At 41.3% G+C, this 121882-nt stretch overlaps 1 protein-coding gene and 1 non-coding gene across 3 annotated transcripts; one reads left to right on the top strand and one right to left on the bottom strand.

Annotated features, from left to right (window-relative positions):
• Positions 1-49396: 49396 nt before the first annotated feature.
• On the top strand, positions 49397-49469 carry TRNAK-UUU (transfer RNA lysine (anticodon UUU)). Its single transcript has one exon. It is a non-coding gene; the product is annotated as a tRNA-Lys (tRNA).
• A 20138-nt stretch (positions 49470-69607) lies between these two features.
• On the bottom strand, positions 69608-120769 carry LOC131239604 (cyclin-C1-1-like). Of its 2 annotated transcripts, none has more exons than XM_058237382.1 (9): positions 120694-120769; positions 120473-120579; positions 110464-110503; positions 106024-106068; positions 91902-92020; positions 91247-91361; positions 89456-89500; positions 70343-70490; positions 69608-70056 (listed from the first exon to the last, which is right to left on the bottom strand). In XM_058237382.1, the coding sequence occupies exons 1-9, from the start codon at positions 120723-120725 to the stop codon at positions 69937-69939; spliced, it is 771 nt and encodes a 256-aa protein (XP_058093365.1). In that variant the 5' UTR covers positions 120726-120769; the 3' UTR covers positions 69608-69936. The 2 variants fall into 2 exon arrangements, with proteins under 2 accessions (XP_058093365.1, XP_058093364.1); XM_058237381.1 differs by having other exon boundaries at positions 70343-70496.
• Positions 120770-121882: the final 1113 nt, after the last annotated feature.

The raw sequence follows: 121882 nt of genomic DNA on the forward strand, positions 1-121882 counted from the left end.
AAGGCTTCTAAAACAAATTACCTTTCAATGGACAGTAATGAATATAAGTACAGCACCGCATCGGTCCAGCAGAGGACAGGCTGAAAATTGGATGGCTAGGATTTTCCAGACTAGGGGAATAGCTTTGGCGGACGGGGATTTCCTGCAAAAGCCTTTCGCAAGAAGTTCCTGCGCAAGGATGCCAAGTGGGGCTCACCTTGATGTTTGTGAGAAATCCACCCCGTCCATCCGTTTTTAGAAGTCAATTTAGTACGTGTGGCCAATATCCAACACTCAAGTGGGCCACACGAGCGGAAACAGTGGCATCCAGTAAGAACCGTTGAAGCATTCCTATGGCCATAAAAGTTTTGTATCAGGCTATATTTTGGGTGTTTTCATTATAAACGGTTTGGATAACATATAAAGGTGGAGCGTAGGAAGGTTTCAACGGTTGTTATTTCTTTCCCCAATTTTCCCTCTAGTGTGACCCACTTGAGTTTTGTATCCACCTCAATTTCGGTCGCACATCCTAAATTGAGCTCTCAAAACGGATGGACAGAATGGATTTCTAACATACATTGCAGTGGGCCCCACCCGCCAACCTTGCGCAGGAACTTGAAATCCGCGTCCGTTCATCGCTCTCTTTGGACATGTTTGTGCGACAACCAAATAAGGTGGGGACCACGTTTAAACACTATTGGTTAATATGGTTGATGGATGGCCCATTTTCAATGCACAAGTGACCTACAAGATGAACGGTCTGGACTGATTTTTCTAGCCATGCACGTCCAAAACGGGATGTGGCTTACGAACGGTCCGGATCTCCTGCGCGTATGCATCGTTAGCATTTGTGTCTGCGAGTACGATTCTAATCGTACTCTCGCGTTTCTGGTGGATGGGATGGGACCACAAGATTTGCTAGAATACATCCCCCATGTATTGGATTATGATACATCGTAACTTTATGCTTTGGATATGGGGCCATTTTTTAATGATCCAAACCGTTTATATCACGGGAATCGGCTTAGATAGGTAAATTTAAAATATTGTCTATTAAATTAGAATATTTCATTCCTTTAATCATTTAATTATTTTCATTTGAATATAGACGGTCCATGAACTTTTATTATCATAGCGTTGAAATATTATAATCTGAGAATTCTTTTTAGGTTTCCACCATCCATGGTGGAAACTCATCATATAAAGAGTTTTATTTTTAAAAAAAGACCCAATCCAACGACTAGGTCCTCAATGTGTCACACTACATTACGTTCGGTATGTATAATACTAGGAAACCTCTACAACAACCGACGTCAGCCCTGGGCCCCTGGCAGTGGGAATGGGCTGTACGCGAATTGCGTACTGACCCTGTCAGTACTAACATCACCGTTCATCGGTGCTCTGTGGGCCCCACAATGATGTATTTATTTTATCCACTCCGTCCATCCATTGATCAGGCTCATTTAAAATCATAGTCCCAAAAATGAAGCAGATACAAATATCAGGTGGACCACACTATACGAAAATAGTGGTTATTGAACGGCCACCACTGAAAACTTCTTGGGATCCACAAAAGTTTTGGATCAAGCTAATATTAGTTTTTTCACTTTCATCCATATCTATATGACCTAATCAACAGTTTGGATGGGAAGATAAATATTACAGTGGGCCCTAGTAAGCTTTTAACGGTGGGCGTTCAATAGCCACTGTTTTCCTGACGTCCACCTAAGATTTGGGTCTGCGTCATTTTTGTGCTGTTGCGCATGAGATCGTAAACGTGGATGGATGATCCGAGGGACATAAATAATTGATCTGATGAGATGTACGATTGACAGTGTTTTCTTTGAAAATATTCAAGATTTAAAGGCCCTGATCCTTCAATCTGTGACCCTAAATAGACAGTTAAGCAAACGGTTCATATTCAATGTTAAATAGTTCACAAATCAAAGGTTCGAAAAATTTAAATCTGTTTCTTGTCTCTACTAAACGGTAGGGCCCATCATATAAACGGTTTGGATCATTGAAAAACGCCACCACGTGTACGGAATACTGCTATCAACAAGCAGCACATTTATTGAACTGGCGGAGCACGATAATCCATACTCATCCACGCACCGACGGTACAGATTATTTCAATCTTAACTGTCTAATCGTGAATCTCGTTCTATAGAGTGGAATGAATGAGGTTGATTTGAGTGAATATGTCCACGTCGAATTCGAATATAGTGGTGTGTTTTAATGTTAGCCATCCAATTTGATGGACACAGATCAAACGGTTAGGATCATCTTGATCTTCATTTTTAGAATTCCACAATCTGTAATAGACTCGAAATTTGGATGGTTTAGATTGATCTTGTAGTACCACGCGGAGTATGGAGTAATTCCACTTGATACTGGGTTTTCCATGTGGATTCTTACCATCTGCTTCACATGTCCTGATGCATTTGTCAGAGAAAATCGATCCCAGACCGTTGATCTGATGGTCCCTACCTTGGATGGAAGATCTACGGAAGAGATATAGTATTAGAAGATTCTAACCCATCAATTAGTAGCCTAGAAATAGATGGCTGAAATAAAAGCACAACAACGGTCCGTAAGAAAGGACAAAATTGTATTGATGGGATCCTCAAATCTGGAAAGTTTTGGGCCACCCCAATCCATAGTGGGTCCCACGAGGTCAACGGTATGGATGGAGTTTAGATGAACGGTGTAGGTGCCTCTGGACACCATTCACGTTCTGATGACGCATCCACCCTATAACTGCTCTTGCAAGTTGCAACGTGATGGTAGGTTTAGAAGACTAAGGTGATTGTTCACCACCATTTAACTGAGAGAAGTGCTAATTGAACTCGTCCACTCACAACTAGAAACTACTCACGCAGATGTACGATCGGCTCCGTCCATCAGGCAATCCTAACCGTTTAGACTTCATTGATCAAAATCTCGTACAAAATTTACACGATGGCTGAATTTATATTGTCCGTTTGCTACTTTTATACTAATGAACTGCTGCCATTTCCCACATGTGTGCCTCATCTCCACGTGAGATAGAGTGCACTTTCAAGGTGCAATGAGCGAGTGCAACTAGCATTGCCGTTCAACGGCTGTAAGTTACCCATCATTGGGAGCGGATTAGGTGCGCCCCACCTCACGTGCGGCCCTTGCGTGGGACCCACTATGATGTATGTATTCTACATCTACGCCGTTCATCCATTTTTCTAGATCAAATATCAGTTTGATCCAAAACTTTTACGGCCCATTAATAAACAGTCACCACTGTTTTCTAAGGTGTGGTCCACCTGAGAACTGGATCTGATTCATTTTTTGGGTCATATCCTTAAAATAATCTTAAAAAATGGATGGATGGCGTGGATATAGAATGCATATATCAAGGTGGGTCCCACGGTAAGGGCCGTACTATCTTTGGTGAGGCCCCGCTGCACATAATCCTCTTCCCCATCATTCGCCAGCATACACGAAAGTAAATCCAGGCCATCCAAACCATTAGGCACACTGTATATGAGTGCAATTTTCAGCGGTCCATGATTATTTCTTCAAATCAGCATGATTTTGGGCGCTCCATCCACAAAGGGGTAATGATTTGGATGGTCGTGATCTCCGTACATGATGCCAATTGGATGGTGGACAAGGCACCATTTAAAAAAATGGGACTGAACTGTCACGAAACGTAGTCAATCAAAGCCCACGAGAAACATGTAATGATAGCAAGTCTCTCACTCTCGCACGCCCACGCGCACCCAAACAGAGAAACAGGCATACGCGTACAGAGGCACGTTTCCTTCGGTACGCACACGTACGCAACGCACATCTCAGCTTGCAGTTTGGAGCTGCGCTGGAAACCTGGGTGGGGCCCACTGTGATGTTTGTGAGAATTCTACCCGGTCCATCCGTTTTGTGAGCTCATTTCATGACTCGAGGCTGAAAATGAGCCGGAGCCAATACTCTGGTTAGCTGAAAAAGCAACGATTGGACGTCCAAACTTAAAATATTGTGGGGCAAAAAAGTTTTGAACTAGGCTAATATTCATGTTTACACTTTATATAAGTAGTAATGATACTATGAATAGTACGGATGGCAGGTAAACATCACTGTCAACATAGGGAGGTTTCAACGCAGGAATTTGCTTACCAACCTTTCGTACAGTGCTGCCCACCTGTGTCTCGGATCTGCTCAGTTAGTTTTTTTTTTTTTTTTCTTCTTCTTTATTTTTCAGGTGAATTTCATACAAATATCACGCTGGGCCACCTATGTTTCCAGCGCATGATCTTAGGGCATGTTTGTTTTCTCAAAGCAATGGGAGATACATGGTAAATAGTAATTATTATGATTTCAATGTGTTTGGAAATTTATAGAAATTTGTGCCTTTCAAATTAGTTTAAAAGAAATAATTTTAATTTTTAAAAGGCAAGCTAATGCATATGATATATCCATTCAGTCCATCCAAACTAATGCATGACCTTCATCGTGAGCTCATTTTATGACTCGAGGCCGAAAATGAGCCGGAGCCAATACTCAGGTTACCTGAAAAAGCAGCGATTGAACGTCTTCACTTAAAATATTCGTGGGGCCCAAAAACGGTTCTGAATGAGGCTAGTATTTATGTTTTTAGTTTATACCAGTTGTAATACTGTTATGAATGATACGATGGCAAGTAAACGTCACTGTCAACTCATGAAGGTTTCCAAGCAAGAATTCCTAGCCCACTTTTTCCTAGAGTGCTGCCCATTTGAGTCTCGGATTGCTCAGTTTTATTTATTTTTTCTTTTTTAAGAGTACCGAAATGTGCTCACAGAACGGATGCGCAAGGTGAATTTCTTACAAGCACCACGATGGCACACCTTGGTTTCCAACGCAGGATCTCACTGCGGATCTTACTGCTGAAGGCTTTCGCAGGAAATCAGAGTCCGCATTTCGATGTAAAGGAAGCAGATTGCGTCCTGATGCAAACGTATTATCCATGCCGTCCATCTATATTTACATATTATTATACCATGTGAACCCAAAAATTAAGTGGGCCACAAAGTGAGGATTGAAGGCCTACCATTAAAAACTTCTTGGGAGCTGCAGAAGTTTCGGATCAAGCTGATATTTGTGTTTTCACTTCATCCAGGCCTACATAACCTTATGAATAGGTTGGATGGTTAAAAAAAGCACCATAGTAGCCATTAGAGAAGTTTCAATGGTGTGTGTCATTATCACCACCGCTTCCTTTGGTGTGGTCCACTGGAGATATTGGACCTGCATAAGTTTTTGGATGATGCTATAAAATGATCTGTTAATATGTATGGACGGCGTGGATGGGGCGTTTACACCACGGTGGCCTCCAAAGAGTTCTGCGGACAGATTAACGTCCAGCAGGGGTAGGACACAATCCGATTCCGTATGTAGAGGGACATATTGCAAACTTCGATACAGCACGAGTCACATCTGAAGAATATCCAATCCATGCAGAAGGTGGGCCACACCATAATGATCACCTGGTACGAAAATAGGCCAATTCAGTCATTGGGTGGGGCATGCTAGTACCATTACGCTCAGTCATTCCATTGATTTATGTAGATTTTCACTTTATAGTTTAACCAATGAGAGGGCTTACCTGATTCTTGTATTAGATAATGATCACGGTCTGTCTCACCTTTGGGATGGGCGTGGTTTGGGTGGATACCCATAACTTACATGCACACCGTCCATCCATTTTTGAAAGATCATTTTACGTCATATCCCAAAAATGAAGCTGACTCAAATCTTAGGTGGACCATACCACAGGGAAACAGTGGTGATTGAATCCTCACCCTTTAAAACTTTAAGGGCCACTGAAATGTTTATTTGCCATCCAACCTGTTGATGAGGTGCACCTGTTGCCATGCATTACGTAGATTCATAAGAGTTTCAACATGAGGGCATGGGTTCGAGCACTCATTGTGGTGTGAGTGCGTGAGGGTGTGAAAAGGAAAAACCTGTGTTGATAAGGTCACAAAAGTCCGAATGGAAAGAGCACACGAATATCAACTTGGGGGTCCATTACTACCGTTTCCTGTATTATGGTCCAACATGAGATTTGGATTTGCTTCATTTTTGAGATGATGCCTTGAAATAAGTTTGGAAGGACATGCATAAAAGGCACATGATGGTCTAACATGAGATTTGGATTTGCTTCATTTTTGAAATTATGCCTTGAAATAAGTTTGGAAGGACATGCATAGAAGGCACATACATCATGGTGGGCCCCACTGTTAGGAATCCCATCCACTTGGGGTCGCGATCCTTTTGGATAGATTGAATTTTCTACTCCTTAAATGGTTATATCCGTGTAGTTATTATTTACTGTCATTATTTTTTGGTTGGTTAATCCAAGCCATTAATTTTATGGCCTTATCAATGGATGATCCATGCCAAAAAAAACTATTGAATTGGTGAACTCTGGCATTTGTATTGTTGGTGAAATTGCATAAAGGGATACCACAGTTATACGCAGAAGTTAGACGAAGTTAAAGAATAAATGACTATGTCCTACAGGGGATGATTAAAACCAATAAAAATTTTGACAATTAAAACACAATTACCAACTTAAACTAATATGCCGATTTAAATTAAGGTAAATAACTCTAAAGCTTCCAAGTCAATATGAAGTCTAATTATATAAACTACACAAGATATATCAATTAGGTAATTATTCTATAAACAATAATGTACATGTTTGTGGGATGTGTTAACTATTTCAATCATAGCATTCATCTAATCATGTATATATATAATTCACAATTAATCACATAAGCATGATTGAAAATTTTCTCAAATAACAATCCCATACAAGCATATATAGTGGTTTGGTGTAATGTTATGGATTTTCGCTATTCTTGATTACCAAAAATTCTTGAAATTTTTTTATATAATTAGCATATGTCGTTAGTTACTGACCCTTAACGCTTGAGGTGAGCCTATACATGGGTGGTACTGATAAAGAACCGTACAAATCTAATTAATCAACCGTAGGAAGCCAATGAATTCGCCAATCACTTACACATCGAGTTTAGCCACTTGATTTGCTCACATAGAGCCCAAATCTAGCCGACATATCGTTAACTAATCAAGACATCCGTAACTAAATAAAGACCTACTTAAAATTGAGACAACCAAGGTTCTGATCTTAATTAACAAACCAAGTCAACACAATTACTCCTCTAGCCTAAGAACCAACAGTTTAGAGTTATTAAGACCGAATCACCTTTTTCGCTGATTGCGAATAGGCCACGCTATAAACTTAGCTAATCCACACCCTAATTGTCACGCACAAGAAATCTCACTATCTAATTCATTCCAGAAATACCTTAATTATCTAAACAAACTCTATATCGCTCAATAGTGGGCCACTAAACCTGAGGTTATAGAAAAATGTTTTTCTTAGTGGGCTTGACGTCCATTGTGGGACATCAAGCTGATGTCGTGTCTTGAATTGCTCAACTTGGACTCGCAAACCAAGTGCATAAGATGTGTGAATGCCTTAGGTGAAAACCTAGAACTTAAGTGAAATTAGCTCATTTGTTCTTTTACGAATTTGTAGCTTTCGAATCGTCGATTTGTGGCCAAAGTCGGGGTACCGACTAAAGACATTTCCTCATACATATCCGTATAACTGCGGCCCCAATCGACTGACCGTTGAACAGACTTTTGATTATACCTGTCGATCAACGCATCCAAATGGCAGGCCAATCATATCTATATGTAGATCATTATTAAGTCTAACTATCCTATGGTGTATATCGACATGTACACCCTGTAGTGGGCCACAGAGGTTAGAAACACCCTCCCATAGTGCTAGTATAATGAAAACCTAACCCTTAGGGCCATTTGCACAACTTCTGGAACTAATAAGGCCTTCATTTCGGCACCCCATCTCTCCGTACGAATTTTTTCCAAGAAGGAAAGAAAAAAAAGAAAAAGAGAAAGAGAGGAGGGAGATCTTGTGAGAGACATCTTAGAGTGTTCTTGATGGATTCCCTTCAATCAAGCCCTAGCTTCGACCGTTCTCCTCCATCGAATCCATCCCACTCACGATTGAGAGGTAATAAACGAGCTCTACTTCCCAACCTCGGCTTTTCTAAGTTGAATTGCATGAATCTCACCTAATTGCTTTAAAATTGGTGTAGGAATTGTTTTCCCCCAAATCCATAACCTTAGGAGATCAAAATCGGAGATTTCTTTTTAAATGTGCGGACCATTATCTCTAGGTTATCTTTTATCGACCATTGAGAGTCTCAGTTAATGATTAGTTGCTTGTAAATGAATTTGTGCATGCCAACATGTTAACATTTTGATTTTACTATGATATATGCTATTGGTTGGATATAAATGCTTATATGTTTGATAAAATGTCTGAGTGGTGGAATGTGTTGCTTTGTCGATGCTCGCATGCTTGATTTAATGCTTAAGTGATTGTATTACTTTATGCATGCTCACATGTTTGATTTAATGCCTTAGTGAACTAGTACCTTATGGATGCTTACATGTTTGATGAAATGCCTAAGTGGTTGTGTAGTAGAACATATGCTATGATTGTGTGATGTACAGTTTAGTCCATAGAAATACTTAGGATTGTTACGATGTTGGGTCAGTTGGTTAATCGCCCAAATCAAAGGGTGCCCTGAGTTAGGTCGGCCACACTACGCTTGTTCGATCGACCCGAGCCAAACATGGACGACGGCCCCCACGTAGTGACCAGCGAGCACTGATGGAGGTGAAAGATTGTTATTCGAATGGCCCCCGTCAAATTACCCGGTCAATGGTTCCGTGCTAGAGTACCGTTCGAACGACCCCGGCATAAACGAAATTGGGTGACGAGCCTTTTCCTTTATGTGTTTAGGTTTTATGTGATAAGCCCGTACCTCGGAATTGAGTGGTCATACTCGGTATTTGGGTGACGACTCATACCGAGTTGATCCTCATACATTTGGGTATCATGTCGTACATTTGAAATGGTCGATTCGTGATATAAACGGGTGATACCTAAATTCAGATCAAGGGACATTGGTGATGAGTTGTTACATGCCGCAATGAGCAACGTGATGTAGATAAGGTCTCGTGATATAACATCGGTATCTTAACTTTGCCAATATGCTGGATGAATATAGCTTAATAATTACTCGACTAACAAACGTATTCATCATATTGCATTAGATAGGATTTTATGATTTAGCATTGGAGTCACTTGTGAGGGAGTGTTGACATTTGCGAAATAAGCATTGAAGTCGCTTGTGAAGGAGTATTGGATTGAAATATGCATTCATCATTATATAATCTCGTTTGTGCATTTAACAAAAGTATTTAAGAAATATTTGATTTCTTATTTTATCATTACCTGCATTGATTGGGTTGATAATATGTGTAACTTAGAACTAATGGAACTACTGAGTTAGCTACTCACTCTCCCACCTGGGACGGTGTTTTAAAATACCAACCAGACATATAATTGATGCAAGTACTAGTGATACTTCAAACAGGCAGGCTTAGATCGGCTTGTGCCACCACCGTTATGTTTTGGAGAATTGAACGTAAAATGAAAGCTTTACACTTTAACGGTCTTGGGTATATATACATATATATATATATATATATATATATATATATATATATATATATATATATATTGTGGCTTATATAATTTTCATTTTGGGTGATGACCACTATTGAAATTGTATTTTTGACTCTTAGCCATATATTTCTGAATATTTCGTTATCTCTACCTCGCTTTGGATCCGCTAAGTCAATTGCGTTACTCTAATTATCCGTGTGTGGAATGAATGTGAATCTGAGTGAGGTCACATGTGCATTCTCATTGGGTTAACACCCGGGAACTAGGGATCGAGGTCTTTGCACTCGGGTACCGATTTTCGGGGCATTGCATTTGGTTTCCCTACTCTACTCCTGACAGATGCACTTTTCTTCGATTGTACCGGTATTTACTATTATAAGTTTTAAATCAGGTTCATCTCTAACATTTACAACCATACACAAGGACCTAGGTCCCACACAATAACCTAATAAGTGTACACTTCTGCTAGAGGCTCCCATAAGAGATTTTAGTTGGTTTTCTATCGGCTAACTAACAACTTCGATTTTAGTCTAATGACCTACATTTGCTTTTGCCAGAGGCTCTTACGGTGACTAATACACACACACACACACACCCATGTCTAATGAATTCAACCCTACACAAAATCCTAAGTCCTATGCAAAAACTTATCGAGTTTAGGTTGTGGACTCTTATCGTTAATCTCATCAAGAAAAAAGAGTATATACTCATACATGATACTTATTTGTCGAATTGAACCCCTTTGATGCATTGTTCTTAAGTCGTTTCTTTAAAGTTCTCCTGTGTTTGAATCCACTCCTCAAATGCTCCCCCGATCGTTGATGTTGATGCTTGCTAGTGCTTCAGCTCCAAGATTAAATACATTGCATGCGATGCTCCATTTGAGGTGACTAAGCTCCATTTGAGGTAACCAAAGTTATGAGAGGGTGGTAGAATCTTCCACAACTAATGAGGTATTTGAAACCTTAGTAGATTCACTCAGAAATAAGATTGAGTCTAATCTTTGAAAAATGGTGGAGTTCAAGTTCATCTTCTCATATGAGGTTGAAATCCTCATTAGAGTGTTAAAGCTCATCAAGATGACTTGAAACTCATGAGATTAGAGATCTAGGATATGAGATATTAATGTCGAATAACCTAGACTTCTATTGTACCAAAAACCCATTTTTTGTCCAAGAACCGAATGCCCTTTTATAAAAAATCGATTTGCAATGGCTATATTGATCCGATTAAAAGGACATTAGATGAGATCGATGGTCATTCGATGGGATCGAATAGTCTGTCGATCTCATCAAGAAAATCCTAGAATTTATCTATTGAGTTGTCGAACTTATTCTTAGATCGAATCGAGTGGTCATTCGATTTTATCGAGGCCCATCGACAGGGACAGCCTGTCGATGGGTCGAGGATCAATAAAAAACTATTATTTTGAGCATACTATATCACTGCAGCTTCATACCTCTTCTAACTTTACCTATTATGTTTTAATATAAGTTATAAGGCCAATAAATGATCAACAAGGTTTACCATTTAGGTTAGGATTATCTAGAGGTTCAAGGATAGTTTTAAGTTAATGTTAGGGTCATTAAGACACCTCATATACCTGTTCTTTGCTCCTTGATGCTCCACATCCTCTTGTATATTAGGTCTTCAGCTTTTAAGAGCTCAACCGACTATATGACACAAACTCACGTGATTGATAAATAAGGTGCACAAATCAATGTACTAATAGTTAGCACATAAATACATGGTTAAGAAGAAATGCACGGGTTATTCAATAGTTGGGATGTTTTGATTTAGAGAGAATTTGTAGGCATGGCCTATCCATGATCGGAGCCATCTACTTAATGCTTGAATAAATCGACCATGTGTCGCACCTTTACAAACTTAGTGCACAACCGAGATCTCTTAGTCACTTTAACTTGGGTTATTAATTAAAATATCCCTCAATAATGATGTCATAAAGCTAATGACCTCAACATATGAAGTTATTATTATTTTAGCCCTTTTAGGCACTATTGTGCTTTTTCTAGGATGAAAATACCCCTTTGTCAATCGTCCTCTCATACGGTAGTAGCTTTTCGCGAAAGTCGAGATGTCCTTTTGAGAGTGAGGCATGGACCCCACTAAATCAACAATTGGGGCCACCCCTCGTTCAATCTGATCCGTTCACTTTTATCAAACAACCGTGAACCCATAGTAAAGTCATTTAAAAAAAATATTTGGAGTTGTTTGTGGTCTGCAATTGCATTAACGCTATGCATCAATTCCAAACTGTTTCCTTCGGTATGGTTAATCTGTGATAAAATTTTCCATTAAATTTCACTATATGGCATGAAATTAAAACCCATTTCATGTTGCTATATTGGATTTACTTCAAGAAATCCAGTGGACCTCATATAAGGTCTCATATGGGTTCAAAAGGTGAGTCCTTTATGTGTGAATGCCTTTTCTCCTTTCTTCTTAATTTTTTTTTCACAAGAGGGGACCACATGAAGAACTAAAGCATCTTCGATGGTTAACTTTTGTACAGACGGACAATACGCTCCCCGACGATGACGATGAAAAACTCCGGCCAACCTCTTTAAAAGCTTCAGCGAAGTTTCGGGCGTTAAAAGAGAGTTTTTTAAAGTTTTTCAGCCACAATTTTTGACGTAAAAGTTATGACGGTCAAATGTGGGTTCTTTTGTATATTGCGTTTGTTTTTGTTGGTGGGTATCAATGGTGACAGTTTGTGTAAAGGGAGGGCGTGTGGTGGTTCCCTTCGTAGTTATTTTTTTAAAATTTGGTTGGGTATGAATAGTAAGAGTTTGTGAAATGGAGGAGTGTATGTAAAAATGTTGTAATAGATGATTTTTTTACAATTGAAGAATATTGTAATTGATAAATTTTGTAATTGAAGAATGTTGTAATGGATGAGTGTGATGAATATTGGAATGGATGAATATTGTAATGGAAAATGGTGTTTAAATGGAGTGATTCTAAAGTCATTTGAAAGATCATCAAATTATTTTTTCAACAAGTATAAGATCACTCAAATTAAACATGTAACGAGGGAGTTATAACCATTTTCGTGGGACCAGTGATCCATAGTGAGTATTGGTGCCCCATAGTAACTTTGTGCCCACTTTTTTGGCAATAAAATGGTGTCCAAATGAGGTAATTCTAAATTCATTTGAAATTTTATGAAATTACCTTTCTAATGAGTACAAGATTGCCCAATTAAGTCATGTAACAAGGGAGTTATGACCATTTTCGTCAGATCGATGTTCCGTAGTGCATATCGGCGATGTATAGTGAGTATCGGTGATCCATTATGAATATTTGCAATCCAAAGTTAATATTGGAGATCCTCACTAAATATTGACTATCCACAGTGAATATTAGCGATACACAGTTAATATCGATGATCCTCACTATGGATTGTCGATATGCACTATGGATTGTTGATCCAACTACAATGGTCATAATTCTTTCGTTACATGTCTGATTTGGATGATCTTATACTCGTTGGAAAGATAATTTGATAAAATTTAAAATATATTTTAAATTACCTCATTTTGAAACCATCTAATTTTTCAAAAAGTGGGTCCAAATTTTATTAAGGACTGTATCGTCGGTACACACTTTGGATCGCCAATATGACAAAAATGGTCATAACTCTCTCGTTACAAGTCTGATTTAGGCGATCTTATACTTGTTGGAAATGTAATTTGATAAAATTTCAAATGACTTTAGAAACACTTCATTTTTACATTATTTTATTACCAAAAAGTAGGCCCAAAGTTACTATGAGTCGTTAATACTCACTATAAATCGTCGGTCCCACGAAAATGGTCATAACTCTCTCATTACATATCCAATTTGGAAATATTATACTTGTTGGAAAGATAATTTGATGAAATTTCAAAAAGATTTGGAATCACCTCATTTGAAACCATTTGATTGCCCAAAAGTGGGCCCAAAGTTCATCGAATTGGATATCTCATTCAGTGATAAATGCCATGATGAACTTTGGGCCCGCTTTTGAGCAAAAAAATGGTATCCAAATGAGGTTATGCCAAAATTAGTTGAAAGTTTATTAAATTATATTTCTAACAAGTATACCTAAATTGAATATGTAACGGGGGTGTTATGACCAATCGTAGGATTTGTGACCCAAAGGGAGGTATGATAGCTATAACCATTCATCCATTTTAACATTCTCCCACTACAATATTTATCCATTACAACATTCATCACATTCACCTATTACAACATTTTTTCATTTAAAAATTCATCCATTACAACATTCTTCCATTATAAAAATCATCCATTTCACAAACTCCCACCATTCATACTGATAAAAAATAAAAAAAATAACTATAAATGGAACCACTACATCCTCCTCCCTTTTATAAACATCTACCGTTGATACCCATAAACAAAAAAATAACACATAAAAGCTACTTTTATCCCAACCTAATCTTACCTTTTGCGGTCATAGCTTCTACATTGGAGAATGTAGCAAAAAATCTTTAAAAACACTTAAAAGCTCACTGGAATGGAGGGAATGACGCTAGATACATGCCAAAAGTTTGCTGAAGTGAGTCCCCTCCCGTGAAAAAAATGAAGAAGAAAAGAAGAAAAATGCCAAATGGCCTTTCTCGCATAAGGGACCCACCTATTGAAGCCATTTCATATCTCATGTGGGCCCACTGGATCATTTTGGAATAGATCTAAGCCATCCATATGAAATGCATTTTAATTTCATGCCAGCTGCCAAAGTTTTAGGGAAAAACTCATCACGAATGTACCACATTGGAAGAAACAATTCAGAATTTACGCACAATGTTAATGTAATTATGGGCCACACACAACTCCATTTTTTTAAAAAAATGACCCTATTGTAGGTTCTCGGCTGGGTGATGAAAGTGAACGGATCAGATTGACTGATGGGTGACCCCAATCATTGATTTAGTGCAGCCCAATCCCCATTCTTAAAAGGCCCTATCGACTTTTGCGAAAAGCTACCACCGTACGAGAGAGTGGCTGACAGATGGACATTTTTATCCTGAAAAAAGCTAAATAGTGCTTAGAGGGCTAATATAATAATGTCTTCAGATGCTAAGGTCATTGCCTTTATGATATCATAATTGAGAGCTATTTTAATTAATAACCCATTTAACTTTACATCATTTTAGTTTTGTTTCCTTTTTATTGTGTGTTTGACTACTTTAAGGGTGTGTTTGGATAGTTGGATTCTTTTCTGATTTGATAGAATTGATAATATATTCATTTAATGTGTCTTTTTTTTTCTTCTAGATTTCACGCATTCGATAGATACATGATTTCCTAAGAATAAAACATGTGGGATATAAGTCTACATTTTCCACATTTTAACAATATTTATAAACAAAAGCTATTAAAATGGACTTTATTTGCATTGTGATAATGAAAAAAAAAATCATTAGGTACTAATGAAGTTTTTTTTAAAATATTATTAATCTTCCAACCCAAGCATAGACTAAGTGTTCACAACCCCAAGTGTAGGGTCGCGATGTAGTAATAATCTCGGTGAAACCGAGGTCGAATCCACAGGGACTAATCTCGTGAGTTATCTGAAAGCAACTAGAAGAAGAACTAGAAAAAGATGAAAACATAAATCTAAAAGTATATAGAGTAATTGTGAGAGATTTAATGAAAAACTTAAGAAATTCAAAGGTGGGAAACTAGGGTTTCCAAGGATCCACTTGCAGAGATTAGGGATATTTATACTTGATTCACGAACACAACTGGAATCAGAGTCCCATCTTATCCAATTGGAAGATATCTCAGTAAAAACAAATCTGAACTTCCTTTGACCTAATTCTTAATGGAAGAACGGTGTGAGAACTAAAAGTGATTCCATTACAAAACCATGCCTATGAGACAATGGCTCACAACGGGATTTACCAATCCTACAATCAATCCGAGAGAATTGTGAAAGTTAGAGAGGATTCCATCATCCAAACATACCCAAGGGACGATGGTGAACAACAAGATTTCCTAGATTCACAATCCTAAAACATGAAAAGAACATACTTAAAGCTATTACAGATCCAATGTAATTTGAGTCACAACAAACCATTAAAAACTAAAAGTATTCCTTATAATCAAATTAGAATCAAAGAGAGTTTAATATAAACATGAATTAAAGCAATAGAAACATCCCATCAAGCTACAAGCTTCACCTCTTAGCCCTAGCTAAGAGGTTTGGCCAACCATAGACATGATTGAACTAAAAATCTCTTAAGAAAAGTGTAAAAACTACCAAGGAAAAGGAAGAAAAACTCTTGGCGAATACTTCTCCACGCTTTTGCTCCACTCCTCAAACCCTAGATGATGCCTAGGAACATCTTAGTGAGTCCTATTTATAGTTGTGGAACTCCAACTTTCGTACATAGTTGGAAAACTCTAAAAATTGCTTCAAATTTACGCAGTTTCTCAAAATAAGCTTCACTCTACGTAATTTTACAGAATGACTCAGCGTTTCAGAATATGCTTCTTTAGGACACTTTCAGGAATATGTTTGTTTTCAGGACAATTTCAGGATTCCTTTTCTTCACTTCAAATATTTGATATTCTTTATTCCTCACTTGGTTTTCTTGGATCTTTAGCAAACAAATTCTTCAATCTTAGCCTTCTAAGATCCGTCCCTTGCCTTGGTGATTCTTGAGCATCAAATCGATGCTTTTAACACTCTTTTCAATCCAAGCTCTTAAATTCACCTTGTAACACAAACATGATTAAAATAAAACATTAAGCATTATCATGTTCATAAAACCAAGTAATAATTGGGGGATAATATGCAATATTTGACCCTCAACACTAAGCTTTTTGTAAATGTGAAAAATTAAAAAAGAAATTGATTTCTATGAAAATCTATTTTTGTCATGGCCATTTTTTTAAAAGAGAAAATCCGAATAGTAGCCATGCACATTGATTCTAATTTCCAAGATTTTCATAAAAAAAATAAAATGAGAACTTCAATTTCTTTTAAAAAGAACATGTTAAATGATGATTCTATGATCATAAGAAACACCTCTTACTTTTTAGCCATTCATCTTTTAACATTTTCAAGAAAAACATCATATAAAAACAAACAATGGAATTTTTGTTGGACTTAGTTTTTCATTTTAAGGATTTTATAGAGCTTTTTCATGTACATGTTTTGAATGCTTTTTATCCAGACACGCTTGAAATGGCTTAAATGAGGAATTTTATAACAAAGGTTGGCTACGCCCATGCACATACAACTCTAGTCATATGTATGCCAGTTCACTTGCTAGCATGACATGTATGCAAGATCTAAGCTTTTTGTGAAGTCTTTATTGGAATTAGACCTAAAGATAGGTAATATATGGTACATGTGCAAGGGTGAAGGGTTTGGATAGTTTGGATCATTGTGATGAATATTAGGGTGGGCCTCACACGATTATATAAGAGCTTGACTAGCATCCATTTCTAGTCGTTCCCTATAATGAACGACTGTTATCAATCGACCGATCGGACTGTTTCCAGAAACCTATATAAGCTGGCCCTCTCTCACTCTTTGTACTTCTCGCACCGTCTCGCAATAATTCGTGTTAGCTCGTGAGGAAGCAACTACTTGTGATATGATGCGTATGTGCGAAGTGTAAAGTGCATCACTAGTGCCTCTATAACCACATTGTCTCATTGCCCATGCCCTCATCCTCACCTATGCGTGCGGGTGTTCATGTAACTCAAGCTTTGTTTCTCTATTTTCTCCAAATAAGTAAATTATTCACATGATAATTTATAAAGCTTTTAAAATTCTCATCTCTAAGCAATGTAGGACAAACACAAAATACACATTTTCATAATTTTTAAAAGTACTTTGGAGGGAGAAATGAATTTTGATTAGATTTTTTTTTTAAAATAATGCATTATTAATTTTAACTAACACAAAAAAGAAATTCTCAACAATCCCCCACTTTGTTAAAATAAATAATATTTTTTTAATTAGATATTAGATATAATTCTTATATATAAAGAAATATATATGTAACACCTCGTACCTTTGGTACACGGATGTTACCCTTTTTAAACATGCATCAGCGGAAATTAGGATGGATTAATTAAATAGCTTGCACTCAACGCATGTACGATGGGAGTTCCAGTCAGTAGTAAAGCCATCCATCAAGGGCCCTAGGAGCTGAGATGAACTCCATGACGGCCAGGAAGGTAAGATCAACCAAAAGCCCCAACTTATAGAAGCCCTGCGTTATTTAATTGAATCATATTAGGGTCAACGCTCCTACAACCAACTCTTGAGAATTAGTTAGTAGCAGACCAAGCTCTCATCATGATTTGGACCCTATTTTGACCGTTGTAACCCGATTTCAAATCATTCCAACCTTGGGGTCAAGGTGTGCTGACCAAACCGAGGATGTAAATGTACAATATGACCCACCTGGGCCTCGTTCTCACCCCAAACTGGACAGGAACCCCTAGGCAAGGGTCCTCAGAGGGATGGACGGATTAGATCAGTCACAAACATTGTGGTGGACCCCACACGGAGTGCATGTGCACCACATGTAATTGTGCATGATGTGCACTGGGATAATGAACTCGATCAAATGAGCTTTGACTGAGCTCCTTGCAAAAAAGAGGAAAATGGTGGATTTCTCCCTCCAATGGACATTCAAATCTGGGAGATTTCACCGCCCAAAGTGGCCCACTATGGGCACTTTCCGGGTGATCCAAACCATTAACTTTCCTTGTGGGGCCCGCCTTAACATAACGGTATAGGCTTTTAAACCCACGTAAAGGGATGAAGGAGATAGGATGCAACCGTCCAATGGGCTGCACGTGGTGGATATCTGTAAGGTGGGACCCATTTGGGACCATATGGGTGGCCCATGATCGTCCTGATCATGCCATCCCATCCATCCATCGCCAGGGAGAGCCATGCTCTCTCTTTTCTGGAAATGGCCGGGCAAGGCCTACATTTGGGAAAGCAAAGAGGAGACTTTCCTCTCTGGGAAGGTAGCAATGGTGTGATCTCGGCCGTCCCCTGGCCACGTGGAGGAATCCCGACCATCCTCTGTAAAGCCAAGTGAGATTTTGGGGAGAAATGTAACGTCTCGAAAAAATCCGTACAAAAACCCGAGTACCACCTTAGACAAAATCACTCAGGACCAAATCCTTTAGAAATTAGACGAAATTAACTAAGTGCTAAACAAGATTAGCTATGAAATTAGCTTGAACTACTTTAAATACGATCTGCAAGGCCCAAAACTTGTAGAATCATTAACGCTACATTACCCTAAAATTTAGGATCAATCTCTAAACCAGGTTGCTCTCAGGAGCACACCGAAACTCTGTATCGGACCTGGACTGCGCGTCGAAAGTCTGATTGCTGCAAAACCATACGATTAAGACTGCCTTATTGGACTTGACAACCATCTCAGAAATCAAATCCAGATAGTATTTTGAAGCGCACAACTTGAGCCCGGAGCGAAGTGTGTGAGAAACGCGAATACCTTTGGGAAATGAACTCAAATTTAAGTGAATTGGGTCATTCACTTGCAGGCCAAATTTAAGCCTTTAGACCATCAGAATCTGACCCAAATACACCCTCAGATCAGGAAAATTTTCCAGCACAGGTCCATATACTCGTGGCCCTGATCGAGCAACGATGACCGTTGAACTGAAACTGGTCCGCCACGGTCGATCCATAAATCCGATTGGACTAAAAACTTAGCCTGACCTAGATCCAATGTTAGGGAGCATAAGTTCGACCGCATGTAGAAAAGGGGCCTCTAGAACTGCTCCGTTGGACCGAAATGACCACTATTTGGCTATAACCCAAGTATACCATGGCCTTGGGGCCATTCCCATCAGTTCTGGGCCTATATAAGCCCCTTAAACCCTCTCTCTCTCATTCCATACGAATTTGAAAAACCCTAAGAGAGAGAAGAGAGAAAAGAGAAGGAAAGAGAGAGAAAGTGAGAGAGAGAGAGAGTTGGCGTTTGTACTTGGGATTCAATCCCGCCACTCCACGTGCTTAACTACCACTTCTATATCGCTATTCCGGCGATTTTGATTTCGTTCTTAGGTAAGAAAACCTAACCCTAATCTGTTTTAGAGTTTCAAATGGTGTAAGTGATGAAATAGTTAACCTATTTCATGTTATAGGTAGCCGTTGTGCCGTAGACAAAGACTTGACATACAAACTGAGTTCGATACTCGTTTATTGGTGAAAGGTGCGGACTATAAATGTTTAGGTTATGATTTTCAAGGCTTTCAATGTCAGTAATGATTTATGACTAGCTTGATTGCTATCACATGTGCTTAGATACGAGGTTTTTCGTACATATGCTTATATATAGACTATGTTGATTTATAACGCATTCCATGTGTTTGTTGAAATGTTTGAATGAGTATGAAATTTGGACTCGAGCTTGCCATGATTATCCGTTATGGATATATGATTGTTGCATAGGTGACAACTCCTTAGTGAAAGAATTTGCCCTAATACATGTTATGACCAACATACGTCATGTATGTTGTAGTGTGTAGCCTAAGTGTTTATAAGAAATGTCTGAATGAGTAAATATTTGGTAAATTGTATTTTATATGGGTATTGAGATAAGGTTCTCAAACTACCTTAGCTATGTGTATAAATCCATTCATGTAGCTTAGATTATTTGATGTGATTTACGTATGATATGTATAGGTGTGAAAGCATGTTTATTTGTACTTCATAAAAATGCTCAAGTGGTTCCCTTGTTTGAATTAATTGTTTATTACTGATATGCCTATCACATATGCTTTCCTGTCATGTTTAAGTATGTTTGGGACTGCTACATAGTCTAGGCGATCAGTAAAGATTCCCGAGTTGGTGGCCAAGGTCGTTCCGCCACATCAGATGTGTTCGGGGAATCCGAGTCATACACAGATTTGCTGACAGTGGTTAGGCCACACGGAGTGCTTACGCACTCCATGTCGATTAACTTGACGTACGCTCGTACTAACCGAGCTTGTCAAGTAACTCGATTGACCCATTATATGTTCACCATGTATGGATGCTACTACTTGAATCTAAGGTACCAACTTACTAGTGAAGATCTCATTTAACCTTGGTACCTTGATCCGATAAGACTCATGAGTCGGACATTGTGGTGTATGAGACATCGTGGTCGAGCTGTCGGCCTACGCTAGGGTGACGAGCCTCCCTGTAGTGACCAGTGAGCAACTCAAATTCATGAGCCGAATATGGTGGTGTATGGGACAGTATATTCAAGCTGTCGACCTACGATCAAGTGATGAGCCCATAGTGACCATGACTATACACTGGGACTACGCTAAGGTGACGAGCCTTTCCGTAGTGACCTCGAGTATAAATCAGGCCTGCACTGAGGTGACAAGCCGCTCCGTAGCGACCTGAAAACTGCCTATTGTATATGACTATTAGGATTGACGACCCTAGATGGATCAATGTTTGGGTATATGACTTAAAGGGAGGTGCCTTAGCTTCCCGATCCTGTTGTATGAATATGTCTAATTAAGAACTTGGTTAATCACGCACATCCACCGCATTGCATGTGCCTTTGGCGTTGAAGTTGAGTACAGCGGGCGTGTTGCATGCCGCGATCGTGAGATGATGTCGCAGAGGGAGTGTAGGCGAGAGCATATATCATTATCGCATATCATCCTTGCATTAACAAGAGTATTTAGGATATGAGTGTTGTACTGCTTTATCATTATTGCTTGACTAAATTGATAACAAGTTAACCTTTGCTTTATGGCTCCACTGAGTTGATCACTCACTCCCATGTTCTGGGATGGTGTTTTAAACACCAACTAGACCCTGTTGTAGATGCAGATGATGGCGATGCTTTCGAGGCAGAGCTGATCTTTTACAATGATGAGGAGGAGTTCTCTTATATGCAGCTATCAGGCGGGTGTATGTAGACCGTGTTCTGATCGACGGGGTTCCAGGGATGCCGTCTAGATGCTATTATACTTGTCATTTTATATTTTTGGAGCACCCATGTATATTCATTTTATCCATTTTGGGAGTATACATGTATATATTTAACCTGATAACATGTTCACACTTTGGAGACTTACAACAGTTTATACATTTTATATAATTATCACAGTCTTCCACTTGCGAAATTTAACTGTCTCTGAAGTATGATATGCTGTTTGGTATAATCCTACTCATGTTTAAGGCACTAATACAGACAACATTTAATCATCATTTTCTATGTTTTATAAGTGATGTGTTGGAACTCGGGGGTTGGGCTCCTGCTCGACCCCCGATATTCAGGGCATTACAATAAATACCCCATATCATGAGGAGTAGCGAGAACTTGAAGATCTCATAAGATCTTCCCAAACTAACGTTTGGGGCCTAAAAAGTGGACCCCACATTGATCGGAGATCTCATCTGGTCCGTCTAAACAGACCAGATCTCAGGAAGGTACTACATCTGGAGAGTTGTCATTAATGGCTTTCTCATCTTCTTTGTTAAACCATCCAAACCCGACTACGAGATGGGCCCCACTAGATCAGAAAAATTACTTTTCTGGTGGGCCTGGGTGTCAGCCACCCATCCTAGTGTGTGGATGGGCCCTATACAAGGCCACTTTTTGATCACCACTGTTGCAAGGTGGGCCATTTTCCAGCCATTGGAACTCTCTCCCACTGCTATATAAAGAGCCTTTTAGCTCTTGGGATCCGCATCGATGAGAGGAGAAAGAGAGTGGAAAGAGAGAGAGAGAGAGAGTAGTGAGATGAGTACGGGTCAACTCAACTCGCCCTGCTCTCAGCTCGACTCGATTGAGTTGGTGGCTGCCCCACCGAGTTCCAGACCAGGTATCAGGCTATCATCCATGTCCTTCTTTCACAGCATGATGGGTAGTATACGATCTAAAACTCGGTCCAAACAATGGCCATAGTTTGGGTTGAAACCATGCCAATCCATGGCTGTGTTTTGGGCTGAAACAAGGCCAAAGTTACAGCTCTATTTCGGGTCGAGAGCAGGCTAAACAATGGTTGAATTCTAGGCCAGAATTGTGGCAGGAAACGGGCCCTGGTTAAAGCAAAATTTCAGAGCTCAGACAGGCCAAATGATGGCTGAATTCTGGGCCAGGATTGTGGCCAAAAGCAGGCTCCTAATCGAGCTCTGTATTAAGCTAGCTAAAAATGGCTAGCAAGTGGGCCATGGTTTGAACTGAAAATCGGAGCCCCGTTCCAGCCTTCGTTGTGTCTGTGTAGCAAGTAGAAAACTTGCCATTCCATTTGCGTAAGTGGACCAAAAAACCAGGCCTCAAGCAGACCTTGATGTGGGTCGTGAATAGGTTGAAGCAGCCATCAGTTTGGCTATGCTGAGAGTAGGTGCAGGGTTTTTGACGTGGAGCCTGGACTAAGCTGGAAATCAGCCCAGTTCTGGGCTGTTAACAGCAAGAAAGTAAGGGGGGCCACACCATGTATAATAGTGGGCCACACCCTATTTAAAATAGGTGGGCCACATGATAAATAACAGTGGGTCGCACCCTGTTTGAAACAGGTGGGCCACACCATATATAACAGTGGGTCGCACCCTGTTTGAAAGAGGTGGGACACACCATATATGACAGTGGGCTGCACCACCCTTAACCATGGGCTTCACCCTCGAGCCAAAATGGCTGTGGGCCATACCCTGTTTGGAACAAATGGGCCTCACCACGTGAAGCTGTGGGCTGCCCTGTCGATATCATGGGCCTCATTATTTATGAAGGTGGGCCAGACCATCAGTCCAGCTGCACAACAGGTGGGCCGGACCATTAGTCCAGCCGCACAACAGGTGGGCCAGACCGTCAGTCCAACACCGTCATACATGGGATGGGACGTACCCATTTCAAACTCAGTGAGCCACGCCACACATCATAGTGGGCCGCACTTGAGACATGTCTCAGTGGGCTACGCCACACATCACAGCGGGCCGCACTTAAGACATATCTTAGTGGGCCACTCCATAAATCACTGTAGGCCTCACCATATGTAAAGGTGGGCCAGACACCGTGTGACAATAGACTAGCCCTATTTGGGCCTATTATTGGGTCCAATAGCTGGACTAAAACGGGCCCAGGTGGGCCACCTTATTGGGATAGGTGTATGGTGGGCCTGATCACTTTGATCCCGGCCCAATCTCCTCCATAATGAGTCTTATAAGCTCCATACACCTTCAATGAATTAGGTACCTTGCAACACTTATCTAATGTGGGCCATTGAATCGAAAATGACAACCAGAGAATCACTTGCCTATTATTGGGTCACAAGACGCTCATGAAAGCTTGGATCGAGGGACACACTACGACCTGTCTGGTGATGATTCTCTTCCCCTTGGGCTTTCCACTTCCAACTAGACTAGAAGTAGTTGCTATAGTGATTTACTGGCTAGTTAGACTTGTGATAAATTATGTGGGAATAGACTGTATTTAATTGATGTACTTATTTAAATTGATAACTCCCATGCTTTGTACTTGTTTAGATCGCTTGAACGTGTGTATTAGATTATCCAAATGATTAAATTAGTTGCTCATTGCATGTGCCATGTGTTAGCTCATTTAGTATGTAATTGTAATCTTAAGGAATACATGCGTTGTTCTCTATTTCTTACTCATAGTAGGATCTATGCTGCTGTTATGATACGCACATCGTTGAAACCTCTCCATGGGAAACTCTAACAAAGGAGAGTCCGTGCTTAGGGTGTAGCTAGACTGGTTGTAATACGAGTAGGCCCATGACATGGAGGTTTTAGTTGTTGGCATTCGACTATGGGATTTATCATCTATGTGTGGTTTCACCTAACTGACTTGGGATGAACTTCGTAACCTTTTAAATATCGCTGCTTACTCGTCTTTGAACCATTCATACCGTCATATTTTAATCACCGTATTTAGTAATTTCGACATTTCATTCCCAGTTAGCATTAGTGGTGGCCCCTTCACATTGAATTGATTGACCATGTGTTGGTAGCTACTACACACACCTTAAGGCGGTAGTCTCATGGGCTGGGGATGGTGGTCATGGGACACTACGCCCGAGCCGTCGGCCTACGCTGGGACTCAAGCTTCCCGTATGACAGTGAGCTTAATTAAATCGGCTGAGTGTAATTGGACTAATAACGGATTGACTAATCATACATACATGGCACATACCAGCATCTATTGCTATCGTACGTGATGTACGTATTCTGTCCGACTAGATGTGTTTTCCCAGGTCGATGATTGTATGGGTGACGAGCCCGCTGTCCACACGAATGAGCATTCCTGGGGCGATGATTGCATTTTACGCATCCATGCATATAATAAGACTGCACCTGTCATGTTTTGATTTAGTCGGATGTTTTATGTTATTTCTTATCTATGGTGGTAGTGTGTAATCTTGAGGGGAGATCACACTGAGCTAACCACTCATTCATTAATATTCAACCGTACAGAGGATAGAGGGATGGATGGACTCGCGGTGGATCCACAGGTGGCTGCAATCGAGGAGGAGCCTTACAATGAGGAGTCGTATCAGGAGGCGGCTACATATTATGGCCTCAATCAGTATATTGCATTATGATAATCTATTTAAATTATTATATTTGAGGATTTTGTAATTGGCCCCCAGATGAGTGGGCCAGGATATTGTTTACATTTTGGATCATATCTAGACTATGTTTCATTCCAGTTATTTGCACTTTGATTTACCTATTGATTACCATTATTATTAGTTAACTCCTGGGTTTTTAAAATACAAGTCGTGTACTCGGGTTTTGAAAACCGGAGCGTTACAAGTTGGTATCAAAGTGGAGTATGAGATAGCCTGGCTGTGGGATCAATATACAAAACCTTAAGGGATTAACTTAGACAAAACTTAGACACTTCCCTTAGGGAGTGGGAAGGATGAGTAAACTTAGATACAAAATCTTAGGCCCCCTAGATATTAACAAAATAAACATGTGGACTTATAAAGGAATCCCCAATAGCTAGGATGGAATTAGAGTATGATTCACCTAGAAAAGAACTTAGGATCCCTTGGGAAACAACAAGTAGTCATCTGAATTTGGAAACGAAAACCTTAGTCCCCTTGAAAATTTAACCAAAAGTATCAATTGAAAGATAAACTCTCTCGCCATGCAATTGGTAAGATCTCTGACCCTTATGATGCTTCACGTTGACTGAAACCATTCTTCTCCCTTCTAATCCCTAAACCACGAAATTCTGATCCCGTAGGAAGCCATGCTGCTAGTACTGCGATCTCAGACCCGTACGGTCGACATCCATCCCATCCCCTCAACCGAGCACCAGCGGGAGCATAGCCTGGTCTACACACCAGGCCTTCCGCCTGGGGTGGTGAATGGGGACACCAGGTCGGAAGCTGTTGGGGATTCCCCCTCTCCCCAGATATTCACGTCAGGGTTGGCATCGTAGTATTTTGAGCGAGGGACGCCTTCGGCGGAACCATCAACTACTGTGTACGCAGACACGCTGACAAGAGTCGCCGCTTTTATGCAGATGGCGGCAACCATGCAGCAGCAACATGCTGCCTTCATACAGCAATAGCAGGACTCGCACACTCTCATGATGGAGACACTGCGGAGTCGTGGAGGGACGTCCCGAGATGTTGAGGTACGAGGCGTTGACGTGTTTGACCGTTTCATAAGGCTCCGTCCACCGACGTTCGGAGGGGCGCCTGACCTGGTTCAAGCTGAGTATTGGTTGGGGAGGATCGCCAAAATGATGGGCCCCTGGAATGCTCCGATGCTCAGAGGGTCAATTTGGCCACATACCTACTAGAGGGTGAGGCAAAAAATTGGTGGAATGACGTACGCCTGGATGCTCAGAGGGTCAACTGGGTACGCCTGGATGTGGGCTAGTTTCAGGATGAAAATCCTAAAGAAGTATTTTCCGCGGTCCTATCAAAGTGAAAAGATCGCGTAGTTCTTGAAGTTAGAATAGCGAAATCTAACGGTTGCCTAGTACGAGGCGAAGTTTGACGAGCTGTCTCGGTATGTACCCGAAGCCCTCGAAGATGAGGAGTACAAGTTGAAAAAGTTCAAGGAGGGACTGAAGCCCGGGATACAATCCTAGTTGTGCATCTGGGATTTTGGAGACCTCCCAGAGCTGGTGAACAAGTTGATGCGAGTAGAGAGAGATTTCGAGCGCACATCTGCTTCCGCCTTCCAGCATGAGACATTCCGGTCAGGCCAAGGTAGACAGCTCCTGCTTCGTCCATCCTTGCAGTAAGATCCAGACCGCTGCTTGTGCAAGCTCTGCCTTTTCCTCCTTGTGGGGCTGCGGTTACTGTGATAGGGCAAACCACCTTACCCGTAACTATTTTCAGAGGATGCAGGACCAGGGCATTACACTCCTGGCAAATCGACCACAGCAGAACTAGACAATAGCCAGGGCAACACCTAGGCCTCAGCAGCCCAGACAGTGATTTCCAACACAGCAGAGGGCTCCCCAGGCTAGAGTGTATGCCATTGCCGCTACGGAGGCCGAGCAGGACCCCTTGTAGAATATCCATGGTACTGCCCACATTAACGGTACCCTTGTACTCACCTTATTCAATTCTGGTGCAACGTTATCTTTTATTGATTCTGCTTTACATCTAGACTAGGACTGAATACAACTCGGATGCACGTCCCTTTAGTTGTAGCGTCCCATATGGGCAAATTTGTGAAAACAAATAAAACATGCCTGGCATGTCCTATCACGCTGGCAAAATGCGAGGTTGCTATGGACCTAATTGTCATGCCCGTTAGGCAGCTTGACGTCATCCTTGGGATGGACTGGCTCACGTTGGTGCGTGCAGTCATGGATTGTCGCGACAAAATGGTGACTATATCCGTCCCAGGGTAGGCCTCTTTCACTTTGAAAGGGAGGGGCAGATGCCAAGAGTTCGAGAGCTTGCAGTCTCTAAACCAAGCTGAGACAGTGGGAGTCGCTATCGGACGAATACTAGTAATTCGAGACTTTTACGAAGTATTCCAAGAGATATCAGGACTACCTCCTAGGCGTGCGGTAGATTTTTGTATTAACCTCAAGCCGGGAACCGCTCCAATATCACTCCCTCCATTTCACATGCCTCCTTGCGAGATGGAGGAACTAAGGAGTCAAATTGATGAACTTCTGACTCAAGATTTTATTCGTCCCAGCGTTTCTCCCTGGGGAGCGTCGGTCCTCTTTGTCAAGAAGAAGAACGGGTCAATACGTCTCTGTATAGACTACAAGAGACTGAATGATGTGACGATCAAGAATAGATATCCCCTACCACGTATTAACGATCTATTTGATCAATTAAAGGACGCTAAGTATTTCTCCAAGATAGATCTGCGTGCAGGGTATTACCAGTTGAGGATCAGGGATGAGGATATCCCTAAGACAGCCTTCAGGAGTCGTTATGGGCACTATGAGTTCCTGGTGATGTCCTTCAGTCTCACAAATGCTCCGACAGTTTTCATGGACCTGATGAATCGGGTTTTCATGCCGTACTTAGATCGGTTCGTGATCGTATTTATCGATGATATCTTGGTTTACTCGAAAAGTCGAGAAGAGTATGAGTAGCACTTGCGCATAGTCTTGAATACTTGAAGGAAAATCAGCTGTACGCCAAGCTAAGCAAGTGTGAGTTCTGGGAAGAGGAAGTGAAATTCCTAGGGCACGTGGTGATAGCGGAAGGAATAACAGTGGATCTAGCCAAGGTGGAAGTTGTATCTAAGTGAGAGCAGCCCACTACAGTTACCGAGGTTCAGAGTTTTCTAGGCATGGCAGGGTACTGCAGGCGATTTATTAAGAAGTTCTCCATGATTGCGGGACCGCTCACCCAACTGACGCAGAAGAATAACCAATTTACGTGGGATTAGAACACCGAAGCGGCTTTTTAAGAGCTGAAAATAAGACTGACTTCCACGCCAGTACTCACCCTTCCACAAGAGGCAGAGATGTTCGTGGTGTACAGCGACGCGTCTAAGTTGGGGTTGGGGTGTGTTCTGATGTAGAACGATAAGGTGATCGCTTATGCCTCTCGCCAGCTGAAGAAACACGAAGAGAACTACCTGACTCATGACTTGGAGTTGGCAGCGGTAGTCTTTACCTTAAAGATATGGAGGCATTACCTATATGGAGAGGATTTTCAGTTATTCTGCGACCACAAGAGTCTGAAATACATATTCACTTAGAATGACTTGAACATGCGCCAGCATCGATGGATGGAGACACTTAAAGACTTCCACTTTGATATCTCATACCACCCTGGCAAGGTGAACTCTATGGCCGATGCTTTAAGTCGAAAGACGAAGCATGAGCTGATAGCCACCTTGATGATTGAGGAATGGATGATGATGGAATTCGTTTAGGATTTCGACATTCAACTTACCCTCGATGAGCTAGATGCGTATTTAGCTCTTTTGATTGCAGAACCCACCTTGGTGCGACAAGTAATCACTGCCCAGGACCAGGATGCATGGGTTGTCAAGATGAAGGAGAGGTGTAAGGTTGAGGAAATGCCCAGTTGGAGGGTTGGTAATGACAGCTGCCTTCGATATCAGGGACGAATATGAGTTCCAGATAACGCCGATTTAAGGAAGGAAGTGATGGTGGAAGCTCACCACTCCAAATTAGCTATCCACCCGGGTAGTACTAAAATGTACAATGACGTCAAGAGGCAGTATTGGTGGGGAAATATGAAGAGGAATATAGCAGATTTTGTGGCAAAGTGTATGGTGTGTCAGAAGATCAAGGTTGAGCATCGTAAACCCGCTGGCCTCCTTCAGCTGCTGTCGTTGGCTGAATAGAAGTGTGACAACATCTCTATGGACTTCATATCCGGCCTTCCTAGGACTAGAGGAAGCACGACTCGATCTGTGTCATCGCTGATAGGTTGATAAAGGTTGCACGGTTCCTCCCGATTCGTACGACAAATTCTACCGATAGTTTGGTAAAGTCATACATCCGGGAAGTCGTGCGATCCTACGAAGTTCCACGAGAGATTATATCGGATCGAGACTCCAGATTTACTTCTGCCTTTTAGAAGAGACTGCATGAAGAGATGGGCACGGAGCTCAAGTTTAGCACAACATTCCACCCTCAGACGGACGGATCGAAAGATTGAAAGGGTGAATCAGATTTTGGAGGATATGATAAGAGCATGCGTTCTGGACTTTCAGGGCAATTGGGACGATCACTTGGCTCTGACAGACTTTGCATACAACAATAGCTTCCAGTCCAGCATAGGCATGACACCATATGAAACTCTTTACGGTCGCCCTTACCGAGCCTGTAACGCCCTGGAAATCGGGGGTCGCGCATACACTCGACTCCCGAGTTCTCAAGTATCACTTATAACCGATTTTCATTAACCTGCATTCAATCAGGTTTAAATGCGTAGCCTGGAGTTCCTGGAACATGAAGCGCATACACACCTGTTGACTGAAATGAAAGAGAACTAGCGTATATATATACACATATACATGTCCAAAAGAAATAAAGGGTCGCACATGGCGTCACCCAATAAAATCACAAAAGAATAGTATGTCCAAAAAGAATAGAGCTGAGCCCACTGCTCAGCGATCCAACGTGCCATCTACTGGTCCGATGATAGCCCGCTCATCAGCTGGAAGTAGGAGAACTTGTCCTCCTCCTCGAGGCTTGCATCGTCAGGCTCCAAGTAATCCTCATCACCTGCGATGATGGAAGAGTCTGGTTGGTGTTTTAAAACACCGTCCTAGAGTGGGAGTGAGTGATCAACTCAGTGGGTGCTATTAGTCTTAAGTTGTAACAAGCATCAGTTATATTATGAATTTAATGAAAAGCAGACGTTCACAAACACCTAACTAATCTTATTAATGCACATGCATGGGGGATGATATGATGTATGCCCTCGCCATAATTCTCCCTCGAGCGACTCCGTCTAACGATTACGTATGTCAACGCTCCATCAGAGCAACCTCGACTGCCGAGTCGCCAACCTAGCTAGTGCAATGCAATGGTAATGTTAACCGAGTTCTTAGTTAAGTCCATTCATCTAGCAGGTTGGGAAATCTAATACACCCCACGTATCAAATGCCCTGAACTAGTTGCGAGGCCAAGGCCCCCTAACGTGTGAGGCCAAGACCCCCCAGTCCTTGATCCCGTTGGGTTCTCCATCCCCGACTTCAAGTACATGGAGAGTGCCGAGAGAAAGGGATCGCTCGCAGTCACTACGGGGAGGCGCGACACCCCAGCGTAGGCCGACAGTTCGGACACAGTGTCCCATTCCACCATGCCCGGCTCACGAGGCAGTGGACCCGTTTCAATTTGATTATCGATGGGCTACAACGGTTGTAGGGTATTCCAGGTTCCATACATTTGTGAGCAAACAAGGTTAACAATCACGATTGGTCAGAGAGTAGGCTAGACCGCACGAGTCCAGGCAAGTACGTGGCGGAACGACATCGGGTGCAAGCAACCCATGTAGTCTAACTACTGTCGCCCACACGCACTCGCCCAAATCCATGGGTTTAGCCTCAAGGCGGTTCTACCAACGGAACCACCTTCGCTCTCCTCATGTTCCTGACCAACCCACGGGTAGAAATAGTGATTCATAACATGCCAACTACCAATGTATCATTCAGCATAAACAACATCATGTTCTCATACTTCTCAACATATAATTCAGATTCTTATGCAATCAAGGCTAACAATATCATGAAGCAAAGTGCATGTGAGTTATGTGTGTGGGTGAGGAAGTTAAGCACTTCCTTCATCTTAAGAAATCATAAGCACAAGAGTAATGAATCATAAATACTATGAAGCAACACTATAAGAGAAAATTCAACAAGACATGAGCATGAAATCATCCATACAAAAAATTATGTGAGAGGCAAGAACAACATCATATGAGAAGCAAACGTACAATTCCAACAAATATGCAATTCCTAGGGTCCCTCTAAATTTTCTAAATATAGCATCCAAACAATCAAAATCATTAGATTCATAATAAAATTGGTGCTAGGCCACCTAAGGATAATAGTCCGCACCTTCAGATCGTTGGAGGCTTGGAAAATGACCTAGGAAGGTGGATCTTTGGGGTCGAACGGCCGGGATCCCTAAAGTAACCATTTGCATGTTATAGTTTCAAGCAAATCCTTCCTCAACTCAAGGTTTTTAAGAAAATGGATGAGAGCTTTTACCTAGATGATCAACGGAGCAAATGAGTGGTTGTGGTGGAGGGTTTCCTTCTTGGAGAAGAGGTAGGGAGATGCAAGATCGGTTTCCTTGGGCCCCACCTCGGTCTAGGGTCCACCTTTCTCACCTTTACTCTCTCTTTCTTCTCCTTGCTCTCTCTTTACTCCCTTGGCAATGGTGGTTGTGGTGGGAGTTATGAGATAAGGGTTAGGGTTTATTTGCTAGACTTGGGCCCTTTGGCCATTAGTTTCCTCAAATGCCCACAATGGCCCTCTAGGACTCCCTCTAGGATTTGGGGCAGCCCTAACACCCCCTTGGCCACCAAATTTGGTGTGTAGGTACCTTATGGCCCAATGAGGGGCCATATAAAATTTGAAAACAAACGGATGAACGGTTATGGGGTTTGAGTAAACGGTTCCGATCTTTAAATAGCCCTGTTGGGATCCATTCCGGTGATTGGAACACTTCTGGTGGCCCTCTGGCCATCAAATTTATAGGATAGGTGCTTCATGGCCCGATGAAGGGCCATGCAAAATTTGAAAACGATCGAAAATGGGGTTTGGTCACACGGGTCTGATTTGCGATCAACGGTCACCGTTCCACGATCGGGTCCCAGAGTTTGTGGACGGGCGTAGAAAAATATATTTGACCTTCATTATAAACGTAGAAGAGATCCGATGGCTAAAACACCCAGAGTCTCAGTTTTATTTACAAGTGCCAAATTCTAATCCTGGCATTGGCGGGGCGCATTTGGCAAGTGCAGATTCCACTTCCGGGTGACCACTGGGTCCGTGGTTTGCGATGGTCTACAAGCCCAGTGAGATTTATGGTTTTCTAGATTTTTATAGTTTTCTGACCTTCTCGCGTCGTGGTATAGCCCGTACGTGCTGTTGCTAAGTGCAGACGAGTCATCTGGCTTGACGGCCCACACCGGGTCCTATCATGACCTATCTGGTCTATTTTAATGGGCTAATCCTAGGTTAATTAACTTGTGGTACCCCACCATGAGTGGTTTAAATGAATGGTCCTGGGAAAAATCTGACGTGGACGCCCCTGGACACTGTGCTGGTTGGACGGGATGTTACAGAGTCCCTCAGTACTTGGCAAAAATCAGAGAAAGGAGCCTGTTAGGGCCCGAGCTCGTTTAGGCTACTACCCAGGTCATTGATATAGTTCGAAAGCGTTTGCGTACCGCCCAGAGCCGACAGAAGAGCTATGTCGATAATCGATGACGCGACCTGGAGTTTGCAACTGGCGTTCATGTGTTCCTGAAGGTGTCACCTATGATGGGTCTGATGAGGTTCAAACAAAAAGGGAAGTAAGCACCTCGTTTCATTAGGCCTTTCGAGATTTTAGATCGAGTGGGAGCCATAGCATACCGACTTGCGTTGCCTACTGCATTGGCCGATATTCATAGCGTCTTTCACTTGTCCATGCTGAAGAAATATACGCCAGACGAATTACACATCGTTAGTTAGGAGCAGATCGAGCTGACAGATAACGCCTCTTACACCGAGGAACCAGTCCACATCTTGGACCACAAGGAACAGGGCCTATGGACGAAGACTACACCATTAGTCATGGTTCTTTGGTCACATCATGGAGAAGAAGAGACAACTTGGGAACGCGAAGCAGAGGTTATGGAGAAGTACCCTCACCTATTTAGTGACACCCCACGGGTAATTTTGAGGATGAATTTTTTTTAGGAGGGTAGACTGTAACACCCTGTACCTTTGGTACATGGATGTTACCCTTTTTAAACATGCATCAGCGGAAATCAAGATGGATTAATTAGATAGCTTGCATTCAACGCATGCAGGATGGGAGTTCCAGTCAGCAGTAAAGCCATCCATTAAGGGCCCTAGGAGCTGAGACGAACTCCATGACGGCCAGGAAGGTAAGATCAACCAAAACCCTCTACTTATAGAAGCCCTGCATCATGTAAATTGAATCATATTAGGGTTAACGCTCCTACAACCAACTCTTAAGAATTAGTTAGTAGCAGATCAAGCCCTCGTCATGATTTGGACCCTATTTTGACCATTGTAACCCGATTTCAAATCAATCCAACCTTGGTGTCAAGGTGTGCTGACCAAACTGAGGATGTAAATGTACATTATGACCCATCTGGGCTTCTGTCTCACCCCAAACTGGACAGGAACCCCTAGGCAAGGGTCCTCAGAGGGATGGACGGATTAGATCGGTCACAAACATTGTAGTGGACCCCACACGGAGTGCATGTGCACCACATGTAATCGTACACGATGTGCACTGGGACAATGAGCTCGGTTAAATGAGCTTTGACTGAGTTCCTTGCAAAAAAGAGGAAAATGACAGATTTCTCCCGCCAATTGACATTCAAATTTGGGAGATTTTACCGCCCAAAGTGGCCCATTATGGGCACTTTTCGGGTGATCCAAACCGTTCACTTTCCTTATGGGGCCCGCCTTAACATAACGGTATAGGCTTTTAAACCCACGTAAAGGGACGAAGGAGATAGGATGCAACCGTCCAATGGGTTGCACGTGGCAGATATCCGCAAGGTGGGACCCATCTGGGACCATATGGGTGGCCCATGATCGTCCTGATCAGGCCATCCCATCCGTTTATCGCCAGGGAGAGACATGCTCTCTCTTTTCCGGAAATGGCCGGGCAAGGCCTACATATGGGAAAGCAAAGAGGAGATTTTCCTCTTTAGGAAGGCAGATGCTGGCGTGATCTCGGCCGTCCCCTGGCCACGTGGAGGAATCCCGACCATCCTTTGTAAAGCCAAGTGAGATTTTGGGGAGAAATAGCCCATCTCATGAGGAGTGGTGAGAACTCGAAGATCTCATGAGATCTTCCCAAACTAACATTTGGGGCCCAAAAAGTGGACCCCACATTGATCAGAGATCTCATCTGGTCCGTCCAAACAAACTAGATCTAAGGAATATACTACATTTGGAGAGTTGCCATTAATGACTCCCTCATCTTCTCCGTTAAACCATCTAAACCCGACCACGAGATGGGCCTCACCAGATCAGAAAAGTTACTTTTTTGTGGGCCTGGGGGTCAGTCACCTATCCTAGCGTGTGGATGGGCCCCATACAAGGCTACCTTTTGATCACCACCATTGCAAGGTGGGCCATTTTCCAGCCGTTGGAACTCTCTCCCATTGCTATATAAAGAGCCCTGTAGCTCTTGGGATCCGCACCGACGAGAGGAGAAAGAGAGAGGAGAAAGAGAGTGGAAAGAGAGAGAGAGAAGAGAGGAGTGAGCTGAGTAGGGGTCAGCTCAACTCGCCCTGCTCTTAGCTCGACTCTGTCGAGTTGGTGACTGCCCCACCAAGTTCCAGGCCAGGTATCTGGCTATCATCCTTGTCCTTCTTTCATAGCATGATGGGTAGTATACGATCTAAAAACTGGGCCAAACAATGGCCATAGTTCGGGTTGAAACCATGTCAATCCATGGTTGCGTTTTGGGCTGAAACAAGGCCAAAGTTACAGCTTTGTTTCGGGTCGAGAGCAGGCCAAACAATGCTTGAGTTCTAGGCCAGAACTATGACAGGAAACGGGCCCTAGTTAGAGGAGAATTTCGGAGCTTAGACAGGCCAAATGATGGTCGAATTCTAGGCCAAGATTGTGGCCAAAAGCAGGCTCCTAATCGAGCTCTATATTAAGCTAGTTGAAAATAGCCAGCAAGTGGGCCATGGTTGAACCAAAAATCGGGGCCCTGTTCCAACCTTCGTCGTGGCTGTGCAACGGGCTGAAAACTAGCCATTCCGGCTGCGTAAGTGGACCAAAAAACCAGGCCTCAAGCAGACCTTGATGCGGGCCATGAATAGGCTGAAAGCAGCCATCAGTTTGGCTATGCTGAGAGTAGGTGTAGGGATTTTGATGTGGGCCCTGGACCAAGTTGGAAATCAGCTCAGTTCTAGGCTGATGACAACAAGAAAGTAAGGGGGGCCACACCATGTATAACAGTGGGCCACACCATAAATAACTGTGGGCTGCACCTTGTTTGAAACAGGTGGGCCACACCATAAATAACTGTGGGCCGCACCCTGTTTGAAATAGGTGGGCCACACCATATATGACGATGGGATGCACCACCCTTAACCGTGGGCTTCACCCTCAAGCCAAAACGGCTGTGGGCTGTACCCTGTTTGGAACAGGTGGGCTTCACTACATGAAGCTGTGGGCCGCCCTGTACATCCTGTGGGCTGCACCACATCTAGTAGGCCTCATTATTTATGAAGGTGGGCCGAACCATCAGTCCAGCCGCACAACAGGTGGGCCAGACCATCAGTCCAGTCGCACAACAGGTGGGCCAGACCGTCAGTCCAACATCGTCATACATGGGATGGGCTGCACCCATTTCAAACTCAGTGAGCCATGCCACACATCACAGCGGGCTGCACTTGAAACATGTCTTAGTGGGCCATGCCACACATCACAGCAGGCCACACTTGAGACATATCTCAGTGGACCACACCATAAATCACTGTGGGCCTCACCATATGTAAAGGTGGGCCGCACACTGTTTGGTAGTAGAGCAGCCCTATTTGGGCCTATTATTGGGTCCAATAGCTGGACTAAAACGGGCCCAGGTGGGCCACTTTATTGGGATAGGTGTATGGTGGGCCTGGTCACTTTGATCCCGGCCCAATCTCCTCCATTGTGAGTCTTATAAGCCCCACACACCTTCAATGAATTAGGTACCTTGAAACACTTATCTAATGTGGGCCATTGAATCGGAAATGACAACCAGGAATCACTTACCTGATATTGGGTCGCAAGATGCTCGCGAAAGCTTGGATCACGGGACATGCTACGACCTATCTGGTGATGATTCTCTTCCCCTCGAGCTTTCCACTTCCAACTAGATTAGAAGTAGTTGTTATAGTGATTTATTGGCTAGTTAGACTTATGATAAATTATGTGGGAATAGAGTGTATTTAATTGATGTACTTATTTAAATTGATAACTCCTATGCTTTATACTTGTTTAGATCACTTGAACGTGTGTATTAGATTATCCAAATGATTAAATTAGTTGCTCATTGCATGCACCATGTGTTAGCTCATTTAGTATGTAATTTTAATCTCAAGGAATACATGCGTTGTTCTCTATTTCTTACTCATAGTAGGATCTATGCTGCTATTATGATACACACATTGTTGAAATCTCTCCATGGGAAACTCTAACAAAGGAGAGTCTGTGCTTAAGGTGTAACGAGACTGGTTGTAATATGAGTAGGCCCCTGACATGGAGGTTTTGGTTGTTGGCATTAGACTATGGGGTTTACCATCTATGTGTGGTTTCACCTAACTGACTCGGGATGAACTTTGCAACCTTTTAAATATCGCTGCTTACTCATCTTTGAACCATTCATGCCGTCATATTTTAATCACCATATTTAGTAATTTCGACATTTCATTCCCAGTCAGCATTGGTGGTGGCCCCTTCCCATTGAATTGATTGACCATGTGTTGGTGAGTACTACACACACCCTAAGGCAGTAGTCTTATGGGTCAAGGATGGTGGTCGACACTACGCTCGAGCCGTCGGCCTACGCTGGGCCTCAAGCTCCCCGTAGTGACCGTGAGCTTAATTAAATTGACTGAGTATAATTGGACTAATAACGGATTGACTAATCATACATACATGGCACAGACCAGCATCTATTGCTATCGTACGTGATGTACGTATTCTGTCTGACTGGATGAGTTTTCCCAGGTCAATGATTGCATGGGTGACGAGCCCGCTGTCCGCACAGATGAGCATCCCTGGGGCGATGATTGCATTTCACGCATCCATGCATATAATAAGACCACCAGTCATGTTTTGATTTGGTTGGATATTTTATGTTATTTCTTGTTTATGGTGGTGGTGTGTAATCTTGAGGGGAGATCACACTAAGCTGGCCACTCATTCATCAATATTCAACCGTACAGAAGATATAGGGGCGGATGGACTCGCGGCGGATCCAGAGGTGGCTGTAGTCAAGGAGGAGCCTTACGATGAGGAGCCGTATCAAGAGGCGGCTACATATTATGACCTTAATCAGTAGATTGCATTTATAATAGTCTATTTGAATTATTATATTTGAGGATTTTGTAATTGGCTCCCAGTTGAGTGGGACAGGATATTGTTCACATTTTGGATCATATCTATGCTATGTTTCATTTCCACTATTTGCACTTTGATTTACCTATTGATTACCATTATGATTAGTTAACTCCTGAATTTTTGGAATGCAAGTCATGTACTCGGGTTCTGAAAACTGGGGTATTACAATATATTTTAATTTGAATATTTCTTTAGTGTAATTATTTTAAGTTCTATCGAAATTTCTGAAATTCGTAGCCTTGAATAAGTTATTTCTTATTGAAAGAACCAGAGATACCACACACATAATCACATATACGTTATATGAGTTTCCTTGTATTACTTAATATATTTAAAGATCATTCATCCTATTTCATGAACAATCTTGAGAAAAACTCTAATTCTCGTGAGAGGTGACACTAGTTATACGTTTACATACGTGAAATCCTTCAAGTGTCCCCGTTTTATTAAAACACTTGTCCTTTATATTGGATTTCATTAAGAGCTTTAAGACTCAACCTCTATATGTGATGACCAACACAATTCATCTTGTATGAGGTTATCTATTATTTTTAGTGTTGAAACTTTTCACTTATCAATGACTTGTTCTTACCAATTGAATGCAGACTTAGAGAATTTTTAATGTTGGATTGGGTTTTCATCATTAGTGAAACTTTGAATAAGGATTTTTGACCGAATCCCTTTATATGATGTCCTTACTACCTCTTTTGTTAGAGGTTTAGTGAAAAGATCAGCCAAGTTATTGCTCGACTTCATATATGAGATCGTGATAATTTTATCTCGAATAAATTGCCTTATATAGTCATGTCTCAGGCCTATGTGCCTGTACTTTCCATTATATGCGCCATTGTAGGCTCTTGTTAGAGTAGTTTCACTATCACAATGAAGTGAAATAACCAGTATAGGCTTTGCACAGAATGAGATTTCTAGTAAAAGATCCCTTAACTACTTAGCTTCTTTGTCTATTATAGGTAGAATTAGAAACTCATATATTCCATTATCGAGTGTATTATGCATGTCTATTTCTTGAATCTCTAAGAGACAACTGCACCTCTTAAGGTGAATACCCACCCCGTTGTGGACTTATTATTCATTGTACTCGATATCCAATTCGCATTGGTATATCCTTCCAACACGATTGAAAATTCTAAGTAAAATAGATCTAGTTTTTAGGTTGCTTTGAGGTAACCAAGAACTCCACCAATAGCCTTCCAGTGTTTTGCACTGGGATTATTAGTAGTCATGCTTACTTTACTTGTATCGTATGCTATATCTGGTTTTATGCATTGCATAACATACATAAGAATGTATATAGCACTAGCATACTCAAGCTGTGCAATTCCTCTTCCATTGTTTTCTTTTGGCATGATACTTGGGTCAAATGGGGCATTTGCCTCTTTGATTTTTAAGTGGTTAAACTTGTTCAATATCTTCTCAATATAATAAAACTGACCTAACACATAACTCCTACTATATTATTAACTTTAATACCTAGTATGATATCCATTTGTCAAAGATTCTTCATTTTGAAAATGGAAGATAGAAACCTTTTCATTTCAGTTACACTTTTCATTATATTACTGATAATTAACATGTCATCAACATATAGACATATAATAACGATGTAATCACTATACATCTTAGAGTAAATGTACTTATCAGCTACATTGTGCATGAAACTATGAGATAACACATTTGAATTTAAATTTTCATGCTACTATTTAGGTGCTTGTTTTAATCTATATAATGACTTTACGAGCTCACGCACTTTCTTCTCATTTTTTAGTAAAACAAGTATTTCTGATTGTTCCATGTATACCTCCTCATTGAGGTCGCCATTTAGGAATGCTATCTTTATATCCATTTGGTGTATGTGAAGATATATGAATGCCAATACGAATAAAATTTTAATTGATATTATTCTAACGATTAGTGAACATTTATCAAAGTAATAAATTTCTTCCCTTCGACGGAATCCTTTTGATACTAGTTAAGCCTTGAAGGTCTTGATGGTACCATCATTGTGGTATTTCCTCTTGAATACCCACTTGTACCCTATAGGTTTGGAACCTGGAAGTAGATCTACCAATTCCCATGTTTGGTTTAACACAATTGAGTCCATGTCACACCCTAATTCTCATAACCCGAGGACGGTCGCTCGAGTACGAGAACCCAAGGGTTACATCATGAAGTAAAACTACCATTCAACTTATTGCCAACACAATTCATAGCAGCAAGATATAGCCATTGTATAAATTAACAAAAGGAGTTCAACATACGTGAATAAAAGTAAGGAAATAAAGCAAGCTCCCACAGCGGGAGATTTTTAATTACAATTCCCAAAGTAAGCAAAACTAAGATAACGTCTGAAAGCATGAAAGTAAATAAATCTTATGTCATTAGTTGAGCTTCAACGGCTCAACCGTGTCAACATATTGTCCTTCCTCCCCATACTCCTCTTCAGCTGCACCAGGGGTGTCGTCATAGGCACCATTTCCCTCCGTCATACCTGTATCTATTTGGTGCAACTGCACGATTGGGTGCGTGAAAACTCAGTGGGAATTTCACACAAGGATTCATGCATATCACATCATTCCAAAACAGTTTAAACCAACGCATTCAGATAATAAAGAGGATAACATGAATAAATGTATGAATGTATGCTCAAGTCACAGATCTGGGGATGCACATCCAGCTGTCAAAATAAAGGGGTCACCCACGGTAGGTGTACTACCTGAAAAAGATCATGGAAGTGAGGGCACCTAAGGATATCCTGACTCCTGAAAAAATACACGGGGTATGCCCGAGGAGTGCCTAAATCTCGAAAAAGCCTCATATAAATAGAGAGCACCCAAAGTGGCACAATTGCACATGTTCTGTGAGTCCACTGAAGGGATAAAACCTTCAGTAAATCGTACAAGGTGTGACTTACATTAAGCACTCGGAAAAGCTCATATGTCATGCGTGGATGTCATGCACCGTGAAACTCACATACACTCCATGATATTAACAAAATCACTTTTATAAATATGGCCAAGCTCATGGTCTTATAATAGGATGTCAGACAATCTAATGTAAGTTCAATATAATTTCATATACCCTTTCTAGGACAATGAGGCCCATAAATGTGACATATGGAATGTAGTTAGGGAACTCATCCAACATTCCTCATGGAAGGTAACATCATACATGATCTCATTTAGTGAATTGAAATACCATGATTCTTATCACCACTAGTAGTACTATACCTAAATTCAAGTAATTTCTAAAATACTATATAAAACACAAGGCTAAGTCGAGATCTTACAGATATAGAATATGTGAAATAGAAAATGAAGTATTAACTCATGTTCATCACAGAAAATAGAACTAGAAAGAATAATTCACTATACATACTGTTCCAAAATTTAGAACACATTGGATTCAACTAAGAATGAGTCTAGCATGTGTAAGGTGTAATGGAGAAATTTCACTATTTATAATATGGTTGGGAATAAGATCTCTTGCCTTATGCTTAACAGATAGAAGTGTACATGTAACTATGCAATCTTAAACATGTATTAGGGAGTCTGATACAAGTTCTTAAATAAACTAGAGTAACAATTCTAAGCATTCACTTGCAGTTGATCAATGAACAAAGGAATGAAATCACAACTTTAATGTCCTTACACATTAGGCTCAAAACTAGGTTAGAGTTCAATGAAATGAATGAAGCAATGTGGGATATCTCTCACCTTGATTGAGAGTTTCTCTTGATTTGAAACTTCCTATGAGGTGAGTCTATGAGCTCCTGATTTAGAATTGATTGAAGGAAGGTGTTTTTCAAGTGTATTAGTTGCAAACAACCCCTGAATGAGATATTGTAGGATCTCAGTGAGTCAGTACCGAGTTGACTCGGTCGGGGTTCTCAACTAATAACTAGTTAAGTCCGATTCAAGGGTTTTGTTAGCCTCAGGGTTAGATTGAAGGTCTATTGAACCCAATGCTTCTCAAATCATGCACTACGGGTGGAGTCAGCTTCACTCAGCCAGAAAACTGACCGGGTCAGCTTGACTATGAGCATTGGGTTGACTCAGTCAGGAAAAATGGTTGGGTCAGTCCCCAAATGGCCAAAACTGTAACACCCATGGCTGGGCTTAAGCTTAACTGGGCGAACTACAACCCAGGCCTAGTTAAGTTGGAGTTTTACTTCCCAAAACTGAACCTGAGTCACTGACTCAGTGTTAGCTCATCCCAGCCGGTTTTCTTTGGCTAGCAGCGTGCTATTATTGAACCCATCTGAGATCCGATTGTAGTGCTGGTCACTGTGCAAGGTAATCCGATCATAGACATGGGTTCCGATCTAGAGTTTCCATCCGGACATGTAGCTGAGTCATTTAACTCGTGACCAAGTTGAGGTGACTGTGAATACAATCAGCCGAGTAGATGGACTTCAACAATAGCTGATGGAGGAATTTTGAGATTACCTGATCAGGGTTGATGTTAGATGCAAGAAAGGGGTCTGGACGAGGTGTGCGTCTCCCCGAGCCTGTCGAAAATCAGGAAACTCATCACCGGACCTGATTCTGGTTGCAGTCAGAAGCTTCCGAGTTGGACAACGACTGGAAACTCGTTCCAGTTGCTGCTTCCACTCCCAAACTTCCATGATTTCTCTCTTTCTAACTTCTCTCTATTCGTACTCCTTCCCTCAAAATCCTGTCTCATGCTCTCTGTTTCCTTTACTGCAGGCGGGTCACGTAGCTGAGTCGGGTTGCAACTGTTTCTGCAACTCGCTCCAGCGGCGTTAGGCACTCCAGCAATCTCTCTTTCTATTATCGACTATAGTTTTCCTTGGGAGTCACCCTAACACGCGGCTACTTATAGCCGTTCTTATCTCTAGACCTTTCCACTGCTAATCCCTAAGATTAGCTTACGGTTAAAATAGAGTAGGCGAGAACACCCACCATCAGGGTCTCTCATACCACTGATCGCGTGCACATGCATCTAATCTAAGTTTGGGTAGGTATTAAAGAGGGTGGGCCATGAGATGGATGGCTTGGATTTGAGAAAGGATTATCCCATTAAGATCTGTTGTTGACAGTCAGATCCGGGAAGATGACCCGCTGATCATGGCATTTTTGCTACAGATGGGTTATCTGTCGATCCGGTGTGTTCAATAGGTTTGGATGGTGCAAAGGGGGTCTGTGCGGCCCACCCAACGGTGTATAAGGGTCGCTGATTACAACTACAACTCGAGAGAGACGATGATTTGTGTTGGTACGACATCTCGCCAAAATATCGTTTTCCTTATGAGATTTTTGCGTAACCTAATCTCAACGTCTTGGATTTGCTCGGTAGAAGCTTCCATAGGGCAAGAGATGGTTGAGATTGGTCGTTGCCAAAAGTGGAAAGGATTCTTTTCACTTTTTGCTACGTAGGGAGCTAAAACCAAAAATGGTAGGGGTGATGAGGACACAGCTGAGTGCGTGGCCATCATCCAACGCTCTCCAACGGCTGGATTTGCCAGCTCACCAACGGATGTGGAATTTTCCTCCCGTTAGCACGCTCCCCATTGCAACGCCCATTTGGCAACTGACCGAGCTTAGAGTGGGGTCTTTTGACCGTGGATTTTACCATGGTTAGGGTCGGTGGACCCCACCGATCACGATGGACGGTCTAGATTTCAGATGCGGCACTTGGAGGTGGGCCGTTTCATGCTAACAGATGAACGGTTATATTTGAATGTGAGAGCGGCGGGGAAAATGGGGTGGATTCACAGATTTTTGAATTTCCATCAGGTCAAACTCTGTTTGACTCGATATTTAATCTTGTGCTCGGCGGGAGCATACCATCAGTGTACACGCACTGCCAGATGTGGCGTACACGTGGCGATCTTGACCGATCCGCACCGACCATTCGTTTAAGAGAGTCATCGTACGTTTAAGGTTGCTGACGTGGTAAGTCCTGATTGTTCATGGATGAGATCTAAGTTGCCTGACCCCAATGCAGGGCTTCTAAATCACCCTGGACTGAAGATTGCTCTGCTACCACACTTGTAAAAGCTCGCGCTTAGAGTTTTAGTGTCAATTATTTTAGTTAGATGGTTAGTTTTAAGTGGAGTGGTTTATTCCCCTTTTTAAATTTAAATCTACGCTAAAAATTTCAGGGTCGTTACAGTCCATCTCATCATTAATGGCCTTATTTTAAAAAGTAGCCTCTTGAAGACATCGTCTCATTAAAGGTTTTAAGGTCATCTTATAGAGTCAAAACTATAAGTATCCTTCTAATAACCTTCTTTCTATCACCCTTAATAAGATGAAATGAGATACGCATAGAGTTTATCTGATTAGGGTCAAGACTTTTTTCTACCCTAACCATCTAACTTCTACGAGGTTCACTAGGAGCTTCAACCTCTTGTTGAGTTCCCTCTTTAGGATCACCACTAGGAGTTTGGATGTCAGTATCATTTGTCTCCATGGATAGCTTGTTCTTAAATAACTATACGTATCTAGATTTTATGATTACATTAGATTCTAAGTTTAAGAGCTTGTAGGTTTTATTGCTTTGTGTATAATCCACAAAAGGTTTACTTAATAGCTCTAAGTCCCAACTTAGTTCTTTTAGGATTGGTTGTTCTACAATATGTGATACACCCCCACATTCTAAGATATCCCAGGTTTGGTTTTCTTCCTTTCCATATCTCATATGGAGAGATCTTGATATTTTTAGATGAGATTCTATTTAGGACATGATACGCTGCTAGTACTGCTTCTCCTCACAAATTAAAAGGCAACTTTTCTTGTATTAGCTTTAAGTTGACCATTTCAATTAATGTTCTATTTTTTCTATTGACCACACCATTTTGTTGTGGTGCATAAGGTATTTGGCGCTGGTGTCTTATGCATGTTCTTTATAATAGCTAGAGAAATCATTATAGAAGTATTTTCATCCTCAGTTGTTACGAAGAATTTTTATCTTTCTATCTAATTGATTTTCTACATCAGACTTATAGATTTGAAATGCATTATCTTTTTATCTCAATAGGTGCATATACACATATATAGAGCAATCATCTATGAATGTTATTAAGTATATTTTACCTTATCGGGTAAAAATGTCATTTAACTTACATATGTCAGTGTGCACTAGGTCCATCACTTGAGTTAATCTCTCAACACTTGTAAACAATTTCTTCAAATTTTTTTACTGTATGTGTACTTCATATTTATTGTTCTTACTTTCATTATTTGAGATTAAGCCATTCTTAGCCATGAGTCTTATGGTACTATAGCGTACATGTGTTAATCTACAATGCCATAAAGATGCATACTCACCCATGTAAGTAGAAGAATTATTTTTATTTAGCAAGAACTTGATTATTCTATTACAAACATACCATTTTCTAACAAAATTTTCATTCCTGGACAAGATCAACTTACCAGATTCATATACTACCTTAGTCTTAGGTTTGCCCAGAATATCCTCGATAAGTTTCTTCTCATGTTCGGGACATGCATCACGTTGGTTAGGATTACCTTATTTCAAGATGCAAACACAAGTTCCATGGTTCTTTTGCCGATGACCTTCAACCAACCTTCACTCCACATTTGAACCTCTTAACCATTGGTTACATCTTCATAGGTCTTGAAGGCATATCGTCGTAACATACATGGACTGTGGTAGCTATATTATACTACCAATTGATGACTTTCCCTTTAACCATGTTCACTTCACAGATCATTGCGAATATATTGCTTTCCACTGCATTAGCCTCTTTCTTAGGCTTTTTGTGGTCACTACAGACTCGAGCGAAATGTTCGATCTCTCCACAAACATAGTAAGGCCCTTTGAATTTTTCGTTAATTTTCTTTTGGGTCTTTTTTAATTTTCGTGATCTTTATTGGGTTTTAGGGATTTATTATTCTTAAGGTTATTATTGTTCTAGGATGGCGTTTCTACTGTATTCACCTTTGACGATGACGCATCATTAGTATCATTTATCTTGTCTTGGTTGCAAGATTATTTCTCAATTCGAAAATGTTTTGAATATGTTCCAAGGTGAATTCTTCAGATTTATGCAGTAGTTTTTTTCCTTTAATCTTTTCAACTTAGAGGTAGTTTAACTATCATAGTACCAACTTAGAACGATTCATGTATGTTGATTTTGAGGCATTTATTTTATTTACGACCAATTGCGATTCTTGGATCTAGGTCAGTAGACACTTATTATACATAATTGTGAAGTCAAAGTACGTAAGAATTAAGATTTTTTTTGTTCCTTCTTTTTTAACTTTCTACTTATACTCTAACATGTTCTAGTTTTCTTGGCCAAAGTTTTTTATAAGTCATATAGATGGTTGGATAGGGCATTCAAGATGTGACAGCGACACAACAATTCGTCTTCTTATCGTTTAGTTCTTGCAGCGATCTATTCTGTATTATCTTTGTCAGTCGCTTTTGGAAGTGGTTGCAGGTTAGAGTCCAATATGTAGAAGATCTTCAGATCCGAGAGAATGAACTTTAGCTTATCTTGCCACCTGGTGATGTTTGTGTCGTCGAACCAATCAAGCCTTATTAGGTTTTGGTTCGTCAGCTTGATTGATGTAACGCTTTTGGTATACATGTTAATTAAACTTTAAAATTATTGAAAAAAGTTCTGAAATTAAAAAATTGAAAACTGAAAAGTGAATAAGTTGATTAGAACCAGGATGAAGCATGAATTAGATATGTTGTCCTTAAAACTTGATTCGCCCCATCTCCTATGTGATTTGAGATTGTTGATGGATAGCTGGAGAATTGCTTTCAAGACACGACAAGCCTTGTTTGGTCCTACGTGAAACAATCACGAAAGGACCACCTTAGGAACTTGGCTAATGCAATCACTTTCTTTGGCGATCTCAGTGAGTATTTGAACTCAGAAACTCAGTGAGTTCGAGCAATGTATTATAAACTTAGTGAAAAAAGGAAGAAAAAAGAGAATTTTTATTCCAGTTTTCTTAATAGATGAGATCACTTGATTCTGGATACTTTGGACTTGGAGGAGTTTAGTTTATATAGAGGGTGTAGGGCTGGTCCTTGCAACCATTTTAAAATTAAGCAGTCGTTGTTATTTTGATTGTTTCTGATTGTTCGTACCACTGAATGGCTAGCTGTTTTTGGACCATTGGCATTAACTAGCATCCATTTCTAGCTGACAATTTCCAGAAACCCATATAAGTTGGCCCGTCTCACACTTCGCACCTTTCACACCATATCACGATGGTTTACGTTAGGTCGCGAGGGGGTGACTACTCGTGACAGGATGCACACATGCGAAATACAAAGTGTGACACTAGCACTTCGCTGTCACCCACGCACATGCATATGTTGCAAGTGTGGAGTACTGGAATACGCAACCCAAGCTCTCTTTCCCTCTTTTCTCCAAGGAAACTATTTACATGAAATTTATTAAGCCTTTAAAATTCCCATCTCTTAACAATGTGAGACAAATGCAAAATCCTCTTTTTCACAAATTTTAAAAGTATTTTGAAGGAAAAAATAAATTTTGATTTTTTTAAAAAATAGTGCATTATTAATTTTAACCAACACAAAAAAGCAATTCTCAACAATGTGGGCTTTACAAGCCTTTTAGAACAATTGCAATAGATGATTGTGGGACCCATTGTATTGATCATTTAAGTGATCTAGAGTTTAAAGTCATCTATTGTGGTGACAAAATCTTAATACAATGCCATAAGAGTATGAGAAGAGGTGATTTGGAAACTATAGATGATTTAAAAAAGAGGTTTTTGATTTTTAGCTTATTGATAAATACTCCATGGTCTCCATGGTCTCAACTTATGTACAACGAATGTGATCACCATCCATTGCCCACTTCGAAATGGACACGTCATAACCTTTTGATCATTTGACTATTTACTCTTAAACCTAAGCCATTTGTATTTGTTAGCTACTGATCAAAGGTTTATAATTTCTTCATTCTAAGAAAAATCTCAAAGGTCCAACATCCATAGTGGGCCCACCTAGAGTTGGGCATCGGACCGAGTCGAATCGGATTCGGCCCAACTCGACCAGGTCTGAGTTATGCATGGCCTGACCCGAACTCGGTCAGATCTGGGACCGAGTCCGGGTCCTTTGACCCAATCCGATCCTAAACCCTGCTGACCTGGACCGATCCGAGTCCGACTCGGTCAAGAAAACCGAGTCGGATCGGTACTACCAGTAAGGGTTGCGTCAGCATTCATCTTATTTATCAAGAAAATAGGGAAGAAAGAAGCTGTGTATTGGGTGGAATGCAGACCTTTGTTATATTGGAATTTTCATGGGTCACTGGCATTGTGACGATCTATGACACATTAGCATCTCCACCATCCAAAAGATTTGAAATGAACGGCGTGTTGGCTGGTGTTGGAGCAAGAATACCAATGGGCCGCGAATTCAATAGGCCTTCAAAAGGGGGGAACGAGCGTGCATCAAAAGAAAGTTTCGAAATCTCTGCCTCTTCCTCAACCATCTGCAAGAGGGTTTTAACCTGGCCACGCAACAGCACCTCACTCGATCCTGGTGTATGTTTGGCTTCACAGCTGTTCTTTACCACTGAATTGGGTGTTTTCAAGCTTCCCATCGCAATCCCTATGATCGGTGAATCATTCGTGATGTCGAAAAGTGCCGACCGATCGCATTTCCCTTTTCTTGATCTTGAAAAAACCTTCTCAGATTCTTCCTACTTCCCTGCATAAAAGGAAAAAAGAAACCAAGATGGTGAGATTCAAATCTCTGAGAATTTCAGGTTCGAATCGTGCGTTCGTTCGGGCGGGATAGTGACGGACAGCGGGACAGTGACGGATGTCGGGCGCTGAAGAAGAAGAAGAGACTAGAGAGGAAGAAGATCGGGTAGGGTAAGAAAAGAGGAAGAAGATCTGGAGACTGTTCGGTAGGGTAACTTGGTAAGAAAGAAAAGAGAGTCGCTCGTTCTTCGCTCGGTAGGGTAACTTGGTAAGAAAGAAAAGAGGGTCGCTCGTTCTTCACTCGGTAGGGTAACTTGGTAAGAAAGAAAAGAGGGGTAGGGTTAGGGTAAAAATAAAAATGACTATTTATAGTACCCGTCGGGTCGGGTCTGTTCGGTTCGGGTATCCAGGTTAGGTTAGTCCGGATATACCTCTATCCGCACCCGACTCGAAATACGAATGGATCTGGGTGGTCAAACTCCATTAGGCCGATCTAAGCCATCGGTTCTGTTCGGAACGGTACCAAGTCGGGTCGGATCCATTGGATCGGGTCCCAGATGCCCCCCTCTAAGCCCACCTAGTGAAAGACAACAAACTAGTGTTTGCTTATGACAAGGACACTAGATCATATTCACTAATAGAAGAATTCTAGTCAGGATGGGTATAAGCATAGCTATTCTCTACAAGTGTGCCTCCACCTAAGATGTGGGGTCACTCAAAATTTTCTAAGGGTGACAAATCTTAGCCATAAATCATTAAGTTCTAGATATTAAGTATATTTAATGTCATAGACAAGCCGTCTTAGCTCAGCCGGTAGAGCGCACGGCTTTTAACCGTGTGGTCGTGGGTTCGATTCCCACAGACGGCGTTTTTATTTTTTTTCTTTTTTAAAGATCTTCATTTGAACGTGAACGCAGATTGCTCACTCACGCTGCCAGTAGCGAGGGCCCCACCATGATGTATGTGTTTTATCCATGCTGTCCATCCATTTTTTTCAGATCATTTTAAGGCATGAGTTCAAAATTGAAGCAGATTCAAATCTCAAGTGGACCACACCACGGGGAAATAGTGGTGATTGAATGGCTACCATTAAAAACTTCTTAGGGCTTACTGCAATATTTATTTGTCATCCAACTTATTTATTAGGTCACATAGACATGGATTAAGGGAAAACACAAATATCAACTTGATCCAAAAAAATTGTGACCTCCAGGAAGTTCTTGACGGTAGGCATTCAATCATCTCTGTTTCCTCTGGTGTGGTCCACCTTAGAGTTGTACATGCCACATTTTTGGCCTCATACCATAAAATGATCTGGTCAAATGGATGAATGGCATGGATAGAATTCATACATTATGGTGGGCCCACAGAGCACCAACCGTGACCATGACTGTCATCGTAGGAAGAGGTTGGATGGCAAATAAATATCACGGTGGGTTCGTTATCACCACTGCTTGATGTGGTGTGGTCAACTTTAACCTTGGATCTGTCTCATTTTTTGGCTAATACCCTAAAATAATCTGGAAAAATAGATGGATGGAGTGGATAAATCAAATACAACACGATGGCCCCCACAGAAATGCAATCCGCGTCCCTTTTTTCCTACTGCTGCTATACTTTTAGCCCTTCTTATTTGTAGGGCCCTGCGAAGAGGTACGATCTTTCTGTACCGGAGCATCCACCATCCATTTAAGCGCATCTGATCAACGGTCCAGATCAATGAACAATACACCTCGCTTTTACAAAGGGCCCCACCAGGATACTGCACTGTTCCTGCCCTGATGAATCAAGTCCGTATAATTTCTCTTCTTCTAAACTTTATTTTAGCATTTGATCTTCCGACGACTAATGCAATGGATAAGATGGCCTTCATCATAGCGGCTCCATGCAGTGGGCCTCCAGATCAACGGCTCCGATTGCCTTAGAAGTCTGCCACTTTTCAATAGAGACGCTTTCGACTCTCATGGTGGAATTGAATCAATTTAAGATCATTAAACGGGTCTGGATCAGAATTCGGACCCACCGGGTTGGGTCGGGTCCAAAGCACTGCCCCAGATGGACTGCCACTTGTTGCGGCCCATGGTTTTAAGACTCGCCGAGTCCCGTCCGACTCGTCTGAGTTGACTCAGACTCAGTTGGATACCATGAGTCGCACAGATATGGCATGAGCACAAGAATGTGGCATGAAAAAAATCTAAGGTGGACCATACCACATGAAACAATAGTGATTGAATCCTCACCATTAAAAACTTCATGGTGGCCACGGAATGTTTATTTGCCATCCAACCTGTTGATAAGGTCACAAACACCTGGATGAAGAGACCACACAAATATTATCTTGATCTAAAACTTTTTTAGCCCACAAGAAGTTTTTAATGATCGATTGCCATTGTTTCCTGCATCATGGTCCACCTGAGATTCCTGTATCATGGTCCACCTGAGATTTGGATCTACTTCAATTTTGAGATCATGCATTAAAATGATTTTCAAAACAGATAGATGGAATGGATATAAGATACATATATTATAATGGCCCCACATAAAAAGGATATCCACAAAACCACATAAGCTCTACATGGCCCACCATGATATATGTGTTTTATCCACTCCGTTCATTTGTTTATCCGGATCATTTCACATCATAGAGCTAAAAATGAGGTAGATCCTAGACTCAAATGGACCACATCATGAGAAACAATGAGGATAATGATGCCCACTTTTGAAACCTTCCTACGACCCACTATGATGTTTATATTTAATAGAGCCTATTGATAAGGATCACTTTCAAGGTCCGGCTTCAGCGGATCTCTGGATTGACCAAGGTGGGTGGGATCTGAGTGTAGGCCCACCTTGATGTACGTTCCTTACATCCATGTTGTTCAGTTCGACCGTTTATACACCTTCAAGGCATGATAAAAAAATAATAAAAATAAAGCAGATCTAAATCTCAGTTGGACAATATTACAGGAAACAGTGGTGATTGACCGTTAAAAACTTTTTGCCAACCACAAAAGTTTTGGATCAAGTTTGATATTTGTGCGAGCCCTTCATCTAGGTCCTTGTAATCTTATAAAAAGGTTGGATGGCAAATAAATATTTCAGTGGCCCCTTTTGAAGTTTTTAATGTTGGGGATTTAATCACCACTGTTTCCTATGGTGCGGTACGCTGCTGCGTATTTGAATCTACTTCATTTTTTTAATAATACCCTTAATGTAATATTTGGTTTAAATAGCATTATACTTTAATATAGTCGTAGTAAAAGCTTATCTCTTCCAAATAAAAGTCTTTTTAATCTGAAATCATTTTTTTATTTTTTAGAAGACGGAAATGCCGCTCTATCACAGTTGCCCCTTATACGGCGGGCTATCGTCTCGAAAGGAGAAATGTTATTTTAAAAAGGGACGTGGGTCCCATGAAAAATAAGGATTCGACCCACTCCTTGGCCGATTAAATCCGTTCATTTTAATCGGACAGTCGTGAACTCACAATAGGATTTTTATTTTTATTTTTTGAAGTTTTCTATTGCTTATAACTACACTAACATTGTGTATTAATTTTGAATTATTTCCTTCAGTGTGGTCCATCTGTGATTAGTTTTGCCTTCAAACTTGAACCGATGATATGAAATTAAAATCCCTTATATATGGACGGGTTGGATTTACTTCACAACAATCCAATGGGCTCCACATAAGATGTGGATGAGTTCAAAACGTAGGACCCTTCCTCACGATGACCATTTGGGCATTTCCTTCTTCGTTGTTTTTTTTTTAAATATATAAATGGTGGGAGTTTATAAAATACAAGAGGGTGTGAAAGAATACTGTAATGGATGAATTTTTATAATGGAAAGATATTGTAATAGATGAATTTTGTAATAGAAGAATGTCGCAATGCATGAATTTTATAATGTAAGAATGTTATTATGAATAAACGTGATGAACATTAAAGTAGATTAATGTTGTAATGGATGACTATTGTAATGGATGATTTTTTTGTAGTGGAAGAATATTAAGATGTAAGTATGTTGTAATGGATGAATGTTATATTGTGGATCATTAATATTTATTGTAGATTACCCATATTCACTGTGGATCGCCAATATTTTCACTGTAGATTGTTGATATTCAGTGTAGACCACTGATATTAAGAGTGGACAGCTGATATTAAGAGTTGACCGCTGATATTAAGAGTGGACATGAATATTCACCGTGGACTATTGATATTTTTATTGTGGATTGTCAATCTCATGAAAATAGTAATAACTCCCTCGTTATATGTCTGATTTAGGTGATCTTATGCTCGTTGAAAAGGTAATTTGATGAACATTAAAATGGATTTAGAATAATCTCATTTGGATACTATTTGATTGCCCGAAAGTTAATCACAGTTCAGCAGTCACTGTGGACTGCAAATATTCACTATAAATCACTAATCCCATGAAAATGACTATAACTCTCTCGTTACATGTCTAATTTGGTTGATCTTATACTTGTTCGAAAGAAAATTTGATGAAATTTCAAATGTCTTTCGAATCATCTCATTTGAACACTATTTGATTTCCTAAAAGTGGGACCAAAGTTCATCATTTACTATGGATCGCAGATATTCTGTTTGGGTCACTGATCCCACGAAAACGATCGTAACTCCCTCGTTACATGTCATATTTAGGTGATCTTGTATTCGTTAAAAAGATAATTTGATGAGATTTTAGATATCTTTAGGATTATCTCATTTGGATATTATTTAATTGCCTATAAGTGGGCTCAAAGTTCATTTATAATTCACAATAAATGATAAATTTTGGACCCACTTTTGGGTAGTCAAATGATATCCAAAAGAGATAATTCTAAATTCATTTAAAAGTTTATTAAATTATCTTTCCAATGGGTATAAGATCACTAAAATCGTGTATGTAATAAGAGAGTTAAGGTCATTTTCATGGATTAGTGACCCACATTGAATATCTGTAGTCTACAATGATTAATGAACTTTGCATCAGCTTTTGAAAAATCAAATGGTTTCTAAATGAAATTATTCTAAATCCATTTGAAAGCTCATCAAATCACCCAAATTAAACATATAACTAGGGAGTTATGACCATTTTCGTGGGATCGGCGATCCATGGTGAATATCTATGATCCACAATGAATGTATCAGTGATCCACAATGAATATTTGTGGTCCACTCTTAATATCAGTGGTCCACAGTGAATATCAGCAGTCCACTATTAATATCAGTGGTCTACACTGAATCTCGATGATTCGCAGTGAAAATATCAACGATCCATAGTGAAAATATGGCCGATCCATAATAAATATCGATGATCGACCATACAACATTCATCCATTACAACATATTTTCATCTCAACATTCTTTCATTATAAAAATTCATCCATTATAACAATCATCCATTCCAACACTCATCACATTCATCCATTACAAAATTCATCAATTCCAACATCATTTCATTATAAAAATTCATCAATTACAGTATTCTTCCACACCCTCTTTTCTTTCACAAACTCCCACCATTTATACAAAAAAAACTCCCAAAAAGCAACTATAAAGGAAACTAAGGAAGAAGGAAGGGAACCAAAAAACACCATCCTCTTCTCTAGGTAAAAACCAAAGGAAGGAATAAGGAAATGACAAAATGGTCATAGTGCGGAAGGTTCCCATATTTTGAACCCATCCACAACTTATATGGGGCTCATTGGATTGTAGTGAAGAAAATCTAACTTGTCCACATGTAAGAGATTATAATTTGATGTCATCAGTCTAAATTTGAGGGCAAAATTTATCAAAAATGGATCACATCGAAGGAAATAGTTCAAAATTAATGCACAACGTTGGTGTAGTTGCGGGCCATAAAGAACTTTCAATAAAAAATGAAAAAAAAAAAAATCTATTGTGGGTTCGCGACTGTCCAATTAAAATGAACAGATCAAATCGGCCAAGGAGTGGGCTGAATCCTTATTTTTGGTAGGGCCCATGCCCCTTTTAAAAAAAACATTTCTACTTTCGAGATGAAAGCCCACCATACGAGGGGTAGCTGCGGCGTAGGAACATTTTAGTCCTCAAAAAAATGATAAAGTGATTTTAAGGCTAAAAAAACATAAGTTTGTAGAGGATTAGCTCCTTCCACAACCACATCACAATATGAGATTATTTGGACAAAAAACTAATGAGCTTTCAAGATAGACATCATAGATATAAGGTACATAAATCAAGGTGGGCCCCCTAGTTAGTGATTAGGGGTTCGCTGATTTCGTGCCATGCCCCACTCTGAGTTGGATAAAGAGAAAGAGAAAACACGGATATCAACTTTAATCCAAAACTTTTGTCTTGCCCAAGAATTTTTTAATGGTGGTGTTAAATCACCTCGGTGTGGTAGGATCATGTCATAAAATGATCTGGCAAACTGGATGGACAAGAGTGGATAAAACACATACATCACAGTAGATCTCTATAATAAAATACATAGCCTACTGTGATGTATGTGTTTTATCCACTCTTGTTCATCTAGTTTGCCCGATCATTTTAGGACATGATCCTACTACACCAAGGTGATTCAACACCATCATTAAAAATTTCTAAGGCAAGACATAAGTTTTGGGGCCTTTCTTGGAATGAGTCTCTCTTGTCAAGGGTAAGATGTAATCTCCATAAATTGCTTGACAACTTATTGTTAGATTTTAGAGTTTGGAAAACTATTTAGATAAAATAAAATTAAAATGGGGAAAAGAGAAAACTTATTGGTTTGTAGAAGTTGAGGTGTGACGTGAGTCACTCGGCTTGAAATCGAATATGCCCACCTTGGACCATGTCCCAAGTGCAACAAGTTTCAACAGGCAATCGACCTCCAAGATACAACGACTATTACTTGTGTAATACCCAGTCCATTCCGTACCAGTTTCTATGCATATATGTACATGATAATCTACGCCCTTAGCTAGACCAAGATTAGTCGTTCATAGTATACACCCAATTGACCGGGACCTCAAGACCTTGAAACCTATCTCATATCGACCGCCCCATCGCCGCAATCGTGGAGGTACCACCCGTTCGTCGGTATGATAATCTGTTAGTGAGATACGCCGTGAAGAATAATAAGTGTATCATGTGCGCATGACACCATATATTTTATTCCACACATGTGCACAACACATATCATGCACACATGTACATGCCACACATGGGTGAGAGAATCTCTACCCATGTGTGTGATGTCACATACCCATACCTCTTCTCTCTCATGTGCATAAAAAGTCAACCTTTCTCCATGCCATACACTATACATGACATCACTACACCATGCCATCCCATGCTCCTTTAATCCACCATTAATTACAAAGCATGAATTAAGTACTATAATCCTACCCTAAGCTAATATCAATCACATTAGCTTAACTTAACCAAAAATTTATCAATTTCTTTATAAATACCCCTCCATTCCTTAGCATTTCACCATTTTTTTTCCATAAGAGAGAGAGAGAGAGAGGAGTGATCTTGGTGGGCCATCAACTCCATCAATCCCATACCTTTCATCCATCTCAACCATCAATTCCATCCCTTCCATACATCTCAACCATCCATCTAATTCATCAAGGTGAGTACACCCACCCTACTCATTCTTATTTTATTTTTGTTGTGTTTATGTATGGTAGAGATGATGTTGATGATGACGTGATTAATGGTGTGGATGATGAAGATAGTCTGATTGATGGTGAAGATAATTGCAATAATGATGATGATGCAATTAATGGTGGGGATGCATAGGAGAAAACATATAAAATTAATTTATTATAGAGTTCATGTGGGACCCATTGATAGTGGGCCCCACCAAAATGTTTGTATGGCATCCAAATCATCCATCTATTGGCCGGCTAAACTCACACACACCTACACGTATAAAAAAAAGAAGAAGAGAGAGACGCTGCCAGCAATTTGATTTAAAGGGGCAGGGGTTGTGGGTCCCCAACGGGCCCCACACATGATGTATGTATTTAATCCACGTTGTCCATTTAATTTCTCAGCTCATTTTAGCCATGGAGCTGAAAAATGAAGACAATCCAAATCTTAGGTGGCCCACACCATCTAAATTAATATGTAGACATGGCTAAAGCATATAAAAGCACTTGCTGGGCCCCACCTAAAATTTGGATGCATCTGAAACTTGGATTGAACGCTCCACCACGTGGGACACACACAACATATGGACTGGATCGTCCTGTTATGGGCCCCATATATGAGAAACAAAAAAAAAAAAAACAAACAAACGAAAAAAAAAAGCACTCTGACGCTGCTGCTGCAGTGTCTCTATTTACGCTGGAAAGAGGTGGGCCCCACCACAGGCCCTACCTTGATGTATGTCAAACATCAGCACCGTGCATTTGATGGGTCCCCTCTTAAAAATGGGTCATGCCAAAAAGCAACCGTACAAAGAACTTAAGTGGCCCACACCATCTAAAATAATGTGCAGTTATGGCTAAAACATATAAAAGTACCTTCTGGGCCCCACCTGAAATTTTGATGTATCTGAAACTTGGAATGACCCGTTAAATTAGTGGGACACACGCAATAGACGGACTGGATCGTCCTGTTATGGGCCCCAAATATGAAAAACAAAAAAAAAATTGCAAAACAGCCTGACGCTGTTGCTGCCAGCGTCTGACGCTGCAGCAAGCAGCGTCTGCTGTTCACGCTGGAAGAAAATGGGCCCCACCACAGGCCCTACCTTGATGTATGTCGAACATCAGTACCGTGCATTTGATGGGTCCACTTTAAAAATGGGTCAGCCTCAAAATTCAGCTGTACACGGAACTCATGTGGCCCACACCATCAAAAAAATGAAAATAAAAATAAATTCATGAAGCTGAATAAATCAGTAATTTTCATGGGTTTGATCATGTGGTATATGTTATATCTAAACCATTCATCCATTTGGTGAGCTTGTCTTAAGGTTTGAGAAGAAAAATAAGATAGATCTAACTATCAAGTGGGCCACACTACAAAAGCAGAAAAGATTAAATATCTACCAATGGAACCCTTTTGGGTAAGAAGTTTTGGACCAATATATGAAATTTGTATTTCCCCTTAATTCAGGTCTTGGTGACCTTATGAACATATCGAATGGAAAATAAACATTATGGAGGGCCCTATGAATGATTTAACGGTGAAATCATTATCCTCACTGCTAATTGAGGTGAGGTCCAGATAATCTTTGGTTATGATTCATTTTTAGATAATTTTCTAAAATGATCTCTAAAAGTAAATGAAAGGTGTAGATATAATAAATACATCACTTTAGGACCCATGTAACTTTGATCTCCTTGAACCATTCGTACAATTCGAAACTCAAGCATGTAAAATCACTTGTTAGGTCCACTTGAAATATGGATGTATCTAAAACTTGGTCTGACCCCTCAACCAAGCGGGACACACATAATGGATGGGCCGGATTTATGAACCACATCTCTGTAGACCTGATTATGAATATTTAATGGAGGGTAAACCTCTCAACTTGTGTGTGGTATGGCCCACTTTGATGCAGGTGTTATGCCACTTAATCTACCATGGCTATGACATGATATATATTTAAGATCCTCATCGTTTATCTATTTTATTAACCCTTTTGACGGTATGTTACCATGAAGCAGGCCCATCCAATGATTAGACAGCCGGACATTATGAAATAATATAAATTGAACTCTCATCACTAAAAAAATTTATTATGGGTCATCCTGATGATGTATTACATATTCAACCCATCTAGCCCATGTACCGGGTCCCCTTTAGAGCATTGTCCCAAAGATCAGTCAATCCAACCTGAATTGGACCATATAATACAAGGTTGCGAGAATAAGGACCTAACTATTGAATCCAACCTAAGGCCATCATGGGGTATCTATTTAATCCATGCGGACCATCCACTTCCTCATATCATTTTAGAATTTGTGCTAAAATTAAAGTAGACCTAAGTCTTGAATGAGTTACATACGACTTAACCTCATGGGAAAGCCCCATGAGCTCTACTATATAGAACTCATTGTAAATTCTATTTATTTGTGGGTCTAAGAATGTTAAGGCCCATTTTAAGTGAATGCTATATGGGCCCATCAGTGGTAGCCTTATTTGGGCCAACCATTGGGCCTCTTCGACAAGGGTTGGTAATCTCCATGTGTTGAACATATGATGAACTAGTATTATAATTTTTAAAGTAATGATGAATAATCCCTTTAATGGGCTGGTTGTGGACAGCCCTTGATCACTTGGCACTTTGGTTAGAGTATGGTCCTAAGTAATAGGATCATGTGACTTGTGTCTAAACCCTTAAACATATTTAATTATAATAAATATGTAGACTCTAGTGGTATGAGGGTGTGATATACCTGTTTGGTCCATTAATCATGTAGGTATTTGATGTATATATAGCCGCCTAATCATAGGCAATAATGGAGTATATGTAGTATACGTAGTCATCTAATTGTATGAATGTGAAATACGTACAAGGCCACCTAACCGTATGAAATCAAGTGGCATTGATGGCCATTCAATGACGTAGTTTTGTGCTTATCGATATAGATACCGCCACTTGAATCACATATAACTAAGTTGTACACTAACTGAATGTGATGTAGAGTTATATTACCCAAGCTAATGCTATTAAGGTCCTGGATTCTATACGCTGTGATCGCTAAATCGTAAATGGTATGATGAAACGTGGCTCTTGGCCCTTAACTATGCAGCACCAAATATGAGCCATTAACTATGTAACGTGTGAAGTGGTTGTAGTATAAGACTTACATAATTGGCGTAGCCATGTATTCATGGCCTATGAGTAAGGCCCATTGAGATATATTTTTGGCCCATATGATGAGGCTCATTGTGATGTATTTGAGGCCCATGTATAGGGCCCACCTATTGTGTATTTGAAGCTCATGGGTTGTGAAGCCTGATGTGGTGTATTCTTGGCCCATGTGTCGAGGCCCATAGCGATGTGTAAGGCCCATATGATACGGCCCAATGTGATGTATATGCGGCCCACGAGTGAGGCCCAATGCGATGAATGTGCAGCCCTTGCGAGAGACCCAAAGCGATGTATATGAGGACCAATGTGATGTGTGATTTCGTCATGATGTATGTATTGATGTTTATGTGGGTCACTCCTTGGGAGTAATGTTGCTTAAATGTCCACATTAACGGGCAATGATGGTTGAATGTCCATATTGTGACCTTCCTTTAGGCCTTGTTAGGCCCATTCTCACCGATTCCAATTGACGATGCCGATTATGAGTACATGATAGCATAACATCATGATACATGCCCATACGTATCATCTGCATGTTCGTTATGAGATGTGGTTGATTATTACATATGTCATTGAGCATGTTACTATGAGACTCCCTGATAGGCGGAGGTTATCTCACATGAGTGCACGGTATGCGCAGGATTGATGCATGACTGGATTGTATGACTCATGCATCTTGCATTGTATGCCCTAGCGACATCAGGGCTGTAGCCTCCACAAGCATATCGTGGATGGCTAGATGGGATACCGAAAATATTTGGTTCTAGCATACGGGCGTCATAGATGTCCCTGGGTGAAAATTCCTAAACCTCCGAGGCCAGGAGACGCCCTAACGTCGAGACCGAGTGGATACATGAGCGCCCGAGTGCCGAATACCAGGAGGCCGCGTCTCCCATTGTGTCGTGGTCGGTTGGGAGGGGGTGTGGCCTTACCCGCCCGAGGGTAGGGGGCATTACTAGGCTGAGTTTGACCAGCTCGTAAATGTGTCCGCTATCGACGTGCCGGATAGGTATTGACAGACTATTGGTCAGGCGGATAGTGAGGTTTCTTACGCTCACTTGGACTGTGCTGCTGGGAGAGAGACAGTGCCATTTGAAGTATACTAAACCTCGGTGATGATCCCAGAGATGAACTGTACTGATATGTGGACTTATTGAGCAGGAGTTGCATACTCATTCATTCATTCATTCATTATTCACACGGGCGGGTGGTGCACAACTATTTATTGTGTGTACCTTCACAATGGCCAGGATTTCGGTTACGGCACGCGACTAACCTGAGATCAGGAGTTTACCACATTGAGTCTGACTATCCAAATTAGGTATGTGACTATTTTGGATAGAAGCCCCTTGTGATAGACCCCATAGTCTGCGATACTACATACTACCATCCCGACCTCACTCCAGTATAGTCATTTCATTCGCACCACATATTGTATTGCATCCTCGACATCTGATATTTGGCTCTTTATAACTCCTCATTTACATGCTGATTTATATTGCGTACTCTAATATTGTATGACTCATGGACTTGTCAGTATTTTCGATATTGTATAATTATGGCATGACAATATGATGATGATGATGTGATTACGGATGCATGTAATATTATTATGGCTATGGTATGATTTCCTTGTAGCATATTTATCTTGCCTGCATATAGGACACACTGCACACACGTGTGTACTCACTAGGCTTTTTGCCTAAGCCTCCTATTTTTCATTTTTTTTCAGGGTTGGAGTAGCTTGGAAGACTTAGCTTTCTTGATGCATTGCATTTATTCTTCGATTTGGGCAATGTTGACGTTACGTATCTTTTGTAAAGCATTGTACTTATAACCATCGGGACTTATGATGGAGAGTGTTGCTTGGTAGTTTGATCATGGATCTTCATGCTCAAGTATTACTATGTATATAAAAAAAATAAAAAAAATTCAGTCAAAAATCTTCCTTGTGGTGCGCTGAACTCGGGACTTGGTGTATGGAAGTCGAGTGCCGAATTCGGGGCATCACGGAAGCTGTCCGTCCCCAGGTTTGGGGCGTGACAACTTGGTCACAACGGTAAACTCACTGTACACGGCCTCGAATCACTTGCAGTCTTAACCCGAATCAGAAAATATTTAAACAATACTTTAAACGTAAAACCGAACTTTTTCTTACCCTTAAAACCTGATGAGAGGAAGTTTATTTATAGACTTTATGTGGATACCCTTAATGGTGTAGAGACACCTTTAAAAAAAAGGTTGTGATTATTGAGTTTAAACTCAATTGATGCGACTTTTATGCCTAAGAAGATACAACTTTTCAAAACAAAATACGAAAGGGTAAAACCCTTCGAACTTGTGTGAAATGACACATCCATAGGGCACACGCGCACCTATGGCCATGGCTATGGCCTGCCCCGAGGAAAAATTTGAAACACTAGAATTTAAAATACAACAATCCCCTAAATATTTTAAAATTTAAAACATTTCAGGTTAAGATGGAAGAATTGTTCGTGTAATGGTGTTGTTGTCACCATAGACTTGAACCGATATTAGAGTAAGCAAAACAAGTTTACAGGAATTAGGTACACCATAGTCTTGAACCTTACTCCTTTTGATGTAAATCGCAAATACATGCTACTCACATAACTTTTTCGCTACAAGTAATAATGCGATTCGGTGCATTTTGTCTATGCACCATTACATGGATTTCATGATTGATCTAGAGAATTCGCCTAGATTATCATAAGAAATACCCTCCACCCACACACCCATATACACGAATTCCATCAAGTGTACACAACAATTGTGTACACCACCAAATATATAGTTATGAATTCATTAAGAATTCAAAAACTCATTGTTTTTTATTGCTGCTCACACTGCTACACCATAGAAGAGGCTCATTTATATCAGTGTAACTTTCTACCTCGTGTTTTATTGTTTACCCATTGAACCTATCTCATAGGATCTTTAGTTGTATAGGTTGGGTTGCAAATACTGGTAGCTCATATATTAGGTTCAACCTCATTCCCTTTGATATATCATTGATAAATATTTTATATAGTCATTTGGTCAAAGGATATAAAAGATTATGACTCATGTGCCTTCTACCTTCACCCGACAATACTCCATCAGGCTTTCACCTATTATGAAAAATTCACTATTACTACCTTTCATATGAGTTAGGCCATGTCTTACTCTTAATGTGGCTGACCATCGATATGACTTGTGATGCATAAAATCTTTATGTATTTGCACGTAATCTAGTGTTCGGACTTTTGGTTGATGAAACTATGACAATCCAGGAGGCTTCAAAAGGATGTTTGATGCGTCCACCGTTGAAACATATAAATGGCCACAAAAGTTTCGAATAAGTTTTTGTGTTTTCACTACATCCCTCCGGGAATGACCTTACAAAATGTTTGGATGGCATATAAACATGAAGGCGGAGTCTAAGAAGGTTTTAACAATAGGAAACTCTTTCTCCAATTCTTTCTCGCGTATGACCGCCTTGACTTTTGGATCTATTTGATTTTTAGTCTCATTTCTTAAAATGATTGGGCAAAATGGATGGACAAAGAGGATTTCTCACAAACATTACGATGGGCCCCACCTAGCATCCCACCGCAGGAACTTCGCCAAAGGCCTCTCGCAGGAAATCCATGTCCCCCGCAAGCGGACGCACTAGGTGGGTGATGTTTCTTATAAATCCACACCATCCATTCGTTTTAGGACGTCATTTTAGAACATGATACAAAAAATGAGATGTATCCAAAACTCAAGTGGTCCATACCAGGGGAAACAATTTATACTTAGTGACCACCGTCGTATGCCCATAAAGGTTCATATCAGGAAATATTAATAGTTTTTTCAATCCATCCGAGTGGGAATAACCTTATAAATGGTTTGGATGGAATATAAATATCAAGGAAGATCCCAGGAAGGTTTCAATAGTAGGAAACTCTTTCCCTGGTTTTTCCTCTTGTCAGACACACTTGAGTCTTGGATCCAACTCATTTTTGATCGCATGTCCTAAAATGAGCTCCCACAAGGGATGGACGGTGTGGATTTCTCGCAAACATCACTATAGGCCCCACCTAGCATCAGAGCGCAGGAACTTCTTGCGAAAGGCTTCCGTAGGAAATCCTCGTCCCCCGCGAGCCATTAAAAGGGAAACGGATTAGCTACTCCCTCGCCTCCAGCCAATGGCTGGTGGTCGGTGCTCTATGGTACCCACCATGATGTATGTGTTTCATCCATGCCATCCATCTATTTTTCTAGATCATTTTATTGCATGAGAGAAAAAATGAGGTATATCCCAATCTCAAGTGGACCACATTACAGGAAACAGTGTTGAATGAATTTCGACCATTAAAAACTTTTTGGGGGGCATAAAAGTTTTGGATCAAGTTGATCTTTGTTTTTTTCCCTTCATCTGGGTCCGTATGACTTAATCAACATATTAGATGTCAAATAAATAGTACAATGGGCCGTAGGAGGATTTTAATGGTGGATATTCAATCGTTATTGTTATCATATGGTGTGGTCCATCTGAGATTTGTATTCTTATCATTTTTTGTATTAAGCCCTAAAATGATCAATAGAAATGAATGAACGGAGTGGATGAAGCACATACATCATGTTGGGGCCCATAGAGCACCGACCATCAACCTCAGGGCTGGTGGCGGGGGGTGTAGCCAATCCGTTCCCATTAAAAGGTTGGAAACGGGTTGGCTACTCACCCGCCACCAGCTGATGGCTGGTGGTCGGTGCTCTGTGGGCCCCATCATAATGTATGTGTTTCATCCATGCCGTCCCTCTATTTTTCTAGATCATTTTATGGTATAAGACAAAATATGAGGTATATCCCAATCTCAAGTAGACCACATGATAGGAATTAGGAAACAGTGACAAATGAATGTAGACCATTAAAAACCTTTTGGGGGCCATAAAAGTTTTCGATCAAGCTGATATTTGTTTTTTCCCTTCATCTAGGTCTATATGACCTAATCAACAGATTAGATGCCAAATAAACAGTATAGTGGGCCTTAGGAGGATTTTAATGGTGGATATCCAATCACTATTTATTTCCTGTGGTGTGGTCCACCTGAGATTTATATATCTCTAATTTTTAGAAACAAGCATTAAAATGATATTTAAAAATGGATGAACAGAATTGATGAAACATATACATCATGGTGGGGCTCACAAAGCGGCGACCACCACCCACCGGGCTATGGCAGGGGACTAGCCAATCCGCTCTTAAAGGGCGCGGAATGCAGATTGGTACTACTCCACCAGACATAGATAGCGATGGACGGAAGCTGTCGGCCCAGTGACGTGGCTACCAGCAAGCTGGCTAGTGGTCGGTGTTATTTGGGTCCCACCAACGTATGTATTTTATCCATGATGTCCATTCATTTTTCCAAATCATTTTAGGGCTTGAAAAAATAAGACATTTAAATCTAAGGTGGATCACACCATAGAAAAACAGCTGTAATTGAATGTCCACCGTTCAAAAACCTCTCACGCCTGCCGTAATATTTATTTTACATCCCAACCTATTGATTACGTCGTGTGCTTGAAGGGAAAAGACAAATATCATCTTGATACAAAACTTTCGTGGACACCGAGAAAATTTTAATAGTGGACGTTCAATCAATACTGTTTTTTCTGATGTAGTCCACTTGAGATTTGGATTTACTTCATTTTAAGCTTAAATATTAAAATTATTTGGAAAATAAAAAAGATGTACGGACACATAAAGCCATCGGCTAGTGTCAGGGTTCTGTCAGAGGATTTGTGGGACCAACATGATGTATATGTTTTATCCATGCCATCTATCTATTTTGACAGATCATTTCAGGACATGAAACAAAAAAGGAGAAAGATTTACTTCTCAAGTGGACCACGCGACAGGAAGCAACCGAGATTGAATTTATGCGGTTGAAAACTTCCTGGACCGACCGTGATGTTTTATTTGCCATCCAACCTGTTAATAAGGTCACATAGATCTCAACGAAGGAAAAACATAAATATCAGATTCATCCAAAACTTCCACGACTCATTAGAAGTTTTCAATGGTAAGCTTTCAATTCCCACTGCTTCTTATGGTGTGGTCCACTTGAGACTTCAATCTTCCTCATTTTTTTTTATATCTCATGACCTAAAATGATCTTTCAAAATGAATGAAGGGCGTGGATAATTAAAATATACATCATGGTGGCCCCACAGAGCCCATGACCGGGTCCTGGTAGGGTAGTAGCCCATCCGTGCCGCTGCCACAATGATATACCTGTGACCGGAGCTGTGTGGGCCACAAAGATATTCGAGACAAATCCACTCCGTCTATCTGTTTCTAAAGAGCAAAATAGGATGGGAATCTAAAATCAGGCATATCCAAAACTCATGTGGACCATACCACATGAAACAGTAGGGATTGAACGCCTGGGATGATAGAAGTTTTGTATCAAGATGATATTTGTTCCTATAGTTTATCTGAGTGGTAATAACCATATGAACGGTTTGGATGGCATATAAACATCATGTTCATCTCCAGGAGGGTTTCAGCATGGTTGTTTCCGTTCCCACTGTTTCGTATGTGATGGCCCACATTATTTTTAGATCTGCTTGATGTTTAGAATCCTAACATATTGTGGTCTTTAAAAACAGATGGACGGAGTGGATTTGTCACGAACATCTCTGTGGGACCCAGACAGCCCCAGGCACAGGTATATCTATGTGCCCCGGGGTACATGCAATCCGCTCACCATCTTGAGAGTTGAGACACTCTCTTTCACGTTGCCTGTCAGCATGCATCGCATCGCAAACCCACTTTGATCCCAACCATTCAAAATAGGCGCTAAAACCCTAACTTTGAAGAAAATCAATTGAATTGGTTTCTAAAGAATGGACCGGCAATACTGTACGGAGTTGCTTTTATAGGAAAACCAGCTTTACGGAAGTTAAAAGAGTCCAAACGGCCACCAAAAACCTTCGGTAGCTAATGACCAAGAGGGATATGGCCCAAGGGAGGCAGGGCTCTGTGGGACCCACCGTGATGTAAGTGTTTTATCCACGCTGTTCATCGTTTTTATCAGATCATTTTAATATGTGATCCAAAAAATGAGGTAGGTCAAAGGCTTAAATGGACCACAAAATGGGAATTGAACGTCCACCTTTAAAAACTTCTTGGGAGCTGGAGAAGTTTCGGATCAAGCTGATATTTGTGTTTTCACTTCATCCATGTCTACATGATCTTATGAATAGCTTGGATGGTAAAAAAAAATAACGGTGGCCCTTAGAAAGGTTTCATTATCACTGCAGCTTCCTTTAGTGGTCCATTGGAGCTGTGGACCTGCCTTATTTTTGGGATCATACCTTAAAATGATCTGAGAAAAGTGATGAACGGCGTGGATAAAACACTTACATCACGGTGGGCCCCACGGATGCAATCCGCGACCTGGCCCAAGTGGGCTGGGGACCAAGATCACCTTCCTGGAGTACCATTCAGTGCCACAACATGATTGGTGGGCCTACTTTGATTGATCAGTGTAGTAGGGCTGTACCATGTGGGCTCATTTACATATACATGTGTGTGAATGTACTGACACATGGAAAATGGCATTAGGAGGTCGACATCATGGGAGCTTCCCATGAGGTCGAGCTTGTGGGCCCCACTGATTTTTTTGGACATCCACACCATGCATTTGGTAGGTACCTTCTAGGTTATGGGATGTACCAAAAATCAACTGTAGGTGGAACTCAGGTAGGCCATACTATCTGAAACCATGGGAAATCTTACTTAAAACATCTAAAAGCACTTGGTGAGACTCACCTGAGTTTTTGATATGGCTGAAACTTAGTGTGACCCCTCATGCATAATAGATGGGGTGGATTTCAGAAACACATCCCAGTGGGCCATATAAATGATCCTGAAGGTTTTAATGGGTGAGAATCTACTCTCAATTATTGTTTGTGGTGTGGCCCACCGGCACATAGAGCTCTACTTGTGGAAAGCTCCCTTACACCAACCTCATAGTACCTTTCTTTCCCTGTGGGGAGAAGGTACTGTTGAGGTCGACCTCATGGAAAGCTTCCCATTAGGTTGAGCTCCGTGGGTCCCATCGTGATGTCTGACGAACATCCGTACCATTAATCGGATGCACCCTTCCATGGTGATGGTGATCCATGGGCCTAAAAATAAGTCGTCCAACCCATGACCTAGGTGGGCCACACCATAGACAACAGTTGATAATGGGTGTGCATGTATAAGAATATCTTATGACTATTTTGGTTTTCTTCAAGGCGTCCAAAATAATAAGGGTTACGAATATTTTAATAATGGGAATCTAAGTGCTATTTTTAAAATACCGGTGACGGTTTGTGCATGTATAAGAATTAATTGAAGAATGATTGTCCAACTATAACATGCACAAATCTCCACTCAATTTACCCACATGAACTATAATAAAATCAAAATGAACGGTACAAATTGTGGGACCTGATTTAGATGGCTCTTAAACCAAAGTTCCTTGAGATTTTCTTTGATTTTTTAATGGATGGTCGAAATGAAAATAATCAATGGTACAAAGATAATAAATCAGAGCTGAGCATGTAGTGATGTGAAGTGGATTGGGTATTGAGTAACTCTGGGGTCCAGCACGATTTGTGTATTTTATCCACCCCGTCCATCCATTTTACCAGATAATTTTAGGGCTTGAACCCAAAAATTGAAGCACATCCAAAGCTCACACGGACCACGCGACGGGAAACAGTGTGAATTGAATGTCTACCATTGAATAATTCTTGGGGGCCACATAGTTTTGGATCAAGCTGATATTTGTGTTTTCTCCTCATCCATGTCTGTGTGATCTTCTGAACAGGTTGGATGATAAATTAACATCACTGTGGGCCCTAGCAAGGTTTCAATGGTGGATATCATTATTCCCACAGTTTCCTGTGGCGTGGTCCACTTGAGCTTTGAATATGCTTCAATTTTGGGCTCAACCACTAAAATGAGCTGGAAGATGGACGGCATGGATAAACCACATACATTCACAGTGGGCTCAACGAGTTTTCTCAGTACAATAAAAGCATAACTAAGCAATCCGATTTAGTAGTAATGAGCTCTCTAAAATGGGGTTAATGGAATCAATGTATTCATTCCACCTTCACAATTTCAAGGTGATTAACTCCCCTCCCTTCTGGATCCTTACTCTGGCTCGGGTGGTAGACTCTCAGGAGTTTCAACACCCGGTCAAGGGTTCGAGTATCCGTAAGTGGTGAAATTCCACTAGTGTGAGCTTGTGGGATGTGTGTGCATGTTTAAAAAAAAAAAAAAACCTCACTTCTAAAACTCCCGCCCATTGGTCAGATACAGAAATTGCTAATGAGTTTTCCCACATATACAGTTCCATACCATTAATCCATGGCTATCAATTTTGATGTTAAAATATAAAATGCCAGGCAGTCCAAATTCAATAGGTAAAAATCAAATGGCTAGGGTAGTTCGATGAGCGTGATTTTTGGCATATTTTCCATCAGCAATGAGGCCGACAATTTCCACGGTCTCAATTGAGAGAGAGAGTGGATGGATAGTCACATTTTAGGAAAAAGGCAGTGAACTATTGCTATAGTCTAGCTCAAAAGAATACAAAAATCAACATAATTAACATCTTCAACCATTTTTGTCGTGTATCTAGATATAAGTCTAGATCATTTTTATTTTATTTTTTTCCTTTTCTTTTTTATGAAGACAGGGTGTCCCCACCCCATTTATCGGATGCAACCACATGCATCAGATAATCCCAGTGAGGGGTCTGTGAGGAACAAACCCACGGCTGTGAGGAGCAAACCCACGGCGCTAGCCATTCGCCCAAACTTTGTGCAGGTTCTAAGTCTAGTTCGTTGACTCAAGCCATTTAGTGATTAGTGAATAATTTTTGAAACCAGACTCGCCCCCACTCACTTTGGACTCAGACCCACTAGTTATCAGGTTGGGTCCAATTGCCCATCAGGTCAATCCAATCCATTTCTGTCCCTACTTGCAAACCCCTCCCTCCACCATGAAAACTATCAGCACAACATTATTCTAAGTAATGTGCAAAGGTTACTCTCCTTTTCCTACTTGTGGATGAAATTGCTCAGGTGATGTGGGAGACATCACACAAGACCTGCATTTAAATCCATTGTCAATAACTGGTCCATGTAAATGGAGTCTGGCAAGTGTGTGTATAAACACACACACCCCTGAAATTAAATAAAATTCGATAGACATGCAATTTCAATTTCTATCTGTTACCGTTCATTTGTTTCCCTGACAGAAACTAAATATCCTCGCATTAATCATGTTTAGCCTCAAGTTTACATACTATGGGTATCTTTCCTAATTGGAAAAATATCAGGAACACAGATCCATTTCAGGCACACGTGTCGACATGCATCCATGTGTATGCTATCTTAAAGATCATGCATTATCATGACATGCGCATAGACGCCGAAAAGCATTCCAAGGATCTAAAGCCAACCAACCTCACTTTAGGCCTTCAATGCCAGCTTGTTTAGAATGGCATTTGTCCTCTCGGCATTTGTCCTCTCATCCGAAGAAAGCTTATATGTGTCGTAGAAGTCCAATATTTCCATGGAGATGTTCTTTACCTACGAAAACCACAGCAATTTAAGCCATTGATGATAGAGTATCTGAATACAAACAGGTCATGGAGTGAGGAAATAATGGATCCCGCATACGATTCCAAACATGCGATGCCCATGGCTCATTACTCCAGACCATCAATCTGAAGTGCACCACAATGGATAGGACCCAGTCCAAGTGGGTCCATCATCAACGGTCTGGATTACCTAACAAAGGGCCCCACATGTATGAATTTTCTGCAGGACCCCTATGACTCAAACAAAGGTCCCCAAAAGAAGTTATTCTCTTTACCACATTCATATCAACACGGAGCTCTTCAAACCATGCGGTTGTGTCTTTATCTTTGAGTACAGATGCAATGTATATACAAGCCAGTGCGATCATGTATGGAGGATAAATAAGGATGAGATCCATCCTATAAGTGTCGTTTACAAGAGACCTGCACCTTCAACATACGAAGTCAGCACATGAAGATCTTTCTCTGCTACATGTGGAGGTACAAACTGGAGGCACTGAATCAGTTCGCTTACACACACACACACACACACACACACACACATGGAATCAAAGCTCGGCTGAAGTGAGTCAGCTCAGTTTTGGTGCTAAAAATCCCTGTCAACCCCCCCAAAACCATAGTTCCAAAACTCGGTGACTAAGCTTGAAACTCAACAGAGTCAACTTGACTCGGCTAAATTTTTGAGCTGGGTGCTGAGTGTGGCTCAGTCCGAAGTTGAGAGGACTCATTGAGTCAGCTCACTAACTCAGAAAACTCGACAAGACATGCCATGACTTGAGCCGAGTTAAACACCTGGTCAACCTTTTTTTAAACCAAAAGAAAAAAAAAAAAAGCCACCAAGTTTAGAACTTAGGCCATTTGCTAAGGAAGCCAAAGTCTATTAATATACCATCCGAATGGTGATAAGAAAAATTCCTTGTAAGTTTTTAGACTTTAAGATGTTGGATGATAAACCTGTTTTAGCCCTAAGCCGAATTTTAGGTATTCATCCAACAAATTATTACTGAAGGTAGTAACCTCGATAGGTACCCCCTAATCCCCACTATAATTGCTAAGTTGCTGCCTTGTAGGAAGGATGTATGGAAGGCCTTAAATAGAGAAAAGATGTTATGTCCTAAGATCTCTTAAAATATTCTCCTAATCCAAGAAGAATCTAGACTTCGTGATATTGGAGGATCGGTCTCCTAACTAAGAGACACTCAGATTGGATACACTTGATCGTGTGCTAGCTTTGATTAATCCTTAAACCTGAGGTCATGAAGGACTTCATGGTCCTAGTGTTGGGCCTTGACACACTTTTTGAGGTCACATTAGTGGCCAACATGTGAGTGCTGTTGGGTGCACATATTAGGGTGCAATAGAAACCTTACATGCCTAATAAGGGATCCACTAGTCTTCTTGGGAATTAGTTGTGGATAGATCTTATTAATCAGACCATCCATCAAGTGATTTAAAATTGCCCAATGCTCTTAAATATCTTAAAAAGGGTTAAAGGTGTCCCGTATCGGTATCGGTTGGCGTAACAGTGCCCTCCGAAACCGATACGGATACGGGGGTGTAACGGCCCATAACGGCTCAATTATTTTTTTTTGCCAAAAAAATATGAATTAAATCCGGAATATTTTAAGTATTCCAAATATACATTCATTTATAAATTGGAACATGTTTATGGTGGTGTAACGGTCCACTCTTTGGTGAGAAGTTGTATCGAACTGTCTGATTAATTTTTTAACCAGATAACTTGAATTTAACTACAAAATTCATATATTTAATTTTTTAAATATGTAATTTATATACTTAACAACTTGATATCATTTCTCCCAATAGTTCTTTAAAAAATGAAATTAAATTCAGGTAGATGGCGTTGCCAATTTGGGGCTGACTTGGAGGACCAATCTATTCTCCAAATCAGCCTCAAATTCATGCCATTTATTGTCATTATCCCACTTATAAATTGGTGGACATTTATTGGATAGTGAATCATAAAAAAAAATAAAAATCAAAAGGCCCTATTTTAAAAAATAAAAGTTCACAAATTAACAATTAAAACTATTCAAATAATTTGATTTTGGCATTGTGAGTTAGCAATTGCAGTCCATAATTTAATTGTCAAATTTTAAGTTAATATATGTCTCGTGTACAATTTTTTAAGGCTTGAATTAGGAGGGACTCGGATGTAAAGTGCAACACACGTGTCAAAGTTTTTTGGGTCCCACCCGTGATGAATGTGTTATATCCACACCGTGCATCCATTTTGCCAAATAATTTTAGGGCATGAGCCCAAAAATGAGGCACATCCAAAGCTCAGATGGATCGCACCGTAAAAAACAACAATAATTAAACGTTCACCGTTAAAAATTTATTGGGGGCTAGAAAAGTTTTAGATCAAGCTGACATGTGTGTTTTCCCTTCATCCACGTCAATGTGACCCAATTAACAGGTTAGATTGAAAATAAACATTACAGTGGACTTCAAGAAATTTTTAATGGTGAGCATTCTATAACCACTATTTCCTATGGTGTGGTCCACCTGAGATTTGGATATTACTAATTTTTTGAATCCTGGCCTAAAATGATGTGGCAAAATGGATGGACGATATGGATAAAATATATACATCATAGTGGGGCCCACTCGGGTCTGATCAGATTGGATGGAAAATAAACGTTACCGTGAAAATCATTATCTTTGTTGCTATTTTTGGTGTGGTCCAGATGATCTCTGAATATAATTCATTTTTTGGGTGGTGCTCTAAAATGATCTCTGAAAATAGATGAACGGTGTAGATGTAATAAATACATCACTGTGGAGCCCATATAACTTTCATCTCCTTTGAACCGTTCGTACAACTCGAAGCTCGAGGAGTGTCAGCGCTCGTCTTCGCGTGACACGTACCTACAGCAGTCCGCAGCTCGCTACTGCAAATTAAAAAAAAAAATGGAGAGAGGGAAACGAAAAGAAAAAAAGAGGGAAAGAAGAGAGAAAAGAAAAAAAGAGGGAAAGGGGGAAAGAAGAGATTGAGAGAGAGAGAGAGAGAGAGAGAGAGAGAGAGAGAGAGAGGAAGAAGAAGAAGAAGAACAGGAAGAAGCCGCAGCTGCTCGAGAAGAAGAAGAAGAAGAAGAAGAAGAAGAAGAAGAAAGAGAAGAAGAAAAGAAAGGAAAAAAAGGTATGTTTTTTTTTTTGTTTTTTGTTTTTTGCTTCTTTTTTTTTCCAGGGCCCGTAACAGCCGTTACGGGTCCGTAACGGCCGTTATGGCCCGTAACGGCCCCGTAACGGCCGTTACGGTCACAGAATTCCGTAACGGCCATTTCGACCCCGTATCGCGTAACGGGTCCCACCGTTACCGTTACGTATCGGCCGTTACGGCCGATACGTAACCAATTTGAGATACCATGGCAGCGCACCGTAGGTTGAGGATACGCTTATTTTAGCTATTTTATAAGTTTTACCTTCATGTAACTATTTCAATGTTTATTACTATACCACAATAGATCCTTTTAAGTTCAATTATTAAATACTGAGTCAAGTGAAGACTTGGTCAAGTCTTCAATCCGACCTGACCCAGCTGGACATAAGAGTCAAGTCTTTACCAAGGAATCTTCATACAGAGATCTGACTGTTGGAGGGTGGTGTTTAGGATGGACAGGATTTTTCCTCAAGGAGATGGTGAAAGAGCAAGGATTCTGTTTAGGAAGTCTATAGCGGAGATAGTCCTCTAAACCATGATCATGCTTGTAGTGTGTGACACTCACTGCTATTGTGTTTCTGGTGACCAAGTGGTTTGGGTGCCGACTTTTAGGAGGGACCTGTTTGAAGATGACATTGAAGGATTCCTCAGCCTCATGGTACAATTTAATAGGTTGATGCCTTCCATATGGGAGACTTCTATCAATGGAAGTAAAAAGGGGAAAGATTAGGAAAGTTTTCAGCTAATTCCTTCTATGCTACTTTTTTTTTTAGAGTAATAATTTTATTAAGAAAAGGCTGAAGACTAACAATTACAACTCAGTCTGTAGAATAGGAAACAAAAGACACCCATCTATTACATTTGCCGCTACAGCCCAATTCATTACATTCAATTTAGCCCCTGTGAACACCTCCGGAATCTGCCCGCACCAATTCCTAAAACAGCAATCCCCAACCAAGTCAATAGAAAGCTCTCTATCGAACCCTACATGACACCCCAAACAGGTTAAGAAAGTTATCTCAGACTCCTTTGGCAAATAGGCAATGAATTAAGAGATGAACAATAGACTCCTCACTATGCATGCACATTATGCAAACAATCGGGAGAACCTTCTGTCTCCTGCGAAGATGCTCTACTGTTAACACCTTATTCCTTACCACTAAACATGCCAAAACTGCAACCTCAGAGGGAGCACCATAATGCCACACCAAAGCAATAGGACTCAGGTGACTTTCCAATTAAGGCCCACCTAGTATTCTATACAAAGACTTTACCGAGAATCGCCCTGATTTTTCTTTGGTCCATACCATCTCGTCCCTTTCTCCCTGGCCTTACACTGTGCAATAGCTTCGAAAGCCTAAGCAAATTTTTGATTTCTTCGTCTAATAAATTCTTATGACAAGGAGGGGCCCAAATCACTTCATTGGCTGAAAAAAGAGAAGTAACAAGCCACCACTAAATTAAGCTTTGAGGAAATTCTTGCCAGCCTTGGGAAGACTTCCTTCAATGCTTTTTCACTCAACCAAAGATCCTCCCAAAACCATATGTTCCTGCCATCTCCCAAGAGAAACCCATAACCTGGTTTTCCTAAGACCTCTTCCTTCAATGCTTTTTTGCCCAACCAAACGTCCTCCCAAAATCGAATGCTCTTGCCATCTCCCAAAGAGAAACCCGTACCTTTCATAAGCTTTGGTCTTAGTATAGCCACAGACTTGCACAGCCCTATATAAGGATGAAGCCTTTGTTCACCACCCCCCATCCTGCACCCCATATTTCGTTTCTAACACCTCTTACCATAAGGTACCTTGTTCAGAACTAAACCTCCAAATGTTGGGACCTACTGGGAGAGAGAAGCAACCAGAAATGGGAGGAGACATATCAAGGGAGGGAAGTGGGTCTGGGTAGAGGAACTCGGGAGCGACCAGGTGGTCAGTGTCAAACCAGAGGTGATCCAACAGGCTTGGGGCTTCTTGCAGTGGTCTCTCATAGCTACCACTAGAGACAGTGCTTTTATCTTGCAGGTCAAGAGGTGGTTGGAGGAGTCTTGCAATCTGCACTAGCTTGATTTTAAGATCAAACCAATGAATGTTAAGGAGGTTTGGATCAGCATGTGTCCAGAGGTGAAGTTAGATCAGATAATCTTTGCTGGGATTTTATACAGAGATGGATCAGTGGAGATGTAGTGCAAATGGTCAGAATATTCCTTCTTCAGGAAAGAAGACTACTGGTTTTTGTTTTGGGGCATTCTGATGGATCTCTGGTTCACAGAAGTTTTTGTTGCTGCTGAGTCTTGTATCAGAGAGGTTATAGCCATTGATGAGGCAATGGAAAATGGGGATGAGATAGGGGTTGCTGGGGTTAGCATTAGCAAGAAGAGATCGATAGTTGTTCCCAAATCGATCAAAATCGCAACAGGGTCTGACATGCTGGAGGTGTGGGTTGAAAGGGAGAGGGAGATCTTTGCCCAGAGGGGGGAGATTTGGAGGAATAGGGAGCCTTAAGCTTTGACAGGGATCCATGTCTGTTGTAAGTCGAAGGAAGATGGAGCACTCCCTACCTGCTCCAGCAGAGTACCGGATACAAGCCCGACGACATGTCAGCCTGCTATAGCTGGTTGAATCGGGTCTCAGCGCAAAATGTGAGATGTCATGTGGGAGCACAGTCCATAGTTTATGTGGCTCCGGGACTCTCTTCGGGTTTAGGTTCAGATCCTGATCCTGGTCGGAGCCTCCTTTATCATCCCTCTGCTTGCATCGGACCGCTTCAAATCTTGGTTTGGGATTCATGTCCTCCTCAGCTAGGTTCGGCCGACGGATGTTATAAGGAGAGGGAAGAGGTGGTGTCGGGGGTTGACACATCTTGCCTCCTGTTCAAATGTGGCTACCTCGTTAATACGTGAGAGGGTTGTTGGCGAACTGGCTATTTTATCCCCCCGTCATGTGCGAATCACTTAAGATCTCCGGCACGTGTCTCCAATCGTCACACGTGGGAGACTTCGCACCTTTTTCTCTGGTCAAAAACCCTTCCCATCCTCTTCCAAGCAGATTTTAAAAATATTAGATATATATATATATATATATATATATATATATAGTGAGAGAGAGAGAGAGAGAGAGAGAGAGAGAGAGAGAGAGAGAGAGAGAGAGAGAGACGGAGCCAGTTCGCAAGACTGAGGCCCCGCTGCCGCAGTTTCTTGTTATAGAAGCAAAAGTAAGTGAAATGGAGTCCACAGACCACATCAACGAAGACTTCCAAGTTATGGCAGATTGTGACATGGAATCAGAGGACCAGAAAAGCTTAGGTGTGCAGGATCGGTGAGCTGTCTCAGTCAGCTCTACAGGAAATCAGGGTAGTGAGACTACAATAGGGGAGTTGGAGTTTGGAAACTCGCTAGAGGAGGTTGTAATCATTACACCTCTTCACGCTTTCGAACATGGAGGACACTTCAAATGCAAAAGATTAGTTGCAAGCAGCGTCAATTACTTGGGACGAAGCTCGACCCTCCCGGGGGGTTTCCATAACAGAAGAACAACTAAAATGGTCTAAGGATATCCTCGAAAGGGTTGGGGGCTAGGTAGGTATGTCATTTGGGGCCCGCAATGAAGACACAAATGAGTTTTATTAGTTTGTCAAGAGCAGAGCAAGTCAAAGGCAACAGGATTGTCAACAGCCAACAGGTGAAGGTAAGTAGGTCCCCAAGGTGATGGAGAAAGCTTCTCTGATGCAGGGTGATTTGGGCCACGATCCATGGGTCAGGCCCAGGGCCATTAAATCAAAGCCCAATAGTTGGCGCATCAATAAGGAGGCCTAGGCCTCCTATTTAGGTAGCTAGCCTATTTAAGTAGTCAGCTAGTGAAATCAATCAGCTAGCTAAGAATAATCCAGTAGTCCAACGTTTTTAATGCATTCTTATCTCTTTAATCTCTTTTCCATATTTGTCATTAAGTCATTGGTTGTTAACAACATTATTTTTTCCCTGTATGTAATCTCAAAAGCCTATATAAGGGTCTGAGATGAGTAGTATGGAGGCATCTTGAAATTGAAACAAATCTCTTGAGCTATTCTCTTCTGTTTGTTTGTGTTCTTGTGCTTAAGATTGAAGGTGCCTACGTTTAGGCAGATCGTTCCTATTTATGATTTCCTGGAATTCTGATTTATGAAAGAAAAGATTTCTTGGAATTTCGATTTATGAAAGAAAATTGACAACTTTTCGGGTTCATTTTCTCTTTCTATTTTGTTTCGGGAAATCTGTTCCAGGAAGCAGTGGGTTTTTACGGTCATGTATGGTCCGTGCACTAGAAATATGCAGGATCAGTTTTGGGCTGAGTTGAGTTGTATCCGGCAAAAATGGGATTCCCTGTGGTGCGTCGGGGGCAATGTTCGAAATATCGGTATTACGTTATATATCGCATCCTTGGGACACAAATACGTAGTGGTTATCACTTGGGATATATCATTTGTATCAGGTAATTTATTGCACTTTTTGGGAACATGGGGAAACATTGGGGAAATTGTTGAATTTTTCAATGAAATTTCAGGGATTATTAAAAAAGACAGTAATATACACTTTTAAATCATAACATCTTAAAAAAGAAGTGCACATAATAGGTTTCCTTTGTATAGGGTCTTAAGTTATGCAATGTCTGACTGTACTAATGCAACTATATTCAAATTGAATGCATAAGTGTATGTGATGATCATTTCATCAGACACTCCTAAATACTTCAAAATTAGTCTCAATTGACTGTTGGTTAAAAGGAAATTTCGAAAAAGAATAATATTTTATTTTTTATTAATTTTTAATTTAAAAATGATTTTTATTTCTTAACAAATTAGTAGATCAACCCTCATGCATGCTCGATTTCATGTTTGGAGTGCAACATTGTAAGCAATTTGGGAGAAATTTGGGAAATTTTGAATTTTCCCCAATTTTTCTCAAATTGGAACACCTACATTCAAAATTTGAAATTAGAGTGTACGTGATTATCATTTAATCAAATACTCCTAAATACTTCAAAATTAGTCTCAATTGAGAGTTAGTTGAAGGAAATTTTTGAAAAAAAATAAAAAGAACATGAAGAACCAATGAATATCGAAATCAAAGCTTTAACTCCGTGATTTTTCATGCAAAACACGAAGAACCAATGGATTTGTAACCACTTGACACTGATTTAACATAATTAAAAAAAAAAAAAAAAGGGGGATCGAACATTGAAAATGCTCACAGGATCGAACATGTGGGATGTATCGACACCACCTGTGCATTTTGTATCGCACAGGTAGGATACAAGATATATCGTGGGATATATCGAGCAATATCGTCGATATATAAAACATTGGTCGGGGGTGATTATGATAGTGCGTTTCCTGCACGAAAAATCTAATGGGGGTAAATTGACCAACAATATGAAGAAATTTTATGATTGGGTGATTAAGCATGAAATGGTGGATTTGCTGCTCGAATGAGCTAAATTTACTTGGTCTTACAGGCAACATGATGATATTTTATCGCGCCTGGAAAGGTTCTTAGTGCCTGTTGACTGGCTCAAGCTTTATTCGTTGGCACGTCGGTGTGGGCTATCAAAACCCATTTTACATCATTGTCCGTTAGTTTTGAAAGTAGCAAAGGAAAATTGGGGCCCCAAACCTTTTAGATTTGAACTGGCATGGCTAGAGGTTAAAGTCTTTAAGGGGTTGATAGCTTATTGGTGGAGTTCCTTACAAGTTGATGGCTTTGTTGGTTTCAAATTGTATAGAAAGCTTAAGTTATCAAAAGAAAAAATAAATAAATCAAAATCTAGAAAAAAGAAGTGCTTAGGGCACGGAAAGCAGAATTTGACAGAATGGCTAAGGAGATTAATGATTTGGACCTTCTAGAGGAGGTGGGAGAGCTTTCAACTAAAGACAGGGACAAGAGGGCAGTGCTCTATTTAAGTTATGCTAATCATTCTAGAGAGGAGGAGATTAGATGTGGCAACGTTCTAGATCAGTGTGGTTGAAGGAGGGGAACAAAAATACCCGATTTTTTCATTGTATAGTGAGTGCTAGAGCTCGATGAAATCGTATTGGCAGCTTTATTGTTGATGGTGAAAGAATATTAGATAAAGGAAAGATTTACAATTCCATTGTTAATTTCTACAAAATTTTACACTTGGTAGACGTGGTGGCGGCTTGACAACATGGAATTCCACAAATTGTGTCTACGGAGGCCTCTTCCCTAAAGCGTCGTTCTTTGAAGAAGAGGTTGAAGCAAAAATTGACTCCTTAGGTGGTGATGAGGCTCCTGGTCCCGACAGTTTCCCAATAGCATTCTTTTAAAGGCAATCAAGAAGGATGTTATGGAGTTCATGCTCGAATTCTCTGAGGATAGCCGTCTATCTACGGAGTTGGGGGGCTTCATTCATAGCTCTCAACCCTAAGTTGGAGGGTGTGGAGCAGTTAAAAGATTTTTGTACCATAAGTCTCATCAGGAGCCCTTATAAGATTCTAGCAAAAACCCTTGCTTTGCAATTCTATGGAATTCTTTCTAAGATCATTGTAGACAATCAAGGGGATTTTGTTATGGGTAGATAGATACTCGACAATGAGCTCATCGTGCACAAATGCATCAACTATAGGTTTAGAGAGAAAAAGAGCAACCTCGTTTGTAAGCTTGATTTGGAAAAGGCATATGATCACGTTGATTGGGAATTTTTAGATTATATGTTCGATCGGGTGGATTGCGGTCTGAAGTGGAGGGGGTGGATTCGTTCGTGTTTAGTTCGGTTCTTTTTCAGTGCTGATTAACATGTCACCTAATGGTTTCTTTAAAGCATACAGGGATTTATAGCAAGGGGGGCCCCTTTCCCCTTATATTTTTGTGGTTGTCAGTGAAGCGCTCATTAAGATGCTCTACATGGGGGAAGAAAATGGTCTTATTAGCAGCTTCAAAGTGTCCGACAATGGGTTTCAAGTTAGCCATCTTCAGTATGCAGACAACACCTTGTTATTTTGCGATGCAGACTTTGCCTTTGGTGGATAACCTTCACAAAATTCTCTTTTACTTTAAAGTTGCTTCAAGGCCAAAGATCAATGTGGCTAAATGTGATTTGCTAGGAGTTCATGTCTCCAATGAAGATCTTTTGCAGTTTGCGAATGAGTTTGGTTACAAGAAAGGGTCGTTCCCCTCCTCATACCTAGGCTTGCATCTTTTGCATCAGGAAGTCTGCCAAGCATCTATGGGATAGGGTTAGTGAAAGAATTGAGAGGAAGCACGTTAGCTAGAATGATATGGACATCAGTGGTGCACCCTTTAGAGGAGTTGATGTGGATGGACGATGGGTCCATCGGACCAACTTTCTGACATGCTACGAGTGCAGGAGAGGCATGACCACACCCTGACCATAGATCCATGGGTCGAATTTCACACCCTATCACACGGGTGTTCACCCCAACTATAGATCCATGGGTCAAATTTCACACCCTACCACACGGGTGTTTTAGTTTTAAACTTTTTTGTTCTTTTTTCTTGTTTTAGAGGCTTTGTTGCAACTTTCTTTATTTTTCATCTTTTTGTTATTTTTCTTATTTCCAAGGGTTTTAGTGCACTTTTACTTTTTCCATAGCTTATATAAACATTGTGAGAAACCCTATTTTCATTATTATTGAATAAATAGAAATTCATCTCTTTTCTTCCTCTTTATTCAAGAGATTATGGTTTCAAGATTGGCCCTTAGGTGTTGAGGATTCACCCCGATTTCAGGTTTCCCTCTTTCTAAGATTTTCGAGGTGCAAGAAAAGGTGAGAATCATCCTCCTTTTCTTTTGACGACAAAAGGACCTATACTTTCTTCATCTCAAACCCCTCATCCTTCACCCCTTTTCGTTCCTCTCTGGATATCCTCTTCCTAGTTTGAACGGAAAAGAGGGATGGTTAGTCAGTAGAATCAGATCCAAGCTTAATCGTGGACTGACTTATACTAGATCTGGGATATCCTCATATCCCGAGGTCTTTCCTTTTTACTGTTTACGTGATCTTCTGCTAAGGGGCATGATCCTAACGGAACAACTTCATCTTTATGTTGAGATTTACCTAATCCCTTTGATTGGAAACAATTAGTTAATTGGTATATTTATTTGAATATTCTTTAACCTGATTATACATGCATCTAGGGTTAGGTCATCACATGTCCCTGCATCAAATTTGGTGTCAGAGAACAGGTTTAGCGTAGGTCAGTTTATTGTCAATCCGCCTTTATGGTAAAAAATTTCTACAGAAACCCTTTACTAGCGTGACCGGCTTAGCGTAGGGGTCATATTTTGTTGAGTTTAGTAATCCCTTTTTCCTAGGTTTTGTTGAGTCCCCATATAGATATATGCCATATAAGGTAGTTGCATTGCATTGGTATAATCGTTTTTACCCCTTTCTCGCACATAGATCTGGACCATTCACTTGTCATTCCTCATGTATGCCCACACATACTGGTCATGGGTTCGGTCTCCATTACACCATGGACTCCGATCAATTTACCAAGGTTATGGAGGGCTTAACTAAGAGAATGGATCAACAGTTTCGGACCTTGAGGAATAATATTGCGCAACAGTTTGCGCATCAGGATGGTAGGTTCACGCGTCTAAAGGAGAGAGTTGTGCGTCTAGAGGCTGGTATTCTAACCGCCAATGTAGGTGGAGCCCAGGCGACACTCGACATTGTGGTTGTTGATTAGTCCCAAGTTGTGGGCCCTGATCCACCTAGGGATGGCTTGGGCGCAGACCAGGCCTGTGGGCCTGGCAACAGACACGATAGGATATATCCATTACCACCCACACACAATCGTGATCCTGTTCTTCTCGCCCAATGGGAGGGCCATGATGAGGTGCATCGTTAGCACCCCCAGAGATACCACGACCATGAGGACCCTGTTTCTAGGGTCATGAAGGGCATCAAGGTTGACGCCCCCAGTTTTGATGGGAGATTGGATCCCAAAGTTTTTTCTGACTGGTTAGCAGACATGGACCACTTTTTTGAGTGGCATGGTCTGCCAGACCCACGATGAGTCGGGTTCGCTAAGATGAAATTGGTGGGCCAAGCAAAACTATATTGGGGGAATGTGGAGCGTCGTCGTGAGCGATCTGGAGAGGGGCCAGTTCTCTTTTGGATTGAGATGAAAGAGTTGTTGCGAGAGAAGTATGTTCCCATTTCTTACAGGCAGAAGATGTTGAATCAATGACACATTTTGCGCCAAGGATCCATGACAGTGACGGAATACATCACCAAGTTTGATTAATATATGATGAGGTGCGATGTGGATGAGGATCCTGCTGTGACTCTCTCTCATTTCCATATGGGCCTCAAGCCTGAGCTTCAGCAGGAGCTCACGCTTTACATGGTCACTAGTCTGGAACATGCTTACCAGGTGGTGCAGGAAGTGGAGCACTGTGTGTGCCAGTCCAATGTGAGGGAGATTGATTTTCAACCTACTGTGCCTAGAGTAGCTCCGCAACGAGCGAGACCTCAGGTCAGAATTCAACCCAGACTTCAACATAGTACACAGTTAGTCAACAAAAATTGAGGTAATAATATGGTTGGACCAAGTACTAGGCCTGCGATGCCAAGGTAGTGCTACCGCTGTGGTGGCATGGGTCACATCACTGCCAGGTGTTCAAATAAGGGTGGGCGCAATGCCTTTGTTTTCAAACACCCCATAGAGGAAGAAAGTGGCAGATAAAGTTGATGGTGACCAGGGTGATGAGGAGATCATTATCCCCTCCCTTGACCCGGCTAGTAATGCCGAGGATGATATTGTGGAGATTATCCCACTTGTAGTGGTGAGGTGCGCCTTGACCTAGATGAAGAAAAGCAAAGATTGGCGCAGGACCACCATTTTCCACACGTCAAGTGCAGAGAAAAGAGCTACAAAGTTATCATAGACAGCGGGAGCTGTGAGAATGTAGTTTCCCCAGTTACTTTGAGTCACCTGGGGTTGAAACCAGTCCCTCACCCCAACCCATACAGACTTTCTTGGGTGGATGCGACATCCCTCCCTGTGACCTAGCGATGCCTTGTTCAGATTGAGTTTGGACCACACAAGGACAAGTTGTAGTGTGATGTAGTCATGATGGACGTCATATCATCTTGGGAAGGCCATGGCTCTATGACAAAGATGTCACAATATTTGGGCATACAAATAATTGTGTATTTAAGCATGAAGGAAAGAAGCTTGTCTTGAGCCCACTCCTTCCCAAATTGTCAACAGGAGCGAAAGATATTGCGTCCCCAGACGGTCCTAAGAGTCAAAGGGTGCCTCAATCGAAGTCTCTCCACATCATAGATGCTAAGGAGTCTGAGAGATAGACTAAGGCGGGGACTATAGTGTATGGCCTACTGGCTAGGGAGAGTACACCTAAGGTTGCTATAGGGATACCCCAGGAGGCTCATCCGGTCCTAGAGGAGTTTCGGGATGTCTTCCCTGAGGACTTTCCAAACGAGCTTCCACCGATGCGAGACATTCAGCATGTGATAGATCTCGTCCTAGGGGCGACCCTACCAAACCTCCCTCACTACAGAAAGAACTCCACCAAGCATGCCGAGTTGAAGAGGCAGGATGAATTGCTTTAAAAGGGATTCATTCGTGAGAGTCTGAGCCCGTGCGTCGTGCCCGTGCTTCTTACGCCCAAGAAAGACGGCATGTGGCGCATGTGTGTTGATAGTAGAGTCATAAACAAGATCACTATCAAGTATCGGTTTCCCATCTGATACTTGATGACATGCTTGACATGATGGCCACCTCTACTATCTTTTCGAAAATTGACTTCAAGAGTGGTTATCACCAAATTCGTGTTCGCCCGAGAGATGAATGGAAAACTGCCTTCAAGACGAAGGACGGGCTGTACGAGTGGTTGTTTATGCCTTTCGGGTTAACCAATGCCCCAAGTACGTTTATGAGTATGATGACCCAAGTGTCGCGACCCTTTATGGGCAAGTTTTTAGTTGTGTACTTTGATGATATCCTCATCTATAGTACGTCCCCTAGCCAGCACATCGAGCACTTGAGGCAGGTCTGCAATGCCTTGTGCGCAGAAAAGCTCTATGCAAACCTCAAGAAGTGTTCCTTCTTGACCTCCCGTGTTATCTTTCTGGGGTTCGTTGTATCGTCAGATAGTATGTCTGCAGACCTTGAGAAAGTCAAGGCCATTGTCAATTGGCCTGAGTCGCGTACCATACACGACGTGCGAAGCTTTCACGGCCTAGCTACATTCTATCGATCGTTTATCCGTGGATTTAGCTCGATTATGGCTCCCATCACAGATTGCATACGAAAAGGGGAGTTTCAATGGACTAAAGCTGCGACATGGGCTTTCTCGGAAATTAAAAAGAAGATGATGGAAGCGCCGGTTATGCGTCTACGTGACTTTACCAAAGCCTTTGAGGTAGCGTGTGACACGTCAGGAATTGCCATAGGTGGAGTGTTAAGCCAAGAGGGACATCTTGTGGCCTTTTTCAGTGAAAAGTTGAACAAGGCTAAAAAATGCTACTCCACTTATGACAAGGAGTTCTATACGATTGCGCAATCATTGTACCATTGGCAGCATTATTTATTACCGCAAGAATTCGTCTTGTTCTCTGATCATGAGGCCTTAAAATATTTGAGCTCTCAAAAGAAGTTAAGCCCTAGGCATGCCAAGTGGGCACAATTTCTCCAAGAGTACAAGTTTGTGCTTAAGCACAAGGCTAGAAAAGAGAATAAGGTTGCCAACGCGCTTAGCCGTCGTATCATGACGCTGCAGTTCATGAGCATTAAAGTTACAGGCTTCGAGCAACTCAAGGGTGAGTACTCAAACTGTCTTAATTTTGGGATCATTTATGCGTCACTGTCTAGTAACCCGCCCTCAAGGAGTGCGGAGTTCATACTTACAGATGGATATCTTTTTAGAGGAGACAAGCTTTGTATTCCACGCACATCCCTCCGCGATTTTCTAGTTTGGGAGCTACATGCTGGAGGGATGGCAGGTCACTTCGGTCGAGATAAAACAGTTGCCCTTGTATCTGATAGTTTCTATTGGCCTAATCTCCAGCGAGATGTGGCTAAGATTGTAGGGCAATGTCAGACATGTCAGCTGGCAAAGCAGAGGAAGCAAAATACAGGTTTATATACTCCTTTGTCAGTTCCACATGCCCGTGGCAAGATGTTAGTATGGACTTCGTGCTTTGGCTTCCCAAGACTATTCGTAAGCACGACTCCATACTCGTGGTTGTTGATCGATTTTCTAAGTGGCTCATTTCCTACCCTGTTATAAGACCCCAGATGCCTCCCACATCATTAAGTTATTCTTTCAGGAGGTTGTGCGACTCCATGGAGTACCTAGATCCACCGTGTCTAACAGAGATACTAGGTTCACTAGTTATTTTTGGAAGACTCTAGGATCTTTTGGGTGCAAGGCTCCAATTTTCTTCAGCATATCATCCTCATTCAAATGGTCACACAGAGGTAGTGAACCGTAGCCTAGGGAATTTGTTAAGATGTCTGGTTGGAGACCACCACAGGATCTGGGACACTCTTCTTCCCACAACAGAGTTCGCGTATGATTCTTCAATGAACAGGTCCACAGGAATGAGCCCGTTTGAAATTGTTTCAAGTCTTAGACCCCGAGCCCCCATAGTTTTGATCCCCATGGCTACCCCACAGCGTCTGTCAAAGTTAGGAGTTCTTTGCCCAGCATATACATGCATTGCATAGTGAGATCAGGCGGAATATTAATTCAAGTAATGAACATTATAAACTTTCTGCTTACACTCACAGGAGATTTAGGGAATTTTAACCTGGAGATGACGTCATGGTTCGTATTAGGTCTGATCGGTTTCCACCTGGATCCGTGAAGAAGCTTCATGCTTGTAGCATAGGCCCACATAAAATTGTGAAAAAGTTGGGGTCTAATGCTTATGTTGTTGATATCCCTGCTACCATGGGCATCAGTTCCACATTTAATGTGGAAGATCTAGTTCCCTTTCACGAGCCATTACCTCTATCCACTAGTTCCCCTATTTCTTCCCAGACCCCCTATATATGGACCTTGGTCACAGCCTGATCTTCATGTACTCATCTTACCTTCTCTTCCACTTGCACCGAGAAGAGACGAGATCGAGAAAATTTTGAACTCTGGGGTGGTTTCCACTCGCTCCAAGGGGTTTCCAGAAATTCCTAATCAAATGGAGGAACAGGCACATTGCAGATAACTCTTGGATCACAGAGGCAGAGCTGCAGCGCATCCACCCCGATTTGCTCAAGAGATATAGGAATTCACTTTCGCCAGTGGCGAATTCTTTCTACCCGGAGAGAATTGATGCGGACATCAGAGGTGCACCCTTTAAAGTGTACCAGAGGAGGCGTCGCCGTTAGAGTACCAGAGCGAAGGAGTTGATGTAGATGGACGATGGGTCCATCGGACCCACTTTCTGACGCGCTACGAGTGTAAAAGTAGCATGACCGCACCCCGACCATAGATCCATAGGTCGAATTTCATACCTTACCACACAGGTGTTTTAGTTTTAGACTTTTTTGTTCTTTTTCTTGTTTCAGGAGCTTTATTGGAACTTTCTTTATTTTTAGTCTTTTTGTTATTTTTCTTGTTTCCAGGGGCTTTAGTGCACTTTTACTTTTTCCATAACTTACATATACATTGTGAGAAACCCTATTTTCCTTATTATTGAATGAATAGAAATTCGTCTCTTTTCTTCCTCTTTATTCAAGAGATTAGAGTTTCAGGATTGGCCCTTGGGTGTTGAGGATTCCACCCCAATTTCAGGTTTCCCTCTTTCTAAGATCTTCGAGTTGCAGGAAAAAGAATCATCCTTCTTTTCTTTTGACGACAAACGGACCTATACCTTCTTTATCTCGAACCCCTCATCCTTCACCCCTTTCATTCCTTTCTGAATATCCCCTTCCTAGTTCAAACGGAAAAGAGGGGTGGTTAGTCAGTAGAATCAGATCCAAGCTTAATCGTGGACTAACTTATGTTAGATCTAGGATATCCTCATATCCCGAGGTCCTCCCTTTTTATTGTTTACGTGATCTTATGCTAGGGGGCATGATGCTGACAAAATAACCTCATCATTGTGTTGAGATTTACCTAATCCCTTTGATTGGAAACAGTTGGTTAATTATGTATTTATTTGAATATTCTTTAACCTGATTATACATGCAGCTAGGGTTAGGTCATCACATGTCCTTGCATCATAGAAGTGTCAATATCTCTCAATGGGTAGGCGGTTAACTCTAATGAGAGGAGCTTTCTCTAACATGCCGGTGTTATGTCTCTTTCTAGGTGCCCTAAGTCGGTATTGGAAAGTCTTGTAAGTTGAGAAAGGATTTCTTCTAGAAAGGGGCAAAGGATGGCTAGAAGTTTCAACTTTTAAGTTGGGGGGAGGTCTGCAAGCCGATTTCGGAAGGGGAAGTGGGGACAAAGAATTTGGGCATCATGAACACAATGCTCCATGAGTAGTGGATTTGAAATTTTGGTACCAAAGAGAGTAGATTTTGGAAGGACAAATATGGGGTGGAAGAGGGAGGGTGAAGTCCTCTCTTTATCGTGCATCGGGTATTTGGAAAGCTATAGTGACGACTGAGCATTTAGTGCGGAGAGTTATTGCTTTCCCACTTTGGGAATGGTAAGCACATCCGGTTCTAGGTTGATTTCTAGTGTGGCAATAAGGTGCTTCAAGTATCATTTCCTAGACTAGCCTCCTTAGCCCCGGATCGCTTTGCCTCAGTGGAGCAGTGCTTCTCTATTTGTGGCGCCTCTGTTGTTTGGTGCCTCCTTGCCGCAGGAACTTGACAGATGATGAGACTGCAAAGTTTGTTGACCTGTTGGGGCTTATCAAGAGTGTGACTTGATGATTTGGACTGAGCATTATTCTAGAAAATTTTATGTACGATCCTTTTTCACTCTTCTATTTGAGGCTTCTCCTAGGCCTACCCATCTGTTCAATTATTGGTTTTACGGTGTTCCTCCGTGTTGCGGTGTTTGTTTGGTTGGCTGCTAGGAGTTTTGACTATACATAACCTTCAGCATAGATCCCTAATTTTGCCAAATGTTTATCTGCATGTATGGCGGATGCAGAATCTATTGATCATGTATTTGTTCATTGCCCTTTCACTAGAGGAGTGGGACTATTTTTTGGCAATGAATCACTTATTCTAGGTAATGTTGAAGTTTATGGATGATCTGCTTTGGGCATGGCACGGAGGGGCGCTGGGAAAGTAATTGTGAGGCTCCTAATTATGGTAATCTTTTAGGCCATATGGAAGGACTGTAATGAGCGTAGCTTCGGGAACGATAAGACCACCATAGATGGGGTGATTGGCATTGTAAAGGGTTTCGTTTTGGGTTGGGCTTCTCATGTCAAACAGCTAAGGTTGTTATTTCTTCTTTTGTGCACGTGTTTTAACTTCTTATGTATTCTTTTCCTGCCATGGGCGGGCGTTTAATAAATTTTGTTATCTCTAAAAAAACTTGTTTTTTTTTTAGGAAGTAATGAAAATTGCATTAAATTAAAAGAAGGAAAAGGCATTTCCAAACAACAAAAACAAGCGGGAAACCCGACTACCACTAAGGAGTAAATAGGATCATTGGATCTCGGTTCCAAGGGGCAAACAAAATGTTTAGCTCACTAGATAACGATCCAGTGTCCAATATTATATTTGCAATGACCCCCTGCACAATACCATGACCCCTGGCCCAATTAAGAACTGTTGTATTGTCTAGTGTTATTCTTAGAGGGAGATGCATAAACTTGGACTTTGTAATCCTACGAGATTCCCTTGACGCCAAGGCAACCACATTAGTTGCACAGATAGCCTGAGCACGAACCGAGAAAGCAGCCACAGTAGTGCCCTTGGGATCCAACAACAAAACCCCAAACCCACCATTTCCATATTATGGTAGTTTTTCACCATCTCAAGTTGTCAACGGTGGGGCCTGAACCATGAGAAATAAATAATTTGAAATAGACCAGGCTGACAAGCTCAAAATCCAGGCGCCCAACACATTATCCATTACACTCATTTCATCACATCAACTCTATTGATCCATCAATAAACCTCATCCGCATATATCATGAATTAGTACTCTACCATGGAAAAATAGACCAAAAAAGTGTAGAGAAATTATTTATGGTCAAAAGGAATTCAGTTAAGTCATTCGAGAAAATGGTTCAGAACAATTCTTACCAAGATGACTGGGTCAAATCTGTCAAGCCCGCATCCTGTAGTAATCTGTTAGAAAATAGAAGATATTCTTACATCAGACCTTTTCTTTCTTTCTTTTTCTTTTTTATTTTGAATGATATTCTTACGTAAGATATTTCTGTCCTGAAGAAAACAAGAAATGTAGACCATAGAGACTAAAATCATATGAAGAGTGCTAGAATATGATTGAAGGATAATGTGGCAACAAAACATGAGAATGACAAGAGTTTATGCAATTTAGAAAGAAAAATGCTTCTTAAGGATTCGTTTGGTAGCACCAAATATCATTACATTGCATGATTAATGGATCTAATTGTGTAAGCTATCATGAAATTTCATGATATTTGGTGTGGCCAAACGCACACTAAGAAAAACCTTTAAAATCCCTGTTTGATCTGGTTGTAACATAAAGTTTGAAGGTTCCACAGCACAAATTTAATATCAAATAAAGAAGTTAGAAGGACCTGATTTTTGTAAATGGCATCTCAAATAAGGAGGTATCATAGCCCCACAAGCACCTATGCATGGCAGACGTGCTAACCTGCAAAGCTTGCGAGATATGTGGATCTCATCATGCAGATGACCTGTTGCAAAACTCAACATGGTCCAGTTATTAGGTGGGCCACCCTTGCATGTAAACAATGGACAGTTCAAGCAAAAAAGGGCCAATAGTCCACATTCAATGAATACATGTGGTCTGCAGCCTGAGCTTTGCAATAGGTCATCTTCACATTAGGCCCACCTTATGCACAGCCTAGGCATCCCACTCACTTCGCCAGATGGCATGTTTGCTGCGTGTAAAGGTGCACGTGGAGAGTGTGCCTCTGGGGCCAGCAAACATCAAATAGAAGGCCAAGGAGACAATTTGAATAAACGCAATGGGATTTTCATTTCTTTTCATTTTGTTCCTTTAAGGGGGAGAAAGAAAACATGCATCTCCTCTCCACGGAACCCAATCAGAAGAATCTTTAAAGTCTTCTTTCCTCTTTATTTTCCGTTTAAATAAGAGCTGGGATGGCTTTAGTCATCTGAGTAGTTTCATTAGAATAGGATCCGCAAGAGAATGGAAACCAATAAAAGTGATAAAACATAACATAAGATTAGGGCTTTCAATGGACCAGGCTTGGCCTGGAATACTAGGCCCCAGCGCCTGGCCAGCACCTAAAATTTAAGCCCATTTAGTAACCAGGCTGGGCTCGGGGTTCATTTAAGAGTCTGTCAGCCTGGCCCAGCTTGTTTAGGATTTGAAGGGCATTTTGGTCATATATCATGGACCATGGGGCACACTTAATGAACAGCCCAAATGCTGCACAGAAGTGGGTGGCTAGGCTTAGGCTCGGGATCAGGCCTGATTGTTTTGGTCTGTCATGGGCACAGGCTGGGCTCAGGCCTAGGTTTTACTTTGTGGGCATGTCTTGGACAGACCTCAGCCTGGCCCAAGGTCATATATCATGGACCATGGGACACGCTTAATGAACAGCCCAAATGCTGCACAGAAGTGGGTGGCTGGGCTCAGGCTCGGGATCAGGTCTGATTGTTTTGGTCTGTCATGGGCATAGGCTGGGTGCAGTCCTAGGTTTTCCTTTGTGGGCCAGTCTTGGACAGACCTCGGCCTGGCCGTCCAGCCCATTGACAGCCCTACATGAGATGCTTAAATGTAGTACGGATTCAGAGGTAGATAGATCAGTATTACAGAAAACTGCAGAAAATTGTACTTTCCAATGTGCATAAAGAGCAAGTAAAAGAAGTATTCTGTCCTGAAAGAAAGCTTACTGGGACAATGCACGATAAGGATGATAAACAACTAGATAATAGTCAAGTGCTTCTAGAAGCTTCATTTCCATTTCAAGAATATCTTTGATTTCATATCGATATTTTTCATCCAAAGCTGCAGCACAGAACAAAATAAGGGGTGCAATCATCATCTCGGCAAAACGTCATACTCAGTAAAGGGTATAGGGAAAGGATCCAGTTAAAAGCACAAACATCTAAGAAGTTTTCAAGAACTCAATCTTGATATATGTCGCACACATGTACAAGATCCAGACCGATCACCTTTTGAGTCCAATTAAGGGTAAGCCATACACCAAAAATCGTAAGGTCAGATGAGCATAGTTCCAACTGTAAAGCTTCTGCCCAAAGAATGCTGCAGGACCTCTGTAGGACCTCTTTTCCAACTACCCAATTGAAATACTTAAAATTTCATCCATTCTACAGCTGGGATTACCCTAATTGCTGTGTTTTTTTGGGGTGCACTTTTTCACGGTGAGTCCAACAAACAAACGGTCAATCAATACATGTGTGCCGCATATACCGAGATTGTGTTGATAACTCAAATATTAGTATTTTGCACCGGATAGTTTCTCAAAGTTATATGGTAGGCCTGAATAAAAAGCAAGTCAAAGAAGGTGCGGTGTTATAAGATTACACATTTTTTTGATATAAAATGTGAGAAGTCTGGCCTGCACAGTGCTTTCTTCTGCCTTCGATGCCAGGTACAAACAGGTTGGAGCGACAAGACGTGGATCATATTCTGTCATACTCTTCCTGAAACCAGAAAACTAATTCATGAAAAGGAATTGCAACTGAGAAAAGCCATTCATAATTGAAATGAGGATGGACCCTGGCACATGTTTCACTACTACACTGTTTTTGACAAGCATTCATCTGCTCAAATCAAAGAGGTGGAGCTTTAACATTTTATTTCATCTTTGCATGATGTACATACAGACAGTAAGTCATCATTCTATCTTACATGACAAGCTGATATCATCAAAACCTGCCCATGGCAATACCTAAAATTCCAGCTGTTGTGTTCTAACCAAATGCTCTATAAAGTGTATGGGAAGAGAGCCTGCCAAAAGAGTTTTGGGTATCTATGTTGTGAGGATGCCTAGTGCCTAGTTAGGAAAGCAAGCTTAGTGGATGCAGGTAGGTTGAGACTGCAGTTATAATTGATGAGAAGGTGTTTCCATAGGTTGTTAGAGAGGGAGCATTGGAAGAATGGATGAGAGGTGGTTTCATGCTGGATTCCACAGAAAACCCAATTCTTAAGGATGTCTAAAGTAAAATAATGCCCACGGATACGGACTTTAGTTGGAAGTCTATCATGCAAAAACAACTAACAAAAGAATTTTATTGTTGGGGTGCAAGGGTAGTGCTGTGGGATGTTCAAGGGAAACGAGTCAGAGAGTTAGGAACTAAGTTAATAGATGAGAGTAGGCAATTTAATCATACATGACTCAAGGTTGTGCAGTTCCATTTTAACTGGTCCAGCTTATTAGACAAAGGTAGAAAGGTTTATATGATTTTATTTTAGTGATGCAAATTTTAAATATGAAACAAGCCAACATTGGAGAACATCTTTCACTTCTAGTTGTAATAACAGTTTGTCTTTTCCTTAATTCATTATGATGGGTGGGGGTATGTCCCTGTTGTTTGTGTTTGGCTATCAATATTTTCTCTTTTATTGATGATTATTCTCATTTTACATAGACTTATCCTATAGAGAGTAGAGATGAAGTTGCTTCGTTTATCAAAATGTTTTATAAGTTTGTCATACAATTTGACATAAAATAACAGTTTTCAGGTCAGACAATGCTAGGGAATATCTATACCATGATTTACCTACAATCTTGTCTAGATACACCTTACCAAAATAGGGTGGGCAAAAGAAGAAGAAGAAGAATAAAATCTTCTAGAGATAATTAGGTCCATCATGTTTGGCATGAAGGTCCAAATTAACCTGGCTCTGATACCACTTTTGGTATGGGACAATTAACCACTTGCTCTAAAAGCTCGAACCGATAGAGCATGGTGAATCAATCACTTTATCTCATAGCCCAGGCCCCACATCTCATGGGTCAGGACCTCGGCCAAACCCCCCTTGTGGGCCCCACTTCACATGGATTCCGCTTCACACGGGTGGGCCCCACCTCACGCGAGCCACCCGCCTCACACAGGCCGCCCACCCCAAGTGTGCTCTTGCAACCCAACTCGAGCCCGGTGTGAAAATGTCCCTACATTAATCACCCCCGGTGAGGAACACGAGACTCCCGCTTTGATACCACTTTGATGCACGACAATTAACCACTTGCTCTGAAAGCTCAAACTGATAAAGCATGGCGAATCAATCCCTTTATCTCATAGCCCAGGCCCCACATCCCATAGGTTAGGACCTTGGCCGAACTCCCTTCATGGGCCCCACTTTATGTGGGTTCCGCTTCACACGATTGGGGCCCGTCTCACACGGGCCGCCCACCCCGAGTGTGCCCTTGCATCCTATAGGCAACCTCACTCGAGCCCGATGTGAAAATACTCATACATTATGTTGACTATGACATTTATTGACTAACAATCAGTTGGCCAATATCTTCACCAAAGCTTACAGTAGTTTTCATCTTCACAACATCTCAGGCATGCTGGGCACGTGTGATACTTATGCTCTAGCTTGAGGGGGAGTGTAAGCAAGGTGTCCCGTATCGGTATCGGTTGGCGTAACGGTGCCCTCCGAAACCGATACGGATACGGGGGCGTAACGGCGCATTTTTTTTTTTTTGCCAAAAAAATATGAAAAAATATGGATTAAATCTAGAATATTCTAAGCATTCCAAATATGCATTCATTTATAAATTGGAACATGTTTATGGTGGTGTAACGGTCCACTCTTTGGTGAGAAGTTGTATCGGACTGTCTGATTAATTTTTTAACCAGGTAACTTGAATTTGACTACAAAATTCATATATTTAATTTTTTAAATATGTAATTTATATACTTAACATCTTGATATCATTTCTCCCAATAGTTCTTTAAAAAAATAAAATTAAATTCAGGTAGATGGCGTTGTCAATTTGGGGCTGACTTGGAGGACCAATTTATTCTCTAAATCAGCCTCAAATTCATGCCATTTATTGTCATTATCCCACTTATAAATTGGTGGACATTTATTGGATAGTGAATCATAAAATAAAAAATAAAAATCAAAAGGCCCTATTTTAAAAAATAAAAGTTCACAAATTAACAATTAAAACTATTCAAATAATTTGATTTTGGCATTGTGAGTTAGCAATTGCAGTCCATAATTTAATTGTCAAATTTCAAGTTAATATATGTCTCATGTACAATTTTTTAAGGTTTGAATTAGGAGGGACTCGGATGTAAAGTGCAGCACACGTGTCAAAGTTTTTTGGGCCTCACCCGTGATGAATGTGTTATATCTACACCATTCATCCATTTTGCCAAATAATTTTAGGGCATGAGCCCAAAAATGAGGCACATCCAAAGCTCGGGTGGATTGCATCGTAAGAAACAATAATAATTAAACGTTCGCCATTAAAAATTTATTGAGGGCTAGAAAAGTTTTAGATCAAGCTGACATGGGTGTTTTCCTTTCATCCACGTCAATGTCACCCAATTAATAGGTTAGATTGAAAATAAACATTACAGTGGACTTTAGGAAATTTTTAATGGTGAGCATTCTATAACCACTATTTCCTATGGTGTGGTCCACCTGAGATTTGGATATTACTAATTTTTTGAATCCTGACTTAAAATGACGTTGCAAAATGGATGGACGATATGGATAAAATATATACATTATGGTGAGGCCCACTTGGGTCTAATATGATTGGATGGAAAATAAACGTTACGTGCGCCCTAAATTATTTAACCGTGAAAATTATTATCCTTGCTGCTATTTTTGGTGTGGTCCAGATGATCTCTGGATATAATTCATTTTTTGGCTGGTGCTTTAAAATGATCTCTGAAAATAGGTGAACGGTGTAGATGTAATAAATACATCACCGTGGAGCCCATATAACTTTGATCTCCTTTGAACCGTTCGTACAACTCGGAGCTCGAGGAGTGTCAGCGCTCGTCTTTGCGTGACACGTACCGCAGTCAGCTGCGGCAAATTAAAAAAAAAACGGAGAGAGAGGGAAACGAAAAGAAAAAAAGAGGGAAAGAAAGAAAAGAAAAGAAAAAAAGAGGGAAACGGGAAAGAAGAGATTGGGAGAGAGACAGAGAGAGAGTGAGAGAGAGAGGAAGAAGAAGAAGAAGAAAGGAAGCAGCAGCTGCTCGAGAAGAAGAAGAAGAAGAAGAAGAAGAAGAAGAAAAGAAAGGAAAAAAAAGGTAAGGTTTTTTTTTTTTTTTTTTTTTTAGGCGTATATTCGGTTCGACCCCGTATCGCGTAACGGGTCCCACCGTTACCGTTACGTATCGGCCGTTACGGCCGAAACGTAACCGATTTGGGATACCCTGAGTGTAAGAGTAAGTGCACATATGTTATATGTACTACTACAGTATACCATACCTTTTATCTTTATGGTTCAGTTAATATAAATAAGAAAGTAAGAGAGGGTGACTCTCTTTTTCTCCCATCCTCTCTTCTCTTCATCTTTTTTCTTCTTTCTCTACTATTGAAGTCAACACAAATTATAAGCCAAATTTCTATAAGACAACTATCTGATCGGAAAGGCTATATGGGGCAAATTGCCGGGCAATTCGGAGGCAACATTAGAGGATGAACGTTGCAAAGATGAGGATATTGAGATGGATGACTGGAAAGACAATGAAGGATAGAATCAAGAATAAGCAACCTAAGAGTAGCCCTAGTTGGAAATAAAATGATGAAGAGCCAACAAAGATGGTTCAGCCATGTGCTACAAGAACCGTCTTCCAAAGACGGTTCTGTTAAGGAGGGCAACTTTAATTAACATTGAAAGGCTTAAAAGGAGAATGTGGGGAAGACCAAGGTCTGAATAAAGGTATGAGCAAGCTTATCGGCTGGGCCCAGAAACAATCAGATATGGGGTGAACTGGACCATATATGACCTGTATTGGACGATATGGATCCATACAACCGATTTTTTTTTTCCCTTTGCCCGAAAGATCTTGAAAAAATTATTGGAAAATAGGAAACAATGTAAAACATCAAAATCTTTTTTCTTTTTCTTTTTTGTATTTTTTTTTTTTTGAAGGATAACCAAATTTCATTGAAAAGGAGGAAAAAGAAACAAAGAGAGAAAAACAACAAACGGAAACAAGAGAAAAAGGAGAGGAAACCAAAAAGCGGCGGTCCGCTGAGAAGGCAGACCACACTAGGCTTGCAAACAAAACAGATCGGAACCCTTAATCTTCGAATCTACCGCAACCCATTCAATCAGCAGCCGCTTAGCGCTAGCGATGGAGTTGTTAGTAGAGTTGGACAGTTGTTAGTAGAGTTGGACAGGTTGCGGAAACAACGATTATTTCTCTTGTCCAAGGAGACCCCAAACCACGCCGACAGCATACTACTAACCAAATCAGGATTGCTCCAGCTTATCTTGAAACAGCACAAGAATTCCGCCCAGATGGAGGAGATGAAAGAACAGTGGAGAAGAAGATGATCAATTGATTCCTCCATATTCATGCAGCAGCAGCAGACGTTAACCAGCGGCATTCCCCTTTTCTGAAGGTTGTCAACTGTGAGAATTTTTTTCAGAACCACCAGCCAGCCGAACATCCTGATATTTGGAGGGGCGCCACATTTCCAAATGGGAGGTGCAACAGCAGTAGAATTACCATTATCGGCTGCCAGCTTCCAATAAAAGGATCTCACCGTGAACACACCTGATTTATCCCATTTCCAAGACATTCAGTTGGCGTCAATTGGGTGAAGCTTGACCGAGTGGAGAGCGGACAACAGATTAATGAACTCAGTCTCCTCCCAGTCGAACAGATGCCGCCTGCAGACCACGTTCCAAACTGTCACCCCACCAGCATCAGAACCGCATCTGTTTAGCGTAATATCTTTACACTGAGCTAAACGGAAGATATTAGGGTAGACTTCTTTGAGGTGCCGATCACCTAACCAAGTGTCCAACCAGAAACGGATGCGATTACCCTTACCAGGGATAAATTCAATCACATTCAACACCTGCTTTTGCATGACTAGAACTCCTTTCCACAGGGCCGAAACCTTATAAGTGGAGGATGACTTTGACCACCAGCCCCCCTAAGTAGTGCCATATTTATTCTTGATCACCTGATTCCAAAGGGTACCATCTTCACACCCGAGCCTCCAAATCCATTTCCCTAAGAGGGCTGAATTCATGATCTTGAGGTCCTTAATTCCCCCCCCCCCCCCTTTGAAAACTACAACACACCTGCTTCCATTTGACTAGGTGAAACTTACCGGTCTCAGACTTTCCAGTCCACAGAAACTCACATCTCAGTCTATCCACTGCCTTCATAATACTAGCAGGACATCTGAAGATGGACATGAGGTGCACAGGCAGATTCGAGAGAGTCGCCTTAATGAGGGTAAGCCGACCACCACGAGAGAGAAAACGACATTTCCATTTGGCAAGATAAGATTCAAACTGCCCAATCACTTTATCCCAAGCGGATTTCGGGGGCATCCCAATACATAGGGGCAGACTTACAAAAGAAGAAGGGAGGTTCGCCATCATATAGCCCAGTTTGGCGGCAAATTTTGTCAGCTCCTTCACCTCCAAATTGACCCCAAACAGCTTAGACTTGGCCATGTTCACTTTCAATCCCGAAACCGCTTCAAAACAACGAAGAGCCACATGCAAGTTATCCACAAAAACCAGATCGGCCTCACAAAACACCAACGTATCATCTGCATATTGGATATGCAAAATTGAAGTTTCCATTCCTCTGATTGTAATACCTTGAAAGAGACCCGCCGCTTCACCTTTGGATAATAATCTAGAGAGGGCCTCTCAAACATAATGGGTCTCCCTGGCGAAGCCCCCTCGAGCTCTTGAAGAAGCCCTTAGGAGATCCGTTCAGGAGGATTGAGAAATGAGCCGAACTAATACACTCCCATCCACTGGATCCATTTAATACCAAAACCCATCCTCTTCAACAAATATAGCAGAAAATCTCAATTAACGTGATCATAAGCCTTTTCAATGTCAAGCTTACAGATAAGAAACTTGGATCCGGATTTGTGAGCAGAATGAAGACATTCATTGGCGATGAGCGCCCCATCCACGATCTGCCTGCCTGGAATGAAAGCACACTGATTTCCAGAGATAAGCTTCCCAATAATCGAATTGAGTCTGGTGGCTAACACCTTCGCTAGAATTTTATACGGCCCGCCAAGAAGGCTGATGGGTCTGAAATCCTTCAGAGCGGCTGCGCCTTGGGATTTAGGAATAAGAGTAATGAATGAGGCCCCTAGCCCCTTTGATAATCTGCCCCTGCGATGGAATTCGTTGAAGAAGTCCCACAGATCTCCTTTGAGAGAGTCCCAGAAATTATGAAAGAAGGAGATGGGAAAACCGTCAGGGCACGAGGCCCTATCCCCACCAAGAGAAACCACAGCCTGCCAAATTTCGTCCATAGTGAATGGATTTTCCAGAGATTTTGATTCAGCAGCAGAAATAGAGGGGAAGTGAAGATTGTCGAGAGTCGGCCTGCTGACTCCCTCATCATGGAATTGGGCTTGGAAGAAATTGACCGCCTCTTCCGCAATTTTGTCCTTATCTTCTATCCGAATTCCCTCAATCACCATGCTATTGATTCTGTTCCATCTTGCGTTCATACTTGGAACGACATGAAAGAATTTTGAGTTGTAGTCCCCTTCCTTTAGCCATCTAACCCTGGATCTCTGCCTCCACTGCATTTCTTTATCCAGAGCTCTAGCTAAGATCGCTTGAATTAAGTGAATTCGTTTGTGAAGGAAATCTGAAGGCATATAACCCAATTGAGCTTTAGTATCAAGAGTTTGTAAATCTTCCAGTAGGGCATCCGACTCTGAATCCCTCTTACAGAGGACGGACTGATTCCAAATCTTGAGCTTCTCTTTCAACATCTTCAACTTGCATGTTAATCTATAACCAGCAAATCCTTCCACCTTGAAACCGTCCCACCATTCGGCTATCATCTGCGAGAAACCATTGATTCTATACCACGAATTTTCAAATCTAAACGGTTTAGGGCCCCAATTTTGATCGTCCACTGGGAGGAGCAATAGGCAATGATCAGAAGTAGTTCTGGGAAGCGCAAATTGACCCACTGAGGGAAAATAGTCCAGCCAATCTGGGGAGATGAGGATTCTGTCCAATCTACAGAAAATCGGGTCCATTCTGCCATTAGTCCAAGTATATCTAGCACCATTGAGATGAAGATCCATCAGCTGTAGGTCATTAATCCAAGCTGAAAAAGCCTGCATAGCAGAGGTTAGTTTACGGCCATGAGATTTCTCCTCAATTGATCTGACAACATTGAAGTCACCAACAAAGCAACACGGCCCCGAAAACTTCTGCCTGGACCCACTGAGCTCTTCCCAAAATTCCTGTCTACAGGCGTCCACCGATGGGCCATACACCGAACAGATAAGGCACCAGAACTGAGAGGTCTTATCTTGAAGAATGACCGAAACAGAATAATTCCCGACCCAGCTGTCCACTTGTTGCCATAGAGCTAATCTCCACGCCACCAGAATTCCCCCTGCTGAACCCACTGCCTCCAGCAACACCCAACTAGCATCAGCAGATTTCCACAACGACCGCATAAGCCGACTATCGATCTGTTGAATCTTCGTTTCCTGAAAACAAATAACATCAGGATTTCTCCTCCCGCAAGCCTCCTTAATGAGACTTCGCTTCTGTTTTGATCTCACTCCCCTCACATTCCACGAGAAGATTTTCATTGAGGAACTTCACTGCCCCGAGGAACCAGAGGTGCGACATCCGTCACTCTGCTGACTTGTAGAGCAGGTCGCTCGGCAAGGCGCCGCAATTCCCTGTTACTGCATGACTTTGAGAGACGTCTTCTGGGAGACCTCAGATCTGCGATTGGTCTCCCGCGAGACTCCACGCAATGAAACAAAGAAATAAAATCCTCCGGACAGTCGCCAAAAGACAAGCCCAGCGCTCTTCCCACATGACTGATGGCATTTCTCACCCATTTTTTCTTCTGGATAGAGTCAGCAAGCTTCGCCTGTGTCCCATCCTCGATAAGATTGTGGTCCAATGTACCTGCTTTAACGGGCGACCAACCAGTTCGAATTTGTAAAGGTTTAGCTTTCAAAATGTCATCCTCGCACCTATCTTGAAACAGAGGTAGTAAGTCTTGGTCTGATAGAGCATCCCCTCCCGAGACCGAGGAGGGGGGGATGGATGAAGGCGAATCGGGGCCATCCGAAGCCCACGAGACATGATCAAATTCTCTGGCCATAATCAAATCCCGATTCAAAATGTCCCGTCTCGTGTTCCGACACGAAGGAGATTCCGAGCTGGTCGCTTTCAAGAGCATCAATGGGGACGGAAAAACCGGGACGGGAATAAGGCTCCTACCCATAATTGGGTCAGGCTGGGGTGGACTATTAAGGTTTAGGGATCTCCGACGAGAAGAATCCGACAAACCTATTCCAGCCACCTCGTCAAAAGCTTCAGCTACCATCCCCAAACTGATAACAGTTTCTGGAGATGACTCCCTTCCCGCTCCAATATCTGTCCCATGCCCCTTTAATTTCGCTGCGAAGATAGCCATTCCCGCTCCCGCTCCCATCTAACATAAGTTACCATCCAGTGTCCATGTGGACGGCCCAAATGCTTTTGGGGCCCTAACGCAGACACGCGTCGTGATTGCAGAGTGCCCTTTGTTTTTCTCAGCGTGAGGTGACAAAAGCTGAAGAGAAATATTGCGATCACGTGTATCACACGCGGGGCGTAGCCACGCGTCACGTACCTCGAACGCCGAAGGGTCGCCAATGCTCTCTGCCAGAGTTTGTAGCGGCTGGATGCAATTAATACGCTCGCGTGTCTCGCACGCCAGCGACCCATGCACAGAGACACGTATCGACTCCGTAGGAAAGGAAGACACATGTTCCGAGCCACCTATCACCCTTTCCAAACGCGTCGGCTCCGCACGAGAGATCGAACCAATCACCTCGCCACATGTAGACTCCACACGTGAGAGAGATACACTCGCAGCGTGATTTGGGTGATAGCTCTCTACTGATGTGCCTGTACCTTGCAGGTTACGTTTAGGACGCTGAATCGACGCATGCGTAGCAACGTTCTCCCGTTGGAAGCCAGCTGTAAGATCAGGATCCCGTGCTCCAGCGGAGTAGGAGGCTTTCCGCTACACCTGCATGCCTGCTGCCATTATCGGCGGAGAGGAATACGATCCCTCCTTCAGCTTCCAGACGTCACCCCACCTCGGGTGGAGTTCCTCCCTTGTCTCCCTGAGCGCCAGGAGTTCCACCACTCGTCCATCCACAAAAACCTTTAGATGAGCCGGCAGCAACTCCCCTTTTCGCCTACTAATTTTGGCGCAGATAACTCCCAATTCCTCCCCCATCTTCGTCTTCTAATCCAGCTCTATCAGGGTTCCGATTTTAGAGATGGCTGTAGTAAAAAAGTCTTCGTACCATAACTCGAGAGGGACCCCCCAAATAAGAATCCAGAACTCTTCCAAACTGAAGGAAGAAAAAGCATTCCACATTTGAATTTTGACAATCAAATCTTCAGGATGCAAAACACCAACCATAACGAGGAGCTCCGGATTAACATCTGGGCGGACTTTGATCCATAGATCGTTGTACCCGATAGGTTTTATGGAATAGGTGTCTGGGTTAAGGCCGCAACAATCCGTGATCCAGTTTTTAACCTGCGTTAATGAAGCTCCTTCTCTGGTGGTCGCTACCACAGTATTTTGCAATGTTGTTTTAGACTGAGCGAACCTGTCCTTGCTAATGCATATCAACATCGGGTCGAGAGGCTCCGAGATCACAGGGGAATCGGGATTGAAGTGTTGAGTACCTTTTTGTCGTGGAGTCGTGTATACTGAATCAGTGTGAATTGTAGAATCCGCTGCCACCAGTTGTAATAATGCATCTTTGAAAGATTGCCTGAGGTAGACGGATTGTTGTGGCCGGTTTTCCGAAGAATTGCAGATGTGAACCCATCGGAGCCCCTCTTTGAGATCACATGCGAATCACCTATTTTCTTCTGCGGTAGCCTGTCCGGACCGAAACGAGCCCTTTGAACTAACATCGCTTTTCCGGCAAATTTTTCACCATGGAGCATTTGAACTGCTCTTCCCAGCTCCTCTTCGGAGATCATCTGGACCAAGGCGAAGCCTCTGTAGGCCCCGGATACCCTGTCTCTAGGTAGAAGGATATCCATCACTACTCCTGCGCGACCGAATATTCTTTCGAAGTTAAGCGGCGCCCAACCCTGTGGGTACCCTTTGACAAAAAGCGTTGGATATGACACATAAGCTATTCTCTTCCTGGTCGGCACCTTCCCTTTCAGGGATTTCGAACTGATCATCTGCCATTGTTGATAATGATCGTTGTTCTGCACTATCTCCCCTACCTCTGTCGGTTTGCCTAGTTCGTCATCTGGTTCATCGTCTGCTATCATTCCCTTTCCGGAATTTCTTATTCTATAAGGCCCAGATGGTTGCAATGATAAGATGTCCCACATACATGAATTAGAAGCACACGTACTTGTGAACGGTCTCCTTGAACTTCTCCTCATCGAGGAACTATAAGATCAAGAAAACAAGCTCTCTACTGAGAGAAGACATGGCGTTGTATCACTCTAGATTCTCCGTGTCAACGTCCTTGAAGAAGATAGAGAGAGAGAGAGAGAGAGAGAGAGAAAAGGCGACAGAAGAAGAGAAGGAAAGGAGAGCTTTCTCTCTCTTTCCTTTCTGAGAAGGGAAAAAAAAATCTAAAATCTTGTTGGAATACCTTGAATCTAAAATCTTGCCCAAGAGCACTCTGCTTTAAAAAGGCGGAGGGATTGTTTGGTAGAATCAAAAGTCATGAGGAACTCTGCAACCTAATGGTATATCAGATTGTTCTTTGAGAAGAATGATGTTTATCGGCTTGACCTGCTGAAAGTCAACCAATTACGCCCTAACAGAACACAAATCAAGCATGATTTGGCAGATTATGGTCCACTTCACTGAAATAAAAAAGAGAAGATGAAAATAAGTGATGCTTTACCCCTTTGTCCAGATTTTCCCCAAAATCTTCCATTTTGCTTTGATACATCGAGTCCACTCAAATCCTGCGTCTTGATTACCAAAATAGGCCTAGATCTAGTCTAAAATAATTTTCTAAGCTTCCTCTAGGGTTGAAATGAAGAAAAAAGTGAAAAAATAATAATAATAATAAGAGAAGAAAAAAGGAAAAAAGAAAAAAGAAAAAAAGAGGAGGGCCTTTATGGATGTATCAGTCGTATCATCCATGTATCGATTGTTTATATTGGTGCCAATACAGCCCCCCCTTTTTTTCCAGTAACCGGTACACCCCCGTATCATGTAATGGTGGGGGTCGATATTGTTACAACAAGACCGTATTAGCCGTATGGTAACCGTTTTCTAAAACCATGGGAAGACCTAAAACCACATAGCTTGAGCTAGTAAGAAAGAAATGAAGGCTCAATGGTAAAGCCAACCATAAAATAGTGGGACAAGGTTAAAATGATGATTGATTAATGACTGTTGTTGACTTAAATGGTCTTTTTATTGCCTTGGCATTTGTCAGTTGTAGGCCAGAAGCAACCATGTCAAGTTCAAAAGACTTCTCTAAGAATAGAAGCAGCTTCTCCTCAAGGAAATATTGCCAAGAACCACAACATTTCATGTCAAAGATGCACGTTGTTTGAAATAGAATCTATTTTTTTCTTCTTTTTTGAGAGTGAAAGTTAATAACACCAACCAAATCAACCTGCAGTAACCCTACTTCTCAGTTACTTGTGAAATAAACTTCAATCGAAGTAGCTTCTATGGAGACTCCAATTTTCTGAACCATGCTAATGTAAGAAATTTTGGTTTAGCCACACATTCCAAATTCTACCAAATTTATGCTGTTGAAACTTAAGAGTAGGAAAAAAGAAAAATCTCCAACCATCAAAGTCCAAATCACCTTGAGCAGATAAAATGCTAACTAAGAAAAAGATGAGTTGGCCACTTCAGAAATCAAATGTAGGGACTTAGCAAGTGGTTATGGAGCTATAGGACAAATTTTGTTCATGGAAATGCTCATCGGTAGGTAGGGGAAAGCACCAGGGCTGGACAGTTTTCCCTTGGCTTTCTTCAAGAGTTTTGGGGTGGTGCTGGGAGGTGATATGGTGCGGTTTATTAAAGAATTCTTCAAAAGTGGTTAGCTTCAAAATTGGGTAACTCATTCATCGCCATCATCCAAAGAAGGATAAAGCAAAGAGTTTAATAGATTTTAGACCCATTAGCTTGTTAAGAAATCCCTACAAAATTCTCACCAAGATTCTAGCTACCAGATATCGAGTAAAGGGCTCCTCTTTATATAGAAACCCCGGTCTATGGAAGGCTATAGAAAGGGTGGTGGAGAGTTTTAAGAAGGGGGTGAGAACTCCGCAATCAGGAATGGAGAAAGGTTGCTTTTCTGGGAAGACATTTGGCTAGACAAGATAGCGTTGGATGTCAAAGCAATTGTGGCGGGTTGCTTCTCGCCTCTCGGATATGATATTGTGTGGTCTCCTGCTTGTAGAAGAAATCTTTTTGATGAGTTAAAGAAATTCTCAAGGGCTTCGGTGAAGCTTCATAGGTTTTACTTGTCTCCTGGGGAGAAAGACTCTTTGGTGTCAAGCCTAGAGAAGTCAGGCAAGTTCTCTATCCAGTCTCATATCAGAGGGTGCAGTTTTGAGGTAGTGCCCATTGGCTTTTGTAAGTAGCTATGGCACTCCTCCAAAGATGGCGGCTTTTGCATGGTTAGTGAGTAGGAATCGAGTACTTACTATTGACAATCTTCAAAAGAGGTCGATGTCCATTCCCAATATGTATTCCTTGTGCCTAAGCGATGGAGAATCGGTAAACTACTTATCTATTCATTGCCCGCTTGCTAGGTCCATTTAGGAGGGCTTTTAGGGGGGTGTTCAATATCTCTTGGGTGATACCAAGGAACATCGAGGATTTATTTCTTGCTTGGCACGGTGGTAGATTCTGGAGAGATGGAAAGAAGCTTTGGAAGCTTTCCTTGTTGGCCTTTTTGTGGTCCATTTGGGGAGAAAGAAACAATCGATGCTTTAGGGACAGGAGTAGTTTGTTTTCGTTATTATTAGGGTGGGCTAAGACCTATGTAAAAGAGTGAGCTTCTGATATGAATATCCTTGCAGATTGTTTTTTTTTTTTAATTGTTTGGGGCTCCTTTTGTATCGTTTATGCTTGCAGTGATTTTAATAAATAAATAAATAAATAAAAATCATTGTGTTTCAAAAAAAAAAATCAGTAGGTGGTGGGCTCAATGAATTGATGTAACAAAAGAGAGCTCGAAAATTGTTTTCTCAGGAAATTCAAGTCAGAAACTGCTTAAAAACAAGCATATTCTTCCACCAGCATGTTTATGTGTAAACCATCCTTCACGAAAAAATGCCTTCAATTTTCCTATAATCTGAAAAAATCAAGATACGGACACATGATAAATAATAAAACAAAGGACCTGAAATTTATGAATGCTACAATGATTAAAGGCAATGGTAGCTAAATTATAGCATTCAACATTACTACAGTGGAAAGAATTTCATCCCCCCCACCCAACATACCTTGTATAAACACGTCTGAAATAAGTAACTGCTGTAGCTACTACCCTGAAAGATGAACCACTAAATTAGGAATAAATAAATAAACAATGCAGTTCACAGCAATGATACAATAAAGATATAACAGATAACAAAGAAAACATACTGAATCAAGTTATGTATATGAATCTAAAGACCTTTTTGTTTTTGGGTAAGCTGGCTTAAACCAGAGACCTCAATGTTCAACACCCTACCAGTGAATCCAAAAGTTCCGGTACCTATGTCAGAATCTAAACATTCTGACATATGTACCAGAATTTTCACATATAGATCAGTAGTGTTGATTTTGGGCCTGTTTGGATGTGCAGACAATCAAATCAGCCACTTTAGCAGAACAGATCAGTAGTGTTATTGCCCACGGGTGTGCTATAGCAGGGCATATGTCATGTTTAAAGGACCGAGATTTGGGTGGCAATTTTGTAATGTTAAAGTTGCTACAAGCTTCCTACTGTTACCCTGGCCAAAGAGATCAGAGGCTAGGACGTTTGCCATTGTATTGGGGGAGTGTAATTCTTGAATGGTGTGGGCACATTTTCTTTCTTGAATGATGACTTATTTCTCAAGTGAATGGGAGACTGTAATTCTCGGATGGTGTGGGCACACTTTCTTTCTTGAATGAACTTTTTTTTTTTAAAGGATAACTTCATTAAAGAAAAGAGCAGAAGAAGAGAAGGCGCAAGGGAAGGTGCTGAGATAGCAGCAAAGCCTAGCCCCCTGAGAAAAGCAAATCTACATCCTTAAGCCCCAGAACAATTCCCCCCCATTCGAAAATCAGATTTTTAGTGCGGGAGCAGACTGATTGGGCTGACTTCTCGTTGTCATTAAAACACCTCTCATTTCTTTCCTCCCATATAGACCACCAGATGGCTAGGATAGAGAGCCACCAGATGCGAGTTTTAGTTTTGTCAATCTTAATTCCATGCCAAGCCGAAAGGAGGTTGCAAGCTAAAGATGGAGAGCACCAGTGCATGTCGAAGTGGCGGAAAAATTCAGCCCAGATTTGCGAGGCGTAGGAGCAGTGGATGAGGAGATGATCGACGGATTCCTCTTCTTTCGTGCAACATAAACAGATGTTAACTAATTGCATGCCCCTCTTCTTAAGATTATCCACAGTCAGAATTCTATTTTTTCCTACAAGCCAAGCAAAGCAAATAAATTTGGGAGGGGCCGCATATTTCCATATGAAAGATGCATTAGAAGCCGCTGAAGTAGGAGAGGTGCATAACCGAGCGTAGAACGATCTAACTGAGAACATCCCATTTTTTTCCGAAGGCCATACCAGCTTATCAGGGATGTTGATGACTGGGACTGCTTTGGAGATGAGAGATAGCAGGTCGCCGAACTCAGAGATTTCCCAATCATGAAGGTTTCTCACACATTTGATGTCCCAAACAACGTTTTCGTTCGTGAAGGAGAAACTGTTAGCCACAAAAAAGTTTTTGCACAGAGATAGCCGGTATAAGCTTGGAAATTGATACATCAGAGGAGTGTCATGGACCCAGCAGTCTTCCCAGAATCAAATGGCACAGCCATTACCTAATTCGAAGGAGATGTTTTTGAGGAAATCTTTTTTGGTGCTCAGGATGCCCTTCCAAAGGGGAGAAGCCCTATAGACTGTTGAATCTTTAGTCCACCAACCACCTGGGGAACAACCATATTTGCCTTTGATCAAAGAGTTCCAGAGAGAGCCACTTTCGGTACCCAATCTCCACAGCCATTTGCCCAGAAGGGCTTTTTTCATAATCTTCAGATTTTTTACGCTAGCTCCCCCTTCTTGAAAGTGTTTGCAAACTTCCTGCCAGTCAAGTAAATGGAATTTTCTCTGATTTTCCTGACCACACCACAAAAAGTCACGTCTCAACTTGTCAATATTATATGACACCGACACAGGGCATTTATAAAGAGACATGAAATAAGTAGGGAGATTAGATAAAGCGGCTTTAATGAGAGTCAGACAGCCCCCTATCAACAAGTATCAGCACTTCCATCTCACAAGAAGTTTCTGAAATTTGACCAAAATTTTGTCCCACATAGAAGTCGGAGAGGTTCCTGCAGCGAGGGGCAGACCCACAAAATAAGAAGGAAGAGTGGCGGATTTGCATCGTATGAGATCTGCATATTTGATTATCTCTGCATCGGAGAGATTCACTCCATATAATTTTGACTTAGCCAAGTTGATCCTCAATCCGGAAGCCGCCTTAAAGCATCGCAGAGTGGTGTGAATGAACTTATTTCTCAAGTTAAGAAAAGAAAAGAAAAGGGAAAACAATACAGCCTCATGAGGAAAACAAGGTTCTGATAGTGATTAATCCTCTCGCCACTCAGTTCATTGCAAGAGAATCTGCAATCCCATTCACCTCCCTCGCAACATTTGAAACGATTACATTTGAAAGGACAAATTTGAAATAATTACATTTAAAAGGAGAGCTAGATATCTAATCTGGTGTGGGCATGTTTTCACTTGAATAGAGTATTGAAGTTCCCATGCATTCTGGTCAGTTCTTCCTCTGTAACGGAGTTGACATATCTTTTTCTATTATAACACATGGAATGGTGCAAGCATCCGGGCAATCAATTTTCATCCGGATGGAGCCAAATTTCCATCTGTCCAAAGACAAGGTCTGACTTCTGCTCCTATCTTCTCATACGCTCTTGGACTGCATCAGAGATTTTTTCCCTGTTTCTTTAAAGAGTCATACACTATATTATATTTTATTATATGAGTTTTGATAAGCCCACACACATGTACAAAGCACCTTATGTAAATGCCACATGTGCCACCATGGCACATAGGTATGATATCCAACCTATCCATCAAAGGGTGCCACTATGTAGATGCCCTGGCCAAGAATCAGGTTGGTTAACTAGTCAGGTGGCCCACAATTTATGAAACAAATGTATGGCTAAGAAGAACTTGGCCAAAGTTTTCTAACGCATCCACGTTTTTCTTTCTTTTTTAATTTCTAATTCATCCACTTGTTCCTAAAATCACTGCCCACCTGCTAAGTGGGGCAGCTTTATTTTTGGGAACATAAATGGCCAGACTCACCTAATGGATGCTTTAGACACTGAATCTGTCTGAAATGCTGGCACATCTGTTGGTGTGCCAATGGCATGCCTTGCACACGCATGTGGGCTTAGCAAATCTCATGTTATATTAATGATAGGAAAGGACCCTCAAGGACTTTAAGAAACTTGACACCCTAGGGGGGCGCCTAACCCCTGGAAGTAAATCCTCTCTAACTTCTAGTCGATGTGTCGTGCTCCTCCCCCCGAGCTCTATAAACTCCCTGCGACCTTGATGAAAATGGTCACCCTCTCGATCAACTATCGTAATTGCAATTGTCGGGAACCCCGACCCTCGATCGGTCTTTAGAATCTCGAGCCCTCTCACAATCTCTGGAGACAACCCCTGCAATCTCTAGAATTTCTCTCACTCCTTCAATTGACTCTCATCTTGTTTGTAAAATGAGATTATGAAAGAAAGAATAAAAAAAAAATCTATCTACTTTTAAAAAGTAATTATTTTATTTCATAATTATGTATGCATGTATGGATGGATGTATGATATATGTGTGGAGCAAGATGCCAAAACTATCAACCACCTCTTCATCTTTTGCCCCTTTACCTCCAAGGTGCGGGAGCATGTTATTGCTGAATTTGATGGATCGTGGGTTATGCCTTCCTCGGTTACAGACCTTCTCTGGGCATGGCACAGGGGAGTGGGAGGGAAGCACAACCGCTCTTCTTGGCTCTTGACATTACCAGCTGTATGGTGGGTTGTTCGCGGCGAGAGAAACAGAAGATGCTTCGAAAATTCCTCTAAATCCATTGAGGTGATTGTTGAGTCTGTCAAATCATTTGTTTCTGAATGGGTCCTCAACTGTCCTAAGCATTTGTAACTTGGGTGCCTTTTGGGCAGATTTTTGGTTTTCTCCCTTCTGTATTCTTTTCCTGTTTTTGCTTTGGCAAGCAGACCTTCAATAAAATCCCCATTACTCTTCAAAAAATCGTATTGTATTTTTTTTTAAAACCGAATCGTTCCTGAATACTAACAGTGCATCATAATCTCATTTCATGTTCTTACAAGTTCTTATTTCCAGCAGAAGCATATAATGCATTTTAACCTAAATCAGCAGAGAAAAGATGCATCCTTAACTCCGTATATGCACCAACATAACTAATTGAACAGACAAGAGACAACAAAATTTGCAGGTTTTCACACGACTGTTTTTTTATGGATGCCAAAATAAATAGATATACACTGTTGTGGAAGCAAATCACATATCTTGCTACAGGCAAACAAGGATCACACATCAAATGATTATCTCATAATCACATAAAGAATGGTTGCATTTTAAGTACACAGACAGTAGTAAAAGCAATACTGAGAGAAAGTCAAACCTTTGCCTCACTTTAACATGAAAAGCCAGTTTCGAAATATCTGGAATGGTTTTTTGAAGTTAGTAGATGGACCAAAGAGGTGCGTCTGTTGGACAAGACTGCCTGTATTATTTAAGAGTACACACAAGAAAATATCTATGTATATGAAGAATGCATGAGGAGCATCATTTCTAAAAGATCTGATCCCCTCCATGAATAAAAGAAAAATCATGAAGAATTGTCATGTCATAAATCAACAGACCAAGGCTGCCTTTGGATGCACATGTGAATCAAATTGCATACAGTTGGTAAACAACTGCCTGAATTGTAAGGATGTTTCCAAGTATTCATAATGAGGAAGGGGCCTTCACATTGCAGTCACTCCTAACAAGTCCAACTTAAAAGTAACGCATTAGTGGCTAATGCATGGGCATTTTCACACTGGGCTCAAGTGGGATGGCATGTGGGATGCAAGGGGACACTCGGAGTGGGCAGCCCATGTGAGGTAGGTGGCTTATATGAGGCGGAACCCATGTGATGTGGGGCCCACAATGGGGTTTCAGCCGAGGACTTGACCCATGGGATTTGGGACCTGGGTTATGAGATAAAATGATTGATTCACCACGATCTATCAGTTCGAGCTTTTAGAGCAAGTGGTTAATTGTCTCGCATCAAAATAGTATCAGAGCGGGAGATCTCGTGTTCGAGACTCCTCACCGAGGCTGATTAATGCAGGGGCATTTTCACACCGGGCTCGAGTGGGGCGGCCTGTGGGATGCAGGGGCACACTCGAGGCGGACTGCTTTTGTGATATGTGTGCTTTCTCAAGGAAAACAAAAAGGAAAAATGGATTGTTCCCACTAGCATGCATCATCATCCATAACCATCAATGTCATAGAGATTGTAATGGCTAACGTGCTCTTTTACTTATTTTTTATTTTTATTATTTTTATTTTTTTGAAAGATAAATATGGTTTTTTTTTTCAGCTCACTCATATTTAAACTGCATTGAACAGGTGATCACAATCCAACTAGTGGTTTGCTATTTTTCATTGGGATTTTTTATGGATGTCTTTTCATTGGGATGTTTCTTTTTCGCTTGCAGATAATTTACTGCATTGCATAGAATCTTCAAGTATTCAGATCTTGAAACTGAATTAAAGAAAAGTATCCATCGAATATGAAAAATGCTTGTCAAAAAAATTGTTGCTTGGCCTATTCCGATTCGTCGAAATATAATGAGGAAACGTTAGTTCCACAAAAATGGTGTTTCTGGGTTTTTTTTTTTTTTTTTTTTGTTTTGTAAATTCCTTGGAAATGTCATTTCCATTTCCTGAAAATGACCTACTTTGTTTCCTTGTACCATTGCACCACACGTGCAAGTATGCCGTCACCACCTTCAAGTGCCCCACATGTGCCAATGTGCCACATGTGCTACAGTCCAAATTAAAGCACCATACATGTTCCAATGTGCCACGTGGAGAACAATAACAACCACCCATCTTCAAGTGTGTCAACATGCCATATGTGCAACATGTGCCATCCGCATCTTCAAGCACCCTATGTGTGCAAATGTACCACATGTGCTATTGTGCCACATGTGTCATTGTGCCACATGTGCCATGTGCTACCATCCATCTTCATGTGCTGCACACATGTCACATGTATCAACATGCAACATGTACTACATGTGCCACCATCAATCTTCAAGCATCCCACATGTGCCATTGTTTCAAGCACCCTATGTGTGCAAATGTACCACATGTGCTATTGTGCCACATGTGTCATTGTGCCACATGTGCCATGTGCTACCATCCATCTTCATGTGCTGCACACATGTCACATGTATCAACATGCAACATGTACTACATGTGCCACCATCAATCTTCAAGCATCCCACATGTGCCATTGTTTCATGTGTGACAATGTGACACGTGCATAATCCATCTTCAGTGCACACTTGTGCTGCCTTCTTCGAGTAATTTTTTCATGAAAATTACTTTTTTGTTCCAAACAATAGAGTTGGAAATAAAGAAAAACTTTTCAAGAAAAACTTGTTGAAAAACAACCAAGGGAAGTGGCTTTTCATTTTTCATTGTTTTCTAAAAATGACATTTCCCAAAAAACACCCTTTTCCTCAAAATTAGAAAATAAAAAATAAAAATAAAAAAATCCCATCAATGCAAACAGGCCCTTGGGCAATATTTACTAACCAAAAAACCCATTTTTCTTTTCAATTGAAAATCCACAAATTTGAAGAATAATGCTAAGCCACGATCACCATAAAAGGCAAAAAAAAAATAGCAATAAAATAAAAAAATTGTATTGTTACGATGCCGAGAAACAAAGGAAAGCAAGAGTAGAGAAAGAAGGGAGATTGTGGTAAAGGAAGCAGAGGGGAGGGGAGTCCAAGTAGGAATATTGCACAAGGGAGTGAGGGGGTTTAGGGCGATAGTAGACCCTGGGGCGAGAGAAGGTGTAAGGGAAAGAGGGACGGGATGGGGAAGTAGATAACGGAAGAGCGGGAGGGGAGGTACAACATGAGGGAGAAGAGAAGGGAGGGTGGACGGAAGTGAGGAGACAGAAACGGGTGACGAAGGGTAGGGAAGGTGTTACCGGAGCTCCTAACATTGTTCGTAGTGGGGTTTCTTGAAGGATGGCTCCCAATTAATTTTTCTAGATTTTCAGAAGGGCAAGGCAAGTAGTAGAGGTGATCGTTCCTTGAGTCTGGAAGACCTCAACCCCTCAGGGGTTTGCCTTCGTATGTATGAACTTGGAGGAAGAGACAACGACGGTGATAAAGTTGCAACATTGGGAAAGTTTTAGTAGGAAGAAACATCAAGTTCAAAAGGCCCAGTTTAGCCTTAAGGTTAGAGAAGAAGATAGGACAGTGAGTAGTAAGAAGAATGAAGGTAGAGGGGTGAAGTGGGAGTTAGACAGGAATCAAGGAGAACAAAAATGAGGGAAGAGAGCCAATGCAGGGCAGTGTTTTAAATAGCGTGTACGTATAGTGTAGGTTTTGGCCCTCTATATCGTGTAGAATAAGCTATACGATACTTAATATTTTTTAATTAAAATAATAGAAAATTGTGATAAAATTTACAAAATGTATAATTCCTTCGAGTTCTTAACTACGAATTTGGATCATCAACCACATATTTCCATGCAAAATCTCTCTCTCTTTTGCCTTCAGGCATCTCTAAGTGTGACCTCTTTTTTATTGAAACGTCACAAATTCATGATATGGACTACAATTTTGGATGGTCCGAAGTGCTCTATCCATGATATGGACTAGAATTTGAATGGTCTAGATTGATCTAATGTAGTGCCACGTGTGATGGGGATGAGTCACCACCATTTTAAAATAGGTGTTGAACTAACATAGAAGAAACACTTCAAAAAAGGACATTTCAGGTAGTGTACACTACCTACAGACTACAGTGCACGCGACATGTAGCGTAAGCTACATGCCCTATAGCTTACACGGTTAATACATTACATGCACATGCTACGTAGCATTTTAGCTACGCTACGAGCGCTACTAAAACACTATGCAAAGGAGTAAGTTCAAAGTCCTTTAAGGACACTGGCTAGGGAAAGAATACAGCAGAAGATGTAGGAGGAAGCGGTGATTGACAAAAAATCCAAACAGAAGTTTCAGGGGGAGAAAGGTACAGAGGTGAAGTGGATATGTAAGGAGACTACCAGCGATGAACAAGTGGTCTAAATTAGGCCATAAGTGATAGAGAAGGCCTGGGACTCTCTACAGTGGTTGATGGTTGCAGAAACGTCTGAAGAAGCCACTATTCAGCAGCTAAATTTTCAATTGGAAGAGTGTTGTGGGCTAGACGAGGATGACTTCACTATCAAGCCGATATAGACAAATAAGGTTTGGATATCTATGAAAGCAGGACTATGTCCGGATCAAGTGACGGTGACAGGAGCTTTGTTCAAAGAAGGGCCAGTGAGAAAGATAAGGAGATGTGGAGAATTCCTTTTACGAGCAGGAGGAGATTTGGTTTCTTATATAGGGGTTTCCATTAGAATTACGGTTTCGGGAAGTTTTCCTGGAGATTGGGGCATGATTGGGTGAAGCGGGGACGATTGATGTTGTAAGGGAAGATAGCGAGAAGCTTGGGGGGGTGGCTCGGGTATGTGTGAAGAAGAAGAGGGCAATGGCAGATCCTAGATCAGTTAAGGTTGTGATTCGGGAAGAGATTTTAGAACTAGGGGGGTTCCAGATTGATGAGGAGAGGTATGGATCAGAAGGGGTAATGGCGGTCTAGCAAGAAGGAGCTATCAGAGATAGGGGTTGGAAGATGGAGTACAATCTCAATGTTCCTACAGAAAATCGAAATGAGAGTTTGACACATGGAGCTCTCCAATTGGTGGAAGGGGTGGGAGGGGAGAGGGGGAACGGGATGCAAGCATGTGGTGCAGAGGGTGTGGTGGGTGCGTGAAAGCAAGATACTCTTGCTCCAAACTACAACTGGGCGTCAGTTTAAACACCGAACCTAGGTCTGGGGGGGCATGTACCCCAGGTGTTGGCTGCTTCTGAGAGGCTCATATCCTGGCTCGAGTGATGTGGCAGCGGGAGGACTGAGACAGAGTCATTTCGACAGACCAAGCCATCATCAAAGCCCTCCTCTCGAGGGCGAGCTTTTATGATGGCAGCAGTGATGTTGAATGTGTTAACGCATGGCAGGTAGAGTTTTGAGAGGAGGTTGGGGAGGCAACACATGGTGGTGATAGGGCCCACTTTCTACTTGCACTCGTCTTATCTCCAACATGTGAGACAGAGGAGAATTTGCCGGCACATGTGCTTAAATCTCGCATGTCAGGATCCTCTCAACCTTTTATATATCAAGGGCGGGAAGAGCTTCGACTATTGAAGGCTCCTGAGATAGTTAAGACTCAGAGGGAGGAGTTCGTGGCGGATTTCAGGCATGGGAGATGCATGTAACTATTTCCAATTAGTTGTGCTAGCACCCTAGTGGAGCTCGGGAGCGAGGAGGAAGATTTCAAGTATTGACGATCAGATGGACAGTGACACTCTCAAAAAGCTAACAAAGGGTGGTGGATTTGGTCATCAAGAGGAAATGGGGACTGTGGAAAGGGTCTGGGCTGGAGCTAGGGAATCTGATATTGGTTGATCATGCTATGGAGAAGGCGTTGATTATTACTTCTCTTCAGGCTACTCTTACAGACGAATTTCGTGTTATTGGATAGGTTATATTGGGATGGCAACAGAGGCTCGAATCGTAATCCAAGGGGTGGTAACTTATCAAAAGATAAACTACGACGGTCTAAGGATGAGCTCAAAAGGGTTAGTAGCTTACTGGGATTATCCTTTGGGGCTCGAGATGAGGACGCTTGTGCGCGATTCTAGTTCGTGCAAGGTAGAGGAGAGACGGTAGGACCTTCCACTGCTAAAGGCCAGGAAATCTCCTAGAGGTAGGAGAAAAGTTCTTAGTTTAGAATGTACGATCAATTATGACTTCGCAGGTAAGTCTGGTAGATGAAAGAGGGTTAGAAGGGGCAAGATCATTAAACAATGATAGTTTTATCTTGGAATGTCAGGGGTTTGGGTTGTAAGCTCAAAAGAAACCAGGTGAGGAAAGCGTGAAAAAAGGGAAAAGCGGATGTTATAACATTGCAGGAAACCAAACTTCAGACCATGGACAGAGGCATTTTGGATTTTACATGGGGGGTAAAGAATAACGAGTAGCTCGCGGTGAATGTTATAGAATCTGCGCAGGGGGGAGCATTGTTGTGGCTTGGAATACAAGGGTCTAGAAGGAGGATAGTTTTGTTGACATTTTTTGTCTGTTGTGCTACGGGATATGGTTTATTGATGGCGGTGAGTGTTCTCCGCAATTTACAATCCATGTGTTCTTGGGCAATGCAAGCAGTTTTGGTTGGAACTGAACAACATCAGGCAGCAACGGAATTTTCCGTAGTGTGTCGAGGGGATTTCAACATAGCTAGATTCTCTTATGAAAAATCTAATGGGGGCATATAACTCGAAGTATGAAAGGATTTACATAATGGGTGGATCAACATGAGATGGTGAACTTACCATTGTAGGGCACTAAATACACTTGGTCCAATGGGCAAGAAGATCATATTCTATCGTAGCTGGATAGATTTTTGGTGTCTGCGGATTGGCTTGAAAAGTTCCCTCTTGCAAGCCAACAAGGCCTGCCGAAACCTATTTCAAATCACCATCCTATTGTTTTTAGAGATTTAGGAGGAAGATTGAGGCCCGAAGTCATTCATATTTGAGTTAGCCTGGATGGAGATAGATGGGTTTGATTGGTTGATAAAGGACTTGTGTGCTTCTTTTTCAGTCGACAGTTTCTCCAGTTTCTCCAATTTCTGATTATCTCATAACCTTGAACTGTTGAAGGAAAAAATAAATTGTTGGAAAAAAAAGTCTTTGGTGTTAAGGAGGTAAAGTTTGATACTATGTTAAAGGAGATGCATGAATTGGACATCAAAGATGAGGTTGATCAGTTAGTAGCTGAAGAGCTCGAAAAGAGAACAACTTTAGCCTCGACAGATGCTAGTCATATCAAACTAGAGGAAATTAGATGGAGGCAAATATCTAGAGCTTTATGCCTTAAAGAAGGGGATAAGAAAAGAATACATGTTTCTTCCACAATATAGCTAACACAAGGGCTCGAACATCGAATAAGGGGCAAATTTCCGATTTGATTGTGCTATTCTATAAGGGACCTATTGTCTCAGGAACAATGGAAAAGACCACGGCTGGATAATTTGGAATTCCCTCAATTGTCAAGCGAGGTGGTAACTTCCCTTGATATTCCTATTTCTGAGGAAGTGGTTAAAGTTTTTTGGGGTTCAATATGCAGAAAGATGGCCCCAAGCCCAAATGATTTCCAATAATGTTTTTCCAAAAATTTTAGCAACTGATCAAAAGGTATATGATGGACTTCATTTCTGAATTTCATGATCATGGTCTCCTTTCAAATGACCTCAGGGCATCTTTCATACTCTTATCCTTGAAGTAGAAGGTGTGGATTTGGTAAAAGATTTCAGGCCCATTAGTCTAATCAGGGGTCCATATAAAATTGTTGCAAAATCTTGGCTCTTAGGTTTCGAGGAGTGCTTTCACATATTGTATCTGAGAATTAGGTGGCCTTTGTAGCATGGAGACAGATTCTGGATGGCGCCTCAGTCACTCGTGAATGTATCGACTCCAAGAATCGAAAAAGGAAATACGAGGTAGTTTGCAAGCTTGACATTGATAAAGCTTATGATCATGTTGATTAGGAGCTTCCGAACTACATGCTCAGGAGGTTAAGTTGCGGTAAGAATTGGAGGGATTGGATTTAGGCTTGTGTGGAATCGGCAACCTTTTCCATTTTGGTAAATGGGTCACGGAAGGGTTTCTTCAAGGCTTCCAGGGGTATTAGGCAAGGTGATCCTCTATCCCCTTATTTGTTCCTTGTGGTTGGAAATGGAGAAGTGTTGAGTAAGATGCTTCATAAAGGGGAGGAGATTGGTTTAATTAGAGGATTTTCATATTAGTCATCTTCAATATGCATATGATACCCTTTTATGTTGCAATGCAAATGTGGGCTCAGTAGATAACCTTCGGAAAATCATTGTGCGCTTCAAATTTCAATCTTTAAAAATAATAATAATAATAAAATAAAATAATCATTGTGTGCTTCAGATTTCAATCTTTAAAATAAATAATCATTTTGTGCTTTGAAGCATTTTCAAGTTTAGTATTAATGTCACCAAGAGTGAAATGCTTGGAGTCCACATAGATAGTGAGGAGCTATCACAGTTACCTGTTGTATTCAGATGTAAAAAAAGGGGGGCCTTTTTGTTGACTTATTTAGGTTTGCCCCTATGCATTGGAAAGCCGGCTAAGCACTTGTAGGATAGGTTATTGAGAAGATTGAGAGGAAGCTCTTGAGTTGGATGCACCATTATTTGTCTTTGGAAGGCTGCTCAACTCTTACTAAAGATGTCTTTTCTAATATGATAATGTACTTTATGTTGTTATTTAAATGTCTTAGGTCAATTTTGGAAAAACTGAGAAGAGATTTCATGTGGCAAGAGAGGGCAAAGGAGAAAAGGAAGAAAAGGAAGTTTCATCTCTTCAAGGGGAAGATGTTTTCTAAAGGCGAAGCGGGTTGAAGGGATCTGGGAACTATAAATATGGCGCTCCTTGGAAAGCGACTATGGAGATTTGCCTTCAAAAAGGGAGGGCCATGCAAATACGGTGTGCAGGAGGGTGGATGGGGAGTTAAAGAGTTCATCTTTATATCGTGCCCCTAGTCTTTGGAAAGTGGTTACATTGGTTGAGTATTTGATTAGCAAAGGGATTTCCTTCTATCCGAGGGTAAGAGATTGAGTTCATTTTTGGGGGGGATGTGTGGTGCGAAGATCGGACACCTCAAGAAGCTTCCCCAAAGTGCCCATATCGCTTTGAATAAGTTTATCTCCGCAGATAGCTGCTACTCAATATGTGGTGGTTCTGTGGTGTGGTCTCTCCCTTGCCATAAGGATATGACGGACGAGGAGATTATGGAGCCGTTGAATCATTTGAAGAATGTGGTCCCCTCAGTTCAAGAAGAGGACTCGATGGTTTGGCATGTTCATAGCTCGGGCCGCTTTTCCGTTAATTCTTTGTACAATATGATATGTGGATCGCCCTACATTCATTCATATCGGTTTCATACATGGTTTTATGGAGCCCCTTCAAGGGTGGCAGCTTTCGTTTGGTTAGAGTGAGAAGAATGAGAGTGCTAACTGCCACTAATTTACAAAAAAAAAAAAAAGATCCCTTGTGCTTTCTAACATTTGTTTGATGTGTATGGGAGATGCAGAGTCAATTGACCTTCATTCAATGCACATTTGCTCAAAAAGTGTGGGACCACTTCCTGGATGCTTTTTATATTGCTTGGGAGATACAAAAGCCTGTTGCGGAGCTTTTGCGGGCTTGGCATGGAGGAGGGATGCAGAAAGTTGGGAAAGTTGAGTGGTGATTGCTTATTTTGGTGATTTTTTGGTTCATAAGGGGGGATCATGTTAGGCGTTGTTTCCAGAGTAGAAGCTCTTTGCTTCAAGAGTTCATTAGGAAAATTAAAAGTAGCATATTAGGATGGCCTTCTTATGTACATGCGGCTAAATCTGCAAATCTCTCCTCTTTTTTTAAGGTGTAGAGTTGAGATGTATTATTTGGTGCCTTTTGCGTACTCCTAATAAATTCCGTTCCCTCTGAAAAAATAATAAATAAAATAAAATTTGAAAATCCATACAAAAACCATTATTGTACGAAGCCCATCGTTCTGTTCTGCCAAAAAATCGCAAATTTCTAGAATTAGATCATTCCGTTTTCAACAAAACGTGATATCCCAACATTTGAAAGGCCCGGATCATTAAAAAAAACATAACTATATAGAAACATAACTTTCTTTTTTCACCCCAAAAAAAACGTATAATTATGGTATACTACCTTCGTAAAAACTAACATTAGAAAACATAAAAGAAATTATCAAATTTGACAAAACCCAAATGAGAAAATGCAAATTTTGGAGAACCCCAGATCAGGAAAACCATTATAACAAAAACCCATCTTTAATTTCGACCGAAAAGTCAATAGTAGCATAAAACTACACGCCTTTGTGAAAGAAGAAAAATCCAAAAAAAAAAAAAAACAAAAACAAAAAAGACAAATTACATCTCTCTTTTCAGATGAAAATTCATTAAATTGTAGAATCATAGCATACGGCATCATCAAAATAGAGAAAAAAATCCCAAAATTTGAAAATTCCCGATTAGGAAAACCATACTATTGCAGAGCCCATCCTTCTTTTCAACTGACGAAACAAATTGTATCGGAGAAAAAAATATATCCTAAATTTAGAAAACGGAGATCGAAGAATCCATAATTTTAAAAATAAAAAATAATAAAATAATTTTTTAAAAAAAAAGAGGTAAAGATCTATTTATGACATAAAATCGAAAGGACGAAGGGATGAGAGATTACAAGAGGTCATGTGACTCTTGATGAACTTGAATTCTTCTAGAGTAAGGCCTTTCTCTTTGTCGGGAGAATGCAGAACGTCCACCTCTTCCTGGTCTAGAAGCTGTTTGCTGTATTCATTTAAACAATCGTCAGAAGAAATTTAAGAGAAGAGTTGTAAAGTGTGTATGTAGAGAGAGAGAGAGAGAGAGAGAGAGAGAGAGACAGAGAGAGAGATGAAATACAAGTGAGAAGATGTCCAGAAATTGGCGGCCATTGCTCTGCGAAACGAGAGAGAGAGGGGGAGAGAGAGAGAGAGAGAGATCAGAGCACCGTACCATATGACATATCACGGAACGGACGCGGATTGCGTCCCATCCCCGCCCGTCTCTAGCCCCGAACGGGCGGTTCTGTGGGTGGGCCCACCGTGATGTATCCGTTTATCCATGCCGTCCATCTATTTTCAGAGATTATTCTAAGGCATGAGCCAAAAAATAAGGCAGATCCAACGCTTAAGTAGACTACACAAAATAATAAGCTTCGTTGCTTTAAATGCACCGAGCATTAAATACCAATTACATTAAATGCAAGGGTCATCTTTAGTGTTGTAGACTTGAGCTTTGGATCTTATTCATTTCTGTGCGCAATGCTTAAAATTACATAAAACAAGGAATGTACGGCGTGAATAAACAGATACATCAGAGTGGGCCCACCTACAGAACCAGGAACAGGGGAACGGATTGGCTACTCCCCCTGACACCAGCCCCGTGGCTGGTGGTCGGTGCTCTGTGGGCCCCAGCATGATGTATGTGTTTCATCCTTTCCGTTTATCCATTTTTACGGATCATTTTATGGTTTGATCCCAAAAATGAGAGGTGTATAAATCTCAGGTGGACCACACCACATGAAAACAATATTAATTGGACATCCATTATTAAAATCCTCCTAAGGCCCAATGTACTGTTTATTTGACATCCAATTGGTTGATTAGGTCATACAGCCCCAGATGAAGCGAAAAAACAAAAATCAGCTTGATCCAAAACTTTTATGGCCGCAAAATGTTTTTTAAAGGTGGACGCTCATTCAACACTGTTTCCTGTAATGTGGCCCACTTAAGATTGGGATATAACTCATTTTTTTTCTCAGATCTTAAAATAATCTGTTAAAATAGATGGACGGCATGGATGAAGCACGCACAACATAGTAGGTCCCACGGAGCACCGACCACCAGCTATTAGCTGGTGTCAGGGGCGAGTAGCCAATCCGTTTCCCAGGATCAGGGCCAAAGACGGGCAGGGTAGGACGCAATCAGCGTCCTCGTGGAACGGGACACGGATTGCATCCTACCCCGCCAGTATTCAGCTGAGAACGGGTAGCACCTTTCAATGACCACCGTGATTATTTAAGAAAGTAAACACAAATTGAGGCAAATAC

Source organism: Magnolia sinica, chromosome 3, assembly GCF_029962835.1.
Source record: "Magnolia sinica isolate HGM2019 chromosome 3, MsV1, whole genome shotgun sequence".
NCBI lineage: Eukaryota > Viridiplantae > Streptophyta > Magnoliopsida > Magnoliales > Magnoliaceae > Magnolia > Magnolia sinica.

Excerpts from the sequence above, each read along its gene's own strand:
- LOC131239604 (XM_058237381.1), bottom strand. The coding sequence starts at position 120,725 with ATGGCCGCCAATTTCTGGACATCTTCTCACTT. Across the intron at positions 106,069-110,463 it reads CATGTTAAAGTGAGGCAAAG|GGTAGTAGCTACAGCAGTTA; the intron begins GTTTGACTTTCT and ends TTCATCTTTCAG. Across the intron at positions 70,057-70,342 it reads TCCGTGTTGATATGAATGTG|GTAAAGAACATCTCCATGGA; the intron begins GTAAAGAGAATA and ends TGGTTTTCGTAG.